The 143,668-nt window shown below is 44.9% G+C and overlaps 4 protein-coding genes, 3 long non-coding RNA genes, 4 other non-coding genes and 1 pseudogene across 14 annotated transcripts; 1 reads left to right on the top strand and 11 right to left on the bottom strand.

The window, feature by feature from the left end:
* Positions 1-34,315: 34,315 nt before the first annotated feature.
* LOC4338230 (probable LRR receptor-like serine/threonine-protein kinase At1g56130) lies at positions 34,316-46,743 on the bottom strand. Of its 3 annotated transcripts, none has more exons than XM_015783683.3 (24): positions 46,589-46,743; positions 42,707-42,890; positions 40,646-40,717; positions 39,770-39,841; positions 39,616-39,687; positions 39,259-39,330; positions 39,089-39,160; positions 38,935-39,006; positions 38,588-38,659; positions 38,420-38,491; positions 38,259-38,333; positions 38,085-38,156; positions 37,925-37,990; positions 37,761-37,826; positions 37,645-37,689; positions 37,491-37,552; positions 36,985-37,364; positions 36,704-36,902; positions 36,473-36,631; positions 36,272-36,390; positions 35,961-36,171; positions 35,576-35,807; positions 35,342-35,492; positions 34,316-34,902 (listed from the first exon to the last, which is right to left on the bottom strand). In XM_015783683.3, exons 1-24 carry the CDS (start codon positions 46,713-46,715, stop codon positions 34,555-34,557), a joined length of 3,072 nt encoding a protein of 1,023 aa, XP_015639169.1. In that variant the 5' UTR covers positions 46,716-46,743; the 3' UTR covers positions 34,316-34,554. The 3 variants fall into 3 exon arrangements, with proteins under 3 accessions (XP_015639169.1, XP_015639174.1, XP_015639170.1); XM_015783688.3 differs by having other exon boundaries at positions 35,342-35,403; XM_015783684.3 differs by having other exon boundaries at positions 39,095-39,160.
* A 6,182-nt stretch (positions 46,744-52,925) lies between these two features.
* Positions 52,926-54,154, top strand: LOC112939028 (uncharacterized). The gene is made up of 2 exons (XR_003242364.2): positions 52,926-53,684; positions 53,803-54,154. It is a non-coding gene; the product is annotated as an uncharacterized lncRNA (long non-coding RNA).
* Positions 53,959-59,614, bottom strand: LOC4338229 (eukaryotic translation initiation factor 3 subunit I). The gene is made up of 8 exons (XM_015784552.3): positions 59,092-59,614; positions 58,363-58,490; positions 57,681-57,800; positions 57,487-57,576; positions 56,758-56,844; positions 56,561-56,640; positions 55,108-55,207; positions 53,959-54,226 (listed from the first exon to the last, which is right to left on the bottom strand). Exons 1-7 carry the CDS (start codon positions 59,489-59,491, stop codon positions 55,132-55,134), a joined length of 981 nt encoding a protein of 326 aa, XP_015640038.1. The 5' UTR covers positions 59,492-59,614; the 3' UTR covers positions 53,959-54,226; positions 55,108-55,131.
* On the bottom strand, positions 55,333-55,414 carry LOC112939152 (small nucleolar RNA U54). The gene has a single exon (XR_003242694.1). It is a non-coding gene; the product is annotated as a small nucleolar RNA U54 (small nucleolar RNA).
* On the bottom strand, positions 55,816-55,896 carry LOC112939151 (small nucleolar RNA U54). Its single transcript, XR_003242693.1, has one exon. It is a non-coding gene; the product is annotated as a small nucleolar RNA U54 (small nucleolar RNA).
* On the bottom strand, positions 55,997-56,074 carry LOC112939150 (small nucleolar RNA U54). Its single transcript, XR_003242692.1, has one exon. It is a non-coding gene; the product is annotated as a small nucleolar RNA U54 (small nucleolar RNA).
* Positions 56,369-56,451, bottom strand: LOC112939153 (small nucleolar RNA U54). Its single transcript, XR_003242695.1, has one exon. It is a non-coding gene; the product is annotated as a small nucleolar RNA U54 (small nucleolar RNA).
* Positions 59,615-61,553: 1,939 nt separating the features above from the next.
* LOC136356736 (uncharacterized) lies at positions 61,554-62,746 on the bottom strand. Its single transcript, XR_010741671.1, has 2 exons — positions 62,361-62,746; positions 61,554-61,793 (listed from the first exon to the last, which is right to left on the bottom strand). It is a non-coding gene; the product is annotated as an uncharacterized lncRNA (long non-coding RNA).
* Positions 62,747-64,744: 1,998 nt separating this feature from the next.
* On the bottom strand, positions 64,745-69,574 carry LOC9270982 (protein ALTERED PHOSPHATE STARVATION RESPONSE 1). 2 transcript variants are annotated; one of them, XM_015782322.3, is made up of 6 exons: positions 69,377-69,574; positions 67,154-68,248; positions 66,967-67,047; positions 66,667-66,884; positions 66,031-66,254; positions 64,745-65,641 (listed from the first exon to the last, which is right to left on the bottom strand). In XM_015782322.3, the coding sequence occupies exons 2-6, from the start codon at positions 68,109-68,111 to the stop codon at positions 64,954-64,956; spliced, it is 2,169 nt and encodes a 722-aa protein (XP_015637808.1). In that variant the 5' UTR covers positions 68,112-68,248; positions 69,377-69,574; the 3' UTR covers positions 64,745-64,953. The 2 variants fall into 2 exon arrangements, with proteins under 2 accessions (XP_015637808.1, XP_025881416.1); XM_026025631.2 differs by lacking the exon at positions 69,377-69,574 and adding an exon at positions 68,850-68,964.
* A 2,706-nt stretch (positions 69,575-72,280) lies between these two features.
* On the bottom strand, positions 72,281-76,038 carry LOC4338227 (thioredoxin domain-containing protein PLP3A). The gene is made up of 8 exons (XM_015781939.3): positions 75,687-76,038; positions 73,764-73,838; positions 73,613-73,660; positions 73,395-73,537; positions 73,229-73,301; positions 73,084-73,145; positions 72,844-72,941; positions 72,281-72,769 (listed from the first exon to the last, which is right to left on the bottom strand). Exons 1-8 carry the CDS (start codon positions 75,768-75,770, stop codon positions 72,660-72,662), a joined length of 693 nt encoding a protein of 230 aa, XP_015637425.1. The 5' UTR covers positions 75,771-76,038; the 3' UTR covers positions 72,281-72,659.
* A 34,821-nt stretch (positions 76,039-110,859) lies between these two features.
* LOC107280927 (ABC transporter F family member 5-like) lies at positions 110,860-113,300 on the bottom strand (annotated as a pseudogene).
* Positions 113,301-122,387: 9,087 nt separating this feature from the next.
* LOC136356596 (uncharacterized) lies at positions 122,388-122,975 on the bottom strand. The gene is made up of 2 exons (XR_010741603.1): positions 122,701-122,975; positions 122,388-122,601 (listed from the first exon to the last, which is right to left on the bottom strand). It is a non-coding gene; the product is annotated as an uncharacterized lncRNA (long non-coding RNA).
* Between the last annotated feature and the right edge of the window lie 20,693 nt (positions 122,976-143,668).

Here is a 143,668-nt window from a genome sequence, read left to right as displayed (position 1 = left end):
CTGTGCTTCAACTGCTTCGAGCCCGGACACTTTGCGGATAAATGCCCAAAGCCAAGGCGTCAGCAAGGCCAAGCGCCTCCCCGCTCCAACAACGGTGGCAAGGACGTCATCCGTGGTCGTGTGAATCACGTGACGGCCGAGGACGTGCTGACAACTCCAGACGTCATCGTTGGTACGTTCCTCGTCCAATCCATCCCTGCTACTATTTTGTTCGACTCTGGAGCTTCCCACTCGTTTATATCTGTGCCATTCGTGGGGAGAAATCAGTTGGGGGTAGAAAGGCTTAGAAACCCTCTGCTCATCACCACCCCTGGAGGGGTTATGACAGCAAAGTATTATAGCCCTGCCGTTCCTATAGAAATTCAGGGGATTCCTTTTCCCTCGGATCTGATTCTGCTAGACACAAAGAACTTGGATGTGATCCTTGGGATGAATTGGTTGGCTCAATTCCAAGGAGTAGTGGATTGCGCGAGGCGCACTGTCACTCTGTACCGAGGGCCAGAACAACCGGTTGTTTTCTTTGCACCTCCAACCGCTGTCAGAAGTTCAGAACTTCATCAGATAGAACTGTCAGAAATCCCCATAGTCAGAGAGTTCGGAGATGTGTTTCCGGAAGAACTACCTGGTATGCCGCCCAAGCGAGAGATTGAGTTCCGGATAGATCTTGCTCCAGGAACCACTCCTCTGTACAAGCGACCCTACCGTATGGCAGCAAATGAACTGGCCGAAGTAAAGAAACAGTTGGAAGAGTTGAAAGAAAAGGGGTACATACGTCCGAGTACTTCCCCATGGGGTGCTCCTGTGATTTTTGTAGAGAAGAAAGACAAGACGAAGAGGATGTGCGTCGACTACAGAGCTCTCAATGAAGTCACCATCAAAATCAAGTACCCTCTTCCCCGGATCGATGATCTGTTCGATCAGCTTAAAGGTGCCACCGTATTCTCCAAGATTGATCTTCGTTCCGGATATCACCAATTACGTATTCGTGAAGAAGATATTCCGAAGACCGCATTCACTACGCGATATGGACTGTATGAATTCACGGTGATGTCGTTCGGCTTAACCAATGCTCCTGCCTTCTTCATGAACTTGATGAACAAAGTGTTCATGGAATACTTGGATAAGTTCGTTGTGGTTTTCATTGATGACATTCTGATATACTCACAATCAGAGGAAGACCATCAGCACCATCTCCGTCTGGTGTTGGGAAAGTTGCGGGAACATCAATTGTATGCCAAGCTTAGCAAGTGTGAGTTCTGGTTGTCCGAAGTCAAATTCTTGGGGCACGTGATATCTGCTAAAGGAGTTGCTGTGGACCCCGAAACAGTGACCGCCGTCACCGATTGGAAGCAACCCAAGACAGTCACTCAGATTCGCAGTTTCTTGGGTTTGGCAGGATACTATCGGAGATTCATCGAGAACTTCTCCAAAATCGCTCGACCCATGACACAGTTGTTGAAGAAAGAAGAGAAGTTTGTGTGGAGCCCGCAATGCGAGAAGGCGTTCCAAACTCTCAAGGAAAAGCTGGTTTCCTCGCCAGTGTTAATCTTGCCGGATACTCGCAAGGAGTTCATGGTGTATTGTGATGCTTCGCGCCAAGGATTGGGGTGCGTGCTCATGCAGGACGGTCATGTGGTAGCCTATGCCTCACGTCAGCTACGACCTCATGAAGGCAACTACCCTACGCATGACTTGGAGTTAGCAGCGGTGGTTCATGCTCTAAAAATCTGGCGGCACTATCTCATTGGGAACCGCTGTGAAATATATACTGATCATAAGAGTTTGAAATACATCTTCACCCAGTCGGATCTGAATCTTCGGCAAAGGAGATGGTTAGAACTCATCAAGGATTATGATGTGGGAATTCACTATCACCCTGGTAAGGCCAATGTGGTTGCCGACGCTCTAAGTCGAAAGAGCCACTGCAACACTCTCAATGTCCGAGGCATTCCACCCGAGCTTAATCAACAGATGGAAGCCCTGAACCTAAGCATAGTTGGTCGCGGATTCTTGGCTGCGTTAGAAGCCAAGCCCACCTTGCTCGATCAAATCCGCGAGGCTCAGAAGAATGATCCGGACATGCATGGACTCCTCAAGAATATGAAACAGGGTAAAGCCGCTGGTTTCACAGAGGATGAACACGGAACCTTATGGAACGGAAAGCGGGTATGCGTTCCAGATAGCAGAGAACTTAAACAGCTGATACTTCAGGAAGCTCACGAAAGTCCTTATTCCATTCACCCGGGCAGTACCAAGATGTACTTAGACTTGAAGGAGAAATACTGGTGGGTCAGCATGAAGCGGGAAATTGCAGAGTTTGTGGCCCTATGTGATGTGTGCCAGCGTGTCAAGGCAGAACACCAACGACCGGCCGGACTTCTCCAACCTCTCCAAGTGCCGGAATGGAAATGGGATGAAATTGGGATGGATTTCATCACCGGCCTTCCAAAAACCCAAGGTGGGTATGATTCTATATGGGTAATAGTGGATCGATTAACCAAGGTAGCTCGATTTATTCCTGTGAAGACCACCTATGGAGGGAACAAACTAGCGGAGCTCTACTTCGCTAGGATCGTGAGTCTCCATGGCATTCCCAAGAAAATCGTATCTGATAGGGGAAGCCAATTCACCTCTCACTTTTGGAAGAAGCTCCAAGAAGAGCTGGGTACTCGATTGAATTTTAGCACCGCCTATCACCCGCAGACAGATGGACAGACCGAGCGTCTAAATCAGATCCTAGAAGATATGCTCCGCGCATGTGTACTAGATTTCGGGAAGACTTGGGATAAGAGTCTCCCCTATGCCGAGTTCTCCTACAATAACAGCTACCAAGCCAGCATACAAATGGCACCCTATGAAGCGTTGTACGGGCGCAAATGCCGGACACCGCTATTGTGGGACCAAGTTGGAGAAAGCCAAGTGTTCGGGACTGATATCCTGAGAGAAGCTGAAGCTAAAGTCAGAATCATTCGGGATAATCTAAAGGTGGCACAGTCTCGGCAGAAAAGTTATGCAGATAACCGTCGCCGTGATCTGGAATTCGCAGTGGATGACTTTGTGTACCTTCGGGTCACGCCATTGCGAGGTGTGCACAGGTTTCAGACAAAAGGGAAGCTCGCACCTCGGTATGTGGGTCCCTTCCGTATCATCGCTCGACGCGGAGAAGTTGCTTACCAGCTGGAGTTGCCCGCCTCCTTGGGTAACGTGCATGATGTGTTCCATGTGTCGCAACTCAAGAAATGTCTTCGAGTGCCATCCGAGCAGGCCGACTCAGAGCAAATTGAAGTTCGCGAAGACCTGACGTATGTGGAGAAGCCAGTGAAAATCCTGGACACCATGGAGCGCAGGACCAGGAACCGGGTAATCCGTTTTTGCAAGGTCCAGTGGAGCAACCACGCCGAAGAAGAAGCTACTTGGGAGCGCGAAGACGAGCTGAAGGCAGCCCATCCCGATCTCTTCGCCAGTTCTTCCGAATCTCGGGGTCGAGATTCCGTTTAAGGGGGGTAGGTTTGTCGCGTCCCAAATCGACTCTAAAATCTATCCTCGAAATTGTGCAAAAGAATAATTAAAATTCAATGTGAAAGCCTTCAACAATTAAAATGTGCAAAGATAAAAGTCAAATGAGGCTTGGAGGATTTTTGTATATTTCCTAAAAGCCTAAAATGCTTAAATAAATTTTAGTGGAATTTTCAGAGCACAAATAATAATTGAAAAGAAATGAACAAAGTTAAAAAGGTTTATAAAAAGAAAATCCTAAAAGAAGTCTTTTCCCCCTCCCCCTTCCTTCTTGGGCCGGCTCGGCCCATTCCCTCCCTCTCTCTCTCTCTTTCCCCTCGGCCCATCGGCTCCCCGCGCGCGCGCGCGCCGCTGACAGGCGGGCCCGCCCGCCACTCTCGCTGACGGGTGGGGCCCACCTGTCATCGCCCTCCTCCCGCCGCGCCCGCCGCCGCGTCCGTGCCCTAGCGCCGCCGCCGCCGCGAATCCCGCCGCTCCCGTCCGCCCCGCGTGCAATCAAGAGGGGGAAATTATTCCCCGCGTTTCCCTCTCCCGATTCCCCCTCTTTTCCCTCTCTCTCTCCCTCGGATTCGTTCGAATCGTGCCCGCATTCATCGCCGGCGCAATCAATGGCGGCCGAGATCTTCGCGGCCGGTTTCCTTCCTCCCCGGCCGCGCTCTCCCCCTCCCGTTGCTATATATTCGTTGCCCGAGCTCCGCTCTTCCGTTTCCGCCGCTCGCCGCTCGCTCTCGCCGTCGGAATCGTGCTAGCGCCGTGCTCCTCTCTCTCCGCCGTCGCCGTCGACCTTCGGTTCGCCGCCGCCGTCGCTCCGGTCTTCCTCCCGGCTCGGCGCCACCTCCCTCGGCATCGCCGCATCGCCGTCGACCCCGTCCGCCGCTCCGTTTCGCTCGCCGACCGCCGGAGCACCGTCGCCCTCGTCTTCCCGAACCGCGCCGCCGTCTTCCTCCGCTCCGGCCGCCGTTCTCGTCGTCGTCGTTGTCCCGGGGTGAGCCAAGGACCGCCCTTCGTTTCCCCCTTCCCTCCTCTCTCTCGGGCGCCACTCCGCCGCGCCGTTGGTCGCCGGCGGCGACCATCGGGGCGCGGGTGCGCGTCCTCCTCCCGTCGGCCGCGCCGGCGAGGCCGCCCTCGGGCGCGCCCTCGCGGCTGCCAAGTGGGCCCGGCCGTCAGCCGCCCGCGCCCGCGGGTGCGGCTGACGCGCGGGACCCACGGCGCCGACCGCCGCCAGCCGCGTGCGCCCGGTCCACCGTGGACCGAGCGGCTGACGCGTGGGCCCCACTTCCCGTGGACCCGGTCCGCGCGCCCGCCCCTCGGCTGACGCAATAATCCGAATTTTTAATTGAAAATTAAATGAAGAAATTCGTAAATATCCATTTAAAGAGCATATAAACTTCAAATGGCCATATCTTGGCCATTTGAACTCGGAATTGGACCGTTCAAGTCTCTAATTTCTCCTTAAGATGTAAAGAACCCATTTTTGTGCTTTGTTTCTGCTGTTATGTGGAGTTATCTAGTGTTAAAGCCTTTTTCTTTTCCGTTGGTCGTGTAGCCGCTGCAGCTTCGGAAGATCCGCTCTTCGTGGAAGTCGAAGCCGTCGATTGGGAAAACGAGCAAGGCAAGACACATCATCTTGATCATATTGAATCCCATTTTATAAAATTATGTTGATTTAAATTATTGCATTATCGCTTTATTTAAATTCCCGCGTTATCACTGTTTTACTTAGCCATGCCTATTTACCTTTGTTATGACCATATTATTATTGTCATTGTTACTATTATTACCTTGTTCACCCTAGATCAAACAAAACCCCAACTAGTGGACACTCTACTCATGACACCACTAGTTTAATTTTAGGTAGATGCTTCGCAATTTAATTAGGCAACATTAGGTGGTTTTATAACTATAGACTTTGGGAAATTCTCATATCCTTTGGACACCATGGAATGGTTGGCTTATGTTGGAATTGGACACACACCTCTCTTCCTCTTTCAAAACCCCTAAAACCTGTTTTCGGTGGGGTTTGGGTGCATGCCAGTTGTGGGAAGTAGCACCCCGGCCACTATAAGGATTAAGCTCGGGCCTCTGTTGCAAAGCACTACCGTACTTCCACATGTCTAATGGGTAAGGCTTAGTTTGTGGCTCAGTCTAGTCATAAACAAAAGTACACGGATTGGAGATGGATGAAGTCGGGGGTCGATGGACATTCTCCAGGGCAAATGAAGGCTACACGAGCTACGGCCCGGTAGTCGAGATGTCAAAAAGCACAGGGTTGGTGCCCTGCTGCGAGGGGCTCAGTTCCGTCTACCTGTCCCGGGGGTTCCGGCCGTAGGCGGGATTGGGTCGGTACTCTTGTCTAAGGCTAGGATGGGTTGGAAACTATGTCACGTCTTTCGTCTGTATACCGTGGTGGTATGTGGCACGTGGTTACACGTGAGGAAGATGTGTCTTGTGGGTAAAGATGTACACCTCTGATCAGAGTAAATCTATTCGAATAGCCGAGCCCTCGGATATGGGCAAGCCGAGCAATGTACCCAAGTCAGTGTTCTAATTCTTAAAATTTGCTCAACAACTAAAATGTGGAATGGTTGGCCTGGGTTGGCTTAGGACGAGCTGGGACCCAGGGTCGGGTTGCCAGTTCGGTCTGAATCATCATAGGCCTTGGGTTAAGGCAGGTTCGTGTGGGTTCACGGCCTTGATTAATAATATTGGATAGTTCTAGGATCGTGTTTACAAAATGGCCTTGAGCAACTAAATGTCTTTAAATGCTGTTTACTGCAACCCTAACCCTTTATGTCATAATTCCCTTGTACTCCCTTGCATTTATTCTGCATTTGTGGGTGTGTCTTGTTGAGTACGGTGGTTGTACTCAGTCTTGCTTAATTTTCCCAAGCCCAGATGAGGAGTTCCTTGAAGATGAAGGCTTTGGTGTCTAGCTCGTGCCTGCCGTCAAGCGCCTGTGGTCGTCGCCCTAGTCTTCCGCTGTTTTTCGTTGTCTTTGTGTGCTGGGCCGTTGTTGCCCGTGTAATAATTATATTTACGCTTCCGCTTGTTAAACTCTGAATTGTATCAACTTTTGGTGTACCTTGCCTCCTGGGACAAGGAATAATACACGCACGTCAGGAACGCCTGTTGGGTGATTTCCGGTCGTGACAGAAAATAATTCACATATAGTAAGATCTACATCATAAGGCAAGTATCTGAAATTAGAGGTAACAAATATGGACAACTTGTTCACATATTGTAAGATCTGCAACATACAAGCAAAAAAGAGAGGAGGATGTGAGAATTGACCGGATTGTTGTGCCATGCCGTCACCTTTGGTGCTGCTGCTTCAGTGCTTCGGAGACGTTGCACTGACGGACCTCCTCGTCGGACTTGCGCCGCTGCTCAGCTGCCTTCAAAGCCGCCGCCGCTGGTTGGACGCCCGCTCGAAGCAGCAGCCGGCGCTGGTCGCCTCCACGAGCCGCCTGCGTTGGTCGATCCGCTTGAAGCCACCGCCGCCGCCGGACGCCTCTGCGCCGCTGCCGCCGGCCGCCTCCACTTTTCTTGCAGCTGGAGAGTGAGCGCTTCGAAGTTGGAATGGATAGTGTGCTGCTGGGAGCTTACGAGCTAGGGTTTGCAGCACTTTACCCACCTCTCGACTCTGGTCTAGTTGGGCCGGTTTCCTCTTGGGCCAGACCGGCCGCGTTTTACAATTTAGCTACGCTAAATTACGGCCAGTTTAGCAGCTATTGCCGGCTAAATGGCGCTATTAGCGTCCCGCTATTCTTAGCGCTAAAAACTGCATCTCTTAGCTCCGTCCGTTCCCAGCAGCTATCTCCGGCTATAGCGGCAGCTATAGCCGGAGATTTAAAACTTTGGTTAAGAGGCTGATCCTAGATATTTGACTATATGCCTGTGTGACTACGTAGGTAGGTTGGACCAACGAGGAATTGGGTCCTTTGACCGGGAGGGGGGGTGGTAAGAGTAACATCATGGTCCAACTAGGATTTAGCATGTTTGGCTCATAAGAGAGGTATATGTATATTTAATACCACATTGCTAGTTTAGTAAGGGCGGAACCAACTTATAAGGGCGTATCCCTCCAACCATACCACCCTCGGGTTAACCCTTGTAGCCATCATTCCTGGGCTAGGTAAGAGTAGTGATAGATGCTCCAGCCATTCAATACTACATGCATGTCTGAGACGATGTATCATAAAACTAAGGATAAGGGTTTAGTGGTAAAATTATCACAAAACTACATATTTAATGCCAAGCATCACAATAATACATATTTTATATTAAAGTTATCACAAAAAAATACAGATTTAACATTGAAGTTATCACAAAGATGCAGATTCTAGAGTTTAACTAGCTCGTGCAAATATTATGTTGGAGCTATAAACGTTGTAGTTTTAGGATAAATTAGCATTAACCTATAGTTTTATGATAAATTTTCTACTTACTAATCTTTTTTTATACTCTATCGAAAATTTGTAGTTTTGTGAGAAATTTCGAACTAAATCTCTAGTTTCGTGGTACAAGACGTTAGATATGTAGTTTTGTGGTAGTTTGGTCGATGTATCTGATAGTTTGTGAAATTTACTGTGAAAATAGCTAGATTGTGTGATTCCCTGAAATCACTTAGGTGTCATGCTACCAAACAAAGGGCATGTTATGCTTTTTTTTTAAAAAAAAATAAGGATGTAGCAAATGGAAAATAATCATAATACACAAGGTGGTAGTAATTGGAGGAAAAAACTAGTACAAAAGTTAATAAGTAGGAAAAAAACCCAGTAAAAATCTGGTAGTTTTAGAATAATCATAAGATCTAAAACACTCTGGCTCGCGCGTCCAATGAGTAAAAAAAATATCGGACATTGCTCTCATCCGTCCGTTCCGCATCCTTATCCACTCTTCCCTCCTCTCTCTCTCTCTCTGACTCTTCCACCGCATTGTTGTGATCAACCCCCCTCTCTCTCAATACTCCACCAAGAATGTATCAGGCCACGGCCATGGGTTGTAGTTCATCAAGGCTAGGGAGCTAGAGAAAGACAATGGACGGACGTAGTTGAGGGACAAAATCGACAATGACAAGGTGACAAAGCCTCTGGGGGAGCAACGGCTATCCGTTGCTGTGGAGTAGAAGGGTCCTGCAACGTCTTGGCATGGATCTGCAGCTGAGATTAAAGGAGCCGGTGGTCATCGAATAGGAGAAAGAAGCCATATCTAAACTGGTAAAGTTTGTGATTTTTTGATGTTTCAGCTAACGTATCTTGATGTTTTATGGTTGGGTCAAAATCCGCACTAGCTACTTTTATGTTGTTTCATGTTTTTGTCTTGAGAAAATCCCTTGTATACCCATGAAAACTTACCTAATCTCTTCTATACCCTCCAATTTTACTCGATCTCCTATGTACCCCCAAATTTTCACTTTGGTCCCCTCCATACCCCTCCCGTTAGGTTTCCGTTTGATCTGTAGCGTGACCTGTGTGTTACATTGTCAGTATTTTCAAAAAATACCAAAATGCCCCTGCCAGCCAACCCTAGGTAAACAGATCCAATCTCCTTCTCTTCTCCCCCCATCCTCTGCACGCCGCCAGTCTCCAATCGCGCGGTGGCCGCCGTCCTCCCGTCGCGCGGTGGGGCGCCGCCGGCTCCCACCCCCCCCCCCCCGGTCGTGCGCGCCGCCGGCCGCTGTCATCCCGTCGCGAGGTGGGGCGTCGCCAGCCGCCACCCTCCCGTCGCGCGGTGGGGCGCTGCCGGCCAACGCCCTCCTGCCACCCTCCCGTTGCACGGTGGGGCGCCGCCGGCCGCCGCCCTCCCATCGCGCGGTGGGGCGCCGCCGGCTCACGCCCTCCCGTCGCGCGCGCCGTCGGCCGCTGCCCTCCTGTCGCGAGGTAGGGCGTCGCTGGTCCCCGCCCTCCCGTCGCGCGGTGGCGCGCCGCCGGCCACCGCCTTCCAGTCGCGCAGCTGCCGCCCATAGCCCTCTGTCGCAGGCACCGCCGGCCACCTTCCTCCTGTCGTGCGGCCAAAGTCCGATACCCTCTCGTCGCTGCGCCGCCCTACTGGTAGGAGTAGCAGCAATTTTCATTTCTTCTTCTTGCAGTTTTCATTGTTGTTTGCTGTTGTGATGCCTTACAAAGTGTTTGACATATTTGATCTGTCATTTGCAACATTTGTGTATGGAGTGGAAAGTTGGTTTGGTTCCTGCACTATTAGGTATGGAAATGAAATTGTGGTATGTGCATCATATGAGCTGTTCTGTATGGATGATGAAAATGAAATTGATATGAAGTGCTCTGTATGGATGATGAAAATAAAATTGTATGAAATTTATATGAAGTGCTCTGTATGGATGATGAAAATAAAATTGATATGAAGTGCTCTGTATGGTTACTACTATTTTGATTGATGATCTATGATGCTCTTGATGCTCTTATTGATCCAGATTATTTTGTTTCACAGATTTTCTCCTTTGTCCACATTCCTGTTGAGTGTACCAATTTTTTTTACAGAGCAAACTGATGTCACTTTGATTTTCCAACCCTATTATTTTTTTTTCAAAACAAATTGTTCGATGGATTGCATTTTTTTTTCCAATACCACAATAAAAGTTTTAAACTCATTATTAGTCTCATAAAATACACATGCTGTGCGGTCAACATATTCCAATTCTTTTCCAATCTACCTGCAGTTGCTCCTCCATCTAAAGGGCATTATAGACATTTGCAATCACACATAACTATAAAATGAAGAAAACCTAACGGGAGGGGTATGGAAGGGATCAAAGCGAGAATTTAGGGGTACAGAGGGGTTCGAGTAAAATTAAAAGGTATAGAAGAGATTGGGCAAATTTTCATGGGTACACAAGGGATTAACTCTTTTGTCTTCGGTTCTTAAACATCCGTTAATGTTTTAGCAATTAAAGCTTGATGTTTCATCAGTCAAAATGAAATGTTTTAATCTTTGATTCGACTTAGTCCCACCATTTTAATATTTTAAAACATTTTTGTCTTAGTGCTAAAACATTTTTCTTTTAGAGGTGAACCAATGTTTGAGTTTTTAGAAAAATCAGACATTTTAGGACAAACTAGAAGAGTGGAATTCTTATACATTTTTGGAATGGAGGGTGTTAGATAATTGGACACGTATGTTTGACTCTCTAGGGGCTTTTGAAATGCCTTGCGGACTATGTTACCTGTTGTGTATATATATAATCAGTTGCAAGTAGAGAACGTACAGCTGCACTAAATTATTAAATTGGCATATCCGTACGGCGTGCATGATTGTTATATTTACCATATTTCCACCCTTCAAGATTTTATACTGGTATAGGCCCTATTTGGCATATCCAGCAGACCAGCACCTCTATTGAATTAAAAATGTTGTGCGGCTGCTAATGGCAGGATTCTCCCGTGTATACAGTAAATTATGAGTTAACCCGGTCAAATTATATAGCCGACCTAATTAATACTAGTGGTCTGTCGAAGTTGCTATTGGTAGCTGTACTTGAGATAAAATATATTTTCTTTATGCGTGTTGGAAGCAACTAATTAATGTTGTATAAATCACCTTACGGCATGTTAAGCATGCTACGCTTTGGATTCCATCAAAACTGACCACAAGTCCCTGGTTTTAGAATTTACTACTCCATGACATGAACTTGGAAAAAGAAAATTGGCTTACCATCCATGCATGCATGGAGTGGCAAAATTTATCGACAATGCGTTTTGATTGAAAGAAATGGAACACATTATATGGCACAACATAATTTGAAAAACGTACAAACATTAGAAATCTTGAAATAGTTTTGGACACCCAAAACACATATAGCACGTACGAAAAAACATGGAATTAATTACCCGGCGAAGACCAAGCCACCATCAGAGTGCATGCGCCACCTTCCAAAGTTCCATCTCAATGTATGATCGAAACACAACAATTAAGCTAATCAGAGGGGGTGAATGGTTGGTATGCTAAAAAACCAAAACTTTTAGCGGAAATAAAAGTTACCCTCAAATTCGACAGATCGCGGTCCGACCGAAGTAGATGTGCCGGTCTGACCGCCTAGTTACCGTCGGTCTGACCGAGATTGTATCTCTGGTCTGACCACCGAGATCAGCTCCTGTCACCTGTCGTCAACGCTGGTCTGACCGCCCTTACGCCGCCGGTCTGACCGCCGGTGTGCCACCAATTAGACCGCCGAAACCCAGTGAAACACAAATCAAAGAACTCTTAAAGTGGATGACGACTTTATTGATTCTCTCTGTGTTTACAAAGTGCACCAACAGCACTCCTTACAAAAATCTCGACTAAACTCAAACCCCTAACTCAACTATCAACTCAATTGCTCTCTAAAATGATACAGGGAAGCCTCACGCTCCCTCTCTATTTATACATGAGGTAGGCAGCCTAAAGCCACGAACCAAACTCATACTAGAAGTCCTAATCCTCATAGGAAACCTTCTCGTACAAGAAACAAACTTTACATAACCACTCATACCAAATTTGGACTCCTTCCAAATTCGACTCCACATCCCATACGCACACAATACCTCCATCGTATGTCATATGGAATCTTCACCAACCACGTGCAGTGAACTCTAGCCTTAGTATCCCGCATGATATCTGACCACCACGAACATCGTCTCATCCCCAAGCCGACTCCCGGTCAATCACCGCAAATACTCTCCCGGCATCTCGAGTCACCTACACATAGAACAAACAAAGAAACCATATTCCGAGACCAACGTATCCCCAACTTGACTCATTAGTAGCAAACAACAGTATTACATACACATAGTATCCATCTAGAAGCTATAAACATAAACAATCATGGATATCCAAACAAACAACCCGAAACCGAAACCGACACAGCGTCGGCCGGTCAGACTGCGGGCTGCACCGGTCTGACCGCGCGATACACGCCGGTCTGATCGGCAACACCTGCCCGGTCTGACCGGACCACACCCAGCAGTACCTGTAGATCACCTATGAAATCCAATCATCTCCAAAACCACTTCGTAAATAAATTCCAAATATCAAAACCAATAATCTTCAATGTCAATTGTTCATCACAGAATAATAATCAAAAACACCTTTAATTTTACACTCAACTGAAGCCGCCAAAGAAATACCTTCGAGAAATTGACGAAGCAAGAAGATGATTCCTATGAGCCGGTAATTATGAGATGCATGGGGAAAATACAAGATAAATTTGGCCTCAGGTATGTTCCCCCATCTGTTATGGCGGTCTTGAAGTACCCAACCTGGAAAAATTGCTACAGCCTACGGCTGAGATGGCTTTGGTATGAATGGAGGGCGCCAAAACTGAAACACCCTATGATGAACTCAATAAGGAATTGTTCGCGATATTGACTAGAGTTTTTATCGGTAATAGGCAAAAACAAACTTCTTGGAATCCAACTAGATTGGCGGCCATAGCTTCAAAAGCCTAGCACCGAACCTCTAGTGCAACTCCAAGAGGAAAAACCACATGGTACAGGATGCCCTGCAACAAGAAGATGGATCAATGACATTTGGCACAACCTCATTGTCGCCCTTTCTTACAGATTACATGAAATTCTGGGAGGTCCTAGCACTTGAATACTTGGAACTGACAAAAGGAGTGGAGGATTCGATTATTGGAGATGGACGGGAAATAGGGAATATGGCACAAAGTATGCCTATCATTTCTAATTCGAAGGAATGATAACATCGTTATCGGCAAAGTTGTCTTGGGATGCATGGGCCCCATCGAAATGCAAGATCTTCAGTTGGCTTGAGATACAAAATCGGGTAGGATAGCAGACATATTGCAAATCAAGGGGTGGCCAAACAACTATTTCTGCCAGTTATGCTTCCGAAACATTGAAACCATCTACCACTTATTGTTCGAATACCCAATCTTGAAGCAAATCTAGTTTAGCATGCTTTAATGGTTATGACAAGGGCACATCATCCCTAGGTGGAGCATCAGTAAAGATCTGTTGGACTGGTGGACACAGGGAATAAGCAATCCAGAGGCAGTAAAACACAAAAGGCTCAAATCAGTTTTCTTGCTAGTTATATACTTGGGGGAAATTTGGAAAAAAAGAAATTCGAGAATCTTCAGAGAAAATAAGCAACAACTAAAGTATTTGGTTGGCTTCTCTTAATGGACAGATTAAACCCAAAGTATATGTTGGACCGTAAACATTGTACCCCCAGACTGTGACTTGAAATGTGTATTATGTACTACTCAATCTTTGGAAAATCTGATTCACATCTTTTTTCGGTGTCCCTTCTCGATGATCTATTGGAATACCTTGGGTATTGTTTGGGACACATTCTTTGCAAAAAGGGTAATACACGAACGTTCGTGTCCGGCGAATCAGTCGGAAGGGACATGCGAAACAAGAGAACACGTCATTTTCTTCTGTTTTCATTTTTTCCCTTCATTTACGTGATTCTCTTCTGTAATCTGTTGCATCTTGTACGTTATTCTTCCGTTATAAGTACTTCTGTTTCTTTCCTTCACTTCAGTTTATTTCTCAGATTTCTTTTTTCGTTATATATAGATTTTTTATATCTTCTTAACGGAAATTTTCTATACAAACAATTTCCGGGGAAACTTTTCTATATATAGTAGGACTTTATATATGTAAACTTTATATATATGGACTTTGAATATATAAACTTTATATATATATAGATTATATATATATATATATATATATATATATATATATATATATATATATATATATATATTATATGTAGACTTTATATAGAGACTTTGTATATGAAAACTTTATATACAAATTATATCTATAATTAAAAAGTTTAGTTACTAGAAATTAAAAATAAAAATACCAAGATATTTTTCAAAAAAAAAAGTATAATCCAATATGATCAAACCTCCCAACAGAAAACGATAAAAAAGGAAAAGTTTATCTTTTACCATCGCATGAAAGGAAAACAAGAAACTGGAAAACAATTTTTTTTGCGTGGCTCCGTTTTTCTTTTTATCGTTTTCTATTCACTAGGTTCGACGCTAGCGCGCGTTCGGGCATTAGACCCACCCCTTCTTTGACCCTGGACGGCATCATGATGGAAGCCGGAGATAGATACCATGTCCATTGCTTTATGGAAAAAAATCTTGTTTGGGGCCTGGAATATTTTGAAGCAAACGAATGATTTTATATTTGATAATAAGTACCCCTCTTTGTCTTCTTGGAGACAACTTTTTAAGAGTGACATCCTTCTTTTGTTGTTTAGGTTGAATGAGAGAGATAAAGATGTAGTCATGAGCCAGATTAGATTGTTGTAATTTTCCTTTTTTAGACTTGTACTGTTTTTCTTTAACAAAGTATTATATAACAACGGGGCCTCCCCTACTGTGCTTTCTTAAAAAGAAAGCGATAACCCATCAAATAATTAATTGAATTAAGAACGAGTTGGGTTGTTGGAGCTCGACGCAAAGCACATTGCAATATTAAGCACATTGCAATATTGTTGCCATGAGGAGTAAGGTGAATTTGCGTGCAAGTATATTTACGGTAAAAAATGTACAGTTTTTTTCTTTCAACTTTTGATATGTACTCAAAACGTACTCCTTCTATTAATATAACGTTAAACAACCTGTTTGGCCGTTTTAAAAAAAAATGTTACCATCTCAAGCGCTGCGGGCGGAGCAGCAAGGAGCATTCGGGTCCCCTGAAGATGATACTACCATTAACTATGTTAACCTCGGTATCGATTTAGTGCACGTCTCGCTCTAGACTTAGCTATACCATTTATGTGACATCCATCACATCGATTTAAAATGAGATAATGACCTATGCTAGGATATAGTATATGATAGTACTATAATTAAAAATCCGGAGGAGTCGCGTATGAGTTTGTTTAACAATGTGGGTGGTTCAACGAAACCCTCCATGTTTAAGAACCCATCAACGTTGATCCCAGCCATCATAACCTTTATTACTACAATCTTTGGTACAACTTGCTGTACGCGCTGGGCAGAATTTTTTTTACTGTTAATTGTCATCACTACTGATCCCTCCGTCCCAAAATATAAGCTTTTTTAGTCAACAATTTTTGACTTTGACTATTAATAATAAAAAAAGAAAAGAAAAAAATCATGTAAAATTGATGTTACTAGACTTATCATTAATAAAACTATCATAATATATAACTCTTTTTATTTAAAACATTATATTTTTATCGATATTGTTGATCAAAGTAGCATATCGAAGACTGTATCGATATCTAAAAATACTTATATTTTGGGGCGGAGGGAGTACTTTAATTGAACTAAGTTGCCGGCAAGTTGGAACATGGCCGGACGATCTTGTGCTCACCAATAACCAATAAGATGAGAGCAATCGAGCATCTGCTATATACACATGCATGGGGGTGATTGTTGAGAATAAAGATTAATTGATAGTACTAGCTGGTACTCCCTCCCTCATAAAACAAATTTATTTTTAGTCTTCATTATCTGTCTAAAATAAGTTTATATATATATATCCTTTCACCTATCTTCGGTCTGCAAATCGATTAGTTTTAAGTGAAACAACTCAGTTTATATGAAACGACGAGGGAGTATTAGAAGGCGTAATTTGTTTTTTTCTTAATCTTATTTTACACAGCCAAACATAAAGTAAAAGTTATTTTGGAATGAAGGAAGTAGCCAGTAACATGTGATGTGCTTGTTGCGTGCATCAGCAGCAGCTGCGCAGGACGACTTGACCAAGAAGTGATGTTACAAGTCGCTCAAGGAACGTAAGGCTCATCCATTCATCCATTCATCCGTTGACAAACTTGACTATCATGTTCAAAGGATGGTATCATGTTAAAAATAATATCGTCTTGCTCAAGAATGAAAAAGACTCCTTTCAACAATAATTATGGAGGACCAGTTTGAAAGGCTCAACGGATAAATGAAGGATGGGTGATGGATTATTTATTAATTTTGTGAAATTTGTGGGTACAGACAAATGGATTAACTATTATAAACTTGCAAATTTGTTGTAAAAAATTTGTTCCAAGTAATTTAAGAAATAAATTAGTCTAGGTGCTGCACTAGTGTGATTTTAGGCTGATGCGCATGTACCGGTGACAAAATGGTTGTACTATGTTTTTTTCTAATGTAAGTTAAGTTAGAAATAAATTGTGCTCAAAAACTGATTTCTTTATTAATTTCTGTGTAAGTTTTGCTTGAGGTTCAGTGGTCGATGACTAGGATTAGAATTATACTCCGGGGACTTCGATTGGGTTTTATAGTTGAGACTAGCTTTATTTATCGATGTGGAGATCATGGATATCCCATATCTACACGGCGATGATATTTGGGCTGAATATAGGATACCAAATATACATAGAATATCTTATTTGTATCTCGGGTTTGTTTCTTAACTTGTACATCAAGGAAACACCTTGAGACTTAGTCGGTTACGACTGTATTTTATCTGTATCTGCATATTCCGTTAGGGATATAGATTATCTTTTGTAACACGGACTCCTTCCCATATATAAGGGGGGTCCGGGTGCCTCTAGGGGCAGATGTTGATTTTCCCTAAATCATACAATCAATAATACACTCGGCGGATTCATCCCCGGACAGGAGTAGGGTATTACTTCTTTTATAAGAAGGCCTGAACCTGTATAAATCCTTTGTCTCCAAACCCATACACTTTCCTAGCTTGATAGCCACCCCCTTTTATTATTGCCGAAATCTAGTTTCGACAGTTGGCGCGCCAGGTAGGGGTAGCGTCAAGCTTTTCGCCGATCAGTGCAATGGGTTTCGTCTCCGGCATCGACGACCTCGTCTTCCCGCCCGGGCAGACGTTTCGGTTCGGCAGCCTCGACTTCGTCACCAACAACTTCGGCAAGATTTCTCTCCTCGACTCGGAATCAGACCAGTCGGGAGAGAACCGGATTTCGGTCCCGTTTGGATTCCCGAACGCGGCTGAAAGCTACTTCAAGACCATCTCAACCGAGTCGGCTTCAAACCACTCGGCCGAGATCGCATCTTCTCCAACGACACCAGATCAAGATGATGGGGCTTACCCACCAGTCCTGATGAAGCTCCCCGACGATTTAGCGGCCGTCTCCACCACGACAGCGTCTTCATCCCGTAGGCCTAGGCGGAAGTCGGCTTCAACACCGATTTCGCCTAGCTTCAGGGAAGTCGGCGTCATCCTCCAACCACTCGGCACGGTTTCGACGGATCAGCTGGATGACTACAACAGCTCTCCCACCGTCGACTCACGTCCTACTGACATCGTGGAGTACGACGAATTTAGTTCTCGCTACAACGACTTCGACGACTTCGACGGAAGCCTAGATGACAACTACACCCCTCTCTACTTTGGCGTTTTCATGGCCAATAATGAGACGGAGGAGCAACGCCAAGCCCGGGAGACCGAAGAACGTCGCCGACTGGAGGAGGAGCATCAAGCACAAGAACAAGAACGGCTACGGCGTGAGCAGCAGGACCGTGAGCGGACCGCGAAGGAGGCTGAGGATCGACGTCAGCGAGCTTTGGAAGCAGGGCGCCGAGCGCGTGATCTCATCGGCCAACAAGATGTCGAAGGGACACCGGTTTTCCGCACCCCTCAACAGAATGCGGTTGCCGCGATCACCCTTCTCGACACCCTCCTCAACCAAAACGAGCTCAATCAATCCGACCACGTCGTCAACATCTTGAACCAGACGAAGACTATGATTGCGGCTTCGGTCCCAGTTAACTCCGAAAGCGTCCACACGCCGACTGGCAGCCGAGTCCCCCACTTCCGATCTCATGACTACCGTCATCCAAGCCTCAGCATCACCGGCGCAGGATCCAATCGCAGGAGCAGGGGCCACGACGAGCGGTCTGTTCACTCACCTCCCGATCACCATAGGGAGCGCCGAGTGGAACGGCCTCGCTCACCACCTCGTCGCCGCCCCGTCGATCTTCGCGACACAATCATACAGCGCCGAGCAGCTCGAGGCTATCATCACTCGCCGGACCGCCACGACGACGACCTTGACGGAGTAGCAGCCTTCACCGACGACCTGCGTCGAGTGGACTGGCCAGCCGGCTTCAAGCCGACTGGAATAGAGAAGTACGATGGTACCACTAACCCAGAATCGTGGCTTACCGTCTACGGTCTCGCAATCCGCGCAGCAGGAGGAGACAGCAAGGCCATGGCGAACTATTTACCAGTGGCTTTAGCGGATTCCGCCCGATCTTGGCTCCATGGATTGCCCCGTGGTACAATCGGATCTTGGGCCGAGTTACGCGACCACTTCATCGCCAACTTTCAAGGCACCTTCGAGCGTCCCGGCACACAATACGACCTCTACAACGTCATTCAGAAGTCCGGAGAATCCCTTCGAGATTACATCCGGCGATTTTCTGAACAGCGTAACAAGATCTCCGACATCACCGACGACGTCATCATCGCCGCATTCACCAAAGGGATTCGCCACGAAGAATTGGTTGGAAAATTCGGGCGTAAGCCTCCCAGGACAGTCAAGCTCATGTTTGAAAAAGCCAACGAGTACGCCAAAGCTGAAGACGCCGTCACCGCATAAAAGCAGTCGGGTCCCAGTTGGAAGCCAAAAAAGGATACGCCGGCTTCGGGAGGAGGTGGAAGTAACAATCATAAGGACCGCAAGCGTAAGCCTGCGGAACTTGTCGCAACCGCCAGCCACTCTTCTCGACAGCGTTCGCGCGTCAACACGTTCGACAAGATCATGAACTCCCAATGCCCGCACCATCCTAATTCCAACCATGTGGCCAAAGATTGTTTCGTCTACAAGCAATTCGCGGATCAATACACCAAGACTACGCGGAAGAACCCCGACGAAGAACAAAGCACGTCGAGGAAGAAGGACGACGGCGATACCCCGGCAGGATTTCAAGACCACCGCAAGGAGCTCAACCATATCTTCGGCGGCCCCTTGGCTTATGAGTCTAAACGGAAGCAAAAGTTGACCGAACGGGAGATCAATGCTGTCCAGCCCGACATGCCCCAATATCTTCGATGGTCAGAGATTGCAATCAAGTTTGACCGCTCGGATCATCCTGACCGAGTGGTCCACCCGGGGCGGTACCCCCTGGTACTAGACCCAGTGGTCCGTAATGTCAAGCTTCGCAGAACCCTCATTGACGGTGGCAGTGCACTCAACATCCTTTTCGCCAAGACCTTGGATGATATGCAGATTCCTCGCTCCGAGCTGAAACCAAGCAATGCGCCTTTTCACGGAGTAATTCCAGGATTATCCGCAACTCCACTCGGCCAGATCACCCTCCCGGTCACTTTTGGTACTCGGGAAAACTTTCGCACAGAGAATATCAGCTTTGAAGTCGCCGATTTCGAGACAGCATACCATGCCATACTCGGACGCCCGGCGTTAGCCAAGTTCATGGCCGTCCCGCACTACACTTACATGATGATGAAGATGCCTGGTCCCCGAGGAGTCCTATCCCTACGGAGCGACATCAAGCAAGCCGTTACATGCGACAAGGAGAGTTGCGACATGGCCCAAACCCGCGAGATGGCGTCAGCCCGAGAGGATATCCGACTGGCTGCAGCCACGGCGAGCGAAGGAGAAGTGCCTGCTACCAAGACTTCAAAAAGCGGAGAAAGCGAAGCCAAGACTAAGAAGATTCCCCTAGATCCCTCTGATCCTACTAAAACTGCTGTAATAGGCGCCGAGTTAGATTGTAAATAGGAAAGCGCGCTCATCACCTTTCTTCAGAACAATAAAGATATCTTTGCGTGGAAACTATCTGATATGCCCGGTATTCCTAGAGAGGTGATTGAGCACTCCTTACATGTCAAAGAAGATGCCAAACCTATCAAACAACGACTCCGCCGATTTGCACAAGACAGGAAAGACGCGATCAAGGAGGAATTAACCAAGCTGTTAGCAGCAGGCTTCATCAAAGAAGTCCTTCATCCCGACTGGCTGGCAAACCCGGTTCTAGTTCGGAAGAAAACAGGGCAATGGCGCATGTGTGTTGATTATACTGACCTCAACAAATCCTGCCCTAAAGATCCTTTTGGGTTGCCTCGCATTGACCAGGTAGTCGACTCGACCGCCGGCTGTGAGCTTCTCAGTTTTTTGGATTGCTACTCGGGGTATCATCAGATCCGACTGAAGGAATCCGACTGCTTGAAGACTTCATTCATCACGCCCTTTGGAGCTTATTGCTATGTCACCATGCCGTTCGGACTAAAAAATGCAGGAGCAACTTATCAACGTATGATCCAGAGGTGCTTCTCAACGCAGATCGGCCGCAACGTTGAAGCCTATGTGGATGATGTAGTCGTCAAGACCAAGCAAAAGGATGATTTGATCTCGGATCTAGAAGAAACCTTTGCGAGCATCCGCGCTTTCAGGATGAAATTAAACCCTGAAAAGTGCACCTTCGGAGTACCGTCAGGGAAGCTGCTTGGTTTTATGGTGTCTCATAGGGGCATCCAAGCCAACCCGGAGAAAGTTACTGCTATCCTCAACATGAAACCGCCAAGTACCCAGAAAGATGTTCAGAAGTTGACTGGGTGCATGGCGGCGCTCAGCCGATTTGTTTCAAGACTTGGCGAGCGGGGGATGCCCTTCTTTAAGCTACTGAAGAAAACAGATGATTTCCAGTGGGGACCCGAAGCACAGAAGGCCTTCGAAGATTTCAAGAAACTCCTCACCGAGCCACCCGTCTTAGCTTCACCACATCCGCAGGAGCCGTTGTTGCTGTATGTGTCAGCCACCTCCCAGGTTGTGAGCACAGTCTTGGTCGTCGAGCGTGAGGAAGAAGGCCATGTCCAGAAAGTCCAGCGACCGATTTATTTCGTCAGCGAGGTCCTATCCGACTCCAAAACGAGGTACCCTCAGGTTCAGAAGCTGTTATATGGTATTCTAATTACTACCAGGAAGCTGTCTCACTATTTTCAAGGTCACTCGGTAACGGTGGTCACATCATTTCCACTCGGTGATATACTGCACAACCGCGAAGCAAACGGACGGATTGCTAAGTGGGCTTTGGAGTTGATGTCTTTGGACATATCATTCAAGCCTCGAATTTCAATCAAGTCCCAAGCGTTAGCTGATTTTGTCGCCGAATGGACCGAGTGCCAGGAGGATACCCACGCGGAGAAGATGGAGCACTGGACCATGCATTTTGACGGGTCAAAACGACTTTCGGGCACTGGAGCAGGAGTGGTTTTAATTTCCCCAGCTGGAGAAAGATTAAGCTATGTGCTTTGGATACATTTTTCAGCGTCTCACAATGTTGCCGAGTATGAGGCTCTTCTTCATGGACTGCGGATTGCAATTTCCCTAGGAATAAAGCGTCTAATAGTCCGAGGCGATTCACAGCTGGTTGTCAACCAGGTTATGAAAGAGTGGTCCTGCCTCGACGACAATATGATGGCATATCGACAAGAGGTACGCAAATTGGAAGACAAGTTCGATGGACTCGAGCTCAGTCACGTTCTTCGACACAATAATGAAGCCGCCGACAGACTTGCCAACTTTGGATCCAAGCGCGAGGTGGCTCCCTCTGATGTTTTCGTCGAACACCTTTATACGCCGACAGTACCTCATAAAGATACTACTCAAGTTGCGGGCACTCATGACGTAGCTATGATTGAAGCCGACTGGCGAGAGCCCCTCATACGATTCTTGACTTCTCAAGAACTCCCCCAAGACAAAGATGAGGCCGAGCGGATTTCAAGGCGAAGCAAACTTTATGTTATGCATGAAGCTGAGTTGTACAAGAGAAGCCCTTCAGGAATTCTGCAGCGCTGCGTATCTTTAGAGGAAGGGAGACAATTGCTGAAAGACATACATTCTGGGATATGCGGAAACCATGCTGCTGCACGCACCATTGTCGGCAAAGCTTACCGGCAGGGTTTTTTCTGGCCTACTGCAGTGTCCGACGCCGACAAAATCGTGCGCACATGTGAAGGTTGCCAATTTTTCGCCAGACAAATTCATCTACCAGCTCAAGAGTTGCAGACCATCCCGCTGTCTTGGCCGTTTGCGGTTTGGGGGCTCGACATGGTTGGCCCGTTTAAAAAGGCAGCCGGCGGTTACACGCATCTCTTTGTGGCCATTGATAAATTTTCCAAGTGGATTGAAGCTAAACCGGTTGTCACAATCACAGCAGATAACGCTCGAGACTTCTTCATCAACATTGTGCATAGATTTGGAGTGCCCAATCGGATCATCACTGATAATGGCAGACAATTCACTGGCGGAGTTTTTAAAGACTTTTGTGAAGACTTTGGAATTAAGATTTGCTATGCCTCAGTGGCGCATCCCATGAGCAATGGACAGGTTGAGCGAGCCAATGGCATGATACTTCAAGGGATTAAAGCGCGTGTTTTTGACCGGCTAAAACCCTATGCCGGCAAATGGGTGCAACAGCTGCCATCGGTACTTTGGTCTTTACGTACTACACCCAGTCGGGCCACAGGCCAGTCACTTTTTTTCCTTGTCTATGGGGCAGAAGCAATGTTGCCGAGTGAAGTTGAATTCGAGTCTTTGCGTTTTCGAAATTTTCGTGAAGAACGCTACGAAGAGGACCGAGTGGATGACTTACACCGATTGGAAGAAGTCCGCGAAGCGGCTTTGATTCAGTCAGCTAGATACTTACAAGGGTTGCGGCGTTATCATAATCGCAATGTTCGATCCCGTGCCTTTTTAGTCGGCGACCTGGTTTTGCGGAAAATTCAAACTACACGAGATCGGCACAAGTTATCTCCTCTATGGGAAGGGCCATTTATCATCTCTGAAGTCACCCGGCCAGGTTCCTATCGACTCAAGCGCGAAGACAGTACTATCGTCGACAACTCTTGGAACATTGAACATCTTCGTCGTTTCTACGCTTAAGCTTATCATTGTACTTCCCTATCTTGACTGTCAACATCAAGTTTTCTTCTTGAAGTTGTCAGTCGGGGGCTATCATCATAATAATGGAGTGTGATTTTTTATCAGTTTAATTTGCTTACTTGGTCTATCATTGCCTTGTTTGGTTTTTTCTACTTAGTCTGCGAGGACTGAAAGTTTTTAATAGCTTCTTTGGGTTTTAGGCTCAACAAAGCTTGATAAAAACTTTTAAGAAATCAAAGACTTGGCTAGATTTATCAAGCACAGCATAAATACACCAGTATTGTACAAATTATGCCTCCATTTGCTACATTCATGCTCAGTCAGAATCAGTCCTTTCATCATCAGAGTTATTGTTGCTCGGCTGAAGGTCGTTGTTGCGGAATTGATCTACAACATCACTTGCAATCTTGTCAGCCGCATTTTGAGCATTACTAATAAGATCAAGAGCAGCTTCTTCGCTTGTCCCGTCTGCAAAGCCATCAATGGCGTCAATTTCAATCCTCGGGTACAAGGATTTGGTCATCGCCAATGCCATGCTAGCTCCCATACTTCCAGCTTTCTTGATATTCTTGAAGTATACATCCGGTGCAACTCTCAGCTTGTCAAAGATTTCGGTTGCGTCAAGTGCACTCGGACCATTGTTATTAAGGAACATAGCTTGGACGAGTGGTGCAGCAACATTGGCGACTTCATCTCTTGCTCCTTCAAGCCTTTTGATCTTACCAACCAGGACGTCAAACTGAGCTTGAGATTTGATTTTACGGTCTACAAAACACATTTATAATAAGAATCTGCTGCATTAAAAAGAGGAAAGTTCAGATTGTCAGCTGGCAGTACCTTCAACCTCTTTCAAGGCCGAGTCCCTTTGCGCAGCCAGTTCTACTTTGTCTCTTTTCAGAGCTTCAATTTGTTTCTCCATTTGAGCCATTCTGGTGGCTTGCGCTGTTTGAAATCCAAATGGTTGAGGACACAGTTATGATGGCCTGAATCAATGGGACAGATCTAGAGATTACCTTTTGATGAACCACTCAGCTCGTAGTTTGAATCCTGGAGTTGAGCGATTCGGTTCCTTAACTCTTTCTCTGTTTTCTTGGCATGCTCTTTGGCCTCGTGTAGCTGGCCCCTAACGGCTTCAAGAGTTCCTAAATGAGGAACCAGCTTTTCTAAGGTTGCGGTCTTGGCCTCATTGCGAAGATGGATTCTCTGCGCGGTGGTTCATGGATTAGTTTTGCTAACGGGAAAACAAAGTCATCAAAGGCAGTCACCTAGAAGACTTACATTCACAATGCGAGTAGCTTCTCCAAGTACTTTCTTCAGCTGGCACACTTCCTCATCTTCTTTTTGGCGATTTATGACGATGCCGGAAACTTGAGAGTTCTCGTCCCACCATTTGAGTAAGATAGGAGGACGAGAGTCATCAGCTGCCTTTATGCGGAGAATTTCTTCTTCGTCGCCGCCTAATGGACCTGATGTATTCCCAAGACATTAGACGAACAAGCTGGAGTTATTCAGAACGGCATCACTCGAGAAGATGAGTTACCTGAGGATGTGCCTAGCTGAGCGTGAGGTGATCCCTGCTCTTTATCCGGAGACCCAATCACCGAGTCATTACCAGCTTTTGGTCCTTGAGAAGTTGTCGCCTGCGCTTCAGCTTCAGGAATCTCTTGATTTAGACCCACATCCGACTGGTTTCCAGTCGGGGGTTCTTGGGTTGTTGCGGTTTCAGTTGCTTCCGACTGGTTTCCAGTCGGCGGCTGGTCACTCGGATCGGCCTTGTCATCCGAAGCATGGGCGCTAGTCGGCTGGCTTTCGGCAGTCGGCTGGTTTTCGGCAGTCGGCTCAACGTCTTTGGATAAATTTGGCTCTGTCACAGCCGGATCAGGATCTTTTCCAGTTGGATCTATGTCGGATGGTTTCCTGCAAAGTGTCCTTTCGACATTCAGCGTAATTTCTATGAGAGAAGCATGTCAAAGGGAGATGGTACCGAGAGGTTTATACCTGGAAGATGTTCTAATCTTTGGCATTTGACGGCCAGCCAGTTTTTTCTTGGGCATGGTACGCTTTGGGAGTTTATTAGGCGAGCCCTTGTCCCCAGATTTATCGTCGTCGCCTTCATCGTTGTCGAGCACCAGTTTTCTCTTGCGAGAACCTGTCTGTCCAGTTGGATTGGAGGTTTGAGGTTGCGGATCTGGTCTGATTTTTGGCCCTCCACCTCCCTGAACGGTGTGCTGACGAGGCGACCGGCGCTGAGTGATTGGGGGATCAGATTTCATCAACGCATATTCCTAAATGAGATGCCTCCAAGGTTAATTAATTCAACATGAAGACAAGATAATGTTTTGGTCATAGATTGAAGATTTCAGATGCATACCTGCGGAGGCGGATTGAATGCATTATATGGCACAACTGGCAGCTGATGTGAGTAGCTGACGACAATAGCATTTGAGAAAATTTTATACATCCTCTCCTTCATGATTTTAAAGTCCAGAGAGTCTGGTTCTTCACGATTGGGATCATGCTTGCCGTCGAACTCGAATGCTGTACGGGATCTTTCTTTAATTGGTGCCAATCGGCATTTGATGAAATGCCGAGTAATCTGCTCTCCTTGCAAGCCTTGTTCTTTGAGTTTTAGCATGCGGTCCATTAATTCCAAGGCTTGAGCAGCTTCATCTCCGATCGGAAGAGAGTTCCAAGTATCTTGGTACACCGGAGGAAGACAAGAGTACTCGGGAAGAGCAGGCTCAGGATTCTGAACATAAAACCAGTTCGCATGCCACCCTTTGTTTGAGGTCTTGAAGGGCATAGAGAAATACTTCTGGCTTAGAGTTCCCCTCAACTGAAATCCTGCCCCTCCGACTACACATGGCTTATTCTTGTTCGGTTGGGGCTTGAGAAAAAAGATTCGGCGGAACAGAGCGAAGTGGGGTTTAATTCCCAAGAAGGCTTCACAAACATGGATGAAATTGGCGATATGGACTATGGAATTTGGGTTTAGGTGATGCAAGCTGATTCCATAGAAGTTTAATATTCCGCGGAAAAATTTTGAGGTCGGAAGAGCGAAGCCGCCATAGAAGAAATGAGAGAAGACCACAATCTCGTGTGTATCGGGGGTCGGAAAAATCTCACCGCACGCTGGCCGCCACCCGATGATCTCCTTGGCTGGGAGAACGCCGTGCGCCACCATCTCCTTCAGGTTCTCTTCCGTTACGTCGGACGGCGCCCATTGGCCTTCAAAGCTTTCTTTCTCCTCCGCCATCGATTTTTTCCGAATGCGCTGATTTGGTTCGAGGGATGGCTAGGGAGAGGTGAGGGATTGAGGCGGTGGATCACGGGAAGGATTCTGATGCACTTTTTGAAGGTGGATTTGAGCGGAATGGTGAACCCTAGTTTGCCGGCGCAGTTCTTTACTGTAGCAGGAAGTGGGGAAAATGGCGAGAGTTCCGGCGGGGAAGACGAAGTGACGCTTGGATCTCGGAAATTTCTTGTTAAGGGTATCGGAAGTGCTAATGGGCTTAGGCCTGAACAGTACCTCAGCCCAATACTTTTAACAGCGTGGCCCATTGTGTTCCTTAGGGACTTAGGCATTTTTTGCTTTGGCAATTTATGCGCACAATAGTGTTGCCCAATGCTGATAAAATCCTTTTTATGCGGTCATATAATTCTTTAGAATTATTGCAATGCAAATTAAAAGGTGCCCGACAGAAAGGTGTTATACTGCTTTTTGTTAGCTTTATTAGGCTACAAAAGCTGTCTGGGTTAATTTGGAATGACTTGTTTTTATCATAGTCACTTCCTTGGTATGTTATATACCTATTTTCATTATGGTAAATAGTCATAGCCTAGGCTATTAGACTTATTCATTACCATAATTTTTATAATACTTGGTGGGTAATCTTTAGAATTTTATATTTGGATGTCTATCAAGTGTGTTCATTCGTGAACCTTTTAGAGTGTTAACCACTCGGATTTCTTTTATTATGGCTAAAAAGCAGTCGGCTAGAATGCCTCTTTAGGCGCCGCGTATGCTTTTGCCATCTGATGCACGATTGTGCTATTATTTTGTTCTCAACTATATGTTTAGTTTGTTAACTAATCACATAGTTGGGGGCTACACCTAATTAGGTGCATCTATTCGATGCACTATATTCTTTATCTTTTCGCCCTTTACAGTCTTCGTCTTCGCTACTCGGCAGGCCTTGGCATGATAAGTTTTGAAGCACTCGGATTATTATCTTTGAGAAGGCTATGATGGTTGACTGCAAAGGTCTCGGGGGCTACTGTGGAGATCATGGATATCCCATATCTACACGGCGATGATATTTGGGCTGAATATAGGATACCAAATATACATAGAATATCTTATTTGTATCTCGGGTTTGTTTCTTAACTTGTACATCAAGGAAACACCTTGAGACTTAGTCGGTTACGACTGTATTTTATCTGTATCTGCATATTCCGTTAGGGATATAGATTATCTTTTGTAACACGGACTCCTTCCCATATATAAGGGGGGTCCGGGTGCCTCTAGGGGCAGATGTTGATTTTCCCTAAATCATACAATCAATAATACACTCGGCGGATTCATCCCCGGACAGGAGTAGGGTATTACTTCTTTTATAAGAAGGCCTGAACCTGTATAAATCCTTTGTCTCCAAACCCATACACTTTCCTAGCTTGATAGCCACCCCCTTTTATTATTGCCGAAATCTAGTTTCGACAATCGATTCCTTGTTAAAGTGTTATTTTAGAGTTGAACCTCTCTATTGTGAGAAATCTTGGTGCGGCTTACTTAAATGATTGGACTGATAACATCGACAGTCAAGCGTTGGTTCCTTTCCTGAAGGTGTTGAGATGAAGAACAGACCTCTAGAGCAAGACTATAAGCTAACTATGTGGAGGAAAGAGAGAAACTATTAACTCTCATAATCATATAATAGCTAACTTTACATTTAAGCCAAGATAAATGCATTAACTACATAAGTGAAAGAAAGATAGAAGAAAAAAAAACAACCTGGCTTATAGCTAATTATTATACATGTTATTAGAATTCAATAGTTAGCTCTACTACTAGACTTGCTCTTAACGTGATTGGCGGCGCCTCTATGATGAATTCTGGACCTTGGGAAAGCAATTTATCACATGGTAAGTACTCCCTCCATCCAAAAGTCTTAAACATATTTTATTTTCTAGTTTTTTTTCAAATGAGATGGGCATGTTTGTAGTCTCCATGCATCCCAGACTTAAATGATAAGACTGTCTTTTCAATTTGCATTGGTAAATTAAATTATTGACCAGAACCCAAGCAGTCATCTTAATATGTATGTATGTATGTATGTATGTATGTATGTATGTATGTATGTATGTATGTATGTATGTATATAGCTTTTGGTCTTTGTTATACACATATGAGTTAATTTTTCTTTGGTCTTGGTGATAATGCCATAGACTTTTGGATGGAGGGGTTTATGAGTTTGTTATTGTCCCTAATTTCAACATGTTATCTTTGTTACCCATATTGATTTAATTTTTTTCATTATTTTCCAATTCTTGAAATGTAATGGATGTGTGCATCTCTAGTTTCTTCTGAGTGTAGAGTTACCACTTCAATTATCTAAAAATAATAATTAGGTGATGGTTCAAAATTGGAATTCAAATTTTCTACTTCTAGTTAATTAGGACTCAGATATTTCAAATACATGAAATGCACAATTAATTAAGATGAATGCAAATGAAACCATTTCTATAAAATAAAAATCCAAATTGGACTGTTACATATCTATATATCCTTTATAGTTGGGACCAAACGCTCAACCTACATTGAGACACATCACCCTGTAGACCTTAACCATTGGATCATTTTTGAAATGCATATGTAGCTCTTTACTTATTTCTATTCATGACTTTAATATGTTAGCTTTTCATGCATGTGTCAATTCATTTGAATAACCATGGTCCACAAAGGTTAATCTATTCATTTAATATATTCATTACGAATGTATCATATTGTTGTTACAGGTTGAATTTGAATTGGTTAAATACATTATTGTGATTAGGATGGCACCAACAGCATTTAACGATGTTCTCATAATATTAAAGCGTCTAGGCATCAAAAGATTTTGTCCTAACCATCCATTTAAAAATACAAAGAAGTAAAACTACCATAAGAAATTCATATTCTAAATATTATAAATAGTGTTTTCATTCTTTTTATAGCTCAGGTCATCAAAAATTAAACATTGTTTTATTTCTAGGTACTAAACATCAATTTTTTTTGTTCATTATTTTTAACGCATACATATTTTCAAAGTCATTAGAGTATGCACAGCCATCCCGCAACAATGCGTGGGGAATCATCTAGTAAGCATGTATAACAGTGCTATAGGATTTAGTGGGGAATGTAATGGCACAAGCACTATTCTCTTTTTTAGGGTACAACGACACAAAACTAGATATCGGCAAAGTACTTGGACTCGGTTTTTCTAGGACGCCGCCACTACAATAAAGTGGCGTAAGTAAGATTAAACAAATTACGGCCTCATGTTTATGCCGAGTTGAATGAGAGAGAATAGGAGAAGCCAATTCGTAGCTAGCTTAAGCATAGGCATGTAACTGTTATAAGAATAAATTATTGGCTTAGCTATATAAATGATATGACAAAAGATATATATATATATATATATATATATATATATATATATATATATATATATATATATATAGCCAGCATTTGGCTCTACTATTAACATCTATAAGTAAGCCAAGTATCTTTATTAATTTTTGTATGAGCGAGGCATGCAATTAATACTATGGATTTATGTGATAACGTGACTATATAACTCATAGAGTAAGTTTAATAGTAGAGCTAACCCCATATAAGGATATTATTAGAGCTGATTAGCTATAAAGTTATCTTCATCTTTTTTTTCCTCCTCTCTATTTCTCAATCTTACTTATATATTTGATGCATTTATCTTCGAGCACATTAAAGCTAACTTGTGCATTAGAGCTAATACTTTTTATTTTTGTTTGTTTCTCTCTCCATCACATATATATGCTTAAAGCATGTTTATAGTCAAACATTATACTTGCTTTTAGGAAGAATAGGGCATTTCTTTATTGGTCTGGATCCTAGCTTGAAGATGGTAATACGAACACACTCTGTAGAGTAAAAGTAAAAGTTACTCAGTCCGCCCCAATTCAGTATAAGCATTTTTAGGATTTTAAATTAATATGGGGCATTGATTCCAATGAAAAAAAATCTATACATTTTCAGATAATTAGGTGCTTAAGAGGGAATCTATGCATTTTAAAAATTCAAAATAACAATTGATTGGTGACTAAAAGAGAATCTTTTACCACTACTTTATAAACCATTTTTATCAACACCACTTTATTCCTAAAGATGGTCTAAAAGAAAAGTCGCTTACGAAAATTCACCGGGATCCCTGGTCACAAGCTGCTATAAAAATTGATCTTTATAGATGATCGTAGGAGGACCCTTGTAAAAATATAATTATTTCTTGCTTGACAACCTGACCACCCATGAAAAAGCCAACACATTATAAATTGCCAATTCACCCCCCTCCCCCACATCTGTTCCCTCTCTCTCTCCCCATACCTCGATCTCCTCCCCCATCTCTCTCTAGGAGAAGAGCGGCAGTGGCGATGTTCCATGCAAATGAGGGCCATGACAGTAGCGAAGGGAAGGGGATGTGACAACAACAAAGGGGAGCAACGGTGATAGTGGAGGAGACAAATCTGGTATGACAGTGCTTGGGAGTGCCAGATCCAGTGGTGGTATTGCTTTGGAACACTAGATCCTGACCCATGTCAGGTCGCCTCTCTCTCATGTAACAACAGTTATCTCCAACATTACGGCAGACCACTGGATTTGGTGGACTACCATCTCCCAGCCAACATTATCATACTCTCCAGGTCGTTGCTGGATTTCCTGCACCTTTCTACCACCGTCCCCAAGTGACGGAGAGAAGTGGGATCACCGGAATCCAGTGGTTGCAGGATCAAGAGCTGCGGTGAGGTCCATCAGCTCCTAGATCTAGCGGTGCGGTGGAGAAGGGGGAGACCTGAAGTTGGCCTCAGTTGCGCAGAATCCGGCAGCGACAGTGCATGTGAGCAGCGGTTGTGGTTCGACGAAGGTGACGAAGGCCATGACGTGGGCTGCAAACGACAACTAGCAGGGGAGCGGTGCGAACGTCCTGCTGCTTCATGTTGTGACGACAGTGACTCCTACTACTATGGATGATTGTATTGTGTTGTTCATGTTCTGCTTCCAATGTACTCTATGAACGTGGATCCAGGGGTGGATCCAATACCCACAAGATCCATGGATACCCCCGGAGCACCCCATTCAATTTTTTCACCATGAATAATAAACTAAATGTCCCTAAATGGCTGGAGATTGAAGAAACTGTGTAACTGAGCCCCCCCCCCCCCCCCAATTTTTTGTTCCTGGATCCGCCCCTGGTAGATCTGAACTGATGCTTGCATGTACTGTTCATGTTTTTTTTAATGTTTTTGCCAAAGAAACTATTGTAACATAAGCCAACGGTGGTTTTCAAGTGTTAGCAAAGAATACAATTTTGATTCTTAAAAACTATGACTTGCAATGCCTCGTTGGTGGTCTATTTATAACTCTATAGGATTAATTTTCACACATGCTTTTACATGTTTATCCCTTGATAAGGACAACTACAAAGGTACTAAAGTATTTTTAAGACTTGTTTGGTTTTTAGCGGGCCTTATCAGTACTTGCGCTGCCATATACACGGTCCATGGTCCGAAGGCCAATTGATGGGCTGGCCACCAGGTGGTTCTCACCCTTCCTGGTGACCTCTTGTTTTCTTCATGACCTTTGTCATCTTAACGAGTTTCGCCACCCAAGTGGGTCTTCATCACATCTATTAGGCTTTGCAATGTGATCATGGCTTCACCTCTCCCTCAAGCCTTCATTGTTACCAGCCTGCCTCCAATAGAAACGCTTTACCAAGTCGGTGTCTTAGATACCAGTACGAATGTTAACATGCAGTTGTGGAACCTGCCTACAATACGTAATTCAAGTGAATAATAGTTTTGTCATTGTTGAATTGATGTCCAAATAACCTTTAAGGTCTGTTTCAGTGTGGATGTTGTGATGCATCCGGTGCTTACTTTTTAAGTTGAGATGGAAATTATAACTTATGATCGTTGTACTTTGTTTTACTGATCAAATTACAGTTTAAGTAAAACAAGATCCAACTTTAATGATTCCCCAACTTTAATATATGTTTGCAACATACATTAAAACAAATCAATTTGCCAACCATGAAAATATGTACAAGTTGTTGGCCACATGTCAAATGGAGTCTACACTAGAACAGGTCCGGTCATCTGTAACGGGCCTAAAGCCTCATCTCTATCGGGTAGCACCCCCGTCACTGAGCAAAGGTTACTGATGTGAGAAAATATCTCAATCGGGCATCCGGCCGTCACGGATGACACACATCTCAATCGGGCCAACAATAAAGCCCGTCACGGATTACTCTCATCTCTAACGGGCCTAAACTATAGCCCGTCACAGATGACTCTTATCTCAATTGGGCCTAAACTATAGCCCGTCACGGATGACTCTCATCTCAATCGGGTCTAAATTATAGCCCGTTACGGATGAGTATAATCAAAAAAAATTGTTTTTTGGTTAGCCTCAGGCCTTTGCTAGGCACGCCCGTGGGCCGGTCTTTTCTACACCTGGAACGCCCGTGGGCCGGTCTTTTCTACACCTGGAAATTCTTTCCGGGTTGGTCACCCATCCCGAAATTGCTCCACCCTAAGCACGCTTAACCTCATAGTTCTTTGGAATCGACTTTCGGAGAAGTAGTTGTACATTCATTCACATACACAACCATCAATATATTTAACACAACCACATTCACATAACATCTATTTTGATCACATATTTCACATCCATTCACATATTTCACCAGCAAAACCGAGTTAATTGGATCAAATATATATTTAGCAAGTATTAACATGATGAGGAGGCAAATCAGACTTCTAGGTAAAAATAAATTTTGAATTGAATTTTATGATACTAAATTAACTCATATGAAAAAACTGTCAAAAACAAAGTTGTAGAACTCATTGAGATCTACCAATTTTATTTTGGTCATTTCTCCATCCGGGTTTGATTGAACTATATAAAATTTGGATTTTAAAATATAAGAAATTCAAATATTTTTTCGGGTACTAAATGATTTCAAATAGAAAAATTGTCAACAACAAAGTTGTATAACTCATCAAGATCTATAACTTTTATTTTGATCATTTTTCTATATGACATTTTTTGAACAGTTTGAATTTGAATTTGAAAATATGACAACTTCAAACAATATTTTCAAATACCAAATGATTTCAAATGGAAAAGTCATCAACAACACAGTTGTATAACTTATCAAGATTTACAACTTTTATTTTGGTCATTTCTCTATGTAACATTTATTGAACAGTTTGAATTTGAATTTGAAAATATGACAACTTCAAACAACAATTTCAAATACTAAATGATTTCAATTGAAAATGTCATCAACAACAAAGTTGTATAACTCATCAAGATCTATAACTTTTATTTTGGTTATTTCTTCATCCGATAAAGTGATAATAACATTGTTCACAAAATTCACATATCTCTCATCTGGTTTTATAAACTATAACGTAGATATGACCATCATCTGTGACGGGCGCCAACTTGAGGCCAGATTGAGATGTGGAATGTTATCTCAATCGGGTCTAAACTACAGCCCGTCACTGATATGTGTCATCCGTGACGGGCCTAAGTTATCTCAATAGGGCCGAAAAAAGGCCCGATTAAGATGACTTTCATGTGACGGCCGCTAATTTCAAGTATGTTAGAGGCCGTCACAGATGGAAGGTTCTGTACTGATGCTAATTGTCCACCTCATTGCCTCATGTGTCAACCATTTATTCCATGAAGTTTTGTTTCTTATGACACTATTGGGTCGCCCCTTATTACAGTTTAAACTTATTACAGCTTTGTTCCTGAAATATCTATAAATATCCAAATACCACTAACATCAGCATGCAACTATATATGTAAGTAAGAACGAGCAGTATTCAATATTGTCACATCAACCCAAAATCGACCATCTGCACAATTCAACTTTGCATTCACCTTCCCGCTTTGATTATAGGTGGTGATTGCTGCAGAGGTTCGATCTCGTTCTGCCTGCCGAACTCATGGGTGGTAGACCCTGAGTAGCTGCTGGTGACATAGCTTCTATTACCGTCCATCATTTGCCACTCAGTGATGTAGCTTGGCTTTGTGACCACCTTAGGTACCTCAACTTCTCCGGTGAGCATTGCCACGACCTTCGACATTGGTGGTCGCTGATGTGGTGAGCCCTGCGTGCAGTGCAGCGCAACACGGATGACTCTAAAAGCTTCATCCTTGTTGAATCCCTTGAGATTTGGGTCAAGGATTCTGAGAGCTTGCTCCTTTTCATACTGGTCCCAGGCCTATAGATGACCATAGGTTTAGTACACAAGAGATAATACAAAGAAATTAACTTTTTTTATCGCTTAGGGGGTTCATGGAGGGCAAACACAAAAAAGGATAGATGGGCAAGTGTTGGCTTGATCTAGGATGAAATGAGACTAGATTAGTTCATATTGATTGCTTGCTTGCTAATTGATGCATGCTATACCCTTTTGTAGGTATGTCTAGCTAGTTGATTCAATTGATCTATCCCTAATACATGGAATATATCCATAAGGGGTAACTCGACAATAAGGAAATTAACTATTCTTATCTCTAATTTTAAACTATTAACAAACAAACAGACCCCATGAAAATACTAAAGTATCCCCGATAAGTTCACATCAATAGTACTCCCTGAATATAAACAAATTAAACCAATGTTTTCTTGGATGAAAATATTATTGATCAGCTTATTACCCATTCAAGGAGATTGATCTTGCTTTCTTCGAGAGAGTTATTAGTGTTTGATCGACCAGCAACTGTCTCCAACATAACCACCCCAAATGCAAAAACATCAGCCTTTTGTGTCAAATGACCTCTCATTGCATACTCAGGAGCCAGATAGCCACTTGTCAAAGGTAAAACAAGTTAAAAGTAGCTTTCATGTCAAAAGTTACAGCTAGAAGAAGAGAAATGGTGTTATGTTCTTACAATGTGCCTGCAATTCCCGTGCTCACATGAGTTTGCTTCTCATCATAGAGCTTGGCGAGTCCAAAGTCAGAGATCTTTGGGATCAGATCAGTGTCAAGTAGTATGTTGCTGGCTTTGATGTCCCTATGCACGATGCATACACTCGACTCCTCATGAAGATAACTTAGGCCTCTTGCAATGCCTAAAATGATCTCGAAGCGCATTGCCCAGTCTAGATTTAAGCTACTATGTCCTACACAAGTCGAAATAACTCTATAAAGCCTCGACAATACAAATGATGCAAAAACACAGAAGAAAATTATCAAGTATTCATGAAACAAGGGAGTTTTATTAGAGAAATCAAGTATATTCATATGTGCTGGCAATTTGCAGAAGTGAAACTCACCAAAGATTGCTTGATCCAGGCTTCCATTTTCAAGGTACTCATAAACCAACAATGGTGTGTTGCTGTCAATGCAACATCCATGCAGTTTCACAAGATTCCGGTGTTGCACAGCAGAAATTGTTGCAACCTCCGTAACAAATTGGCTTTTGCCTTGATGAGATGATTCAGAAAGTTGTTTCACAGCTATAACTCTTCCATCGGGTAGCTTACCCTGTTGAATGAAGAACCGTCTAAAGTTACATGTATATTTTGAACGTGGAGAAGAAAGTTGCACTTAATACCAAATCAGACAATTGAGGGAAATAGACAACCTTATACACTGGCCCGTATCCGCCTTCCCCGATAATGTTTTGAGAATTAAAATTGTCTGTGGCTAGCTTGAGTTCAGAGTTACTGAAGACATCAGGTCGTCCGACCAGGTTGTACAGTTCTGTATTTTTCATTCCAGCAGATGGTAAAGAACAAATAATTTGAAAATTATGTTGTCTGAATAACTGTACTAAAAAGGATACCTTCTTTCTGCTTTGCCATTGTTCTTCGCTTCTTTATCCACATAAATATTCCAAATAAGCCTGCTAATCCTAAAACTGAAGCGCCAGTCAATATTCCAGCAATTTCACCTGCTTTGCTTCCCTTTTTTGGTACACCATTTCGCACAGTTGGAGTAAAATCTGAAAATAAATGTTTTTACTTACTAGAGCCAATGTAGCCTACATTGAAGTTAATATAACAGGTTTGCTTACTTGGAGTGACGCTTAATGCTGAGATCATCGGTCCGTAGTAACCTTGGGTAGGTATGCCAGAAGTGCCCTTGCCAGCCCAGAAGAGATGGATCTCGAGGAAGTTTTTTAACACGGTTGCCGTGTAAGTCCTGTTAATTGCGGTAAAAGATTTTCCACCAGCTGTCTTCCTTATATCGAAATTCTTTTCTTTCAGAGCACCCTATGCAAATGTTAGTAATATTTTCAGATATAGAATAAAAGACTTGGTAAACCAATTGCTATACAATGCACTCAATCTGTACCTGGACATATATGTCAAAAATTCTCCTTCCTAAGCTTAGCCAAGTTTGCGTGTCTGGAAAAGCAAACTCTGCGAATTGAAGCATAACAGTGTAATTTCCATTCTCAAGTCCAAGCCCATAATATCTCAGTGAAGATGGTGACATCCTTGCAGTCTCGAACAATTTTGAGTCGACTGCAGTCTGAAAATGCTCAGAGCTATATATTATGTCCATTCTATCCGTGGCTTGGTAAAAGTATCCAACATTGCTGACACCCCATCTTATTTGATCAGTAACATAATATGATGCATCCCCAAGGTTTGTAGCATCTGCTTCATATATGGTATTATCTGAGCCCCTAGTAGATATATCACTGCCGCAGTCAACCGCAAACGAATAATCTGGAATTAAGATGTGCAAAATTATAGCCAGTATTCAAAATCATAGCATCTGTGCAAAACTATAACCATTATCCGAAATCCTTTCATTCTGTTAACTACTACAGATAACAGGAGTGGCAAATATACATTTGGGAGATCCACGGAAACAAGGAGTGTCTTGTTGGAGGCAGTTTAGTCCGGAAGGTATACTGTGCATAATTTGAATTGAAAAGTAAAAGCCATGAAAAAGATTTTATTACAGTTAATAAATGGCGAAAGTATAAGTAAATTTTATAAGTACCTGTTTTTGGTGCTACCAAGAACAATGTTGTTTGCCACCAAATTCCTTGTTCAAATAAAACATTAGAATATCTATTTTTGAACTTGGAAACAAAAATTTGAAACTTTTACACTCACAATTGCAAATTATTCTGGGTAGCCCAAGAAGGAGAGGTTCCGGTGAGATGATTGTAGGAAAAATCTCTGGAAACAGCCCAGTATTATTACAATTGAACTGAATATATCATTCTATTATGAAAATATTTTGTGCTATAATGATATGTCGATACTTATTGACGTACATCACTTTTAAAGAAGAGCTTATAACATCAGGCAAAGTTCCTATGAGGCTATTGTTCCCAAGAAACCTGAATTGTGCAGAATACAAAATGATGAAACATGGACATAATCTTATCAGGTGTTTCTATGAATTTAATTCATTTAAATAAAGAATTTTTTTACAGGAATTGAAGCATTCCTAGATTCAGGATGGACTGAGGAACTTGGCCTGTAATATTGTTAAAACTCAAGTCCCTGTGCCACAGGAAAGAAACATTACTTGAACAAATACTTATCAATTCCAGGAAATGACCAAAAGCATTATAGCAGGCACCATGGCCAATAATGAAAACATACAGCATGGTTAACGCTGCAAACTTCGAAAAATCTACTGTTTCAAGGTTTTCCGATATCCTGCAGTTCCTTAATACTCTGTAAAAATGAAATCAAATATAGGTGACTTGTAACTTTGACAATATTGTAAGCTCTAATGCTCTATAGAAAAAGGCATCACATACAAGTTGGTCAAAGATGTCAGATTACTGATAAATCCCAGTGAAGAACTCCCATTTACAATATCACCAATCCGTCTGCTCAATTGTATTTCACAAATCAGTTATCAAGCTTGACCTTCTAACTTTCTAAGCCATCAAATGTCCAAAGATGTCAAAAAACAATGTACTTACAAGTTTGTTAGTTTGGTCAGATTGGACAAACTTGCAGGAATTGGCCCTTCAAAAGAATTTCCTTGGAAAGCCCTACAAGTTCATACTTTCAGAAAATAAAGTAGGGACTTGCAAGGTCCAAATTAGTATAAGAGAATGCAAGCTCTATGTATCAACATGCCATGTAGACAAATTTAATGGTATGCAGATATCTGCATTTCTATTCAGTGACAACTGAAAGGTGAAAAATGCTATTGCCCGAGTTCAAATGGAAAGGACATATACAGAAAATTTATGCTTGACAATTTCCCCGTCTCTAAAATAAGACACTGTATAACGCTTTACCAATTTAATATAGTAAATCTTACAGATCTTCCAATTCAGTCAAGCTCCCCAAGTAATCCGGTAATTTCCCTGTGAATTCATTATCTGACGCTTTCCTGCAAACAGACCAAAATATTTGACATTTAGCATATGAAAACACAATGAAAATAACAGTTGAGGATCTGTTATTGACTTTACAAGTACTTCAGGTTCTTAAGCTTGGAGATCGTCGAAGGAAACGGGCCGCTGAATCCAGAACTATCAATGTACCTGTTATTGAAACATGCAGTAATTATCAAGTTGAACACTAGATCTCTCCATTCCAAATTTAGTTCTTAGAAATTGGAAGTTATAAGTGAGGCATTTACAACTGCTCAAGTTTGGTCAAGTTGCCCAGTTCTTCAGGAAGTTCACCAGTAAAGTTGTCCAGGCTAATGCCCCTGAATCAAGAAGAAATATTTCAGGAGTGATATTAATTATTTGGGTTCAACTGCTAACAGAAGAGGGGCATAGTTTTCCAAATAAGCCATCTGAGCCACTGTTCACCAGTACAATATTTACTTGAAAATACTGACATGCCAAACATATGACTTATGAGTTTTTTTTATAGCTTATTGTCAATAAGTTATGCGATTAACAATTTCCCTATAATTATATTAGTTTACCTAGTCCATAATATATATATATATATAGCTCTGATTGATCTCAAATAAAAGATCTCTTACAGTGAGAGGAGATTGGTGAGGTTCCCAAGTTCCTTCGGAAGTTGTCCAGACAGTGGATTGAAACCCAAGCCCCTTCAAATGATGAAAGATAATTAAAACATAACACCCACCAATGGATGGTGTATTAATCCATAGCTTGACATGTAACTCCTACAAATATTTCATGGAAGCAAATTTTCCAATGAATGATGGGATGGCACCAGTCAAATAATTCTGATTCAGGTTCCTGAAACAACACCGGGAACATCAAGTCCATTAGCAAACACAAAATCTTGCAACTACCATTTGCTGTTTTTTGCCTTGCAATCAAAAGTTAATTATTCAAAGGATTTTTTACGGTACACCAACTCTTTCCAAACCATGTATTTTGCATCGACGGTTCATATTACTCTTACCTCATAGGTGGTAAGTGGACCTTTATGTGTTCTAATGTCGATTATTATGATAGAAGGAAATGAAATATGTTTTCAAATTTGAATGTATACAATCAGTTCTGTAAGAAAACAAATAAAATGCTACAACTGAAATTCTGAACTTCAAATATATTTGGCATCTAATTATATTTCCTGTCTGTTTCACAAGATATCAATCAATGATTCAGAGTCTAATAAGAGTATCAGTTTTCATTCTTCTGTTTTGTTTTAGTATAAAACTTTGTGTTATGATTACTTTGGATCCTAGATATATTTGGTATATTTATTTGAACTTTGAATTCAGGAGCTTCAGTTGAGTTAGTGAAAGATTCCACGTTTTTGTAGCTAGACAACATCACTGATTACATTAGAAGGATAATACTTTTGCCTGATTTATTAATGGCAGGACAGAACATTTTCTCATTAGGGCAAAGCCATCAATATCAGTATAGTGATGAGTATTTTGTTAGAGCTCTTACCTCTAAAGATGTTAGATGGAGCCCCCTAAAAAGAATTCTTATATTCATGGGGTTAAAACTATGTATTCTACAAAACATTGACATACAGCTTAACAAACTTCATTATCAATATTAACATTACAAGTCATAGATCCATACAGGTCTTGTAGAAAGGTGAGATTCTGTAGCTCTGCAGGTATTCGACCAACAACGTTTAACTTTCTTACTCTCCTGCAAAACACACAAGTAATATTGATAAGTAAAAGGAATAACTCCAATTTTTCCACTTTTGAAAATAGAAGTCCAATTTTGGACCTTGATTTTGCCCCTATATAAACAACCATTTGATTTTGCCCCAAGAACATGCAAAACAAGGTCAGTTGACCCCGGCCGGACAATGGATTACTCTTTTTTATCTCCAAAAAAATGGATTACTCCCGTTGTGATTCAGCATGCACTAACTTTGGGATGGACTGGTGTGGTTCATCTTTTCCTCGGAGACATTCATATTGAATTATAAATGAGAAAATCGTTGGCCAGTAATTGTGAAGACCAAATTCCTGATTGGATGGGGAACCAAATGCCTCTGCGTCCCTCTAATGGAATGGTGTTTGCTTTAGCTTGTATGCAAGAGTTGGTAAAAGGCCTTTACATAAGATCTATAATAAATTATATGAAAAGGTAGACACATGAATTACTGCTAAATATAAATATATTCTAGTAACCTGATTGCAAAAACAGTAATGTAAATTAACATGGTAAAGTCAAGCACGTCAAGCTATGGCTCTCAATCTAGTACTATCCTCAGGTGTAAATAGATCTGAAAACGAAAGGAAGAACTTTTATATCAATGGTATTAAGGAGGTGAGTCTCTAAATAGAGGATAAGATTAATACACTCAATAGCATATAAATAATTCTCAAATGACACAATGTAATTCTCAATAGCAAGTGGCATGTCTAAAGAGAGGGATCAAAATTTTCTGACAAGTCAACAGTACACGAAAATATTGATAACCATGGTTAAGCATGACTAAGTGGCCATCTTAGATGACAATTGCACCCAACCTAGAGGCAGGATCCGAAGCATCTAGTTCCTGGAGATACAACGTCATTCTCAGTAATTCGGGTCAACATAGGGTCTAGAAGGAGCAGTAATTCTCAGTAAATAAAGGTCTAGAAGGAGCAGCATACAGTAACACATAGGGATTTGTGTGCTGGCCACACAAAGACAAGAAAGCAAATAACGAATCAGCAGCAGGAACGCATGCATGCATGCATAAAAATTGCTTCGTGCTTCACAGTCATATTGAATGGCCAGCCGATTAATGCTATCAGCTCACTACGATCTTTTCCTCTCACAAAAACATGTGGGCTCTAGATTTTCTTATTTCCAATTAGTTTCCAGAAAATATGAAATTCACAAGTTGGAACTTTTATTAATTCTCTGTTAGATAATTCTAACAATATACACTTTCACAGACAGATTAGTCTGGAATGACTCCACCATTATAGAAACTCATAGATGGGTTAGGGACAGCCTGTGATGACCCTTTCAGACCTTTTTCCTAGTAGTGTGCCGGTTTAAGTCTCAATAGGTCATTTAATATACTAGCCAAATACCCGTGCGTTGCAACGGATTATCAAAAATAGAAAAAAAAAAAGCAGTTCTCATGGTTGAAAAAGGAATATTTATCTCTACTTGGTTCAAACAAGATTCTTCATATTAAAAAGTAAAACATAGGCCAGCTATTCTTGTAGAGGTTGGTTAGTACAATGACCTCATGCAGTGTACCTTATGACCTCATCTGTCAATGGTGATGGTGGTGTAGTGTACCCCATGGTCCCATATGTCAATGGTGGTGGTGGTGGTGACATACTCACCACCACCACCACTAGAGTCTTTTGAAGTAGTATAGATTTGTGTCTAGAGTGTGAGCTGGCTGCTGGCCAGATCAGGCTTTGGCTGGTACTAAACCAGACAAGCCAGTGTTCCCTTTTTTTTTCCAATTAACCGGTTTGCCTGGTTGAGTTATTTACGCTATCGTAAAATCTACGCAGGGGCAAGTAGCAGATGCACATTTGTTGAACTTGATGACACCTAGAAATCAAGCAACCAACAATACTTGCAGGTTCAGCACGACATGGGCTATTTCAGGCATATTGCATCGAACACCTTGTATGTGCAGCTGATCAAACCAAGACAAGAAGGCAAGCTTACAGTTTGATAATATGGCAGATGGTGTTGTCGTTGGAAGAGCAGTCACACTTGATGGCAGGGTCTTTTGGGTAGTTATCCCAGTCGGAATTGTCAGAGGCTACACCGCTGCAGGGCTCACCACTGATGTTCCATTCCGATGGTGCCGTCAGGCCCCATCTCCCCATTATTGTGTTTAGTGCTGACACTGGGCCAATAAACTGGTATTAGTATTTATATAATATGAATGCATAACTATGCAATCTAGTAAATCACTTTAAGCTGCATTTGGATCAATGATATGGGCGTGGGGTCGCAGAATTGGAACCAAAATCCTGGCAGAAAGGTATTTGGGATCTCATGGAAATTGAATTATTGATTCCAACAAAATTCCAAACAGTCAGATGAGAGCTTATGGGATTTTTTGCCAGAAAATAGGAAAATGATTATTTTCCCATACAGCGTTTACTACTACTTAAAAGCTCATAGGTGCCAGTTTTAGAGGGCTTATAGGTCCGGTACCGGCACCAATTAGAACCAGTCTAATTTAGAACCAAGTTTGTGGCACTATAGGCCTATAGGGGTGCACCTGTTTTTTTATTTTTGCAGGTGCTAAAAAAATTAAAAAAAATGATATTTTTATTAGGCACCTATACAATAACTCTCTCATCCCACAAGTCACATGATTTTTTCAACCCATAATCACATACATGTCTCATGGAAGATTCAAACTCAAGACCACTCACTTCACACAAAGTCACATTACCATCTCACCTACAACCACTTCTTGTCTTGGAAATAAATGCTATTCCTTTGAGACCACTATCATCCAAATTTATAATCCATATCTAACACCATAGATAAGCTCAAATGAAAAGTTTGTCAGTTACAAAAATGTAGATCTCATCCATATCTACAATTTTTATATAGGTTTTGTCTCCACCCGATATCGTTTAGAAATTTTAAATATCCACTCATGCAACTAGATTTGAGACCTTGTAACACATTTTCGGACATCCAAACATCCTTCAATAAAAAAGTCATAAACTACAAAGTTGTAGATCTCGTCGAGCTCTACAAATTTGATATAAAGCTTATCTTCATACGACTTTATATGAAAAAGTTAGATAAAACACACACATATATGAGTTGTGTCATCATAGGTGCAGTTTTAATTGTAAGCAGGCACCTATGGGCTCATAGGTACCGGTTTTTATTAAGAACCAGTACATATGTGATGCCCATATGTTCCGGATCATAATAAAAACCAGTACCTATGATACCGTAGTTATAGGTGCCGGTTTATGATAAGAACGGGCACCTATGTGTTGTCTAGGTAACGGTTTGTTATGAGAACCGGCACCTATGACTTTGGAGGACTATTGATGCCGGTTTTTGTTACAAACTGGTACCAATAAGTGTTTGTAGGTACCGGCTCTTAATTTTACACAAAAAAAAAAAGGAAAAAGCTTTATAGGTGTCAGTTTTAAGTAAACCAGCACCTATAAGGTTGGTCTCTATGGGGTGTTTTGTAGTAATGGTTAAACCAAACTGAAAATCCTATGGTTAAGGAATTTAATGAGGCTTTCACGAATTTATCATTGGCTTCCATATCATGATGGTGAGTTAAAGGGGCGCACTTGCGGGTGTATACATGTGTTGTGCGTCAGGAGTGGTGATGTATGTCTGCATGTGATTGCAAAAAAACCTATAGTTCATGCAACACAAACAAATTCTCACACCATTTACATGAATCATTTGCTCTTTCTCTTTACCGCACTATTAATGGGCCTACTATCTACTCTTCTTTTTTTCACTTGTACCAACACTACTTTAACTGGGCCATCCCTGTGTTTGAGGTGATGTGTTTTACAACAGGCCACGCACATATGCTTGTTTTGCTATACATCTTTAAACTTTAATATCTCTTTTTTGAATAAATAAATTCCTAAATACTTAAAAATATATATGACATAATATCGAAGTGTGGAACATCATTAATTTTAAAAATTGTTTGAGCGTAACCTTACCATTTATGGTCAAACTAGGAATTGTATTGGTCAATTTGAGATGTAAACGGAAATTATGGTACTCGCTATATCCCAATATAAGTACAACCTAGTACAGATGTGACATATCTAAGACGGAGGGAGTATTAATCTTTATCTGTAACCTCGTTTTCAATTGGACAAGTCCATATTACACCTCTCTACAATTAGGTCTGTCTAAAAAGACAGCCCTTTACTATGAAATTAGACATTTTACACCCCAAAAATACCGCCTATGGACAATACAATCTGGTTTAATAATGATTTTCATTATTTTGATGCCCGAATAAAATTTTATTTTACTCCTATGGCATCTAGGTATTGTGATATGTAAAAAAGAGTTAAATGTAAGTAAAAAAAATTATATATTATTTTGATGTCAAAATCATGAAAGTGACTATTAATATCTGGTTGTACTGCTCTTAGGGTGGTATTTTGATCCATTTTGCTAGTTGATGAGTGTAAAATGACTGATTTCGTAGTTAGGGGTGTAATATAAACTTGTTCCTAATTGTCTACCATGCACATGTGTTTTATTTTTCCTATCTTATACTTAAATAAATAAAGTATGCTCTAAAATGATTTCAAAGTTAAATATCGCTAACTAGTTGGATGCTTTTCAGTCTTTATGTGAAAGTTTCCTAATATAATCTTTTATTGCTAAAGAGTAAGTTTTTTCGAGTAGAAATTTGTAGTCTCTATTACAAAGTTTTTTGCTCTTAATGAAAAAAGTTTCATTAAGTAGTTTAAAAGTTGTTTTAGGGAGAAAAAAGTAATGTACTCTTTGTAAGAAAGTTGTCTTCCTAAGAACATTTCTCATTTATACTACAAATACTGCTGAAAGTTTCGTAGGCATATCACATACTACTCTGTCCTAAAAAAAATAGAAAAAAACCAACTTGTAGGGACGAATCCCATAGAAGTTGACCTCTTTTTGGTACCAAGGGTGTATGCTTGAGAGTGGAATCATTGTTCATAGCCCCCGCAAAAAAAAAAAAGAATCATTGTTCATAGCAATAGCAAGTAGCAGTAACAAGTGATTATAAAGTAGAACAAGGGACCTATAAAGTGTATTTCCTGCTGCCAACTTCTTTAAAAAACGGCTTCAGCACATGACGCATCCCAAGGCTCGTGCGACACAGCTCCACAAATCGACCAAAATCTCGTGCCGACCACGACGAGGCAGGTGAACATGCCCGCGAGTTACGCCGCGCGCGAATATTCGCTAATTAGGACCCACACACCGCGACTCGATCCACACCTCGCCGCCGCCGCCGCCGCTTTCCCCGTCCATATCCGCTCCTTGCCGGCTCAGTCCCCGCCATTCGCTACCTTCCACATCTCCGCTCAGCACCGAGCCGCTGCTTCTCTCCACAGGTAAAGCATTTGGGGCTCTTCTTTCTTCTTCTACCTTGGCCGCACTGCTTCTAACCCAACGACAGCCACCAAAGCTACACGCCACCGGAGATTCCTACAGCCTGGATTACTACTAGTGCTTGTTGCTATCTTCTTTGGTTGATTGGGAAAGAAAGAAAGAAAGAAAGATTCGTACGGTTTAGATTATTGGGGTAGGAAGAAATTTTGTTCCATGCTGTCTGAGAAGGGGGGAATTCGATTCATGGAGATAGCCGAACAGTAAGATTGGCATTTGAACCCGACAATTTCTACCGGCCATAATTATCTCTGTTCGTTCGTGTCAACCCCGTCGACAAGACGTCAAGACACCGTACCACTACCAAACCATTGTACTACTAGTACTGCTGCGGTTGATGAATGATGATAGAGAGAGGAAAACGAAAGAAAGACGCATGCGTGCATTGGTAGTAGTATGAAGTACTAGTAATTATTCCGTGGTTACCTTCGATTGGATCAGTTTTTGGTGCTTGCTGAGCTTGAGCGGCAGCGATCCGCCATGACCACAATACAAGCACCAGCCACAGGAGATGGCCACCGAAACCGCTGCTGCTGCTGCTGCCACGCCGCATCTCTCTCTCTCTCTCTCTCTCTCTGAGTGGGTGGAGTGTGCGGCAGCGGCGGAAAAAATATTGTGGGGCTTGTCGAACTTCTTTCTTTTTTATTTTTTGATGGTTTGGGGGGGGGGGGGGGGGGGGGGGGGGGGCGCTTCTCAAACTGCGTGCACAACGTGGTTTCTGGTTTCTGCTTTGTGCTGCCGAGATGTCCGAGACACTCGTGGTAAATAGGAGTATATATAGGCTGAGGCCCTATTTAAATGGGACTAAAACAACTTTTAAGTCCCTATCATATCGGATGTTTGAAAATTAATTATAAATATTAAACGTAGACTATTAATAAAACCCATCCATAATCTTGGACTAATTTGCGAGACGAATCTAATGAGCCTAATTAATCCATGATTAGCCTATGTGATGCTACAGTAAACATTCTCTAATTATAGATTAATTAGGCTTAAAAAATTTGTCTCGTGAATTAGCTTTTATTTATGTAATTAGTTTTGTAAGTAGTTTATATTTAATACTCTAAATTAGTGTCTAAAGACAGGGACTAAAGTTAAGTACCTGCATCACCACCTGAGTTGTACACTGCGTTTCTAGTTACTCTTTCGTTATTCGTGTTAAACACGGTTTCTAAGCTGTTATGTAAAAAGAAGAATTTTAGTTAAAGTACAATTTATGTTAAATTTGTAGTTCTTTTACTAGTGTACCGTGGCCAATCCAACTTCGCTGGGTTTCTTGCTCAGAATAAAGAGAACTGCCTATCAGAGAAAACCTGCTAAAGACACTACTAGGTAAACGATTTTCCTTTGTAGGGACCCATTTAAATTGCGAACGGACCTTACCTGGTCACGGTGGCGAAAATCATTCTCTATTTTTATGTGCGATACCTTAAGAAAACCACACGCAAAAATCAATTTTTATAGGCGAGCCTCTTAACAGGCCCACACAGAAAAATACTCAATTTTCACAGGCGGGCCTCCTAATCGACCCGCACAGAAAAAATACCCATTCCCTCCCAACGTGTTAAAAAAATTCAAGTTTCCCTTCTCTCTCCCCCTTCTCTTCTCCTCTCTCTCTCCCCCCCCTTATCTTCTCCTCACTTTCCTCTCATCCTCTCAATGTTCTCCTCACTTCAATTGAGCTACCACCGCGCGGCCGCATCGAGCTCGCGCCCCGCGGGCCAGGCAGCCGGTGCTGGCGCCGCCTCCTTCTCCTTCTCCTCCAGCTCAAGCCTCTTTGCCTCCTTCGGCTCCGGCGGCGGCGGCGGGCGGGAGCGGCGGGCGACCGGGAGTGGTGTGCGCGTGACAGCGAACGACCACCCCCCGCCCGGATCCGGCGGAGGCGGCTGCCCCCCGCCCAGATCTGGTGGCGGCGGGCGGGCGGGCTCGGACGGTGGGGAGGCGGCGGATCCGGGTACCGCTACGGCGACGACGAGGGCGACCGCGAGGAGGGCGGCGGCGGCAACTTTAGAGTTAGGGTTTTGTTTTATTTTATTTTATTTTATTTTTGGTTTTTTATTTTTGCGTGCGGGCGACATAACCACCCACACGTGAAAATCAGAATTTTCCATGAGAGTGTGCCACCCGCACGAAAAATAGTGATTTTTGTATACAATTTTTAGATAAAGTTTATCATGATCGGAGTTAATATAAAAGAATTTACCTTTTATACATTTTAGTTGTGCTCATATTTTCAAACCATCCGTAAAAATTAAATATTCAAACCCTTAAATAATCTCAATTGTAAAAACTTTGAACAACGGAGTTTTAGATCTCGTGGAGAGCTAAATAAATATAAAGTTTATCTTCATTCTACCTCATATAAAATCTCTTGGAGAGCTAAATCTCTACTATTATAAAAATTAAAGATGTTTTTGCTGATAATTTGATAGGTCATTTGTGTTTAAGTCGGTTTTTAAGTTTGTTCGCTTTTGAAAATACAGATCTGTGTTTGAGTCGGTTTTTAAGTTCGTTTGCTTTTGAAAATACAAAAATGTCTTATAAGAAATGTTTTAAAAAATTTGCATGCTAACTTGGGACGCTTTTGAAAATACAAAAGGAGTCATATAAAAAAGTATTTAAAAAATTGCATGCTAACTTAAGATAAGAGTCGGACTCCTATTATCACTCGTGATTTTCTAAAAAAGATATTCAAGCGAATTTCCACAATGATTTTTACCCTACCTAAACCGTATAACATCAATAATAAAACTAAAATAATATTCACCCATTGCAACACACGGACATTTTTACTTATCTTCGTCCTACTTCACATAAGGAGTAACGATTTTTTTTTTAATTTTAGTAGTGATTCTATTTTTAAGGGCATCCACAATGTATGCCATAAGGGGGTCTTAAGCCTATAGGGTGGTATTGTACACTATGGGAGTAGTCCTTATAGGTAACCTTATGATGAGCTACCCTAGACATAAAGACCACCCGTAAGGAATAAAAAAATCATGTGTTCTCTCTCCTACTACTGTATCCTCTCTCCTGCCTTTTACTTGTAGCCTTGTAGGACCCACCTTATTTCCTATGATATCCATATATATTGTGTGTGGTTTGCAATAACTAATACCACATGCTGTGGGACCCTTCTATATAGACCACTTCATCTTTATCATTGCTGGTGCCCTTATAGCAAGGCTAATGTTGGCTATAAGGTTTTTTTTAGCCTTTTTTTAGCTTACCCATATAATAGTTAGCTCTTTACAATTAATACAGGACCCACTTATCTTTCTCATAGAGTTTCTTGGTTCTTATGTCCAAACCAGCTGTAAGTTTAAAACCCGCTTCTCCTCTCTCTCCTCTCTTCTCTCCTTCACCTTAGCATTTAACCAGCTTATAGCCTAGTAATACTTGCTGTAAGGGTGCAAGGGTGCGTTTTCTACCGTGCGTGGAACTCAATTTTTTATATGCTGTCGTAGCCCTTCGCTGGCAAGACTACTCCGCAGCCCGCAGCTCCATACAAGATGCGGGACTTTGGTCCCACCGATTCAAGACCGAAGACTGATTTGCTGTTTCTTGTTAGAAATCGTTTTTTTTTTCTCGTCGTTTCAATCGTTTTTTTTTTCTCTTCCCCTCTGCATGACTTCTTTGGAGTTGGAGTCATCCCCTTCGTTGTTACAAAAGTTTGTATGGGTTGTTTGATTCCTTTATTTTTCGATGCAATTAGGTGGCGAGCATTTCCACCCCTAAAAATCCAAAAGAAATACTTTGAGCACTAAAGGCTAAAGACATAATGTTGTTTCCTAATAAGGAAGACATGCAATAATATCGTAGGTAATTTAGTTCTTAGCGGTGATGTCAATGGTACATCTCATAACAGAGTTCATTTTTTTTTCTTTTTTTTATGTGGTTTTTTGGATTGATATATGTGATCTTGTTCGAATATGGAGTAAGGTGGTGATCTTGTTCGAATATGGAGTAAGGTGGTATTTAGACATTAATTTAGAGTATTAAATATAGACTACTTACAAAACTAATTACATAAATGAAAGCTAATTTGCGAGACAAATTTTTTAAGCCTAATTAATCCATAATTAGAGAATATTTACTGTAGCATCGTATACACTAATCATGGATTAATTAAGCTCAATATATTCGTCTCGCGAATTAGTCAAAGATTATGGATGGGTTTTATTAATAGTCTACGTTTAATATTTATAATTAGTATCCAAACATCCGATGTGATAGTGACTTAAAAGTTTTAGCCCCATCATGATCTAAGACCAACAATTTTTAAGCTTTTGTAAGAAGCTTCTTGAAATATATATCATCACCTTCTGGTTTGTTTTACATTAATAAATAGCGTCGTAGCATTAGCACGGATATATTATTAGTGTTTCGTTAAATCGATGTCTAACAGTAGCATGCAACTAAACATTAACTTTTTTGCTTATAAGTAATAGAAGAAAAAAACATTAAGCTTTGTTATATGAAAATACACTACTATAAAACTGGCTTGACCGCATCATACTGTAACTAGAAGTGTTATACGTACGCTCTTGTCGCTGTCAGTTTTAAAGAGGACTAGCTTTCAGCTCCAAAAGCTATTTTGGTAGTGGTGATGGTATTAAGCGTTAGTACGGGTATATAAATAGTGTTTAACAATGTTCGTTAAATCGATGTCTAACAGTAGCATGCAACTAATTAAACATTAATTTTTTGCTTACAAGTAATAGAAGAAAAAACATTAAGCTTTATTATATGAAAATACAACACTACTACCTCCGTCCCAATATAAGTGCAGTTACAGGTTTCCGTATACAACTTTTGACCATTCATCTTATGAAAAAATTAAAAAAATAGTCACACATAAAGTAATATTCATGTTTTATCATCTAATAACAATAAAAATACTAATCATATTTCTTTCAAATAGGACGGATAGTCGAACGTTGGATACGGAAGCCCACAACTATACTTATATTGAGAAGGAGGTAGTACAAAACTAGCTTCACCGCATCATATTGTAACTAGAAGTGTTACGTACATGTAGCCTAGTGATTATAGTGACCTGAGTAGCACCCTAAGGTCCTGAGTTTAAATCTCCCATAGGAGTGAATTTCAAACTGAGTTATTGGAGGGCTAAGTTCCCTATTTGACAGGCTAATTTTCTAATTTAAAAAGACTACGTATATCAGGTTGGATGTAGAGGCCAGGTAAAAAAAATACCCTTCTCTTAAAAAAAAAAGAAAAACATACACTCTTGTCGCTGTCAGGTTTAAGGAGGACCGGCTTTCAGCTCTCAAATCTATTTTGGTAGTGATGATGATACTACCTCCCACGTCCTTACAAGACCCCGTTCTATAATGGGGCGGCTTATGGCTTTATAACCTGTGAATGGTTATTTAAAATCAACTATTATAAACTCAAAATAAATTTATATGAATTTTTTAAAATACTTTTATGTAGTATTTTTTCTCCAAACTCGTACTGTTGGAAAATTGTGCGCGTGAAAATATTGTAACCAAAATCTGAAAAGAAATGAGGTACAATATTGGGAGTGTTGTATTGTAGTAATAGAAGACTTGACTAATTAAGTCGGATCCTATCAATCCCTCTTAGGGATTGACTTGACTAATTAAATCGGATCTTACTAGTCTCTCCCTTAGAAAAAAAATAAACGACTCGTACGAGACGGTGCGAAATTCTATTGATAGTGTAGAAAAAGTCTCTCCCTTAGGGCTTCTATCAACGCTTCGTTGATAGTGAGCATGCGTGCGAGTGAATGACCGAGCATCCCAGGCGGCCCTAAGTTGGGCACAAGCTGGATGTAGGAAGACTTGACTAATTAAGTCGGACCCTATCAATCTCTCTTAGGAATTGATATGACTAATTAAGTTGGATCCTACTAGTCTTTCTCTTAAAGACATATACAAAAGGTAGAGTCTGATATGAGCTCTTAGTTAATACATACTCACTTATACAATATTCTCCTAGAATAGTTGAGACAACAAAATCTCTTCACCTTTAATGCACACAAATATTTTTTTATTACTCTTTTTTTCGTTTTATTCTTCCCAAGAAACAAAATATTACGACTTGACTATGACTGTTGTTATGCGTAGCAACCATATCCCCCCTCCCCCTCACGTTACTTAATTTACTTTGCATGAAAACAGAAGAAATACGTTAATGAGTAGCGTTGTATGTGCCCTTAGAGCATCTCCAACAGTCTCTTCAAATCTAACTCTCCAAATGTCTATTTGACCAACTCTCTGTCTAATTTAGCAAGTCAAACTTGTGTTTACTCCAACAGCCTCCTCATTCACCCTCTCTATTGCAAGTATATGACAGTGGGACCCACACGTCAGTCTCTATAACCCTCTTTTCCCCTAGCCCCCTCCGACCTCATCTGCAGCTGCCATCTACCGCGGTACCGCCGCCGCTCGGGCTCTGCTCCCCTCTGCCGCCGCCGCTCTGGCTCCGCCGCCAACCGCTGCCACCATCCGCTGGCGCCGGCGCCACTACCGCTCTGGCTCCGTCGCCATCCTCCGCCGCCATCGCCACTCGGGCTCCGTCCCCATCCATCGCCGCCATCCGTCGCCGCTATTCGGGCTCCATCGCCGCCGCCGCTCGACGGCGAGGGACGACGAAGATTACAGCGACGGCGAGAGGGGAGAAGCCAACGGCGGCGAATCCGTGCGCAACGAAGGCCCCTCTTCGCCTGCAACTCGAGAGGCGATAATATCCGCGCGACGGCGACTACACAGACGACAGCGGTGGTGGCTCATGACGACAACCTCAACAACGGCGACCTTGACGATGACCCGGGGCGTGAAGGCGGAGGCCGCGCGGCCCCGAATCCATGCCGCCGGCCAAATCCGCGCGAGGTCGTGCGGCTGGCCAAATCCGGCAGGGGTGGATACCGCGCAGAGGTAGAGTCCTCCAGACGACGGCGGCCGCGGCTAGCGCCGACGCAGACGACGACGGCGGTGGTTGGCGACGATGACCTTGGCAAGCACAGTTGATGGGCGACGGCGAGCGTACAGGAGGCCGGGGCGGCGTCGGACAGAGAAGACTAGAAGAGGGGAGATGGAGAAAGAGATAGAAAGTGGGACCCACAGTGGGGCCCACCGTTTGGCCAGGGGAGGAGGCTGGCTACATTTGGCCATCCAAATAGCTTAGCAGTTCAAATAGCAAGCTGTTGGAGTGAGTTTTTTCACTGTTTGAGCTAAAATTTAGCTTGGAGAGCCATCTAGCAACTCTGTTGAGTTGCTCATCTCATACGGCCACAAGCTGCACGCAGGAAGACTTGAACGAGCATCTCATACGGCCATAGGCTGCATGCAGCTTAATGCTTGACTTGACTAATGAAGTCCGATCCTTTCAGTCTCTCTCTCAAGGCTTTATACCAATCTCTCTCTTGGCTTCTTCGTTGGTGGTTTGGGTGGGATTGGGCATGGTATATTTCCGCGTCGACCTCGCGACGGTGCTCTTATCGTTCCGACCACCGCTGCAGCGCGCGTCCCAGGTTGTTCTCTCGCAAGTCCAAAACCGAATTGTTCTGATTTGTTTCTCTATAATGTTACACTGTTTTAAGCTTATTTCCTTTTTCACTGTCGAATTATAAATTCGATCTCGAGTTTCAGGATGAAGAACGAGCATGCCGGTAAACTAAATTTGCTGCCAGCACTTCACCGGGCCTGCTTGCCATGCGGTGAGACATCCTAAATTTCACCCCTAGTAAGCATGTGCACGTAATTAGAACGCGAATCAAAAGCACAATACGATACAGACGAAGGATCTGCCCAAAACTGGATATATATTTATGGTCAAAGTAAACCAACAACGATGAAAACAGAATTAAGCTAGTATTGCAGTATAAGGAGCCCTCGATTGCTGAATGTACAAAATCTCTTGAGCATCTAAAAATCTGGATCTCCAGTGCAACAAGAATGTCTGAGAAGCAGTACACTGTCAGTAGCTAAACACTGCACCTTAGTCTCTTCCACATGACAGGAGATGAAACATCTTCCCAACCAAAAGGTACCTTCGGCCTTCCTCAAATGCAGCCTGGATACAAGTTGAAGAACTGGTTAGGCCAACGGCAAAAGCATCAAGCTCACACTTCCAAGATTAAGGGCCCCTATGAATCACAGAAATGAGAAAACGGAGAAATAGGAAAAACATAGGATTCTGACAGGAATGTAAGTGTAAAACAGAGGATTGCAAAACATAGAAATGACTGTTTGATTGGGCCGTAGGAAAAACACAAGAGTTTGAGATAAAGACTCGAAGGATTCTTTCCATTCATGTTAAATTTCCTCCAAAACTTGCATGGAAAGAGACATTCCATAGGAATTTTATAGGATTTCATAGGATTCATTCCTTCTATACAAAGGGCTATATATGTTAAATTTCCTCCAAAACTTGCATGGAAAGAGACATTCCATAGGAATTTTATAGGATTTCATAGGATTCATTCCTTCCATACAAAGGGCTATATATGTTAAATTTCCTCCAAAACTTGCATGGAAAGAGACATTCCATAGGAATTTTATAGGATTTCATAGGATTCATTCCTTCCATTCAAAGGGCTATATAGGAAAAATTCCTATTAGGAATGAAGTCATCTAAAATTCTTATGAATTTCCTTTGAATCAAAGAGGACCTAACTCACTTCTATGTGTGTATAATAGTGTAAAATATATCACAAATAATTGCAAATGAACACTTGACTACTTGAGCAACTTGAATAAGAGTGCTGTAAAAAACATACTGAGCCTGTTAAGATACAATGTTAATGCTTTGCTGCTGAAGGACATCTTACTATATCACAAATAATTGCAAATGAACACTTGACTACTTGAGCAACTTGAATAAGAGTGCTGTAAAAAACATACTGAGCCTGGTAAGATACAATGTTAATGCTTTGCTGCTGAAGGACATCTTACCTCAGAGTTTCACAACTTCTTGCTTTAAATCTTGATGTTGAAGTAGTCAGAATCAAAATGGTGCAGCCTTACATATCCATCTTCACCACCACTCGAGAAGCTGTTAACACCGTATTATACATGAAGAACTGAAGCTCAAAGCAAAACACTTTCTGAACAACATAAATTAACCATGACATGTGAGAAAATATGCTTGAAGAATATAAACTAGCTATCACATAAAGCAGCTCTCATAAATTTTCTTTTTCACCAATAGAAATCAGAATAGCGTATATGACCAAATCTGATTGGCAACAATCACTGAGCCACCATGAGATAAAATAAAAATATACAGCAATCATCAGAAGGCCAGCTTAGTGCCCCCAGCAAGACATCACCAAATGAGACCAAGTATAAACCTTCATCAATCTAACTTGCAATTTAAAAAATATATATTTTGACATACTTTACAATTTTCAGATAAAGAAATAGTGGCTCCCAATGGAAAATGCATTGCAAATGGTCATGAAGCCATTACCTTATGCACATACACTCAATCAATACATGAAACCTTGCATCAACATAATAATTATATAAATATGGAGGTGATAGATACACTCAATCAATACATGAAACCTTGCATCAACATAATAATTATATAAATATGGAGGTGATAGATAACTATGTTTCTTCCTAGGATGCCTCGTGGATGTTGAGGACAGAAAAGGTAGCTCTCATAAGTCTTATTTTTCAACAGCTCCAATCAGAATAGCGTATAAAACCAATGTGATTGGTTGAAATCACAGAGCTTTGAAACCAACAGGCACATACGACGCTTCAAACAGCTATACTAAGAATGCAACTCAATTTCACACTAACAGGTTATCAAATTAAATATTGGACATGGCATAGCTCTCATATTCTTATTTGTCATCAAACAGTCAGCATAGCGTATATTGCCAATGAAAACGGCTGCAATCACTGAGCTATGTATGACAAGAAAAGTACTTCAACAAGACAAATAGAAACAAAAAAAACATAAGGATTCAATGGAGAACAAAAATGTCAAACAGATAGGAAGACCAATGAACCAATTTAAGGGACAAATCTAGAGAGGCGGTGGGTTAAAATAACAGGTGAATGATGAATAGTTGTACAACAATATAAAAGTCAAAAAAACTTTTGAGTAAAAAGAAGAGAAATACCCATGTAAACACAGCCAGTAGAACCACAAGAATGTGCTAAAAATCCATGTGGCAGGTTAAAATACAAAATAGACACCTGCTCTCATAATGTTTATGACATCTTAATATGATTCAGAATAGCGCATATTGCCATGGATTAACATGGCTTAATCATTGAGCAGAAAACACACAAAGTAATATGAAACAAAAAGCTAATCGAGAACATAAGTGCGGTGGTAGAACATAAATATAGCATTCATATAATATTACACATGTATTAAGAATATTACCTCCGTCCATCAGGATTAAATGCCAGTGCGTTAATTGGTCCAAAATGGCCTTTTACACCACCAATTTCCTCTTGCAAAATCTGAAAGTAAAATATAAGTGTCTTATTGCTAAACGAAAAAATAACATTGCAAAAGAAAACTACACTATCATTGTTCTCACTAAAACATAAGATAGAAACCATGTGCAAAGAACTGACCTTGTGAAAGAATTTCGCTTCAAATTTTCCCGCTCGACGATCTGTCATAGTCACATTCATCGCATCTTGACCACCTCCGATAACCACCTAACACAACAAAGATTTCTTGTGACTTATATAGCTGGAATAATGATAACAAGAACTGACTACTCATTACAGCAACATTACAGGTGGATAGTTCAGATGTAGCCAATAGTACATTTTTCCAATGGTAGTAAAAATACACATCCTTGATAGCCAACAGCACTCAAATAAATATGGAATTGTGCTAAATCCAGGGTCAAAAGATGTGCTGGACAGGTATATAGGTGCCTTGAACTTCCCATTGTATATTAATTGTTATTTATGCATGTAAAAGTACTAATTGCAGATAATAAACATGTGAATGAATCATTTGTTGCTCTCGTCTTGGTGAAACTAATCACACAAAGAAAATGATTTGAAACTGAGAACAAAAAATGTGGCAGCAGGAGAAGAGAAGAAACCAGAATCTTCGGAAAAAAGCACAAGTCATATCCAACTTCAACTTATAAGGAGGACCACAGCAAAGCAAAATACAGAGACAGAGAGTAAAGGTCATTTCAATCCCTACTACATATTGAGATCATATGCATGTAGCATGAGATAACACCAAGTAATTTAAAGCATGACCATGTATTTTGATTAAAAAAATCTATAGAAGAACTTACGAAAATGTAGATAAAAATTAGGTATTACATAGGCACATACATGGTCTAGAAGAGGAGAAATGTCAACAGCATTAACAGGTCGCTCGGTGACATATGTCTTGATCAGGGTCAGAGTTCTTGTATCCCATAGCTAGCCAGATAGCAATGTGCATGTCAGGAAATAATCATATTTGTAGCACAAAGTGCAAACAATTGGAAGACATGATTATGCTAGCCACATCAACAAAATATCACCTTAGCAGACTTATCCAAGGAGCCTGTTAGGAAATGTGACCAATCTGCAGATTTTGAAAGTGAAGTAATTGTTTTCTGGTGTCCTTGTTCTTTGTCTGACTCATTCAGACATGTTCCAGTCTGCACATGCCAAACCAAACAGAATTTAAAAATGCATTCAATGATAGAGTTGACGGAAAAACATGTTCCTACCCATACAATTAAATAGTTGGCATGTTTAATAAAAGGTAAAATGACAACCCAGCGTACATTATGTATGAATGTAGCATGTTTTCAATTAGTGCACAAACACAAACTACCATTTTGTCGTTGGCACCATATTGCCAGAGTCAGTTTAAATAAAACAAGAAACCTGAAAGGTATTTATCGCTGGTTCAATAGTCACTAACATATGTCATGTTAATTCATAATGTTGCCATCAATAACAAACTGACAATCACACATACGTAACAATGATTTTTCAACCATATCGATGAGCATTTTTAACTATTAAACAACTTTTCACTTGTCAGTCCAGATACATGTCAAATGATCCTACAAGAGCGCTACAGGTCCACATACCACAGTTATAAGCAAATTATCGCATTCCTGAAAAGCACCAGAAGCCTAGTACTAGCGATGAGTTTGTAGCACCAACGATGGTTAGTAGAACTATGTGCAAATGTTGTAAATGCAAGCTAACCTCAGTGTCCCAAATGCGGATGGTGGCATCCTCACCGGCGGTGATGATGGTCCTGTTCAACGGCCCCCATACAGCCCTGTTAATCCTCCCCTTGATGCCAGAAATCACGAGAAGAGACTCCTCCGACTCTTCATCCACAACCACACACTTCAGAACCCACGTTGTTGGGGGGAATTGTTAGGGAGGAATATGAGTTTGAGGGGTGGGGATTAAGTCAATTGTTTGGTTGGAGGACATGGGAGTTTTTAGGAGGGATTGGGAAGGGGAGTTTAAGAGTGAACTCCCACCTTTTCAATACCTGGATAGGGGCACGTAATTGGAAGGGAATTTCCTCCTAAGTATCACGAGATGTTTCTCATCATCTCATCTCTACTACTCCCTCCATTTCATATTATAAGTCGCTTTCACTTTTTTTTCCCTAGTCAAACTTAAGTTTATAGAATAATTTAGCAATATCTTCAACATAAAACAAACATATTATCAAAATATATTAAATGTTAGTTTGAATGAAACTAATATCATGCTATAGATGTTAAATTTTTCTATAAACTTAATCAAACTTAAAGAAGTTCGACTAGAAAAAAGTTATAGTGACTTATATTATAATGTGAAACGGAGGGAGTTACTAAAATGAAACTCCCATGACCAATCCCTCCAACTCCCAATCCAAATAGAAGCCACCAGAAGCTTTCGAAACATAAATAGAAGGTTAGAGAAGAGGCATCTTACGGTCATCGGGGTCGTCGGCGATGCGCTTGACCTGGGCGGTGGGCACGTTGCCCATGAAGTTGTCGGTGGTGATGACGGCGAGGCCGTCGCCGATGGCGAACTCGACGGAGCGGGCGGGGGCGTCGAAGCGGAAGGTGAAGAGCTCCGCCCCGGTCTGGACGTCCCAGAGCTTGGCGGTCTGGTCGGCGCTGCCGGTGATGAGGCGGGTGGAGTCGCGGGAGACGTCGCAGGACCAGACGGCGCCGTTGTGGCCGCTGTAGGTGCCGAGGCGGTCGCCGTTGTCGGCGAACCAGACGTTGGGGGTGTGGTCCTTGGCGCACGAGAAGAGGAGGTCCCCGTCGCGGTTGTACCGGAGGAACGTCAGCGGCCGCTCGTGCCCCTTCATCAGGATCGGCCTCATCTTCTCTTCGCCGCCGCCGCCGCCGCCGCCGGGGAGGATGGGTGGTTAGGGTTAGGGAGGTGGGGGTTCTGGAACTCTGGAAAACCCTAGCTCGCGGGTGGGTTGGGCTGCCTGGTAGTGCGTGTCTGTCCGAACGGGAGGGAGGGCTTATTAATAGCCGAGTTGTTGGGCCGTCCTGGCCCAATAGCTTACTCAATATTTTGGATTTTCGAGTTTGTTTACTTGAAAATCATCTTACCAACATTTAGTAAAAAAAAATTTGGACATGTTACCAAATTTTGTTAGTATTGGATATGTTTAGTTTGAACCTTTCTAAAATTTGGTAGTGCTATATATTGTGAAACGGATGAAGTATATGTTACCTACTAAAATTTGATACGGTTAAAAGTGAACATCCTCTTTAATTATTTTCTTCGGTGTCCAATACGCACGATGGTAGGCTAGCTATTTGGTGGACGTCCGTCAAATGGAAGATTAGTCTAATTAGCTCAAAACCGTATGAGAAACGCTACATGCGTGTTGTATATAAAGCATATGAGAAACGCGCAGGGATTTTTCAGCTAGCTCCACAAGATGTGGGCTAGCCGATCTGTGTTTGAAGTCTCACTTCTTTTCATTATGTGATATTAGATCATTCCCTAATATTCGCTTTTTTATATATAAAGCATATAAATGTTAACTATGATATGCTACATATGCAGATTGACTTAGCTAGTAGTAGTTCTTTATTGGTGAGAGGCCGTTTTGTTTTGCATGTTTAGTTTTTAGTTGATCGGTTGATCATTATTAGGCTCTTGAGTAGAAAAGTACTCGCGTGCTGTTGTAAGGTAAGTTCGCATGAGTATTTTATGTAGGTTAATAATACTCTTGTTTCGGACAAGGCTATGGTTAAAATTTAAAACCTTTAACTACAAATAATATCTAAAATATTTTATCTTACATATATGAAACCATATGACTAGTCTTATAAAATACTTTAACAAAAACATGTATTCATTGATATTATTATATACTCCCTTCATCCAAAAGTTCAAAGACCTATTTCTTCTGTCACCAAGACTAAGAAGTAATTAACTCATCTATCATGTGACAAAACCTATAAAAGCAAGTTTAATAGTACAGCTAACTATTGGCTCTAAATTACATAGTCAATTTAATAGTCAATTCATACAATATGTACCTATGTCTGGTCCCACCTGTCATGCACACATGCATCTTAGAGTCCGTGCTGTAGCTGGCTACAAATCTGTAACCCGCTGCTTTTCTCTCTCATCTTTTATCTCCTTAAAATATGTTTATAGCTGACTTATAGTTTGCTATTGTACCTACTCTAAACTATACACATGCACGCATGCATGCAATCAATAAGTATTAAGATGGTTTCTTGATTCTGGTTAACAATTTAATTTAGCACATAGATACTATAGATAAGGTTTAGACTTTTGGAAAAACCAAAAAAATTAAATAGGTCATAAACTTTTGGAATTTTTTAGAACTATAAACTTTTGGATAGAGGGAGTATATATTGTACTGAAAAATGGTGATCAAAGTTGCTCTTAGAGTTTTTTTTTTTTCAAAATTATATTACTATCAACCCAGAGAAAATAATTTGTAAACTTCCGCGTACACACAAGTATTCAAACTTAAATGTATGGCATAAATGACTCATGCTAATACTATAAAATTTCAACTTTTGGACACAACTGTCTCCTACTTACCCCTCCCAACATGTACTTACCAGAACTAGTGCATCCTCCATCTCTGTTGAGGCAGAGTAGATGAGGCTATTGTACTTACCATAACTTTCAGCTGGACCGGCTGGATGCATTCAGAGTAAAGTCATATAGGGTGTGTTTGGTTGCCTGCATCAGGCTTGGCCTATATCCGGAGATGCAACTTCCGCTTGTTTGGTTAGTAAGTACGAGTACCGAACATCTCGATTAGTAAGTACTGCACAGCCTTGCTGCTTGACTCCAGAAGCATAGCAAGACGCTTGGAGGATTTGGTGCGTGGAATAGATAGATATGTCTAAACCATTGCTTACACTTTGCAGAGACACATATTGAGTTTGTTATCCTTGCCAAGTTTATATATAGAAGCCGTGAAAAGGTAAAATTCTTCGGTTGCATTTACGTTTCCCCTATATTTACCCACTTGCACTACTGTTCTATACCTCACCTCAGTTACCAAGTGAGACTTGTCGCAGTCTCGCACATAAACTCGTCCACGCATTTGATCTTCCACATCTCATCATCCATGCCCCAATCGGAATGCGGTCTGAGCCATATGCTTCTCAATATACCTAGCATGTTGGCTTTTAAGTGTCAGCGATATATATACTTACGATACCGAGATACGTACAACCACTACTAACAAAACCATTTTTTGTGAAGGCAATTTTAGATTTTTGCTTGATGGAATTTAGAGCCGCCACAAAGCAAAGACCAGTGAAGATTAAGATCTATCGACCGCCAACAAAAATTCGTCTTAAACCACCCGCCAACAAAGATCCATTTTTACTGGCGGTTGCCTTACACCGACCGCCAGTGAAAATTCATTTTCGCTGGCGGCTGTGTTAAATCGACCGCCAGCGAAAATTAAACCATGCAGTTGCCCTAGCCGCCAGCAAAAAGGAAACTCGAAAAGCAAAAACATATAAAATAAAACACTGCTCCGTCCACCTCCGTCAACACTCCATCCACAAATCTACATAAATTTACATCAACAATTTACAGCCAAAAATTTCCATTCACCCAAGCATTCAAGCATCACAAATATCACCACATTAAGAGGGAGAGGGGGTGGTGGCGGCGGGGGAAGGGGAGGAGGGATGAGCGGGAGAGAGAGAGAGAGAGACAGAGAGAGAGACCTGTGGAGATGTCGCCTCGCGCCTCCCCGTCCTGAGCGCCGCCGCCCGCGCCCGAGCCCGCGCCGGTGCCCACGCCCGAGCACCGCTGCCCTCTCCTCCATCGCTCGCGCCCAAGCGCCGCCGCCCTTTCCTCCGTCGCCTGCACCCAAGCACCGCCGCCCAAGCCCGAGCTCGCCGCCCGGCGCCGACTTTGGACCGTCCTGAGCTCGCCGCCGTCGTCTCCTCCGTCGCCCGCGCCCGAGAGCCGCCGCCCACACCCGAGCTCGCGCTCCGCCGCCTGCGCCCCGTGCCCGAGGGATACCGCCCTGTGGATCTGGAGGGAGGAGGAGATGTTGGATCTGGAGGGACTAGGGAAGAGGAGAGAGTTGTTGGATAAGGATGGGTAGGTGGATAATTAAAGAGCGGTGGGGGCGCGGTGAATTTTTAATGGCGTGATTCTTTCAAGGCGGCGCTCTTCATTAGGTTAAGAAGACCGCCAGTAAAAATAGGATTATTTTTGTAAGCGGACTTCTTGACCTACAACCAGCGAAAATGGATTTTTATTGGCGGTCCAAAACCCTCTATCCCTCATTATAATTTCGCAAGCGGATTTTTCATTTAATCGCCAGCGAAAAAATAGGATACCGTCATGAAAAATCGTTTTTTTAGTAGTGAACCAAACTTATATGCTATAGAAAATAACATTAAAATCACCATAAAGTACAGGAGTGTAGTAAATAGTAGATGGGCAAATAATGTACATTATTAGATAAATAGTGGTCTCATTTGTCCACTTTATTATAGCTAATTGCTATGGGGGTGCTAATCAGCGCATGCGCGCTGGATGGGCAAGTCTCCCACATTGTCTCCATTGTATATTTTCCCGGGCGTCTCTCTGTCCACACAGAGAATGAGCAGAGCGGAGCGAGTGACGATGACGGCAGTGCCCCTCTTCGGCGCTAGCGAGACCGTTTGGTAACCAGGGTACTCTTTCTGTACCACCGCTTAACACCGTGACACCACCCCGCCTCGCCAGCACTGACATGCATCAACGGGTCTACGCAACCCCACTGAGCCAGCCTCCTCCCGACTCCCGTCCCATTTGCCTCGCTTTTCCCCCACAATCAGCACCAACGTATCACCGCTACCGACCCCATGGCTCCGGCTGCACCTCCATTGTTTGCCCTTGTCCACTATCTACCACCGGTCCACCGCCTCCCAGGCCACTCCTGTAAGCCCGATCTCCACTTCCAAGTGCCACCCTCCCCTAACCCCACCCCTGAAACCCTGACCTGACACTTGTTGTCATGCTATCGAAAAGCTGTTCACGAGATGGCTAGGTCATGCAATTAAGCTTTCCGCGGTTGGCCTGCTTGAATTGTAAAGATAAAAATTCCATTTGTTAAATATATATGCTGCATATTTTTTTAATATAATGTATTGCTAGTTTGCGCCATGAATAGATTTTTGTGATGAAGTTACAGCTGATGCCCCTTCCCCCGCTCGAGCATTTTCTTTTTCTTTTTTGCGATTTTCTTTTTTCGACTTTGGCGACTCCGTCCCTCGGCACGTTTTCCTTTTTTTTTTGTTTTTTCGTTTTTCTTAATCTTCGGCACACATAATAAATCTTGAAAGTTTTCAAATCTTGACTTAAAAGTTTTCAAATTTCGAGTTGAAAGTTTCAAGTCTAAGTTAAAAGTTTTTCGAATTTGAGATGACAAGTTTAAAGTTTTCAAAATTTGACTTAAAAATTTAAATTTTGAGTTGAAGTTTTCAAAGTTTGAGTTGAATGTTTTCAAAATTTTACTTAAAAGTTTAAATCTTGAGTTAAATTTTTTTTAGTTTTAATTTGAAAGTTCAAATTTAGAGTTTAGAGTTTTAAAATTTGGGTATGATTTTTAATTTTTTTAATAGAAAGTTTTAATTTTTATTTGAAAGTTTCAGGTTTAATTTTTTTTTAATCCGTTAGTAAAAATAACGACCTTCGAGGAAAAAAAAGAAAAAACTACCTTGATTACTACTCCCGAGAAAGAAAAGGGCTTATCGTAGATGGGCTGAAAAACGACGTGCGTGTGACCTCCCTTGCCAACGTGAATTAGGGGCTATTCAGATTATAGCCAAAATAAACCTTACCAATATTAAAATTTTGGTAAGTTAGTGATATTATTAAAATTTTGGTAGAATTTCTTATGTATTTACCAAAGTTTGGCATAAAACTAAATATATACACATTTTTGATAACTTTATTTAAAAAAGGTATGGTTTGAAAATGGAAAAATGGCATCAATCTGAACAGTTCCTTATGAATTCTGCGGGAGACAAGCCTATGCTTTCACCATGCAGAAATCTACCAGCAATCTTTGCAAAACTAAAAGGAGACAAGATGCATCCTAATGAACAATCTGTTGGGCCATTCTGACAATCCTTGAGCTTTGGCAAATATAGTACCGAAGTATATTTTTGCAACTGTAACCCTTAACCCAACATATATGTATTACAACCTCATCATTAACGTACTATATGTACCAAAATACTCTCAGATGTTCAACTAGAATACTACTAGTAGGAATAGAATCATAGGGTTGAAAATTGTAGACCTAGGATCATCATCAGACTAAACAAGATGGGCATTTGATCGACCCGTCTGGTAGTCATCACGAGCTATCTCATAATTCTGCTTGAGCTCCTCGTAGTGCTTCAGTGAAGCCTCTGAGAACTTTGTCAGGCGATCCAGAACCGTAGTTAGCTTTGACTGCAACCCTTCCACTGCTTCCACGCTTCCACTCACCTCCTGCTCGTTATTCTCCAGCATCCCACATTCCTGCGACTCGTTTCTAGACTGCGATTCGGTCGTCGTTTTGTCCTGATGATCGGCCGGGTGGTCAAACGAACCGCGCAGGAGCTGCATCACCTCTTTGATGGACTTGCAGAGCTCATCTGTGGGGAGTGACTGTGACTCCATCATGGCAAGCCAGTCTCTGCAGAGGACAAAGATCGGAGGGGAGAGCGCGTGGCGGGGAGGGAAAGAGACCTTGCGCTTGCGCCTCCGTCTGTCCTGGGCTGGCTGCAGGACACACTTCTGGAGCCACGCGTTGAGGGACTCGACGTAGGACTTGTGAGCAGTGACCCAGATCCTGAAGCTGGACGAGAAGCAGTCCAACTCGTTCCAGAGATGCGCTGCGGCCCTGCGGTGGTGCTCACCTTGCTGCACCATGGTCGAACTCTTGACATGGTATGCCAGTGATATTGTGATGAATTGTTTGTGGTGGCATTCTAACATTGCTTTCCACATTCTGATTAACCTGCACGAGGTATGTGTGGTCAGTTCAAGGTTTAATATGCAAGAAATGAGTTGAACTTTAAAATCAACATAATCCAAGTTGTTTTTTCACTACAGCTTAAGTTAGAAATGTGAGACTTCAAATTGTCCAACAAAACATGGTTCTTGAAAGATAGTGAATCGTTATATTCTAATTTTCAATGTTCTAGCACCAAACTTAAATTGTGAGTAATGTTGACAGTTCAAATGCTCCTACCAAACGCACGAAAAAGGAAATATCAAACTTCAACAAATGCACTGTATCCAACAATTGTGATAAAGTATGCAAGATCAAGTTACGGCACTGCTAAATCAGCTCGACAAGTTTGATATTTAAGTACAAGTAGGTGATGTTTAAGTACAAGTTTATACCCTTGGATCAGCTCGACAAGTTGTGGCTGCAGTTCTTCATCCCTTATCTTCTCTATTCTTTTTGATATTGCATCAACAGCCTGGATCGCAACAGACACCCTGGAATGAAGATCCTTCACAACAGCTCTGGTCTTATCAATCAGTTGAGCATTTAGACCTCGTGCAAATTGGCGCCGGAGAAGGTTACATTTCTCATCATAAGTCTTTCTAACATGTTCACTAGCCTACAGAAACAAAATAATGCAGTATCAGTGATCCATTATGCCAATGACAGTCCTACAGAGAGGGCAAAATTTCATATTAATAACTTTCAGCCTGCATACTGTCTTTGCTAATTATTGTACAAGAGTTCAATTCTGCTGACAAATTAGAAACTAAATTGTATTATCAATACAAATAACTATACAAAATATGCTTTGTATTGTCAGGTCTTCTGGCAAGAGATATCTTTTAAATAAAAATTTGAGAACTGCAACTAAAATAGACCAAATTTCACTTGAGGTATACAATAAAGCAAATATCTTTTGTAGACAAGTGACACTAATGATGAATTCCCAATCAACAGCCAGGAGTAGAGACTTGCACGCAATACTAAAGAAATCTCACTGCACAAGTGCACATGTACTGAAAATGTACCTTGATTTCATCATGTAGTTTTCTCTCCCAAGCATGTAACCTATCCAAGGTAGACGAGTGGCTTCCAGATACCATGGCGAATTGCTCAACAAAATCACTGTTACTATCACCCACATCATCAGTAATCATTGCTGCTGTAAGTGGACTCTTAGATGATGAGGACAAAGATGATACAGAACGCTTCCAAGTGACAACTTTTGAGATATTCTGTGCAGTTTCTACAGAAAACCTCAAAATTAGTACTTCAAACAAATGTTATGGTAAAAATATGAGAAGAGGTCAGTAAAGCATCCTACTTACCCTGGTTGAGAATATTCTCACGATTGCAGCAGACTCGAAGTGCGGACACAAATCGGGCAGTAGGTGGCTTGCCTGGAGAACCTGGTATTTGAGGAATAAAACAAAGATATGGAGTTCCATCAAACAATGTCGGGCATGGTGCAGGGGAAAAAACAGACAAGACAATGACTCAGCATATGATTATCACCTGGAATCTTAGCACATATATCAAGTCTGATCTTCTTTGTCTCAAGCATTCTGGAAACCTCATTCCCAGCTTCTGCGGCACGTACAAACCGAGTTTCAATGTCTTTCATGCTTGACACAAAATCTTTTGCTCTATGAGTGATGAACTCTGAAGGGTCTTCTGCTTCTGTGCACAATTCTTTTTCCATGTCATCTTCCTCCACCTTTGCTCCAACTTGCCCAGAAGTAGTAGCTTCAGTTGTAACCTCAACCGATCCACTTGGCTTACTCATCCCACCTTTCTTTGCTTGGGCTTCTTGCTTAGGTGCTGCATTATCACCAGGAAGCTCTGGGTGCATTCGATCAGACCTGTTTGTTGTTTCTTCTCTCAGCGAGACTGCTTCAGATTCCCTTGAATCTCTCAGGCCCTTCAATCTACTAAAATTTAATGTCACTCCATTCTCATTATTTGAGGTGGCACTACCAGAAGTATAATTGGAATCGAAGAAGTCCCACGAGGTACATAATTCAGGGGGCAATGGTGGTGGTGGTGGCACAAAGGTAGATACCGGGGATTCTTGCCCCACAAAGTCAGCAGCAGATGGATCAATAGTGAACGTCAAAGGTTTTGTTCCTGCTGCTTTCATGTAATGGATCTTTGTTGAGGGAGGAGTCAGCTGACTACCTCGATGTACTGGGGAGCCAGTGCTCTCTACTGCTCGAGAAGGTGATGGAGAAGCCATAGAAGAATGTGATGGTGACTTATCTGCTTCTGAAATGGACAGTGATGATTCTGGTGAGATCTCAGACTCTGCATACCGCCGCAATGCAGTACCCACACTACGGAGGGACTGAGTATATGATAGGTGTGATGCCGACAGTGCATCTCTTGAATCAATAGCTCGCCTGATATGGCGCATTCGCTCCTTGCATAGAACTAGGGCATCCTCACCAGTGGCTTTGGATGGCGAAGAACCCATTGTGTTCAACGAACCAACAAATACTATTCTACAATGTTTTTGAGACCAACAGATTCATCAAAAGACCAGCTACAACCACAAGCTACCACTGAGTAGAATTCCTCCCTGAAACTGGCAGTAGTCTTCAGTCCTTGGATCTAATCGAAACAACAAAGAAGAAAGGTCATGCTTCCAGCTAGTAGAAATAACTAACAATAGAAAGAACATTAAGTAAAGCATAATCTTAAAATAAACTAGTGAAATCCAAATTACACCAATAAAACAATTTTGAACAGAGGCACAAAATTCGTCACATATCCTTCTAACTTGAGCTATAGATGCCCAACTCAACAGAAAGTCTTTAAAAAGTTCACTCCATCAGGCAATTAGCCGGCACATCTGCAGGCCTCACAAGAATTACTCCACGGGCAACATTCATCTCTATCTTTGTTGAAAACTCAGCCTCCTCAGACCTCCAAAGTTCCAACTCTTCAAGCATCATCCATGGCGGCCGCCGGTGCAGGGAACATGCACCGGCAAGAACCAATGTCATGGGCTAAGGTAAAGAGCAAAAGAACTAAAGGAACAACCTTTGCTCCCCTACCCTTGCTAACCTAAAAATGCTCAAGAAATCATTACCCAATGGCCAAATGCACCAAGTCCATTCAAGCGAACGCCTTTGACTGAGCAATTTAGGGATTAAGGCAAACACCAGAGCAGCAAGAGTAAAATGGTGAGAAAAGCAACAAGCAAAGTCACCTTTCTCCGATTCCTAGCTCTGACCAAGTAACAACAACATCATAGATTCATAGATTCATAAATTCACCACCTCAAAAGCAACACCCACAATGCCATAATCTTTCTCGATGCAGATACCAAATCCTGATGAAATGACCCAGCAGGCTCAGGTTCTTTAGATTAAAAAAAAAACAATAAGTGTGCCCTACCACCACGACATGGGCAAAAGGGGAGAAAAGAAAAACATAAAGAGAGGGCTAAAATAAAATAGTTCCCCACATATAGTATTCTCTTCCTTCTTGCTAGTTGCTACCAAAATCCCAGTCCAATGTGGTCCTCACAAATCGCAAATCACCAACAAAATCAACAAAAATAATGCAGCACAGGAAGCCAAGCAACAATCACAAGCACACTGCACCCTAAACCCAACCGAAACCCCCCAGGACAGCACCAAAGAACCCTCCTTTGCCTCATCTCTGAGACTCTCTGACCATCACAAACCAAGAACCTACCACAATCTATTAAAACATCAAGACAAGAGACCTCACCGGAGCCTGAACAGGCGGCGGCGGCGGAGGAGGAGGAGGAGGCGGCGGCTGGACTAAACGGGAGCAGCGGCAATGCGGTGCGGGCGACCGCTGTCGATCGATCCGGGTCACATGCGCACACCAGCCGCCTCCTGTCGATTTGTTTGGTTCTCGGAGAGTGGAGTACTAGTCCTGGTAGACTACTCCTACCACTAGCACACTAGCAGTAGTAGGAGTACTAGAGAGATAAGTAACCGTTAATGGCGGTGGAGAGAGAGAGAGTGCGGTGCAGTGGTGTGGACTGTGGAGTGAGGTGGGTGGAGACTGGAGAGTTGGAGACAAGGGAATGAGAGCGAGGGGAGATAAATGGAGGTGGGGGCAGGAATCTACCCTGATGGCCCATCAGATGGAGGTGATGCCGTGATGGGCAGATCTTTTTACCCCCTCCACAGCTCCACTGCATTGGTTGGGATTACAAATCTTTTTTTCAGAAAGAAAAAAAGTGTTGTTTTTACTATAGGTAAATATCTGGGAAAATATATAGTGCAAAAACAAACCAGAAAATTACCGTATGGTTAAAAATTAATGTTTTAAATTTGTCCATTTTACTAGAAAAATTACTTCCAAATTTAATTTAATAGGAATAAAATTTTTACTCAACGTAATATGGATAAATCTCAAATATCTATTTATAAATATTTTCTAGGTTTGCACTATATATATTTTTTCCAAATATCTTGTGTGCACTTTGGTTAGGATTGAAGTGAGAGCGGCCATGTAAAACTAAAAATAGCGATGAAAACGGTCGGAGTCGGTATCATATCTTCGAAAACGATTCTTGATCTATAGAGGATTAACTATATTTATCAATTTAAGTGTTTAGTGTTGATAACAATACAATGTTTAAAGAAATTAAAAAAATGAATCACTAGTACAAAAAAAGAACATACAGGTGGTCACCATAGGTGCTAGAAATGCTAAAATCGGCACTTCTAGTGCTTTTCCCGTCCAAAACACGCATCCAAGGAACACCATCAGCTAGAACAGACACCTTTATGGAGAGATAGGAGCCAGTTCTAAATAAAAACCGATACCTATAGTATTAGTGTTAGTTTTATTAGAAGAAACGACACATATAATATATTACATGTCCTGGTTTTTTAATAAGCAACACCTATATTTATATTGTAGGTGTCGGTTAGAAAACTGGACTAAGCTGAATCTTTCCACCTCTCTCTCTCCCTTATCTTTTCCTCATTCTCTCTGCCTTTTGCCCTCTCCCACTCTATCCATCTCTCAGCTCTCTCTCTCGCCCCCTCTCTCTCTCCACCACACCACCAGGCGGAGGCAGCGGTGGCCTGGCGGTGGGAGGGTAGGCGGCAGCGCCCTCCCCTCCACCAGATCTGGCGGAAGCAGAGGTGGCAGCGGCCCCGTGGCACGCCCTCCCCTCCGCTCCATCCGATTGGAGGGGAGGCGGTGACGGCCTAGTGACTGCGGCGGTGCCCTCCTCTTTGCCAGATCTGGTGGGAGGGGAAACGGTGGTGGTGGTGACACCCTCCCCTCCGCTCCATCCGACGGGAGGGGAGTCTCGCCCTTCCTCCTGTCCCTCGGGCGACGGCGGCGGCGGCAGCGGTGGTGGTGGTGGAGAAGGCGACGGCGCCCTCCTCCTCATCTCCATCCCATGACAGCATGGTGGTGGAGAAGGCCAGAGCAGAGGGCGAGGTGACGGTTCTTGAATGATGTTCTTGATGTGTTCTTGATGAATGATGAATGATGTTCTTGATATGCTTGGGTCGGATTGATTCGAGCCGAGCCAGCATTCCTTTGGCTTGTTTATCCTTATATGTGCCGGTTGGGAAATGCAACACCTATGAGGCGCGTCATGGGTGGGGCCTTGACTGCGGTGGGCGATGAGAGAGGTGTGCGGCGGGTAGAAACTCAACGGCGGCGGGCTGTGGCTAGTGGGGAGAAGGGTGGTGGTCGGTAAGAGAGGCTCGCAGTGGCCCCTTCCTCTTGCCTTCACCGTTGCAAACTTGCAATCGCGTGCCGCCATCCAGCTGTCTCGATCTACACGTAAATCCGAAGGTGAGAAGGACAACGCCATGGTGTGCCGTCCCGATTTCACACACATCTCGGACCCCGTCGCCGCCCCTTGCCCCTTGTTCCCGTTGTCCCGTCCCGATGGGAATTGCAGTGGGCAGGTAGGATGCCATCACCGCCCACTTCTAGAGGCGATGTCTCGTTGGATCCCTGGTGGCAAAGCCCGCCAGCCAGTTATTCCTCTCACCACCCACCACTAGCCTCCATCCTCTTCACCGCCTGCCGCTCCGCCGTCCTCCTCGCCACCCGCCGCCGTCCTCCTCACTACCCACCGCTGGTCTTCTCCTCACCACTCGCCACCTCGTGAGATGGGAACAGCGGAGGAAAAGAGAGATAGGTGGAGAGGCTCTAACATGTGGGGCCCATGCTGACTCAGCGATTGACTCGGATCAAGTTGCCACGTCGGACAAAACCACCCACTATACTGTCATGGGACGTACGTTGCACCAGTTTTGGCAGTTGAGGGACCCGTTGCATCTCGTATTTCGATTCTAGGACAAAAATCGAACTCGCTGGAACCTATAAAATGAACCTATTCCCCTCACCATCAGGGCTCAGCTTCCAGCACGATTCAAGGAAGATTGGGCAGAATTGTTCGCCGACTTCGAGCTTTCTGATTGCGAGGAAGACAGCCAGGAGGAGTAAGAAGGAAAGGCACAAGTTTGAGTCAAATTCCTGCAAAACTTAGCGAGGAAGAAGGAAAAGGCACAAGTTGAGTCAAATTCCTGCCAAATTCTCACAAAATTCCTCAGTTCCAAAGGAGGCATGAGTTAACATCGCTGCTGCGGAATCCAACTCAAATTGAAACCAAAACCAAAGCCAGTGTGAGAGAACTAAATCCAATTGATCAACTGCAACTGTAATGGTTCACAGTGAATTGGTTACAGATGGTACTAGTCACCAATCAAGCATTCTAGCTGAAACACTAGTTTACTCCAGTAATTTGGCAGCATGATGACCAACGTAGGAGCTAGTAGAAACTCCTTTGTAGATACTGTTATGGGTAAAGCATACCAACTGATAACACATACGCCTACTTGCCAGTATGAATGAAATGCAGCTAACTAGGCAGTACATTTTCAAGTCACTCATTTCCTAACCAGGTTGATAATATTCGGAATACATATTACACAAACACAGAGATATTTTGAGAACTAGAGTACAAAAGAAACTTGATGTTACAGGGGAGTGGAACACTTCATACTCAATCAGAATCAGAATCTTGAGCGGTTGAAGATCTGACCCTCCTGTTCATTGACATATAGGTTTCATCATCTTCATCATCCTCATCCTTCTTCTTTTCGTCAATTATACCTATATTGTTGTATGTTATCATATTTGTTACTATTTCAATTTTTGAAGTAATTGTGAAGACGTAATAGATATACCTTTCATCTTGAGTATATTTTCCAATGCTCTTGTTGAAAAATCATCTTTGCTGCCGAGGTCTTGAAACCCAATTAACCGATCAGCAGCAATGCCCTTCCTAAATAACAAAATGTCAGTTGGACAGCAAAAACAGAAAGTGTCTGACTCTTGGGTTGGTCCTCAAAAAAGTTAAGCACCAAACAGTTGAGCACATGTGATAAAAATCCATGGGTAGAAATGATGAAAGTTTATGCACTTACTTGAACAGTATCACACAGGGCAATGTTTTGATTCCCAGTTTCGTGACAAAGAACGGAGCATTCTGGATTAGTTATTTACAAGATTAGACAGCATCTTTGTTATAAAATACAATTAACTGAATGCTAATAGAGATCGCATTCTAACTTCAGCATCAAGCTTGATGAATTTAGTTCCCAAATAGATTGGTGCAAGGGCCTTCAAATGCTTATCCATGATCCTAGGAAACATTTAGATAGGTGTCCATGAATTATCATCAGGGTCAATCATAAAACATTTTGTATTGTTTTTTAAAGAACAACTTATGTCCTACTTGCAACGGTAAAATTCACGGTGGTAGAAATGGCAGATGACTTTTTCACTGCCAGTGACCTCTCCTAGGAAGTCCCCTTCAGTTATCTCCCTATATTCACCATGACCTTGCCTTTTTAGCACTTCACGCTTCTCGACCTCTTTCTGTTATGCACAGGCAAATGAATAACTTAAAGTGAAGAGTTCACAAGCTTCATGAGGGCAATATGCAGATACTACCTTGAGAGCAGCAATTCTCTCCGCATGCAACTTCTCAAGCTCTGGGTCCTATAGTGTAGTTCCACAGCATGATAGATAAAAAGGTATTCAGTGCTTCAAACTAAAGAAAAAAAAACAAGAGAAATATAAAAGATACTATAGTTCAACTCACATCCAATAATTCGTCAAGATCAACTTCATCATGGCTTGCACTTGCTGCTTGGGCTTTCTCTTTAGCTACAATTTCCTAACATGATTACTATGTCAGTATGCAGAAACAAAATCACAAGGGGGCAGAGAGAATAGTATTACCCTGTTCTGTAAGCAAATTTGTTTAAAAAGATGCAAGAGGTTCACAGCATCGGAACATGAGGGTAAAAATACTTTCACCCCCACTATAACAAGGAAATGAGTGAAAATGACACAAAGAATAAGAGAAGATAAGAACTTGCCCAATCACATTACAAGGAGTAAAGAATCAAGTATAAATAAAAAAAAAACAAGTGATGTGCATGAAGGACAGTTACATCTTTTTGTTCTATACTTTCGATGTAAACTTCAACAGTTTGTTGCTGTCAATATACAGAAAGCTCATTTTGATATAAAAAAAGAATACCGATAAACTTTACACAACATGCATTCATGTAAGAGCAAAATGCATCAGAAGTTAACCCATTACCAAAATACATAAGAACGCGCAGATGGAGCATGATCCACTGCAGCTTTGATTATTGTAAACTTGCAAGCTATACCCCAAGCTAACCACATTTACAGGCTAAATGGGAGAAGCCCTTGTTTTTGTGTACTCTGAGGTGTCATAAAGCATTACCTCCTAACCAGCATGGAATAAACTGGTCTCTATAGAGTCTAGACCCTGCACCATCACTCTATTTCCTGTCCTAGAATACAGGACTGGAGCTAATCCATCCTCCTAATGAACTATGATCCCAATCCCAATGTTCCCAACCAAAGATTGGATCATGCTACTAGGCAAGATTTTTCGCATGAACCAACATCACTCCCATAGCCAAAGGCTCAAACCTAATGCGCCTGCCCTTTCCCAAGACGAAAAATCACACTGCTGTAGTGCTGTATTACCAGGATCATCCTCCACATTGCTATATGGTTCTACCTTCAACAATCCATGCCCGCAGCACAGCTGAGCCGAGGTGAATCAGCTGCCAGTTCCAACGATAGGTGTACCGGACTACAACTCACTTCCAATTTAAAATTGAGATTTAATCGCCTGGTTCTGAGATGCAGGGATCTAGGAGCACACCAGCTCCACCACCACCAGCCAACCTGCCAGATCAGTTTTTACACCCCCCCCCCACCCCCCAACCCCTTCTTAAAAAAAAGAAAAATTACAACAAGGACATAAAATGAAAATGATAGAAGATAATAACTTGCCAATCTCATTACAAGTTGTGAAAAATCAAGTACAGATAAAAGGATAAAAGAAACAAGTTATGTGCATGAAGGACAGTTATATCTTTTTCTCTACACTATGATGCAAACCCCACACTTTTTTGCTGTAAAACTACAGAAAGACGATTTTGATATTAAAAGGACTGCCTACAAAATTTACATGACATGCATTCAGAAGGCAACAGAAGGTAAACCATTTTCAATATATAAAAGAACGGCCAGATGGATCATGATCCCCTCCAAATTTGATTATTCTAAATTGAAATAATATCTTCAACTGAGCCACGTTTATTGGCTAAATTTGAGAAGAAGCAACCTTTGATAAATGATAAAGAATTATCATCACCAATTCAGAACGGAACACAGTAGTCTCTAGACCCTACTACATCACTCTACTAGTTGTCCTGGAATACATGACTGGAGATAATCCATCCCCCCTTATGAACTAAACCTCCTCATGATCCCAACCAAAGACCACCTTCCACAACCCATGCCCGCAGCGCAGCCGAGCCAAGTGCTCCGCGGCCGAATCAACCGCCAGAGTACTAGACTATAACTCACTCCCAATCAAGAACAGTGATCTGATCTGATCCCCGCGAGATAAAGTGGCACGCGAGACCTAGGTGAACGAGCGTCGGGAGAAGAAGGGGGGGAGTGAGTGAGTCACCTTCTGGTAGTCGCGGGCGGCGGCGGCCATGACGTTGCCGAAGGCCAGGTTGGAGAGCGTCGACTTCACCGCGTCGGGATCCATGGCTGTTCCTCCCCCTCTTTGCGATGCTGCTGCTGCTGCTACTCCCTCCTCCGCGAGCACCGCCGCCGCCGCTTCTGCTCGGCCGAGATCTCCTCCCCTCCGATCCGATTCAGGTGGCGGCGCCGCGCAGAGCAGCTCGCACCGGAGCACCAGTGGCCGAGAGAGGTGACGTCGGCGCTAGCGGCGGGCGGACGAGCGGCGCCGCACGGTTTTCTTTTTTCTTTCCTTTTTTTTTTAGGCGAGCCTCGCACGATTGTGCTGTGCCGTCGCCCGGGGAACTGTACGTGCGTATGGTGTATAGCTGGGCAAATGGGCCGTGCCAAGCAGGGCCCAGCCCAAGCACGGCACGACACCGCCTGGGTGGTGCAGGCCAAGCCTGTGTTTAAGCCCATATAAGACGCGCAACCCAAGTCTTACGCACAGGAGAAATTTGGTACCACACGGGAAATCTACGTAGTCTTAGACCATTATGCTCCCACTGAGCTCGGTGGCGTGAGCTTGTCACCCCAGCTGCAGGGGGCAGGAGTTGGCAGGGTTTGGGGGATTGACGGTATAGAAGATATCTCTCTCCTAACCCACGATAGAAGCCATGGCACTGCATGGGGCGGGTGTGGTATATATAAGGTATCTCTCTCCGAATCCACAAAGAGATAGATGCCATGGGTGTGGTATATATAAGGTATTTCTCTCCGAACCCATAAAAAGATAGAAGCCATGGCACTATATTGCCAACTCCTTTTCTTTTCTTTTCTTTTCTTTTCTAAATTCTAAATGGGACTAGCTAGCTATATTTTATAGGAAAAAGGGCACTATATTGCTAACTCCTTTTCTTTTCTAAATAGGACACGGGGCGGGTGTGGTATATATAAGGTATCTCTCTCCGAACCCACAAAGAGATAGAAGCCATGGCACTATATTGCCAACTCCTTTTCTTTTCTTTTCTTTTCTTTTCTAAATTCTAAATGGGACTAGCTAGCTATATTTTATAGGAAAAAGGGCACTATATTGCTAACTCCTTTTCTTTTCTAAATAGGACACGGGTCTTTTCTTTTCTTTTCTAAATTCTAAATGGGACTAGCTAGCTATATTTTATAGGAAAAAGGGCACTATATTGCTAACTCCTTTTCTTTTCTAAATGGGACACGGGTGTTGGCAGGGTTCGGGGGATTGAGGGTATATAAGGTATCTCTCTCCGAACCCACGAAGAGTAGCCATGACACTATATTGCCAACTCCTTTTCTTTTCTAAATTCTAAATGGGACTAGCTAGCTATATTTTATAGGAAAAAGGGCACTATATTTGGGACTAGCTAGCTATATTTTATAGGAAAAAGGGCACTATATTGCTAACTCCTTTTCTTTTCTAAATGGGACTAGCTATATTTTATAGGAAAAAGGGCACTATATTGCTAACTCCTTTTCTTTTCTAAATGGGACTAGCTATATTTTATAGGGAAAAGTATGAATTACCCCCTCCCTCGAACTATCGCGATCATCCGAATTACCCCCCTGAACCACAAAACCGGACATTCTTCACCCCCAACTATGCAAACCGGACAAATTACCCCCCTCGACCCAATCCGCGGGACATTCTTCACCCCCAACTATGTAAACCGGACGAATTACCCTCCTCGACCCAATCCACGGTGGTTTTGGTCTATGAGGCAGTCCAGTCAGCATTCTATCTATAAAAAAATGTGGGACCCAATCCATGGTGGTTTTGGTCTATGTGGTGTACACGTTGCAGTCTCTCACTCTTCCTCTCTTCTCTCTCTCACTCTGTCTCACTCTTCGTCTCTCTCTCTCTCTCACGGATTGGCGGCGGTGGGTGATGCGGAGGCGAGGGAGGAGCGTGGAGGCAGGGCGAGGTGATGCGAAGCGAGGGTGCGGCGGTGAGGTGAGGCGAGCGCGGTGGCGGAGGAGGCGAGGCGGCACGGCACGCTCTTCCTCCCGTCCTTGGGCCCGGTTCGCTGCACCGGCGGCAGCGCATCGCCGGTGGACGAGGAGAGCGTGCGACGGACGGGGAGCGAGGCTGCCAGCCTGTTCTCCTCTTCTCGCCATCCTCGATCCCCTGATGCCGCTGGCCAGCCACGCCGCACCGTTGTTCCCTCCCTGAGCTCCGATGTTTCCTGAGCTCGTTTGCCTACCACCGTCACCCAAGCCACCTGCGGCATTACCCCTCTCACCGAGCTACGATGCCGCCGCGCTGAGCTTGCCGCCGCTTGTCTCCTCCTTCCAGGCATCACCGAGCTCGTGTTTGGATCTGGGGTGGTGGAGCGGGATTGGCGAGTGGAAGGGGCTGGTGGAGCGGGATTCCCGGTCACCATCCACGCCTACGTCCTCGGGTGGAACCGCATCTGCCAGTCTCCGTCGCTGATCCTGGCACGGGGAGGTGGGACGGGGTGCGGCGCGACGGCTCAGAGGAGGAGCCGCGGTGGCGGCGGTGTCCCACCGCGTGTCCCTGCGCGCCACCGCCGTGGAAGAGCCCGCCGCCCACTGCGCATCCCCGCGCGCCCACGACGAGGAGGAGGAGCCCGCCGCCCACCGCGCGTCCCCGCGCGCCCGGTTAGCCTCCGCCTCCGTCGCCGGCCGCCGTCGTCCTCGGGCCCCCTCCGCCACCCACAACTGGCTCCTTCCCCGCGCGCTGCCATCCTCACCTCGCCATTCACATCAACAAGTCGCTGGAGTCGGAGTCCTCCACCTAGCTAGCTCCGCCGCTACGCTCCTCCTCCGCCTCCGCCTCCGTGCCGACGTCCTGAGCACCGATGACTGCGCTGTCCTCGCCGACCGCCCTTCCCCGCGCTTGTCCTCGCCGTGTGCGCTGCGCGAGAGAGAAAAGAGTGTGAGAGAAAGAGAATAGAGAGAGAGGAAGAAGAGTATGACATGCGGGTCCCACAATTTTTTAATTAAAAAACGCTGACTGGATTGCCAGGTGTACGCCACGTAGACCAAAACCACCGCGGATTGGGTCGAGGGGGTAATTCGTCCGGTTTACATAGTTGAGGGTAAAGAATGTCCGGTTTTGTGGTTCACGGGGGTAATTCGGATGACCGCGATAGTTCGGGGGGGGGGTAATTCGTACTTTTTCCTATTTTACAACTAAAAACTAGCTTATACATTTATTGTCAAATTTTATAACTAAAGAAACTGGTAACTTGCCCATGCTAATGCTACAGCGACATTTAGTAATGCAAATTAATAAATGCTCACCACAGGTATTATTGCACCATGAAGTGTGCTAAATAGAACTATCCATGTTTTATTCAGGTCACTTGCAACAAAAGTTGAGTAAATATACTACAGATACATTTCAAGCCCATCTATCATGCAATAGAAGTATTTTCAGAAAGTAGACCACATACAAGGCTACTGAGTTTAAGGGTAAACTAAGGGTGATACATACATCTAAAAATATTACTCCCTTTATCCTAAAATATAACAACTTCTAACCTCAAAGTTTATCAAAAATTATAACAACTTCTTCACCATATTCTCTTCTCAACCGATCATAACTCTCCACCATTTAATTTTCTCACCTACCTCTACTTCTCAACCGATCACAACACTCTCATTTAATTATACAAACTTTTTTAATACCCGTATTCAATCCTAAAAATCCTTATATTCCGGGACGGAGGGAGTAGCATATTTGACCATTGACTAAGCTCTTCATCGGAAAACATGTAAGTGGCCTTGTTTAACAAGTTCTCGAGCACCTGAAGCCCCAGTGAACTTCATTTGATTTGCAGTGAAATCTGATATCCAATAGTCATAAAAATAAAGGGGTATCCAGATAGTGTTTTCTTCACGACATGCTGAGTCGGTAACAAAAAAAAAATTGTTAATTAGTCCACGCATCACGTTGAGATTGGCGCAAGAAAAAAAGAAGGCAAGATTTCAATCGAATTAATGACTTATAGAATACTATGTCAGCTTATTCAATAGCTTCCAACATCTCTGACCTAAAGGAAAGTTATCCACAACCTAGTAAATATTCTGCTAATAATATATCTTTTGATAATGAAACCTATAAAGGCTTATAAACAGAGGAATTACAATCGTGCAGCAAAAGTACCTTAAGGGGATTGATAGCCACTTCAATAAATCAATTAAAGAAACATCATAAACCACAAATAACCATCAATCACTGGTGGAGAAATGATCTTTGCTGGGTTGACCCAAGACCACAATAGTCCCAGTTCCAAAAAGAACCGGGACTGAAAATGATCTTTAGTCCCGGTTGAAAACCCTACCGCCATTCTATGATCTTTAGTCCCGGTTGGTGTTACCAACACCAACCGGGACTAATATCATTTTTAGTCCCGGTTCATCCCCTGTCAGATGTATGTGAGGGGGCCGAGAATCTTTAGTCCCGGTTGGTGTTGGTAAAATCTTTAGTCCAAAAAGAACCGGAACTAAAATTGAACGCGTAGTATATAATCCCTTTCACTTATCCTCTCCTCCACAATCGCAACTCACACAGATCGAATCTCTCCCCCTCTCCTCTCCTACATATCAGATCTATCCTCTCTTCCTCATCCCCTCTCCTCCACCTCCTCCCCTTCCTCCTCTCCTCCCTCTCCTCCCCTTCCTCCTCTTCCCCCACCTCCCTTTCCCATCCGGCAGGGCTGTAGGCAGCGGCCGTGGCGAGCGGCGGCAACGGCTTTGTTTTTGTTTTTTGTTTTTTTTATAATTTATGATTCACTGAGATGTATAAATTTGTGATTCATTGTATGGATCTGTGATGCATTTGATTTGTGTGTACAAGTAACTTTAAGATTTGTGATGTGGATTTGGTGATGTGAATTTGGGATGTTACTTTGATTTGGGGATTTGGGTTTCGATTTGGGGATTTCTATGCCACTTGATTCGGGAGAAAATAAAAAGGAAAAAAAATGACCTTCTATTACTGCCACTATTATCTCTTTACTCCCGGTTGGTAACAGCAACCGGGACTAAAGATCCCTCTCTTTAGTCCCGGTTGGTGTTAACAACCGTGACTAAAGATCCATCTCTAGTCCCGGTTATTTTAACCAGTACTAAAGATGTTCATCTTTAGTCCCGAATTGCTACTCCCGGTTGGAAAACCGGGAGGTTTCCAACCGGGAGTAAAAATGGGTTCTCCACCGGTGAATGTTTAGTAGACCAATTATGTATTTGTCACATGGGTAAAGCAGAAAATGTCAGGAGTACTGCAAAAAATGCTATTATGCATATCTAAGGGTAGTAGATCAGTTTTTAACTTGACAGCAACCAAAAGCCATGCAGAAATCTACAAATCCATGTGTGTCTCAGTCATGGAGTGCGCCCCATTTCCTTGGTGACTAAACCATTATAACGGGATCAAAGTACGACGTCAGATTCCTTTATACTGCAAACTCGGTATCTACATTTGCATACATCTGAGCAATCAAAATTTTAAATTATCAAATAGAATAAAACTTGAACCTATTGTGTGCCATCATATATCTACAATTTATCCATCATATTCCATGAAACAGTCCATTTATCTTCAAATTCCTAGAATAATTCAATCTGATCCAATTTAGAAAGATAAAGGCACTGGTGGAGAAACCATCTTTCGTCAGTCGGCCGAATTCCACAATAGTCCCGGATACAATAAAAACCGGGGCTAAAGATGATCTTTAGTCCCGGTTAAAAAGGGTAACGGGCATATTTGATCTTTAGTCCCGGTTGGTAACACACCAACCGGGACTAAAGATCATCTTTAGTCCCGGTTCAAATGCTGTCAGGGTCTGTTAGGCCCCTCGGGATTTTTAGTCCCGGTTGGCACCAACCGGAACTAAAGATCGTAACTTTAGTCCCGGTTGGTATTACCAACCGGGACTATAGATCTCGTGGATCTTTAGCCCCGGTTGGTAACACCAACCAGGACTAAAGTCCCACCCCTATATATGTCTTCTTCCTCCTCCAGCTGCCCGAGCAAGCTTCAAAATTTCTTCAAAAAAGAGGGGAGGTCATGCCAAAATTTCTAGTGAATTTATTTTGGTGATTACATACAAATCGGAGGTGCCTAAAAGGTTTGCAACTTCATCCTCCAATGTTTTTTTTGTCATATTACATTTGTAGCTATGTTTTGCACACTTTTTTGTCTCCAAAATTTAGTTGTAAGTTGATGAGGGAGAAAATTTGTGTGGGGAATAAAGAATATATAGAAATTTAGTTGATTTGCTAAAGAAGGTTTTATAAAATAGTTGAGAAGGAAAACTATAGTGAAAGTTAATCTTGAATAATAGAAAACAAACTAAAATGAAAATTAAAAGAAGTAAAACACATTAAAATTAGTTTAAAACTTTAGAAATAGTAAATAAGAATTATTTGGTGTAATATTTTATGATTTTTGTATGAATAAAGATATGTCATTATTGTATGACTGTTGAAACAGTTTGTAATTATCTTATAATTATTGTATGATTGTCATTATTGTAAGAATAATTATTTTTGTACGATTTTTTTTCGACTCATGTAGATGGATCGGCAATGGATGTACACTGACCGGTGGTCCAAAGAGTTTATTGACGACGTGCACTATTTTTTGAGAGTGGCCGAAGCTAACAGGCAAAGGGGTTTTATTTGTTGTCCATGCAATAAGTGTAAGAATCAGAAGGAGTATTCTGCATCCAGGACTATTCATTTCTACTTGTTTGAGTCGGGGTTTATGCCAAGCTATAACTGTTGGACATCCCACGGAGAGCAAGGTGTTGAAATGGAAGAATATGAAGTGGAAGACGACAATATTCTGGACTTTGCTCAGTGTCACACCCCGAAGTTTTCCTCCCAAGCCAAAATTGTAATTCTTATAAATGACCCTAAGAAAATGCAGGTGAAACCAGGAGAAAACCCTAAGAAAGTAATGCAAATAATAATCGGATTTGACATGTGGAATTTTTCTTGAGTTCTACATGTCGAAATTCATTAACAGGATTTTTAGTGGAATTTTCAGAGCTCTAGAAATAATTTTAACCAATTAAAATTGAGCAAGCAATATTTTAATTCCAGGGAAAATCCTTTTTCCTTTTTCTTTTTCTTTTTCCTCCCTTTTTCCTCCTTTTTTTCGAATGGGCCGCCGGCCCATTCTCTCCTTTCCTTCCCCCTCCTCCTTGCTGGGCCGGCCGCAGGCCAAGGCCCAGCCAGGCCGCCTCGCCGCCTCCTCTCTCGGGGTCGCCGACAGGTGGGGCCCACCTGTCAGGTCCTTCCCCCACCTCCCGCCGATCTCGCTCGCGCCGCCGCGCCCGCAACCGCCGCCGCGCCCTCGTCTCCGCCTCATCCAGGCCACGTCGACCACACCCGCGCGTGCGCCGCGTCTCCCGCGCCCACTCCTCTCCCTCTCCCGCTCGCGCCCGCGCCCGAGATGGCCGGGATTCGATTTTCGAATCCCGCCTCTCTCTCCTCCCCCACTCCCCACGTCGGCCGGCGATTCCCGCCTCTCCCGGCCACGTCCGATTCCCTCTCCCCCTATTTAAGCATCGCCGTCGTCTCCTCTCACTTTTTCCCCATTTCGCCGCACTCTCTCGAGCCTCCCATCGCTCCCGCGCCGTGCAACCCCTTGCCGCCGCCTTTTCCGCTACTCCGGCCACCGCTAGCCGCCATTAGGGTCGCCGCCAGGCCGCGCCGTCGCCGCCGTCGGGTTCGCGTGGCCGAGATCCACCCCGTCCACCCCTCCTCCGTCGAGGTTCGTCGCCGGAGCCCTCGTTCCCCCGCACTCGGGTGAGCACCACCTCCACCGCCGCCTTCGGCCATGGTTTCCGGTCGCCGTGGTCCATCTACCTCTCTCTAATCCCTCTCTTCTCCTTCCTTAGGGCACCCCGAAGCTCGTCCGCCCGCCGACGTCGTCCTCCCGTGGCTTGCCGTCGCCGTTCGCCATCATCTTCCTCCGCGCCGGCCACCCTCGGTGAGGCACCCCTCCCCTCTTTTCCCCTTCCTCTCCTTCTAGTGCCGTGCCGCCGCTTCGCGCAGCCGCCTTCGCGTCGCCTTTTGCGCCGTCGCCTTCGCCGCCGGTTGCCGTCGCCGGCAACGCGTTCGCGCGCCGTTGCCGTCGCCGCGGCCGGTCGGTCTGCCTTGAGCCAAGCCGAGCCGGGTGCCGCCGCCCCTTTCCTCCCAAGCCGCTGACCAGTGGGCCCGCGTGCCGGCGCTTTTCCTCCCTCTCCTGAGTCGCTGACCGGTGGGCCCCGCATGTCGGCGCCGCGCCCCCTCCGTGCTGACGTCAGCCCTGGAATATATTGCGCAATAAATGATTTAAGGTTTTTCTTTTATAGTAATAAACACAGTGAATCTTCTAAAATTCATAACTAATTCATCCGAGCTCCGTTTAAGCCCATTCAAGTCTCAGTAAATCAAGAAAAGTGTGTAGAATCCATAAAAAATGGTTTTGTTCCCTGTTTCAGTAGTCTTATAGCCTGTTTGCAATGTTTGCTTTGTATGTCGCTAGATTCCGATCCCTCCGACGCTCCGGTGTACTTTGAGATAGTCGCCGAGGTTCCTCCAGCAGCAGAGCAAGGCAAGTCATGCTTGTCACTTGAACATGTTGATCCTATATTGCAAATGCTCTATTGTTTTCTTTCAAATATTGCATTGTTTTATAATATTACTATGAGATGGTTACCTATTGTTACAGCCATGCTTGTTGGATACCATGCTCCTTTGTTAGCTTGGGTTATAACATGATTAGAGTTTGGACTAGGAATTGCTTAGCTATGCTTAGTTCAACTAGTTCACAATGGGAAAAATCATATTAATGTTTAGACTGTTGGTTCTAATGGTAATGTTGGTTTAGTACCACCGCTCTGGTGTGGGTTAATTAAAATGAATCACATGGTGGGCTGTGGGTGCATGGTTTTGCTGGTCGCACCCATGGCAGTTAAGGACCGGTGCGCGGGATGCCCTGGAAGAACTTATCGTACTTACCACAAGCCAGCGTGGGCAACGGCTGGGCTTGTAGTGTAGCTTTCCTCTAGTCGACGCATCCAGGCAAGGGTGGGCGTGATGGAGCGGGGCGGGCCCTGCGACGGCCTCTGTCGCTTCCGGATTCACCTAGGCACGAGAGGGGACTGCCCGTTGCCCGCTGGGGACGGGGGTGAAACCTGAGGTGTGGTGTGCTTGGCTAGAGGGGGTTATGCGAAGGGTCCTGTCACGGCCTCTTTCCGGTATGTCGTGGTGGCATGTCGGCGCACGGAAACGTGTCGTGGGGCTGTGTCTTGTGGGTACAGTTGTACACCTCTGATCAGAGTAAAACTATTCGAATAGCCGTGCCCGCGGTTATGGGCGGTCAACCAGATTCACCGTGATTAGTCTCACCCTAGTGTAATCTTTTGAATTTGGATAGTTTAGGTGGATGGTTGGGCCTGTCGCAACGTGGGTTAGCGTTGGACAGCGGATGATTAAAATTAATTAATTATTACAACTGTTTAAATCTTTCAATTTCTGTTTATAAATGCTCGCTTTATGCAAATGAACTACTTCAGCTCTTCTTTGTTAATTCCCTGCATCATACCCCTATTCCGGTATGACTTGCTGAGTACAGTGGGTAGTACTCAGTCTTGCTCTACTTTTCCCAACCCCAGAGTTCGAGTTCGGGTCAGATGAAGGTTTCTCTGAGGAGTAGGCTTCGTCCGTGCCGTCGAGGATGCCTGTGGAGTGGTGTTCCCGCTGCAGTTTAGTCAAAGTTTAGTCAAGGCTTAGCCCCTGTTGTTTTTCTTTTCTTCCGCTGCATTTATGTAAGACTTTATGATGTTTGTAAGACGTGGATCTGTATGTCAACATTGTCGTTTGTGTACCCCGGCTGGTCCTGGACGGGGATTTTAATGCACATTCTGCTTGGAATTCTATTCGGGAATTTCTGGGCGTGACACTCAGTACGTTGGATTTGAAGGAAATCAAACGGGCGAGGAGGAAAGGGATGCTGATGGTAACGACGTTGCGGATGATATTGGTCAGATGTTGCAGGACGCCAAGGAGGACTGCGAAAGTGAAAAGGGGGCCCATAAATTGGACAAGATGTTAGAGGACCACAGAATTTCGTTGTACCCAGGTTGCGAGCAGGGGCACAAAAAGTTGGATACCACTCTGGAGTTCTTGCAATGGAAGGCAAAAAATGGGGTTAGTGACAAGGCATTTGGCGATTTATTGAAACTCGTCAAGAACATTCTTCCAGAGGGAAACAAATTGCCCGAGACAACGTACGAGGCTAAGAAGATAGTCTGCCCGCTAGGACTGGAAGTTCAGAAGATTCACGCATGTCCGAATGATTGTATCCTATATCGCGGTGAGGAGTATGAGAACCTAGAAGCATGCCCTGTTTACAAAGCACTACGATACAAGATTAGACGAGACGATCCAGGAGAAGTTGACGGGCAGCTAACAAAGAAGAGAATTCCTGCTAAGGTGATGTGGTATTTCCCTATAATACCACGACTAAGGCGTTTGTTCAGGAACAAGGGGAATGCTAGAATGATGCGATGGCACGTTGAAGAGCGTCAACAGGACGGGATGCTGAGACACCCCGCTGATGGTTCGCAGTGGCGAAACATCGACAGAAAATTTAAAGAATTTGGAAAGGACGCACGAAACATACGGTTTGGTTTGAGTACGGATGGCATGAATCCTTTTGGAGAGATGAGCAGCGGCCATAGGACTTGGCCCGTTACGATGTGTATCTACAACCTCCCCCCTGGCTATGTATGAAGAGGAAGTACATAATGATGCCGATTATTATTCAAGGCCCCAAGCAACCTGGTAACGACATCGATGTGTACCTAAGACCACTGGTCGAAGATCTTAAGCTGTTGTGGAAGAAGGAAGGTGTCCCCGTGTGGGACGAGGACAAACAGGAGGAGTTTAACATACGAGCGCTGCTGTTCGTAACCATCAACGATTGGCCTGCACTTAGCAACCTATCTGAACAGTCCAACAAGGGGTACAAGGCTTGCACTCACTGTATGGATGAAACAGAAAGTACGTATCTTAAGCACTATAGGAAGGTTGTATACATGGGTCATCATCGATTCCTTGCAGCAAACCACCCGGTACGGAAGAAAGGCAAGCACTTCGAACATAAGGCTGACCACCGTATGAAGCCTAAACATCGCAGCGGGAAAACAGTGTTTGCTATGGTTAAAGATCTTAAAGTAGTGTTCGGAAAGGGGCCTGGAAGCCAGCCTATAGAGAGCGAAGATGGTCACGCGGCGATGTGGAAAAAGAACTCTATATTTTGGGAGTTACCCTATTGGGAATTCTTGGACGTACGCCACGCAATTGACGTGATGCACCTCACTAAGAACCTTTGCGTAAACCTTCTTGGCTTCCTAGGTGTATACGGAAAGTCGAAAGATACACTGGAAGCACGTAATAATCTGAAGCATATGGAACAACGCAGCGACCTTCACCCGGAACCAAAGGAGAAAGGAAGCCATTACTTGAGTCCAGCCAGCTACACTCTTAGCAAGGCAGAGAAGGAAAGTATGTTTGAATGCTTGGAGAGCATAAAGGTACCGTCTGGATACTCCACGAATATCAAGCGAATAATAAGCACGAAGGAGAAGAAGTTCACAAACCTAAAGTCTCATGACTGTCACGTGTTGATGACACAACTGCTACCAGTTGTAATAAGGGGTATCCTTCCAAACAATGTCTGGGCAACAATGACAAAGCTATGTGCATTCATGAACGCAATTTTGCAGAAGGTCATCGATCCGGATAGATTAGAAGCCCTTCAGAATGATGTGGTGCAATGTCTTGTCAGTTTTGAGTTGATATTTCTACCTTCATTTTTCAATATAATGACGCATCTGCTTTGTTACCTTGTGAAAGAGATCAGTATTCTCGGGCCTGTGTACCTATACAACATATTTCCTTTCGAGAGGTACATGGGCGTTCTGAAGAAGTATGTTCATAACCGTGCTCATCCAGAGGCAAGCATCGCCAAGGGTTATGGAACAGAGGAGGTCATCGAATTTTGCGTAGAATTTATCGAAGATCTTCGCCCAATCGGGGTACCTGAATCACGCCATGAAGGGAGACTACGGGGAAAGGGAACTCTCGGAAGGAAAGCAATAATGACGGTAGACAACAATTTATTCCGTAAAGCCCATTTCACGGTTCTGCAACAATCTTCATTTGTAGCTCCTTATATCGAGGAGCACTTGGCTCTAGTTCGCGCCAGGAACATCGGTAAGTCCGATGCATGGATTACACGGCATCACATTGATACTTTCCCCGCGTGGATACGACAACATCTCATGGGTAACGAGTAGATCAACCAACAACTTGCCTTCCTGGCGAGAGGACCGTCTTAGTCGATCGCGACATTCCAGGGATATGAGATCAATGGGTACACATTCTACACGAGAGCTCAAGACATGAAGAGCACGAACCAAAACAACGCTGTTCGTGTCGATGCCATGGGACACGTTGGAACAACTGGCACGTATTACGGTGCCATCGAGGACATATGGGAACTTGACTATGGTCCTCTCAAGGTTCCTCTGTTCCGGTGCCAATGGGTTAGGTTGACTGGTGGAGGCGTAATGATTGATGACAGTGGGATGACAACGGTTGACCTTAACAAGGTTGGATACTTGGACGAACCTTTTGTCCTTGCCGATGATGTAACGCAAGTCTTTTTCGTGAAGGACATGTCTAGCAAAGGAAAGAAGGGTAGAGGGCCTGACGAGCCTAAGAATCACGTGGTTCTCCCAGGCAAAAGAAAAATCGTCGAAGTTGAGGACAAGACTGACGAGGATTACGATCAGTTGGATGGGCAACCCCCTTTCACGGTGACGATTGACCTTAGCATCCTCCTATCAAATGAAGACACCCCTTACTCACGTAGCGATCACAAGGAGGGAACAATATTAAGGAGAAAGTACGTGCGGTCAACTGTCACCGTCGATGTATTGCCGTAATTATTTTGTACACGATGTAAACTATTTTGGATGTATTGATTATCCATATAAATCAATTGATGTATGGAATATGTTAATTACGCACGATTATTAGAGGTTTTAACAAGTTTAAATCATGTATATGCTAGTTATACGCGATACTTACAATTTTTAATTGTTTTAAATCACGCAGGTGGCAATTTCATATGTTAATTAGAGTTTTTAACATTTAATTTACTATAATTCATATGCTAATTATAATTGACTAAAGAATTTTTAAAAGTTTCAAATCATGCATGTGGCATTTACATATGTTAATTAGAGTTTTTCACAATTTAATTTACTATCATTCATATGCTAGTTATATATGACTATTCGATTTTTTAAAATTTTTAAATCATGCATGTGGCATTTACATATGTTAATTAGAGTTTTTAACAATTAATTTAATATAATTCCTATGCTAAGTATATATGATGTTTACAATTTTTATTAATTTTAAATCATGCCGTATGTATATACATATGTTAATTAGAGTTTTTACCAATTTAATAATATCATTCATATGCTAAGTATATATGATTATTAGAATTTTTATTAATTTTAAATCATATATTTGCTTATTACGTTTTATCCACTTAATTTATTACAGACAACAATAATTTTTCGAAGTAATTATCATTAATCTTTGTACTTTAAATAATTTTAAATAATTGTAATGCATTATCTTCTATTTTAGAAACACATATGTAATGGAAAATAATATTCAGTGCGCTTATCAGTAGTTCCGGTTCTTAACCCTAACCGGGTTTAAAAAGAATTTGGAAATAGCGGGAAAAGATCTTTAGTCCCGGTTGATGAGAACAATCGAGAGTAAAGATATCTTTACTCTCGGTTGCCGCCAGCCGCCGAGTTTCAGACGCCGACGCCGACCTCATCACGACACGATGCCGCGCCACGAGACGCCACGACGCCGCCACGGCACGGCACCGGCGCCGCGCCGCCACGCCGCCGCCGCGCCACGCGCCACCGGCGGTGCACCACGCCGCCACCACGCAACGCCGCCGCCGCGAAACGCCGCCACCGGGCGTAGCGCCACGACGGCACCGCGCTGCACGCCGCCGCCGCGCCACGCCGATGCCGCGCGCGGCGCCACGCCGCCGCGCCACGTGTCGGCCTGATGCCGCGCGCGGCGCCACGCTGCCGCCGCGCCGCTGCCACCACACCGCCGTCCCGCTCCTGCCACACCGAGAACGTGAACGAGCGAACGAACGTGAACGTGAAATGCAATTATAGGCAGGTGAATGAACGTGAACGAACAAACGTAGGTGAATGAAACGTGACCTTAACGAGAACGCGTACGTGAACGATATCGTGAACGAAACATGAACGTCAAATGCAATATATGTTACTTCGCGTTTATGCTAATACATCTTTTTGTATCTTGCAGAAAAGACGTTGTTGGAGTCGTCCCTCAAGCCGGAGTGGTAGAGCTAGCCCTCGAAGGAATTCGCGCAGGCAAGTGACGTAATTATATATATATATATATATGATTGTTATATTTGTAATGCAATTAAGATTATTAGATTTGTAATTAGACTTAATTAGCATATAAGATTGTGTAGTGTTCTAATATACGACAGTTATACTTAGAATACATGACTATTTGAGTTTTAGTATAAGATTATTGGAGTTTTAATATAAGATTATTATATTTGTAATTAGACTTAGTATATAATTATTGACTAGCTAGGGTCCTATAATATACGTCACCTAGACTTAGCATATATCATCACTATTTGAGTTTTAGTATAAGATTATTAGATTTGTAATTAGACTTAGCATGTAAGATTGTGTAGGGTTCTAATATACGACAGTTACACTTAGCATACATGACTATTTTAGTCTTAGCATATAAGATTATTTGAGTTTTAATATAAGATTATTATATTTGTAATTAGACTTAGTATATAATTATTGACTAGCTAGGGTCCTATAATATACGTCACCTAGACTTAGCATATATCATTACTATTTGAGTTTTAGTATAAGATTATTAGATTTGTAATTAGACTTAGCTTCTAAGATTGTGTAGGGTTCTAATATACGACAATTACACTTAGCATACATGACTGTTCATTTAGTCTTAGTATATAAGATTATTTGAGTTTTAATATAAGATTTTTAAAACATAAATGTCTCATGACTTAGCAGATGTTTCCTGTATGAATAGATGGCTGATCGCGATGAGGAACAGATATTATACGATACAATCGCGGAGGGAAGCAGCCAGTACTGGAACGAAGAAGAGGGGAACGAGGATCCAAACCAGTATTTGAACGAGGAAGGGAACGTGGAGAGGGATGCGGAGGGGAACTAGGAGGGGCACGTGGAAAGGGATGTGGAGGGGAACCAGGAGGAGGAGGTGTCAGGCCCAGAAATTCTCGAACCAGAATTTCTAAGCTGAATGTGCATTAAATCCCTGTCCAGGACCAGCCAGGGTACACAAACGACAATTGTTGACATACAGATCCACGTCTTACAAAAATAGAAAAGATAACAAATGCAGCGGAAAAGATAAAAGCGAGCTAAACCGGGAAGCTTGACTTCAGTAGCGAGCGGTTCCATTCCACAGGCAATCCTTGACGGCAGCGACGAAACCAACTTTGACAAAACAGCTCCAACTAGGAAAATCTTCAGCTCTGGTGTGGGGGAAAAGAGAGCAAGACTGAGTACTACCCACTGTACTCAGCAAGTCATACCGGAAGAGGAGGTATGATGCAGGATACAACCAAAGGAGGCTAGAGGTTCTTTTGCATAAAGCTAGCATTTAAAAGCAGTAGTTGAAAGCAGTAAAACAGCTGTAGTAATTAATCAATATTAACCAATCACTGTCCAACGCTACACCACGTTGCAACAGGCCCAACCAACCACCTGAACTACACCAGTTCATTAAGCTAAACTAGGGGTGAGACTAATCACGGTGAATCTGGTTGATCGCCCATAACCGCGGGCACGGCTATTCGAATAGTTTTACTCTGGCCAGAGGTGTACAACTGTACCCACAAGACACGATTCCACACATGTCGCCATGCCCCGAAGTATCACCATGATACTGCAAAGGGGGAAATCGTGACAAGACCCTCCACATAACCCTCCCCTAATCATCCACACCACGCTAAGGTTTCACCCCCACCCCTCAAAAGGCAGTGGGCGATCCCCTCTTGCGCCGCGGTGAATCCGGCAGCTGGACAACCGGACACCCCGGCCGACCCAACTCCATCACGCCCACCCTCGCCACCGGTGCCTAGGAAAGGGTCGAGCTATACTTCAGATCAAGCAGTTACCCACTCCCGCTTGTGGTAAGCACGGTAAGTCTCCCAGGGTTTCCCGTGAACCGGTCCTTAATTGCCATGGGTGCGACCAGCAAAACCATGCACCCACATCCCACCATTCAATGTATTTTAATTAACTAACACCATTGCGGTGGCACCAATCCAAAGCTATGCTCATAGTCAAAGTCTATGTAATAATGTGATCCCCATATGTGTGCTAGTTGAACTAAGCATGGCTAAGCATTTCCTAAACCAACATCTAGTCATTTTGATACCCAAGTTGTCAATGGCATATGGTAAACAATAAATGGCTGAGTAATAGGACCCATCCCACATGATATTGTAAAAGAATGCAACATTTAATAGAAATGCGGGATATTGGTAAATTGGGTACAATATGATCAAACGTATTGCATGACTTGCCTTGCTCTCGCACTGATGAGATCACAGCAACGTCTTCGAGAAACTGCGGATCGACGAAACGGCCGAAACCTACGCGACAAACAAAGCACACAAGCAAAACATGCTATAAGACTACAGAAACAGGAAACAAAACCATTTTTAATGGATTCTTTGCATTTTTCTTGATTTACTGAGACTTGAATGGACTTAAACGGAGCTCGGATGAATTACTTATGAATTTTAGAAGATAAACTGTGTTTTTACTAATAAAGAAAAGTCCTTAATCAATTTATTGCGCAATAAAGCCCAGGGCTGACGTCAGCGGAAGGGGGGGGCGGCGCCGACAGGCGGGGCCCACGGGTCAGCGGTTCAAGAGAGGGGAGAGAGAAGCGCCGGCAAGCGGGCCCACTGGGCAGCGGCTCAAAGGGGGTCGGTCCACCGTGGACCGGGACCACGCGGGTGGTCCACCGCCGGTCCACGGGACCGATGGTCCAGATCGGCCGGGAGACCGATCGGACGGCACGGCGGCGACTAGGCACGACTCGGCTCGGCTTCAAAACCGGCCGGCCGGCCATGGCGAGGCGACGACGGCGCATGACCGCCGGCGGTGCGGGGAGACGGCGGCGGACGGCGCGAAAGGCGGCGGCGGACGGCCGGAGCGGCGGCACAGCCAAAGGCGGCGGCGCACGCGTGAAGGGGAGAAAAGGGAGGGGGAGGGAGGCATCGGCCGGGCTCAGCTCGGCCTCAAGGCCGACCGGGGCGAGGCGGCGGCGAGGCACGACCACCGACGGCGGGGACCGGCGGCGCGGGAAGCGGCGGCGACGGCCGAAAGGTGGCGGCGCATGGCCGAAGCACGGCGATGCACGTGCGGAGGGCGGCGGCATGCACGGGAGAGAGAGTAAAGAAAGAAGGAGAGAGAGGTAGTCCTCACCGGCGATGTGGGGGAATCGGGGTCCGGCGGCGGCGGACGGAAAGCGAGCGGCGGCCGAGGTAGCTCTCGCGGCGGCGAATCTAGCGGCGGTGATAGCGCGGCGAGGCGATGGCTCTAGCGACGGCAGCATGCGGCCGGAGGCGGCGGCAAGCGGTGGCGCTAGCGGCGAGCGGCGCGGGCTCGTTAGGAGACACGGGAGGGGACGGCAAATGGGGGAAACGAGAGAGGGAGCTCGGGAGAGTGATTTAATGGTGCGGGAGGAGGCGGACGTGGCCGGGAAAGCCTCCGATTTCGCCGGCGACGTGGGGTGGAGAGAGAGAGAGAGGGGTGGGATTCGAAAGCGAATCCCGCCCATTTGTGGGCGCGCGCGCGAGCGGGAAAGGCGGAGGAGGTGGGCGGCGTGGGCGCGGGGTGCGGGCGCGATGAGGGGCGCGACGTGGAGCGGAGAAGGCGGGGCGGCAGCGGCGGTTGCCGGTGTGGGCGCACGGCTGGAGGTTGGGGACGACCCGACAGGTGGGGCCCACCTGTCGGCGTCCCGAAGGGATGGGGAGGGGGCGCGGGCCGGCCCAAGAAGGAGATGGGCGCACGCGGCGGCGGGGTGGACTGGGCCGACGGCCCAAGAAGAGGAAAAAAAGGAGGAAAAAGGAAAAAGAAAAAAAAAAGAAGAAAGGATTTTTCCTGGGATTAAAATATTGCGCTTGCTCATTTTTAATTGGTTAAAATTATTTCCAAGGCTCTGAAAATTCCACTAAAAATCCTGTTAACGCATTGGAGCATGGGGAACTCAAGAAAAATTCCACCACGCTATTTCCGATTATTAATTGCATTTATTAACTAGGGATTCAGCTCTAGGTTAATTAAGATAATTTCTTCGGACAATTTATTTAACCAATTTTTTAAAGCAAGCAAAAGGGGAAACTTCCGGGCGTGACAAACCTACCCCCCTTAAACGGAATCTCGACCCCGAGATTCGGAAGAGCTGGCGAAGAGGTATGGGTGGGTGGCCTTCAACTCATCTTCTCTTTCCCAAGTGGCCTCTTCCTCTGAGTGGTGGCTCCACTGAACCTTGCAGAATCTGATTACTTTGTTTCTGGTCCTTCTCTCGCTGGTTTCAGGGATACGGGTCGGCTTCTCCACATACGTCAGATCTTCCTGAATTTCGATGTGATCCGGACTTGCCTGTTCCTCGGGAACTCTCAAACATTTCTTCAACTGAGAGACGTGGAACACGTTATGGATGCCAAGCATGTTGGAGGGAAGCTCAAGCTGGTAAGCAACTTCACCTCTACGTTCCAAGATCCTGTATGGTCCCACAAAGCGTGGTGCCAACTTTCCTTTGGTTTGGAAGCGATGTACTCCCCTGAGCGGAGTGACACGGAGATACACATAATCCCCTGTTTCGAAAGCGAGCTCCCTTCGGCGGTTGTCTGCATAGCTTTTCTGCCGAGATTGCGCGATTCTCAATCTTTCCCTAACAGCTCTGACTTTCTCTTCTGCCTCATTTAAAACTTCTGTCCCAAACAACTGGCGTTCCCCTGTCTGATCCCAGAAGAGCGGAGTACGACACCTCCGTCCATACAGTGCTTCAAACGGTGCCATCTGCAGACTAGCCTGGTAACTGTTGTTGTAAGAGAACTCGGCATACGGCAAGCTTTTGTCCCATGCTCCACCAAAGTCAAGCGCACATGCTCTCAACATATCCTCTAGTATTTGATTGACTCGCTCAGTCTGGCCATCTGTTTGTGGATGGTAAGCAGTGCTGAAATTCAACCGGGTTCCCAATTCTTCTTGTAATTTCTGCCAGAACTTTGAAGTGAATTGGCTTCCTCGATCAGACACGATCTTCTTAGGTACACCATGTAAACACATAATTCTTGCCAGATAGAGTTCTGCTAATTTCTTCCCTGAGTAGGTAGTGTGAACCGGAATGAAGTGAGCCACTTTGGTGAGTCGGTCAACGACTACCCAAATAGAATCATGCCCCGATGACGTCCTGGGCAAACCGGTGATGAAATCCATTCCGATTTCTTCCCACTTCCATTCTGGAATCTGAAGTGGCTGTAGCAAACCTGCTGGCCTTTGGTGTTCTGCCTTTACTCGTTGACAGACGTCACAGAGTGCTACGAATTCAGCTATTTCCCTTCTCATGCTGACCCACCAAAACTTCTCTTTGAGGTCTTGGTACATCTTAGTACTACCGGGATGAATGGAATACTGAGTTTGATGAGCCTCGGTTAGTATCAGGTCTTTTAATTCCTTGTTTTCGGGTACACACAATCTTTCTCCCGTCCAGATTGTTCCTTGTTCATCCTCAACAAAACCTCGGGCTTTTCCAACTCTCATGTTCCTTTTGAGCTCCGCTATTTCAGGATCACTTGCTTGAGCTATGCGAACCTGCTCCACCAGTGTGGGCTGTGCCTCTAGGGCAGCCACGAATCCGTGCTCAACTATACCAAGGTTCAAATGTTCCAAATCACGTTGAACCTCACAGCATAGTTCCTCTACCCATGCGACGTTGCAGTGACTCTTCCTGCTCAAGGCGTCTGCAACCACATTAGCCTTGCCGGGATGATAGTGTATTCCCATATCATAATCTTTGATTAGCTCCAACCATCTTCGTTGTCGGAGATTCAGATCAGGTTGGGTGAAGATGTACTTTAGACTTTTGTGATCTGTATATACCTCACAACGGATACTGATGAGATAGTGCCGCCAAATCTTTAAAGCATGAACGACTGCGGCCAATTCCAGATCGTGCGTCGGGTAGTTGCCTTCATGAGGACGCAACTGCCGTGAAGCATAAGAAACCACTTTGCCATCCTGCATCAACACACATCCTAGCCCCTGGCGAGATGCATCACAATAGACCTAGAAATCTTTCGTCTGATCAGGCAGGATTAAGACTGGTGCAGACACCAACCGTCGTTTGAGTTCTTCAAAACTCCTATTGCATTCAGCGGACCAGATAAACTTTTCTTCCTTCTTCAATAGCTGTGCCATTGGCTTAGCAATTTTAGAGAAGTTCTCAATGAACCGGCGGTAATAGCCCGCAAGTCCTAAGAAACTCCGAACTTGAGTGACTGTCCTTGGTGGGGTCCATTTGGTAACTGACTCCACATTTGCTGGATCCACAGCTACTCCTTGAGCATTCACGATGTGACCGAGAAACTGAACTTCCTTAAGCCAGAAGTCGCACTTGCTGAACTTGGCATATAGCTGGTGCTCTTTTAACTTTTCAAGTACCAGCCGAAGATGCTGCTCATGTTCTTCCTCGGACTTGGAGTAGATAAGTATGTCATCGATGAAAACCACGACAAACTTGTCTAGAAATTCCATAAACACCTTGTTCATCAAATTCATGAAGAAGGCAGGTGCATTAGTGAGTCCGAAAGACATAACTGTGCATTCGAACAACCCGTACCGAGTGATGAATGCTGTCTTTGAAATATCCTCTTCGCGGATCCTCAACTGGTGATAGCCTGATCGCAGGTCTATCTTAGAGAACACAGTAGCTCCTTTCAACTGATCAAACAGATCATCAATCCTTGGCAAAGGATACTTGTTCTTGATGGTGACCTCATTGAGTGCGCGGTAGTCAACGCACATCCTCTTGGTTTTGTCTTTCTTCTCCACAAAGATAACCGGAGCACCCCAAGGCGATGTGCTCGGGCGGATGTATCCCTTCTGTAACTGTTCATCAACTTGCTTCTTGACTTCCGCCAACTCGTTGGCTCCCATTCTGTAAGGTCTCTTGTGGATCGGTGCAGTTCCAGGTACCAAGTCAATCCGGAACTCGATATCCCTTTTTGGTGGCATTGTTGTCAGATCATCCGGAAAAACCTCTGGATACTCTCTGACTATGGGAATATCCTCCAACTTCTTAGTGGTTTTCTCCACTGCTACCTCTTGTTCTTCACCAGCAGCCTGGTTTAAACTAATCCCTGGCTTCCGCGGCACTGGAGACTGGAAGGTTACCTCCTCTCCTTTTGCATTGGTCAACTTGATGGTGCGGCTGGCGCAATCAATCACTCCTCTGTGCCTTGTCAACCAATCCATTCCAAGTATGACATCTAGGTCCTTGGATTCGAGAAGAATGAGGTTGGCTGGAAAAATCAACCCTTGAATTTCAACTGTCACAGATGGGCAGTAGTGAGTTGTGGTCATGCCACCTCCAGGAGTATGAACTCGCATTGGTATCTTAAGCTTCACTAAAGATAACCCATGTGCACCAGCAAAACGCTTGGAAATGAAGGAATGGGTTGCACCAGAATCAAACAATATTACTGCCAGTGTCGAGTTGACGGGGAATGTGCCCAATATAACCTCTGGTGCTGACTGCGCCTCCTCTGCAGATGCATGATTAACACGGGCCTGAACGAACTTGGGTCCAGCACGTCTTGGCTTCGGGCACTTTCCAACCGTGTGTCCGGGTTTGTTACAATTGAAGCAGAGTTTGGGTTTTTCTCCCAACCTCTTGGGCTGTTCTGGCAGAGCTGGCTGAACTGATTGGGCTGGAATCTTTAATGAACTTGGAGTAGGGTTGAGGCTGTGCTGCTCACTGTTGTTGTGACTGCCACTATGGTGGTTCTTGTTGAAGCTACCCGGGTGGTAGGGACGGTACTGCCGGATAATCATGGTGGAAGGTCCACCGTGATGTCCCATCGTGAAACGAGGCTTCTGACTCTTCCCCTGGGAAGTCCTGAACTGAGCTGCCTTCCTCTTACGGTTTATTTTGTTACAGTGCTCCTCCTGACGGATAGCCTTATCCACCAGCTTCTCAAAGTCCTCATAATCTCTAGAGATCAACTGGTTAATCAATTCATCATCAAGACCAGACAGAAACTTCTCCTGCCTCTCGGCATCGGTACGCACGTCCTCAGGAGCGTAGCGCGCGAGGTGGTTGAACTCATGCAAATACTCTATAACTGTTCTGGTTCCTTGTTGCAGGGAACGGAACTCTCTCTTCTTTTGTGCCACAATTCCCTCGGGAACCTGTGCTTTATTGAAACTATGACAAAACTCTGTCCAAGTAACTTCTGCCCAAGCTGGACGGGTCACCATGTAGTTGTCCCACCAAACAGAAGCGGGACCTTGCAGCTGGTGTGTAGCAAAAGCAACCTTCTCTTGCTCGTTGCATTGCAAAAGATTCAGCTTCTTCTCAATGGCATGAAGCCAGTCGTGGGCCTCGATTGGGTTGGTGGTGCTTGAGAAGGTGGGCGGCTTGACACGAAGAGATTCTAACAGTTTGGACTGAGGAGGTGGAGGACCAAACTGCAGGTTCTGCTGCTGCTGCTGTGCTTGCTGCTGCACCTGCTGCAGCACCTGATGGTACTGTTGCTGCATCTGTTGCATCATCATTGCCATCATCTGAGTCTGATTGTCCAACACCTGAGCGATCGTTGGGTTCTCGGGCGGTGGGGACGGACTGCTATTAGGTGCATTGCTGGCACGTGGTCCATCGATCGGCTCTTCGCTGCCACTGGCGTTGTTGGAGTCACGGGAACCATTCCTTGTCTTCACCATCTGAGGGGGATAGGTAGAAATATGAGAAAAGGAAGAAAAACAGGAGGCTCAGAAACTAATCTTGTTTATGAATTTAAGTGCAATTATCTTAATCTTGATTAAAACACTGAAAAAGAGGCACGCAACTCCTAATTGAGGCAGTCATACCACTGACACATGATATCGACCGCCGACTAACCCTCAAGCAACAAACCTAAACACGAAAACTAGCAAGCAAACAGACTAAGAAGACGATAAAGCTAAGGGCGGCGACTCTGAAGCTCGGGGCGGCGCTTGCAAACGAGGGATAGGACTGACATCTAAAGTAGACAAGGGATAGGAACCAATTCATGCTCAAATCCAAATTAAACCAAGCAACAGAAGACTCAAATAAATAACCGAGCATGATGATTTTTATGCATAGAACATTTTTCATGAACTCAAATGAGGATACTGATGCAACTGGCTAATCAATAAATTAATGCATAAAATAAATGCATAGTCATACCGATACGCATAAACTTACCCCACCGAACATAGACACAACCTAATGCATATCACCCGACAATTCCCGACCGACTGCCGAATAAATTCCGAATAAATTTTTACTAACTCCCTAGACTGTCCCTAGTCGAGAAATCCAATTAAATAAGCGACCAAGATTTTTCCCACAAATCAAAAGAACAAACCCCAAAATTTTCCCGAAACAAAATCCAAGTGCAAAAGGGCATATGCATATGAAAAGGGGTTCAGAGGGCTCTTAGGTTTTCCAGTTGGCTTGTCCTACGGTCAAGGTCGGCTCTGATACCAACTTGTCAGGCCCAGAAATTCTCGAACCAGAATTTCTAAGCTGAATGTGCATTAAATCCCTGTCCAGGACCAGCCAGGGTACACAAACGACAATTGTTGACATACAGATCCACGTCTTACAAAAATAGAAAAGATAACAAATGCAGCGGAAAAGATAAAAGCGAGCTAAACCGGGAAGCTTGACTTCAGTAGCGAGCGGTTCCATTCCACAGGCAATCCTTGACGGCAGCGACGAAACCAACTTTGACAAAACAGCTCCAACTAGGAAAATCTTCAGCTCTGGTGTGGGGGAAAAGAGAGCAAGACTGAGTACTACCCACTGTACTCAGCAAGTCATACCGGAAGAGGAGGTATGATGCAGGATACAACCAAAGGAGGCTAGAGGTTCTTTTGCATAAAGCTAGCATTTAAAAGCAGTAGTTGAAAGCAGTAAAACAGCTGTAGTAATTAATCAATATTAACCAATCACTGTCCAACGCTACACCACGTTGCAACAGGCCCAACCGACCACCTGAACTACACCAGTTCATTAAGCTAAACTAGGGGTGAGACTAATCACGGTGAATCTGGTTAATCGCCCATAACCGCGGGCACGGCTATTCGAATAGTTTTACTCTGGCCAGAGGTGTACAACTGTACCCACAAGACACGATTCCACACATGTCGCCATGCCCCGAAGTATCACCATGATACTGCAAAGGGGGAAATCGTGACAAGACCCTCCACATAACCCTCCCCTAACCATCCACACCACGCTAAGGTTTCACCCCCACCCCTCAAAAGGCAGTGGGCGGTCCCCTCTTGCGCCGCGGTGAATCCGGCAGCTGGACAACCGGACACCCCGGCCGACCCAACTCCATCACGCCCACCCTCGCCACCGGTGCCTAGGAAAGGGTCGAGGTATACTTCAGATCAAGCAGTTACCCACTCCCGCTTGTGGTAAGCACGGTAAGTCTCCCAGGGTTTCCCGTGAACCGGTCCTTAATTGCCATGGGTGCGACCAGCAAAACCATGCACCCACAGCCCACCATTCAATGTATTTTAATTAACTAACACCGTTGCGGTGGCACCAATCCAAAGCTATGCTCATAGTCAAAGTCTATGTAATAATGTGATCCCCATATGTGTGCTAGTTGAACTAAGCATGGCTAAGCATTTCCTAAACCAACATCTAGTCATTTTGATACCCAAGTTGTCAATGGCATATGGTAAACAATAAATGGCTGAGTAATAGGACCCATCCCACATGATATTGTAAAAGAATGCAACATTTAATAGAAATGCGGGATATTGGTAAATTGGGTACAATATGATCAAACGTATTGCATGACTTGCCTTGCTCTCGCACTGATGAGATCACAGCAACGTCTTCGAGAAACTGCGGATCGACGAAACGGCCGAAACCTACGCGACAAACAAAGCACACAAGCAAAACATGCTATAAGACTACAGAAACAGGAAACAAAACCATTTTTAATGGATTCTTTGCATTTTTCTTGATTTACTGAGACTTGAATGGACTTAAACGGAGCTCGGATGAATTACTTATGAATTTTAGAAGATAAACTGTGTTTTTACTAATAAAGAAAAGTCCTTAATCAATTTATTGCGCAATAAAGCCCAGGGCTGACGTCAGCGGAAGGGGGGGCGGCGCCGACAGGCGGGGCCCACGGGTCAGCGGTTCAAGAGAGGGGAGAGAGAGGCGCCGGCAAGCGGGCCCACTGGGCAGCGGCTCAAAGGGGGTCGGTCCACCGTGGACCGGGACCACGCGGGTGGTCCACCGCCGGTCCACGGGACCGACGGTCCAGATCGGCCGGGAGACCGATCGGACGGCACGGCGGCGACTAGGCACGACTCGGCTCGGCTTCAAAACCGGCCGGCCGGCCATGGCGAGGCGACGACGGCGCACGACCGCCGGCGGTGCGGGGAGACGGCGGCGGACGGCGCGAAAGGCGGCGGCGGACGGCCGGAGCGGCGGCACAGCCAAAGGCGGCGGCGCACGCGTGAAGGGGAGAAAAGGGAGGGGGAGGGAGGCATCGGCCGGGCTCAGCTCGGCCTCAAGGCCGACCGGGGCGAGGCGGCGGCGAGGCACGACCACCGACGGCGGGGACCGGCGGCGCGGGAAGCGGCGGCGACGGCCGAAAGGTGGCGGCGCATGGCTGAAGCGCGGCGATGCACGTGCGGAGGGCGGCGGCATGCACGGGAGAGAGAGTAAAGAAAGAAGGAGAGAGAGGTAGTCCTCACCGGCGATGTGGGGGAATCGGGGTCCGGCGGCGGCGGACGGAAAGCGAGCGGCGGCCGAGGTAGCTCTCGCGGCGGCGAATCTAGCGGCGGTGATTGCGCGGCGAGGCGATGGCTCTAGCGACGGCAGCGTGCGGCCGGAGGCGGCGGCAAGCGGTGGCGCTAGCGGCGAGCGGCGCGGGCTCGTTAGGAGACACGGGAGGGGACGGCAAATGGGGGAAACGAGAGAGGGAGCTCGGGAGAGTGATTTAATGGTGCGGGAGGAGGCGGACGTGGCCGGGAAAGCCTCCGATTTCGCCGGCGACGTGGGGTGGAGAGAGAGAGAGAGGGGTGGGATTCGAAAGCGAATCCCGCCCATTTGTGGGCGCGCGCGCGAGCGGGAAAGGCGGAGGAGGTGGGCGGCGTGGGCGCGGGGTGCGGGCGCGATGAGGGGCGCGACGTGGAGCGGAGAAGGCGGGGCGGCAGCGGCGGTTGCCGGCGTGGGCGCACGGCTGGAGGTTGGGGACGACCCGACAGGTGGGGCCCACCTGTCGGCGTCCCGAAGGGATGGGGAGGGGGCGCGGGCCGGCCCAAGAAGGAGATGGGCGCGCGTGGCGGCGGGGAGGACTGGGCCGACGGCCCAAGAAGAGGAAAAAAAGGAGGAAAAAGGAAAAAGAAAAAAAAAAGAAGAAAGGATTTTTCCTGGGATTAAAATATTGCGCTTGCTCATTTTTAATTGGTTAAAATTATTTCCAAGGCTCTGAAAATTCCACTAAAAATCCTGTTAATGCATTGGAGCATGGGGAACTCAAGAAAAATTCCACCACGCTATTTCCGATTATTAATTGCTTTTATTAACTAGGGATTCAGCTCTAGGTTAATTAAGATAATTTCTTCGGACAATTTATTTAACCAATTTTTTAAAGCAAGCAAAAGGGGAAACTTCCGGGCGTGACAGGAGGCTAGTGGAAGTCAACCCTCCGTTGGACAGAAGAGGGCACGCGGCAACGAGGTGCCGCGAAGAAGCTTGAGGGTCAGCACATCATAACGGAAGTGGAAGAAGATGGGCGACCTAGTGCCCCGGCAGAAGCCGCCAAGAACTATGTACGTCACAGCGGTTGGGTTGTGCGGAATAACGTGCCTGTCAGTACGGTGTACTGGCGAAGAACAAGGGCACGCGGAGATCATGAGAGCTTTGTCACAGATTCAGAGAAAGAGATGCTGTGGACCACAATGCTCGAGACATTCACCCTTCCCGCTGGTACAGAGGACAAAGTGAAAAGGTGGACTCTGAAGAAAATGGCAGAACAATTTTAGAGCTTCAAGGGAGATCTGTACCAGAAATATATCCTGAAGGGCCAGACACCGAACTTCGACACATTCCGAAAGCTAAGGGATCACTGGGACGAGTTCGTTGCATATAAGACAGGTGAACAAGGGCAGGCGATGATGGAAAGAAACAAAGAAAATGCCGCCAAGAAGAAGTACCATCACCACTTGGGGTCAGGCGGCTATAGCGTCGCGATGCCGAAGTGGGAGGAGATGGAGGCTAGCTTGCTTGAGAGGGGTATCGAACCGGCCACCGCTAATTGGCTGGAACGATCGAAGTTTTGGTACTATGCTCACGGTGGAACGCTTAACCCAGCTGATGGCTCACTGGTCTTCGGCGATCAGATACGAGAGGTTGCGTGTCGACTAACAGACGCAGTGGAAGCCTCTTCTCAGGGCACGTTCCGACCGGACAGAGAGAGGGACGAGCTGTCACTCGCCCTGCAGACTCCAGAGCATCCAGGACGAACACGAGGGAAATGGGTGATTCCTTGGAAGATTGGGTTCAAGGAGGACATCCACACGTACAGGAGTCGGATGAGGCGCAAGAGAGATACCGAGGCGAAGATTGCAGATCTAGAGTTCAGGGTATCGAGCTACGAGCGCAGCATGCAAGAGGAGGTGGCAAGGAAGGTTGATGAACGCATGGCCGCACATCGGTCCCATGATCCCAGCCGACCATTCCTCCTGCAATGGTGAGCCCGTCAGGAAACCGTAGCAGCTGCGCCTCAACGGGGCAAGTAGGATCACAGAGCATGGACGCCATGCAAACCCAGGACGAATCCACCTGCCCCGTTGATGACATCACTCAGCGGACACCATGTGAGCTGCATATTCCTTTCAAGAACTTATCAATAAAGGTAAGCTCATAGTTTATATATTTTAGATTTGGCCATTCCGCTAGTTGCTGCTTATATATGTTGATTACTAATAAATAACCTCTCACCACATGAAGGTGGCGTCGGGCATGGCCATCCCAACGGACCCTTCAGGTACTTACCACTGCAGGCCGATTCCAGCAGGATACTCCAAGGTCGAAGTTGAGTTGGTCGAAGGCGCGTACGAGGACCTCGAGCTGGATTACCCTGGAGGAGACGGTGAGACGCATCTACGAGACACAAGCCATGCCATTATTCTATGGCGCAGGCGGTACATCATCCTCCCTGGGCGACAAGCGGCGTCTCGTGCACCGTCTCCTCCGGCTCCACCATCTCCTCCTCAGGATCCTGCACCGTCTCCTCCTCATGCTCCAGCACCGTCTCCACCTCAGGCTCCTGCACCGACTCCTCCTCAGGCTCCTGCACCGACTCCTCCTCGGGCTCCTACACTGACTCCTCCGCAAACTCCTCTTCCGACACCTTCAAAGTCAAGGGCCCCCCAAGCTCCACCGCCTACCCACACAAGGGCAACGAAGAAGGTGAAAGTTGACGCCGCCAAGAACAAGGACCCGGGGTACGATTGCACGCAAGAGGAGCTTGACGCTTACGTGGCATCAGAAGTCAAGAGACAATTCAAGCCTCGAAGGCCAGAAAAGAAGATTCCTATAGACTCGAGTGTCATGAACTTCTTCAGGGGTATGTCTGCACCTGCCAAGGAGGCCATTAAGCTATCGGACTATGAGCGAACGCTGAAGAAAGCATCTTCTGGAAAGTCCAAACCAGTCCCTCAGCTTGGAGAGCAACCAAACCAGGAGATCGAGCCGTTGGTGACCGATAAAGAAATGACGATAGAAGAATTTATTACTGATACCAGTCTAACTACGGATCAATTGCTAGGAGTCGCACTAATCGAAAAGGCGGAAGTGAAATACATGTACGAACTCGGTAAACCGCTTGTCAAGCCTGAGCTGCTGCAGTCCCTACCCACACAAATGTACAAGTTCCATCAGCTGTACCTGGAGATGAGCGCCACCGGTAGAGAGATGATCGGAGCGAGGATCAGGGACACGGACTTCTTGCATGGAGATGACATTCTCTGGATCAATTTCAAGGGAATCTACGAACTATACCAGCTGGACGCCCTCGACGTCTCTATGATGAGTTGCTGGATTTTGTAAGTATATCGTTCAGTTAGATTTCTTACTACGTCACCTTTAATTAATTAGGTCCTTGTATATAAGTAGACTATAGAAAATAATATACTCCCTTTTATCGTTGTAGAATGGAGATTCAAAGGGCCCGACGGCGGGGGGTTTTTGATACTGGATTCATCGACCCTCGGAAAGTAAACGTCGCAATGCTCGACCAATATCCGCAAGCCACAGAGGACAATCTCGTCTATTTCCTGAAGGCGCAGCATTACAAGACGTTCATACTATTGCCGTACAACACAGAGTTAGTTTAATTTTACTGTCTTCCTATACCAAATTTCATTCCCGTACGAACTTGCTAAGTGTTTCATATGTAATGCATCCCACGCACATTGCAGATTCCACTAGGTGCTTTTACTCTTCGACCTGTCGGCCTGCACCGTCAACGTATATGACTCAATGGATAAAAAAGAGTCTACGTTTGACAAGGTTTTCGAACTTATAGATAGGTACTGTCATAAGTTCCTCTGTTAATTAAGAAAATCTTGTTATGTTAATTGCTACTACGAATCATAGCTTTAAACTCCATATAGGGCTTGGTATCGGTTCCGTCATTTGGTCCGCGGCAAATGGAGAGAAAGACTTAGGCGGAAGTTCAAATTTCCTGTGAGTATACATGCTCTACATTTATATTTCTCCGATTCAAATACATACAAGTGTATATTAATTAGATCTCTCGTCGTTTGTCATTTATTTGTAGTGCGCAAAGCAAAAGCAGGGAACTAACTTGTGCAGCTATTACGTGTGCCAGTATTGCCACTGCCTTGCAGACCAAATCATCACCACAAGAGAGCTCGATGTACGTATAAATAAATTCAAAATTTCATTACATATTGATTTCTTGTTTAATTACTAATCAATTTCATACATTCATATAGTTTATTCGCATGAGGGATAACCTGACCATACACAAGGAATTTATCGTGGCGGTTCAAGAACAACTCATGGGATTCATCAACGAACAAATCCTTGATCCCAAGGGTGAATTCTACTACGACGGAAACACAATTCATAGGTCCTTAGCTTCTGAGCTAGCTACTACGTCGAAATCGTAGCTAGCTAGGACATATAATGGATTGTAATTAATACATGACTATATATGTTTCTATATGCATGTGTACACATTTTCTATAATGTAAATATATTTTGGTCATATATATATATATATATATATATATATGCATTTGTATAACATATATATATATATATATACATATATATTATGCATGTACATATGTATTGAAACATATATAAATATAATATAATATATATATGCATATATATGTTTAAATACATATATATGCATGGTTTATATATATATATATATATATATATATATATATATATATATATATATATATATATATATATATATATATATATATATATATATATATATATATATATATATATATATATATATATATATATATATATATATATATATATATATATATATATATATATATATATATATATATATATATATATATATATATATATATATATATATATATATATATATATATAAACCATGCAGCAACAGGGCCATGCAAGAAAAAAGGTCAGCTCGATCTTTAGTCCCGGTTATTTCACCCGGAACTAAAGATAGCGATCTTTAGTCCCGGATTGGTAGTTCCGGATTAGAAACCGGGACTAAAGGGGGTTACGAAATGGGACTACAAAGGGTTTCTCCACCAGTGAGGCTTGAGCATCCACAAGAATACAAGATCATACTAAATAGGAATAAGTTCACCGGAGGTCCCTCAACTTAACGAAAGATTTTTGAGGTCCCTTAACCACAAAATCAGAAATGCGTACCCCTAAACTCACTCAAACCGTTCACATAAGGTCCCATGGCAGTATTTTTCTCGGTTTTGCTGACGTGGCATCCTAATCAGTAAAAAAATATAAAAAATTACATGGGGCCTACATGTCAGCTGCACATTTTTTTCTCCTCTTTTCTTCTCCTTCTCTTCTCTTTTCTCTCTTCTCTCTTCGCCGGCGGAGGGTGGTGATGGCCGAGCGCGGGATGCGGGCGAAGGTGTAGAGCCAGTGGGCCTTAGAGGCTGGCAGCAAGTGAGCCCGGCAGCGGTCGGTGAGTGGCGGGCGGAGCGGCGGCGGGCTGCGAGCAGAGCGGCCGACTCCCGCTGCCACCACCGTCGCTCTCACCCGCTGTCAGCTGCCGACCCCCACGCGTGCGGCTTCACGGCGACGGCTGTATTCCTCATCACCGTTGCGCTGCAAGTTGCCCCTGTCCACGCCACCCGCGGGTGACCACCCTTCTCCCCGCGCCCGGCCGGAGAGGGGGAGAGGAGGCCGGGCGGAGTCGGGGAAAATGAGGCCGGTTGAGAGGGGGAAAGAGGCGGCGCCTCACCGCCGCTTGCTGCTCCGCCCTCGCCCATGGGTACGTGCTATGATCCGGGGCTTTCTTTCTTTCTCTCTTTCTTTCTTTCTTTCTTTCTTTCTTTTTTTCATTTTTTGGATCTGGTTTTCTCTATATTTTGGCTGCTTCGCGCTTCGATACGTCATGGGCTTCGGAAATTGCCTAATTTTGTTGTTGCTTGCCATGCCATGGATGCAGGTCCCGCGGCGGCGGAGCAGATGAGGCGTGTCATCGCGTCGTCGGACCGCGACACTGGCCGCGCGCTAACGCCAACCCTGCACCTGCTCCGGCCACGCGCCGCCGCCCGCCCTCTGTGGCCGCGCTCGCCCGCCGTTTTCCACCGCCTCCTGCCACCGACGCTCTGCAGACACGCGCCACTGCCACTCCCCCTCTAAAACAGAAAGAGAAGAGGGGAAAAAAAGGAAAAGAGAAGAAGATTGCTGACTATATGGTTGATCCCACATTTTTTTCACTTACATGTGGGTCTCACGTATTTTTTTTTCTGATTAGGATGCCATGTCAGCAAAACTAGGCAATAATACTGCCATGGGACCTTTTGTGAACGGTTTAAGTGAGTTTAGGGGTACACATTTCTGGTTTTGTGGTTAAGGGAGCTCAAAAAATTTCGCTATTAAGTTGAGGGACCTCCGGTGAACTTAGGCTTTGTTGGGAGGTGGGTGTTGGGAATCCATCTCCCCTGCACGAAAAACGGAATGGTTCATTAGCGCGTGATTAATTAAGTATTAGCTCTTTTTTTTTCAAAAATAGATCAATATGCTTTTTTAAACAACTTTCGTATATAAACTTTTTTTTAAAAAATACCGTTTAGCAGTTTAAAAAACATGCGTGCGGAAAACGAGAGGGGAGAGTTGGAAAAGCATACTACCAAACACAGCCTTATTCCTACTAAATAAACAGGGCTGTGAGCATATAATACTTGCAGGATTGTAGGAACCTTGACTGCACAAGACAATTAGCAAAACAGTTCAGAATTGAAATCACATCAGGGTTCACCTGAAATCAGCTTAAACTCTTGGATTTGGACAAACTTACTCATCAGGTCTCCGGCCAATCATCGCCGTCACCCGAGGCTGCTGCCAGCCATTAGTCGTGGCAGTGGTCTGCAGGCTTACTGCCGCTTGCCGAGGTTCTAATTTCTAAACATTTAACCTATTGCTGAGCATTTTACCTACACACTGATGGAAGTCTTTAAAAAATACCATAGCCTGTTATTACTCTGTTCATGACGATGGATACATGAAGAAGGGGAGAACATGTGTACCTATGCATGGACCTTTGCCACTACTTTTGTGCACTGCTCTGCTGTCAAAACATAGGATGTGATTACCATAAACTGAAGGCCATCCAACAAGCCGAAAAATACCAACATGTGTCAAAGCAAGTAAACAAACAGTCTCCCTACAAATACAAATTCACACTGCCATTTAGCAAAAGGAAAAACAAATTATCCGAGCAATCAAAGGAATGCCAGTTATATTTATCCTCTGATGTTATATTCATTGCAACTGAGGCTCCATTGGCCATCCAAGAAAGGATCAATCAAGATGCAGTATCCAGTCCCCGCAAAAAAAAAGAAAAAAGAAAAAGTAAAGAAATATGCAGTATCTAGTTATTTGGACGATCATATCCAAACTTTAATTTCAGAAGCATGTACTTATCAAATATATATAACTAAATAGTACAATTTTTGTTTTAATAACATAAACTCTAAAAAAATATATAGCAAATACCTCAATTATTTATGAAAGTAGTAAAACATAGTTGTCAGGGTTATGGATACCACATACCTAATAGTAGTTGACTAAATCTCAGCAGGACCCACCACATACCATGTCCTATACGGAAACAACCTGCAGATATAGGAGGAGTTGCGGATAAGGAAAGACAACCAGAGTTCTACATGGAAACGACGAGGACTACTCGGATTGTATCCATATTGGTTTCCCTAGTTCTACTTGGATAAGAGGACACCTATGGGTATAAATACAAGGCCTCCTAGGAGGAGAGGGGACACGATCAACACACACCCACCATAGAAAACACGGAACAATAGATCAAGACATAAGATCAACATACAAGCCTACATACGCCAAGACAAGCCGACAGATATCGACATCAGAGATATGCCTGGATCGGCCCTATCCGGTACCTACAGAGGCCGGCCGTAGGGATCTCGCGCTGTCTCTGATTTTGCCGGGTACGAACTCGAGGAGGAAGACTACCCTGTTGTCGACTACGAGTCAGACCTTCAGACCGCCATGTCGACAACAGTTAGATAGGCTACCCCAAATATTGTACTGGTGTGATTATGATGAATAAGAGCAACGACCGGCTTCGGCCAACAAGATGTAGGGTTATTACCTGACAATTCAGGAGCCCGAACCTGTATAAAAATCCTCGTCTTTGTCTCTTTTACTTCAGTCTCGCATATATCCTAGTACCAACGATCCCCATACTATACAAATACCGGAATCGTGACATCAAACGTCGACAATAGTAGTGGGCTATGGGCTTTTGATCACAACAGAGCATCATGATTCTTCATTATCTGGCAGAGGGAATAAAGCAAGTATTAGAAGAACACCACCTGAAGGCAATAGAAATTAATAATAACTATATAACGTACAACTGAATAAGCAGTATTGGCAGCAAAAATCATTAACCTTTTCCATTTAGCAATTAGTAAGTAATGACAGATGGCTGAAATACAGAGATCAACTGCATTGATCTGAAGCATGCAGCAATCATGCAATTGTAGTGTTACCTTCTGCTCGCTCCACACACGCCCTGCGTTAACTCCAGCCCCAAGTCTGTTTATCAGTTCCTTTGTCTGCTCAATCTCCTCCTGCTGCTTCTCCCATGTGGCATACTGAGTCTCCACCCAAATTGCCTTCGCCAAAACGTATTCTGAATAGTTTGCCTTGTGTGTTTTGGACATGCCGAATACAGTTTCCACTATCTTGGTACACAAACTGATCCAGGAAAGCCGTCATGAGAAAGACCATTGGCACTTCCTGCGTCTTGAGGTGGCTCTCCAGCCACACAATCGTATCCAAATCGACATGATTGATCAGCTCATCGAGCAGCACCAAATCAGGATCCTGCGTACAATCAGTTACAGCATTGTAAATGCACACAGAAACTAAAAACCACAATTCATCACCAATTGGCAATAATAATATATCATTCCTTACTCCCTCTCCATCACAATTACACATAACTAAATTATACCTCTATCCTGTTGCATCAATTGATTGATACATGTAAAGCTCAATTTTCTTTTTTATCTGTACCAGTGTACCTAAAGAAGAATCTTGCCGAGCGACATCCTCATCTGCCACCGCTGGAGGCGACGAGGCGGTCGGTGTCCTGGGGGGCGAACCCGAGCCTGGGCATGAGCTTCTGGATCTTGACCTCGACATCCTGCGACCGCCGCTGTAGCAGGTCGAGCTCGTCGAGGAGCCTCCCCAGGTCCATGTCCTCGGTGGCACCCTCCAGCGCGGCCTGCACCTTCTCCAGGCGAGACCTCACCTCCATCTCCTCCTCGAATGCGGCGAGGAACTCCTCTCTGATGGTGAGCAACGCGCAGACCTCGAACTCCTGGCTGAGAGAGGCGATCCTCACGTTTTTCTTGGCCTTGACGACATTGCCGGTGTCGGGGTCCTCCAGCCCCGCGGCGATGCGGAGATGGGTCGTCTTGCCGGCGCTGTTGACGCTGACGAGCCTGACTTTCTCCCCACGCTGCACCTCCCAAGAAACGTCCTTGAGTACGGTCACCCCCTTTAGGACTTCGAGATGCTCTCCAGTCGAAAATTATAATCATTTACATCTATCTAAAGGTGGATATATTTTGTATATTATTTGATCCACATCTGAGTTCACCAAAATAAAGTTCAAACTCATGTGAAGCTAACAAGTTTTAGTTTGATTCATTTTAGTTCTGTAGTTAGATTATGCTGTATGTTAATTATTCTTTATACAAAATTTTAGAGATTTTTTCTTGTACTGTAAGTGTATCTTTTGAATCTACAAAATAAAAGAGAATAAATTTTATGAGTTTACTGGAACTTTGTTCATCTAAAATGGAGCTAGGATGAACATTTTATGCATTTCTAAAGTTTGTATAATTTTCAGTTCAGCAAATAATGCTTTAGATATTTTCTTGGTATTTATCCAGAATTTAAACAAATGGGTCCACTGGTCAGTGACCTGCTAATATGCAGAAAGGCTCTTGAGATTTCTAGGAATCAACCCGCAGTCCTGTGACTGTTCTCTATGTGAGCAAACTTTTATAAATTAGTGCCTAGAGTTTTGATTCTTCTCAGAAGAGGTCCCTGCGACCTGGACAAGGGTGGCATCGATGGCCGGCGGCCATATTTGGGTTCGCCAGTGGCGAACGGTGGCCGATCTCGCCGTGTTTCCAAAATATAAAATGTAACTAAGGTTCTTACGCACCCGTTGTTAGTTGAATCACGGCTGATAATGTATCACGATGTCTGCGAGACAAGATCGACCAAACGATGATCACGAACAGCGCGCACGTACACCATGCAAAATCACCGCGCGCGTGTGCATTAGCGGATAGCTGAACGTAGTCAGCATGTACAGGCAGTGCTCACGTGCGAAACCAAGATTTTAGTACCATATGGGAAAATTATGTTGGTTGAGGCCCGCATAAAAGAGGAGGCGCGAGCGCTCCTCCCGCCGAGCTCGGTGGTGCGGGCTTTGTAACCCCAGCTGCGGGGGGCGGGAGTTTGGTAGGTTTCGGCCGTTTGGGGATCGAGGTAGGCATTATCTCTCCAACCGGGGTGCCTGTACTTGGGTGCCTAGCATACTTATATGCTGCTTGCTAGGGCGGGTCAAACGGCGTCCCAAACCGGAGATGGATTCTAATAGCTCGAGTGAACGTCCACCTGCTTATTGCATGTTAACTAAATGGCTATGAAAAATTTTCAAAAAAATTGGTAAGATAGATCAATATGTAATATATCACTCCACAAACAAACATGCAAGTTAAAATTCAACTTCTACAGATTGTAACAAAAATAACAAGCTATGAAAAATTTTCAAAAAAATTGGCAAGATAGATCAATATGTAACATATCACTCCACAAACATGCAAGTTAAAATTCAACTTCTACAGATTGTAATAAAAATAACAAACAAAACTCAAATTACTATATGTATATTTATAGTTAAATTTGATCTAACTTATTCATATTTTTTCAATTTTTTTCATAACCATTTAGATGACATGCAATAAACGGGTGGATATCCACTCGAGCTGTTAAAATAGTTTCCCGTCCCACACCTGCCAACTCTCTTTTTTTTTTGTTATTTTCTGATAAGGCGAATCCGACCGTGCGCGGTGGCGTGGCGCCGGAGTGGATCAGGAACACGAGGGAGCGGCGTTGATGGCAGCGGCGGTGGTGGGCGGACACCGAGAGGCGCTGTACTCGCCGCGCGCGTGGAGCTCGTCCACGGGCTGCGGATGGAGGCCACGAGCCCGTTCAGCGCGTGCAGCGGCGCCGGCGAGGCGGACGCGGAGGCGACCAGCGCGCCGACGGCGCGGCCCATCAGCACCGGATCAGTTGAAACAACCCACATCTGCCAACACACTCTCTTTTTTTTTTTTGTTATTTTCGCTTCTGATAAGGCCTTCTGATAAGGTGACGGTGGCGTGGCGCCGGAGGGGATAAGGCGGCTGCTGCTGCAACAACGCTGGCGCCTGGTGCCATGGGAGAAGAGACGCACGCATCGCCCGAGACCCCAAACACCTTCGACCAGCGCTCAAAGCGTGCGTATCTGCATGCGCTGCGTATGCGATGACGTAGCTGGATGGTCTCTCAACTTTTCGCCGTTGGTGGTGGTGACGGCGCTGGTGCGGGGAGGGCGGCTGCGGCGAAATCGAACACCCAGGTCGAGAACGCCATGCCGACGAAGAGCGCGCTTGTCCTTGTCTGAGCCACCGGAATCTTGCACGTAGGTTTTTCCCGGCCGTGCGCCTGTGCCGATTGTTGACGTTAGTCCTGGCTTGCTTCAGAAGTTTGGCTCGGTCGTGTGGAGCGGAGCGAGATGCCAGGAGGACGTCATCTTCTTCGGATCAAATAAACAGAAATAACAGATGCAATGCAGTTTGCGAGAGTTGCGTGGAGTGCGCGGTGTGCGTGTGTGTTCCAGAGTCCTGAAGAACCGGATCGTGGGATGGCACGATTTTTGGGCATAGAATTCGTTTTTCTGTTGAGTATATTTAGGAGAGTAGCTCCAATTTCCGTTTTGCAAGTTTACAGTTCAGTTCAATGAAAGAAACCAGAAAATTGCCCCACAATTCCTCTCTCATTTTCGCTACTCTGAAACTCTGCTTTTCTCTGTTTTGTATCCCGCTCTGAATTTATTCGTTTCCCTGTCTGTTGCCGTGCCAGACGCGCATAGTTTGCACGCGAGGTGTTCGATCCAGTGCATTGTCGCTAACAAGTGGTATCAGAGCTTCTTAGGTTGGGGGGGAGGGGGTGGATCTGACACTATGGCGTTGGTTCCGGTGACGGCGGATCCAGCGAGGGGGAGCTCGGGAAGCGTGTTCCTTTACCCTCAACTCACATCAACCAACTACACTAGTTGGGTGATACGGGTGCAGGCAATGATGGAAGATCAAGGCATATGGGAGGTGATCGAGCCAGCGGCCGGAGCGGCTGTCGACCCGAGGAAGGACAAGAAGGCAAAATCCCATCTTCTCCAGTCACTGCCGGAAGATCTCTTGATGCAGGTGGCAAAGAAGCGGACGGCGAAGGAGGTTTGGGACTGTCTCAAGACGAGGTTCGTCAGGGCAGACAGGGTGCGCGACGCGCGCCTGCAGACTATGAAAGGAGAATTCGCTAGCATGGTGATGGAGGCCGGGGAGTCGCTGGACCAGTACGCCGGCCGGATCACCACGATGGGGGTCCGGCACTCTGCCCTCGGCGCGACGTTGAACGACGCCGCCATGGTGAAGAAGCTGTTCGACACCGTCCCGGAGAAGTTCGTCAGCCTAGTCGCAGGGATCGAGAATTCTACAACGTCGACGACATGCCGTTCGAGGAGGCAGTGGGCCGCCTCAAGGCGTACGACGAGCGGGTGCGCAAGAAGAAAGCGGCGGCTGGCGGAGTGACCGCCGACGGCCAGGTGCTCCTTACTCAGGCCGAGTGGGAAGTGCGCTTCAAGAAAGGCGGGGGAGAAACCTCGTCGCCACAAAAGAACAAGCCCTCTAGTGATGGGGCGAATTGCGGCCAGGCCGGGCGCGGTCGTGGTAGGGGTCGCGGACACGGCGGAACGCAGAGCAGCGGTGGCGGCTCCGGCGGTGGTGGCTGCGACAAGAGCCACATCAAATGTTTCAACTGCGAAGAGTTCTGCCACTACTCAACGCAGTGCCCATATCCGAAGAAGAAGAAAGCTGAAGCCCATCTTGCGCAGACGGACGACACCGGTCCAGCTCTGCTCCTTGCGGTGACGGAGGCGGTGCAGAACGCGCCGGGGCAGGGCATGGACTGTGGGCTTGTCATGCACGAGGAGCGTGTATGGCCTCGCCTGATGCTGGCAGAGAAGAGAGCAACTGCTGGTGATCTGTGGTACTTGGATAATGGTGCTAGCAACCATATGACTGGGGATCGACGGAAGTTCTGGGAGCTGGACGAGACTGTTACAGGGGTGGTCAGATTCGGCGACGCCTCATCAGTGCAGATTATGGGGAAGGGTTCAATCCTTTTCGCATGCAAGAATGGTGACCAGTGGCTGCTTGATGACGTCTACTACATCCCCAGCCTCTGCTGGAACATGGTGAGCTTAGGGCAACTCACTGAAACTGGCCACCGAGTTGTGATGGATAATGATGACCTTGAGGTGTTCGACAAAAATCCCTGGCGTCTGGTGATGAAGGTGAGGAGAACCTCGAATTGTTTGTACCGGATTGAGTTGCAACTAGCGTCCCGGCTAGTCGATCCATCAAAACACTCCGGACAGACCGCGGTGGCGAGTTCCTGTCCGGCGAGTTCGCGCGGGTGTGCGATGAGGCTGGCATCGAGCGACATCTGACGGCGCCGTACTCACCGCAGCAGAACGGCGTTGTTGAATGCCGCAACAGATCGATGATGGCGATGGCGCGCTCCCTCCTGAAGGGAATGTCTGTTCCCGGCAGGATGTGGGGGGAGGCGGTGCGGCACGCCGTGTTCCTGCTCAACCTGCTGCCAACCAAGTCGATGGGTGAACGCACTCCGTTCGAGGCATGGACGGGGAAGAAGCCACACTTAGGACACTTGCGAGTGTTCGGGTGTACTGCGCATGCCAAGGTGACAACTCCAAATCTGAAGAAATTGGATGATCGGAGTGAGCAGTTCGTGTACCTTGGCATCGAGGAAGGGAGCAAGGCTCACCGGCTATTTGATCCACGACGCCGCCGAATCCATGTAAGTCGCGACGTTGTATTTGATGAAAACACACCTTGGCAGTGGAGTGCTGCTGTAGGAGAGGAGAATTCCATCGAGTTTGTGGTAGAGGAACCTGTTGGCGAGCAGCAGCCGGTGCCGGCAGAACAGTCTGCCACGGTACCGTTGTACCGGGCGCCGCCGGCAGGGAGGCGAGCCGACAAGGAGCCAGAAGTGGCGGAATAGCGAGGAACTTCTCCGGCAAGCCCAGTGACGTTCTCACCCACGTTGCCCAGCACGCCCACACCCGGCTTGACATCAACACACTCTGCCGAGGTGGAGGCGTCACCGAGCACGGCCGGCAGCGACGACGACCCGCTGCGGTACAGGAGTCTGGCGGGCATCGTGCTGGAGGCGCCACGCGTAGACTTGGTGGATGAAGAGGATGGTGAAGCACTGCTCGCAGAGACGGAGGAGCCGTCATCGTACCGCGAGGCCGCAGGGAGCCGGCGTGGGTCGACGCAATGCAGAAGGAGCTGGAGGCCATCGAGAAGAACTCAACGTGGTCGCTGTGCACATTGCCGGCGGGCCACAAAGCAATCGGACTCAAGTGGGTGTTCAAGTTAAAGAAAAACACTGCCGGGGAAGTAATCAAGCACAAGGCATGGCTGGTCGCAAAGGGCTATGTGCAGAGGCACGGTATAGACTTTGAAGAAGTGTTCGTGCCGGTGGCGAGGTTGGACACGGTGCATACCATACTTGCTATCGCAGCGGACCGAGGTTGGCAGGTGCATCACCTTGATGTCAAGTCAGCTTTTCTCAACGGGGAGCTAGAAGAAGAGGTGTATGTTGCCCAATCGGAGGGGTTCATTAAGAAGGGACAAGAGCACCTTGTGCTGAAATTGAGCAAGGCACTGTATTGGCTTGAGGCAGGCGCCACGGGCCTAGAACATTTGCTTGGACAAGAGTCTGAAGGAACTTGGGTTTGTGCGGTGCAAGCAAGAACAAGCCGTATACACCCGAGGTAGAGGAGCAGTAGCTGTGATTGTTGGCGTTTACGTCGATGATTTAATTGTGACAGGGGAGAATCCTACCAGGGTAGAAGCATTCAAGAAGCAAATGATGGGGGAGTTCGAGATGAGTGATCTAGGGCTTTTGAGTTATTATCTGGGAATTGAGGTTGGACAAGGTGTGAATGGAATCACACTTAAACAAACTGCCTATGCAAATAAGGTTCTGTCACAGTTCGGGATGTTGGACTGCAATTCGACCTCAGTTCCTGTTGATCCAAAGACACAGCTTCAGAAGGATGCAGATGGACACCCTGTTGAAGCGTGTGATCGGTGTGATCGGTTGTCTTTGGTATTTGCTGCATACAAGACCGGACCTATCATATGCTGTTGGAGTGGCGAGCAGATTCATGGAGCATCCCACCATGATGCACTTGAAGGCAGTGAAGCAAATTCTCAGGTATTTGAAGGGGACAATCGACTGTGGCCTTGTGTATACCGCAGGAAGTGGTGAGATCACAATCACGGGGTACACTGACAGCGATCTAGCCGGAGATGTTGATGATCGTCGGAGTACAGGAGGTATGGCGTTCTATATCAACAACAGTTTGGTGGCATGGAGCTCGCAGAAGCAGAAGACATTAGCTCTTTCTTCTTGTGAAGCAAAATTCATGGCAGCCACTGCGGCTGCCTGCCATGCACTTTGGCTAAGGGCATTGCTGGGAGAGCTACTCGGTGAGGAGCCATCTTCTTCGGATCAAATAAACAGAAATAACAGACGCAATGCAGTTTGCGAGAGTTGCGTGGAGTGCGCAGTGTGCGTGTGTGTTCCAGAGTCCTGAAGAACCGGATCGTGGGATGGCGCGATTTTTGGGCATAGGATTCGTTTTTCTGTTGAGTATATTTAGGAGAGTAGCTCCAATTTCCGTTTTGCAAGTTTACAGAAAATTGCCCCACAATTCCTCTCTCATTTTCGCTACTCTGAAACTCTGCTTTTCTCTGTTCTGAATCCCGCTCTGAATTTATTCGTTTCCCTGTCTGTTGCCGTGCCGGACGCGCACAGTTTGCATGTGTGGTGTTCGATCCAGTGCATTGTCGCTAACATCGATGTTCTCAAGAGTGAGCTTCCCTGAGAGAGGGATCTCGTTGGTCATGTTGTTTCTTGTGTCAACTAACATACTGATGTTCTACGCAACCAACCATGCCATGTTCGAGAGAAATGATTATGCGTAAGCTTATGTACTCTACATGTTTTTAAACATATATATATATATATATATATATATATATATATATATATATATATATATATATATATATATATATATATATATATATATATATATATATATATATATATATATATATATATATATATATATATATATATATATATATATATATCAGAATCAATCGAGCAGAAAAGTTTGATTGAGAGAGAGGGAAAGAGAGAACCAGAACTTGAACAGAACTGATTACCGATACCCCCATCGTTGGCTTGTTCATCCTGCTGAGCCATTTGTTCGAGTGCATGCATTTGGTGCGTTTTATTTGACGGAATAGCGTGGTTCGGTATTGCGCCATAATTTTATTATTTCCGCTAGCTCCTCTCAGATATTTGTAGTGAAGGATTTTCTCAACCGCAAAACCAGATATGCGGGGTCCCCTAACTGTACAAAACCGGTCATCCGAGGTCTTTCGGCGGTATTGACCCCGGTTTTGGTCTACGTGGCGGCTGAGACAGCGTGGGACCCATGTGGGCCCCACATGTCCGGATGCCAACTCATCACCTCTCTCTTATTTCCCCCTCTTCTCCCTTTCTCTCTCTTTCACTTTTCTCATGCCGGCGATGGGCGGCGCTGTGGGGAGGAGGCCGCCGGAGGGAGGGGAGAGGAGGTCCGGTGGCCGGCGTCGCGCCGACGGAGGAAATGCCGCCGTCCGCATCCTTGTTCTTCCTCCCATTATCATCATCCTTGTGGTCATCGGAGGGAGGCGGGACAACACACGGCAGGGCGAGGCGGCGTCGGCAGGCGAGCACGGTGGCGGAGAGGAGGCGGCGGCGGTGGCTGCGATGCGGGAGGGGAGGCCGGCGCCGACCCAGAAGCAAAAACCGAAGGCGACAGCGTGGGCGAGCGTGGAGGCAGAGGGGAACGGAACAAGACGGGGCGACGCGGCGCTGGCGACGTCGGGGCTCTTGGCATTTGCATCGACGGAGGGGAAGTCGGCTGCGGCGGAGACAAGCAGCGCCGCCGCCTACACGTCCTTGGGCGCCACGGTGGGCGGGCCCGGGAGCAGGTGCGCGAGGTCCGGTAAGTTGAGGGAAATGGGCTTTTATGGTGTGGAACAATGGAGACAGTTTGTTGCCTCGCCGTACATCTGCATCGGCGTCACCACCGTCGCAAAGTACAGGGCAGTCATCGGGAACGAGCTGCGCGTGGGCGGGTCGGGAGCGGCGCTGATGGCGGTGCGGGAGCTAGTTGCTCGGTGTCACCGAGAGCGGCTTCAGGGGAACCTACCAGAACGAACAACCCTCCTCCTCGCCCGCCGCCGCCGATGGCGGAGCACGAGGGAGCAGCGCTGATGGCGGCGGCGGCGGTGGGCGGACACCGGGAGGCGCTGTACTCGCCGCGCGCGTGGAGCTCGTCCATGGGCTACGGATGGCGGCCACGAGCCCGTTCAGCGCGTGCAGCGGCGTCGGCGAGGCGGACGCGGAGGCGACCAGCGCGCCGACGGCGCGCGCCCATCAGCACCGGATCAGGTGAGAGACAATGTATACATCTATCTTTTCTCTGAATCCTTCATCTCTGTTCAGTTCAACTCCATCTCTGAAAAGACTGAAACATTTTGTTGATTGGTAGGTATATTACTCATGTCAAAAGTGTCGATGCGTGTGATCGATAATCACAGTGTTTGTTGTGTGTTTGCATGATGATTGCCAATTTGCCATGCGTGAATGCGTGCAAGCTTGAGCCCGGGCCTGGTAATCACATGCCATGGTTGTCCTGTTCTTGTCTCAGCTCGTTGCTGCGTTTGGATTATGTTGGAAATATGATCACAATTTGGCATATTTTAATCCAAAATATTAAGACAATAAGTATGACTTTTGCAGGGAGTAAACTAGTGATCAAAGAGAGTAAACTACAGATCATGCTTAATATAGAATAAGCATAAGAATTTGTCACAACAGAATGCAATGAAACCATTGCACCTAACAAAAATATAGAAGAAAAGAACATGAACACAGTGAAAAACGAGTTATACCCTGAGAATGGCCCTCCGCTGGTGTTTGAGGCAGTATTGCCTCTGTTGGTGTTATCTCTAGGTGCACCGCCGTTGGTGTCATCTGTTGACATGATCACCGATCACCTGGAACAGGAGCTGAAGAAGTTGATTCCCAATGAATAGGAGAAGAACCGTGAGTAGTCGTGCGGAAGCACTCCCCAAAAACCTGATCGCCCATCTACCGATGCAGGTACTCAGGCAAAGGCGTGGTTCCGGAGGCCCTGCTCGTCACGATCACTAGTGCACGCAAGCGATCAGAACCGGGGAGAACAGAAGCAACGCAGGAACAGATGGAAGATGAACCACCGAAGAGTAAACCAACCCGAACGTGGAGTAAACCAGATCAGATCGAGAGTAGAGATCTTTTCTCCTCTCATCTGTCTCTATGACCCTTGTAGGGTGTAGGAGGGGGATGGGAAGAGAATCAATCCCGATTGCTTCCGCTTCCGTTACCGCAGTAACAAGTAATCGTTGCGGAATTATTTGGATTCAATTCTCAACTGTTGCAAAACTTAGAGAGAGAGAGAGAGAGAGAGTAGCAGCCGCCGCTCGCCTGCCTCGCCACGCCACGCTCACGGCTCGGCGCGCGTGCGCGTGTGGCTGTCCGAGCCCCACCTCAACCGGTCAACAGGGAATCTCCAATAAACTCACACCACTTTTAATCTCCAATGTGCTATTATTGTCACCTAACATTTATTGTGGCCCCGGACTCTTTCGCTTCGCCCACGCCGACGCCAACCTCCACCGTCCGCCACGCCCTCAACTCCGTCCAAGAGAAGAGGATAAGAGAAAAGATACAGGAGGAGGGAGGGAGTGAGATGAGGTTGCATCTTGACATGTGGGGCCCACGTGGGTCCCACGCTGACTCAGCCACCATGTAGACCAAAACCGGGGTCCAAACCACTGAAGGACCTCGGGTGACCGGTTTTGTATAGTTAAGGGACCCCGTATATCTGGTTTTACGGTTCGAGGATATTTTTTATCCCGATGACAAGTTGAGGGACCTTCGGTGTACTTTTTCCAAAAGAGGATGCGCTCGTTTGGCTTATGCCGAGCCTGGTTGTGTGGGCTTGTCACCTCAGCTGCTGGCGGTAGGAGTTCTCCTCCTCTTTCCCCCAGGAGGGAGGATGGGATTTAAAATTTCCCTTACCCATAGTATTTTTGAATTTTGATATAGAAGTATGTATAATTTGTGGGTTATTTTTAAATTTTGATATAGACTAGAAAAAATGTATGTATAATTTGTGGGTTATTTTTAAATTTTGATATAGACTAGAAAAAATACCCATGCGTTGTAACGGGTGAAGATATTTTAATTTTATTATTGTTATATAGTTTAGTTAAGGTGAAATTCATTGTGTTAAATTTGCTTGGTTGTATATTCTGTTAGCAAATCATAAGCCGCAATTAGGAGTCCGATCATCCCAAGTTAGCATGCGAGTTTTTTTAAAGAGATTTCTTGTACGATTCCTTTTGTATTTCCAAAAGCGAACGATCTTAAAAACCGAGTCAATATAGATTTGTATTTCCAAAAGCGATCAAACTTAAAAACAAACACATAAACGGATGACGTACTAAAGTACCGGTAAAAAACATCTTCAAATTTTATAATAGTACAGAAGTATGTAAAATTTGTGGGTTATTTGACATGGGTTATTTGAAGGAAAAAACCCTATAATTTTGTGCAACTTAAACCAAAACATATGCGGTTTCACGTGGGATACTCCAGACCGCTCTAACAAATAACCATGCATATATCTCCCACCATGGGGACAGGTTTACTATTCCGGTATGCATAAATCTAGGGGACCAAAATTTCCGAAATTTTGGATATTTTGGAACCGAGAGAAACAAAATTGAATTTATTTTTTTCTAAATTCAGAAAAATATGTAAAAAATTGGGCCAAATAGTTGCTCAACGGTGGGGTCTGATATTTTGGAAATTTTGAACCAAAATTGCGAACCATCCATGGGGCATGCATTATTTTTTTTAAACAACCCACGAAAGATTAGTACGACGTTTCTTCTAACAGAGCAGAAAAACATTACAATACTATAGCCCTGGAAGGCTATAGCTAGGAAAAAAAAAACAACCACACCATTCGTCTACAGCCAGATCCTGCCACTGAAAGGCAATAAAAGCACGACACCCATAAGGAAAGGGCCTTCTCGACGATGCCTCCGAGAAGGAAACGACACCTGAAATTGCCGCCACTGGCCATCCTGGAAAACCAGGACATTGTTTTCATTCGAAGAAAATCCATAAAGAAGAGCAGAGGAGATCACACAGTAACACTCTGAGAGAAAGCTGCGCCCACATACATCGTCATTGCTGGCTGGAAGGCTGGGTTTTTGCCCATGATCTTTCTGCCCTCCCCGAGTCGAGGTCATTTGCCGGAAACTGCAGCCCACCACCCATCCAGCACATCGTTGCTAGTCGGCTATCAAGGAGCTCGGTCACCGACGCGCTCCGAATCCATCCACGCAATTGGTTTCGAGAGGGAGAGGGTAAGAGAGAAGAATGGATCCCCTCTCCCCTATACTAGCCCACCAATGCGGCCATTTTGTGGCGGGCAAGGCACCGCCGCAAGATGGCTAGTGTTTGGATCGTGGCCTGCCACAGGCCTGCACCACCCACCTCACGATGTCACCGTAGATGCCGCCTCGGTCGGACAACCCGTGGTACCTCCGGCCGCCTAAGGCCACCCACCCTCATCATCGTCGCCTCGCCTTGTCTCCCCTTGCCGTCACTGCGGGCGTTAATTAATTGTCAATACTAGAAATCCAAATTTGCCAGTGACACAGACATGTAATTGAGAAATTTCAGCCAGCCGGCATGCATGTAACTAAAAAACCATGTTCTGAGAACCAAAGATTGGAGGCAGTAGATCTATTGGGCGGGTGGTCCCGGTTCCCGGACCTCTGAATATTTATGTCTACTACTTAAAAAATTTTTAAAGTTGTTTCCGCCGTCCGTCCGTGAAAAAAGGGCGAAAAAATTAGGGCAAAAAATTCGAATCCGATTATATGTGACGCGGTAAAAAAATGCGACATGGTAAAAAAACAAATAAATTGAAAACGTTTCCATCGTCCATAATAACAGAAAAAGGCGAAAAAATTAAAACAAAAAGGAAAATCCGATTCAATTTGACGCGGGAAAAAATCTGTAAAAAAAGCTCTTAAGAAAGGGCGATAACAAAACAAAAAAAACCCGTAGAGAAGGGTGAAAAAAAGAAGGATGCATACAAAATCCAATCGGAGATAGAACGCAGAGGAAGAGAAATACTTACAAAATTAAAGGTTTTTCTGTCGTCCGTCTGTGCAAAAAGGGCGAAAAAAATCGAATTCGATTATATGTGACGCTGTAAAAAAATGCGACGCTAAAAAAACAAATAAATTGAAAACATTTCCATCGTCCGTAATAACGGAAAAAGGCGAAAAAACATTAAAACAAAAAAAGGAATGTCCGATTCAATTTGAAGCGGAAAAAAATCTGTAAAAAAAAGCCCGAAGAAAGGGCGATAAAAAAACAAAATAAACCCGTAAAGAAGGGCAAAAAAAAAAAGAAGGATCGATACAAAATCCAATCAGACATAGAACGGAGAGGAAGAAAAAACGAACTAGAGGAATAATAAAAACCTCACAAATCAGGATTTTCGTCCGTCTTAGTTGCGGACCTCCTCCCTCCGATTATCTATCAATGCACCAATAAACCAATCTCAAATAATCACAAATCTAACCAAAAAACTAAAGCCCAATCCCAATCCAATCGAAATCATCCAATCTCAAATTATCATAAATCTAACCCAAAAACTAAATCCCAATCCCAATCCAATCGAAATCATCCAGGATAGGAGACAATCAAATAAGAGAGAAGAGGCTGAAATCACAAAATAAATCACATCACAGAGGTGATGAGTGTAGAGGGAGGGGTGAGCGGACGCTTCTGCTGCTCCTCGCCACCTCGCCGCCGTGGAGGTCTCGAGCCACCACTGCGCTGAGGAGCCACCGAGTAGCTGCTGCGCCGGGAGCTGCCGACCCGCGCCCCTGCACCGCTGCTGCGACAGGAGCTGCCAACCCGCACCCTTGCGCCACCACTGAACTGGGGAGATGTCGAGAAGGAGGGAAGAGGAAGAAGGCGATGACGAGGCCGAGGAGGCGCGGCCGCGCGGCGAGGTCCGGTGGTGGGAGGCAGATGCGACAGGCCATAGGGGTGGTGGTGAGGAGGAGGTGGGCGGTGCTGGGGTCGGGCGGGAGTCGGGCGGCGGTGTGGGGTGGAGGTACTGAGGGAGGAAGAGGAGCGGGTGGTTGATTGGTAGGTCGGCTCCAACTGGTTTATTTTAATAGGGGTCGGTATCCGGTTTTTAAAATAGGTGTTGGTTTTTTTTAGAACAGTCACCTATAAGACTAATATAGATCATTAATATATTTGTTGGTTGTGAAAAACCGGGACCTATATATATTATAGGTGTTGGTTCTTTTTTTTAAAAAAAACTAGCATTTCTCTAGTACTTAAAAAATTGAAAACGTTTCCGTCATCACATCCATCTTAAAATAAAGAAAGAGCGGATTTTTTTTTTCGCACTATCCGATTCCGCCACCACACGAAAATTGGATACATACTCGATTTGGACTCAAAATCGGATGAAATTAACCCCATAAATACGAAGGATTCCACGACAATCCAATCGGGCTGGACTACTACTTAAAAAATTGAAAATGTTTCTGTCCTCCGTCTTAAAATAAAAAAACAGTAAACAATAATCTCCGCCCAGTCCGATTGCGCCACCACACGAAAATTGGATACAAACTCGATTTGGACTCAAAATCGGATGAATTTAACCCCATATATACAAAGGATTCCACATGACATTATAATCGGACAATCCAGCTATTGAGAAACAGAATGGGAAGAAACATAGAAACATCAGCGTGAAGCTGCCAACGCCGTCATCACCACCTGATCTGTCCACGGGAAGCTGCCGGCACCATCGGTGCAGCCGGATCGGCGACGTCTACGTCGCCGTTGGATCCGCTGGACCTTTGTGCCCAAAAATGGTGGTGCTAGCAGCATCAACCACCTCTCCCGGTCTGTGCTTCTCTGGTTCAATCCTCCCCCTATCACTTTCATGTCCTTGACTTTGTTTGGGAGGAAATCCGTTGGGCTTCCATTCAGTATATGCAGGGGTTGGTCTATGCCCCTCACATCATGAGGATGATTGAGACAGTCACGCAGCTACGGTTTCATCATGAGGTGCCTCACCTGTAGCTTCACTTGCACCTCATCAAGGCCGATCATTCCTCCCGTGCGAGCACTCCTGCAGCTGGGGACATCTCTTCCACCTCCACTCAGCCTCCTCCTACTCGTGAGTGCCCCTCTCCTTTGGCTCGTCGTGAGCCGTGTCCCTTATTCCACTTTTTGTGGAGTCTCTTTGGCCTTTGCTCTGCGGAGGCCAAAAAGAACCGCAAAGCACGGAATGAGGTGAAGAAGATGGTTAGGCGCGTCAAACACATGCATGCGCAGCTCAACGAGCATCTTCACGTGAATGTTCCTTCCTCCCCACCGGGCTTTGAGGCTGAGCCCGATGAGCCCGAGGAGGAGATAGAGGATCCTTTTGCTGGGTTGCCTCCGGATTTTGACTTCTTTGGGTTTAGCCATGGCGATGGCTATCCCCCTCCTCCTCCTCCAGAGGATCCTCCTCAGGCCCCGTTCGCTTGAGCTCGTTGGATCGTCCTCTCTTTTTGGTGCTTTGATGCCAAAAGGGAGAATTTTTCTATTCATTACATTCCATCTTTGGTCGAACCATGTGGTTTTTATGTGTATGAGACTATGTGTTAATGGTTTGAGTTTTTGTAATCCCTTTATGCATTAGTGTAAGACTATCATTTGTGATATTGGGATGTAATGACTATTATGCCTTATGTTAATGTGCTGCAATGTTCTCATTTCTTTATATATTGTGCATGTGATGAGTGAAATGGCTTATGATTGTTGTCTTGTGAGCTTCAATATCGATGCAAAGATTTATGGAGCTCTCCACTTGCCTTAATGCACACTTCTAGTGGGAGTTTTCACTAAACCTTTACACCAAAACCTTCTATTATATTCATTCCCAATTGTAATCTAATCATATTGTCATCAATCACCTAAAAGGGGGAGATTGAAAGTGCATCTAAGCCCCTAATGATTTTGGTGATTAATTACAATGCGATTAGAAAGGATAACATTTTTTATTCAAGCAAATGTGAAGGTTGTTATGTCCTCGATGAGTTGTAGTGTAATGCATATCCCGCAAAAATCGTCGTTATGATGAGATGCGGCAAATGAACAAATGGTATATTGTACTTTTTCATCTCTTTGGGCCTATAGGAAAACCGCACTATTAAGAGGGATGATGCATTGACATATGACGAGTGATGAATGTGCTCAAAATCAATTTTTAAAAGTGTTTCTCCTCTGATTTGTGTGTTCTGGAAATTTTAAGAGTTATTCAAAACTGATTTTCGGAATTTCCGAAAATACACAGAACCAAAATTCGCTTATGGAAATTTTCGGATATGTCTAAAAGAGATTTTCGGAACTTCCGAAAATGACTAAGTTTCCAAACATGGTTCTGTATATTTTCGGACTTGTCCGAAACTGATTTTCGGAACTTCCGAAAATGACAGTGGAGTCAAAAAATCGTTTCTGTAAATTTTCGGAGTTGTCCGAAACCATTTTTTGGAATTTCCAAAAATTTTTGGACTTGTGCGAAACCTGTGAACCCAAAAACACTTCTGGAAATTTTCGGACTTATCCAAAAGGAAGTTTTATAAGGTTGTTTTGGTTTTGGAAATTTCGGATATATCCGAAAAATTTTCGGAATTTCCGAAAATCCTTCAGTTGATTTCGTTGTTTCACTGTTCTAGAAATTTTCAGTTATATCTTAAATTATTTTTCGGAATTTCCGAATATTGCAATTATTGTGCCTAATGGGCAGATCTGGAGCTGTGGCTATAAATAGGCCATTCCCCTCACTTGTGAGGGCTACTGGTGACATTGGATATTTTGTGTCCTTGGCTTGTTCATCTTGAGATTCACTTTTGAGCCTTGCTTTCTTGTTTCTCCTCTCACCCGTGTTCGATTCGGATTTGGTGTGTGTGTGAGAGTTGTGGATTCGAGTTTGTGTGAGTGCTTGTTGTTAACTTCATGAAGATTCGAGAGCACTTGTATCATCTCTGGGAGTTCCTTGCATCATTTGTTACTCTTGGAGGTTGATGACTCCTATGCGGATAGATGTCACTCTCAAGCCACCGATCTACGTGTGGTTGGCCGGGAGAAATTTGTGAAGGTCGGATCTCATCTCCGAAAGGGAAGAGATACCACTAGTGGAAGGGGGAGTGATTTGTGCAACCTCTTGAGGAAAGGATTAGCAAAGACCCGGCTCTTTATCAGCTACTCAACATGGAGTAGAATCCCCTCAAGGATTCGAACTTCGGGAATAACTTCATATGCTTCATTCTTGGTAATATAACTTCCTACCTCTCCTCTAGCTTTGTTTGATTATGCCGCTAGTTGCTGTTTGTGCTAGCATATTCTTGTTGTAGGCAGCTAGATCTATAATTTACTTTGATTTGCCCTTACTCTGCTATTTTCGGAAATTCCGAAAAATCATTTTTGGAAATTTCAAAAGTTACTGCTTTGCATTTACTTGAGTTTTTGAATTAGCCTATTCAACCCCCCTCTAGGCCTAATTGACCATTTCAATGGAAATCAAGTTTAAGAAATTATGCATCTAACAAAATTATAATCATCTCATTGAGAGTTGGAACCAATTTCTTATGTATTATAATCGTTTACATCTCTCTAACGGTGGATATATTTTGTATATTATTTGATCCAGATCCGAGTTCACCAAAATAAAGTTCAAACTCACGTGAAGCTAAAAAGTTTTAGATTGATTCATTTTAGTTCTGTACAAATTTTATAAGTTAGATTATGCTGTATGTTAATTATTCTTTATACAAAATTTTAGAGATATTTTCTTGTACTGTAAGTGTATCTTTTGAATCTACAAAACAAAAGAGTATAGATTTTATGAGTTTACTGGAACTTTGTTCATGTAAAATGGAGCTAGGATGAACATTTTATGCATTTCTAAAGTTTGTATAATTTTCAGTTCAGCAAATAATGCTTTAGATATTTTCTTGGTATTTATCGAGAATTTAAACAAAGGGGTCCACTGGTCAGTGACTTGCGAATATGCAGAAAGGCTCTTGAGATTTCTAGGAATCAACCCGCAGTCCTGTGACTGTTCTGCATTTGAGCGAACTTTTATAAACTAGTGCCTAGAGTTTTGTTTCTTCTCAGAAGAGGTCCCTGCGACCTGGACAGGGGTGGCATCGACGGCCGGCGGCCATATTTGGGTTCGCCGGTGGCGAACTGTGGCCGATCTCGCCGTGGGTCCAAAATATAAAATGTATCTAAGGTTCTTACGCATCCGTTGGTAGTTTAATCACGGCTGATAATGTATCACGAAGTCAGCGAGACAAGATCGACCAAACGATGGTCTTTTTTTTTGTTATTTTCTGATAAGGCGAATCCGACCGTGCGCGGTGGCGTGGCGCGAGGGAGCGGCGCTGATGGCGGCGGCGGCGGCGGTGGTGGGCGGACACCGAGAGGCGCTGTACTTGCCGCGCGCGTGGACGAGCTGCGGATGGAGGCCACGAGCCCGTTCAGCGCGTGCTGCGGCGCCGGCGAGACGGACGCGGAGGCGACCAGCGTGCCGACGGCGCGGCCCATCAGCACCGGATCAGTTGAAACAACACACACGTCACACGATCAGTTCAGAGACAATGCATACATCGATCTTTTCGTTGAATCCTTATCTCTGTTCAGTTCAACTCCGTCTCTGGAAAGACTGAAACATTTTGTCGATTGGTAGGTATATAACTCATGTCAAAAGTGTCGATGCGTGTGATCGATAATCACAGTGTTTGTTGTGTGTTTGCATGATGATTGCCAAATTGCCATGCGTGAATGCGTGCAAGCTTGGAGCCCGGACCGGGTAATCACATGCCATGGCTGTCTTGTTCTTGTCTCAGCTCGTTGCTGCGTTTGGACAATGTTAGAAATATGGTCACAATTCAGCATATTTTAATCCAAAATATTAAGACAATAAGTATGACTTTTGCAGGGAAGGAAAGAGAGTAAACTACAGATCATGCTTAATATAGAATAAACATAAGCATTTGTCACAACACAATGTAATGAAACCATTTCACCTAACAGAAATATAGAAGAAAAGAACATGAACACAATGAAAAACGAGTTATACCCTAAGAATGGCCCTCCGCTGGTGTTTGAGGCAGTATTGCCTCCGTTGGTGTTGTCTCTAGGCGCACTGCCGTTGGTGTCATCTGTTGACATGATCGTCGATCAATAGGAACATGAGCTGAAGAAGTTGATTCCGATGAACAGGAGAAGAACCGCGAGCAGTCGTGCGGAAACACTCCCCAAAAAGCTGATCGCCCACCTACCGGTGCAGGTACTCAAGCGAAGGCGTGGTTCCAGAGGCCCTGCTTGTCCCGATCACTTGTGCACGCCAGCGATCAGAACCAGGGAGAACAAAAGCAACGTAGGAACAAATGGTAGATGAACCACCGAGGAGTAAATGTGTGGAGTAAACCAAACCGAACGTGGAGTAAACCAGATTAGATCGAGAGCAGAGATTTTTTCTCCTCTCATCTGTCTCTGTGACCCTTATAGCGCGCAGGAGGGGGAGGGGAAGAGAATCAATCCCGATTGCTTCCGCTTCCGTTACCGCAGTAAAAACGTAATCAATCAAGGAATTGATTCTCTCGCCGTTACTAAAGTAATCGCTGCAGAATTATTTGGATTCAATTCTCCTGTCATATGTCTCTGTGACCCTTATAGCGCGCAGGAGGGGGAGGGGAAGATAATCAATCCCGATTGCTTCCGCTTCCGTTACCGCAGTAAAAACGTAATCAATCGAGGAATTGATTCTCTTGCCGTTACTGAAGGAATTATTTGGATTCAATTCTCAACCATTGCAAAACTTAGACACAGAGAGAGAGCAGCGGCTACTCGCCTCGCCACGCCCACGGCCTCGGCTCGGTGCGCGCGTGTGGTTGTCTGACCCCCACCTCAACCGGTCAACAGGGAATTTCCAATAACTCCGTATTTAAGTTGAGATACTACACTTTTAATCTTCAAGGTGGTATTATTGTCCCCTAACATTTATTGTGGGCCTTTGAGATTTTAATTGAATTAAATTGGGCCTAGCCTATTTATTCCAACAGATTACAGCCATCACCGGAGGACAGCGACGGCGTGCTCGCCATGCCAAGGAGGTCGCCGACCATGGACGTGGTCTCGGATCTGGTCACCGCCGTGGCGGGCGACGACTGGTGGGTCCATGACATCTTCTTAGCTGGTTGGTGCATCCACACGCCGCCGCCGTCGCCGCCGCCGCCGTCGGCGGCGCCCCCCGCGGTGGCCCCGGACTCTGTCGCTTCGCCCACGCCGACGCCAACCTCCGCCGTCCGCAGCGTCCTCAACTCTGTCCAAGAGAAGAGGAGAAGAGAATACAGAGAGGAGGGAGGGAATGAGATGAGGTGGCATCGTAACATGTGGGGCCCACGTGGGTCCCACGCTGACTCAGCCGCCACGTAGACCAAAACCGGGGTCCAAACCACCGAAGGACCTTGGGTGACCGGTTTCGTATAGTTAAGGGACCCCGCATATCTGGTTTTGCGGTTCGAGGAAGTCTTTTATCCCAATGATAAGTTGAGGGACCTTCAGCGTACTTTGTCCAAAAGAGGATGCGCTCGTTTGGCATCTGCCGAGCTTGGTTGTGTAGGCTTGTCACCTCAACTGCTGGCGGTAGGAGTTCTCCTACTCTCTCCCCCAAAAGGGAGGATTGGACTTAAAATTTCACTTACCGATAGTATTTTTGAATTTTGATATAGAAGTATGTATAATTTGTGGGTTATTTTTAAATTTTGATATAGACCAGGAAAAATGCCTGTGCATTTGCAAGGGGTGAAGATATTTTAATTTTATTACTATTATATGGTTTAGTTATGGTGAAATTCATTATGTTAAATTTGTTTGGTTGTATATTCTGTTATCAAATCATAAGCTGCAATTAGGAGTCCGATCATCCCAAGTTAGCATGCGAGTTTTTTAAAGAGATTTCTTATACGATCCTTTTGTATTTAAGAAAGCGAACGATCTTAAAAACCGAGTCAAATATAGATTTGTATTTCCAAAAGTGAACAAACTTAGAAAACAAACTCATAAACGGATGACGTACTAAAGTACCGGCAAAAAACATCTTCAATTTTTATAATAGTAGAGAAGTATGTAAAATTTGTGGGTTATTTGGCATGGGTTATTTGAAGGAAAATACCCTGTAATTTTGTTCAACTTAAACCAAAACATATGCGGTTTCACGTGGGATGCTCCGGACCGCTCTAACAAATAACCATGCGTATATCTCCCACCATGGGGACATGTTTACTATTCCGGTATGCATAAATATATATGGGACCAAAATTTCCGGAATTTTGGATATTTTGGAACCGAGAGAAAGAAAATTGAATTTATGATTTTTTCTAAATTCAAAAAATATATAAAAAATTGGGCGAAATAGTTTCTCAACGGTGGGGTCTGATATTTTGGAAATTTTGAACCAAAATTGCGAACCATCCATGGGGAGTTCATTATTTTTTTTAAACAACAACCCACGCAAGATAGTAAGACGTTTCTTTTGATAGAGCAGAAAAACATTAGAAATCTATAGCCCTGAAGGCTATAGCTAGGAAAAAAAACAACCGCACCATTCGTCTACAGCCATATCCCGCCACTGAAAGGGTAACACTATCTCGACGATGCCTCCAAGAAGGAAACGACACCTGCAATTGCCGCCACTGCCCATCCTTGAAAACCAGTACATTGTTTTCATTTCAAGAAAATCCATCAAGAAGAGCTGAGGAGATCACACGGTAACACTCTGTCAGAAAGCGGCGCCCACAGACGTCGTCATTGCTGGCTGGAAGGCTGGGTTTTTGCCCATGATCTTTCTGCCCTCCCCGAGTCGAGGTCGTTTGCCGGAAACAGCAGCTCACCACCCGTCCAGCACATCGTCGCTAGTCGGCTATCAAGGAGCTCGGTCACTGACGCGCTTCGAATCCATCCACGCAATTGGGTTCGAGAGGGAGAGGGTAAGAGAGAAGAATGGATCCCCTATCCCCCATACTAGCCCACCAATGTGGCCATTTTGTGGCGGGCAAGGCACCGCCACAAGATGGCAAGAGTGTTTGGATCGTGGCCTGCCACAGGCCTGCACCACCCACCTCACGATGTCACCGTAGATGTCGCCTCGGTCGGGCAACCCGTGGTACCCCCGGCCGCCTTAGGCCACCCGCCCTCATCGTTGTCGCCTCGCCTTGTCTCCCCTTGCCGTCACTTGGGGCGTTAATTAATTGTCAATACTAGAAATCCAAATTTGCTAGTGACAATGACATGTAATGGATAAATTTCACCCAGCGCGCATGCATGTAACTAAAAAACCATGTTCTGAGAACCAAAGATTGGAGGCAGCAGATCTATAGGGTGGGTGGTCCAGGACCGGGACCGGGACCAGGACCTCTGAATCTTTATCTCTACTACTTAAAAGTTAAAAGTTAAAGGTGTTTCCGTCATCCGTCCATGAAAAAAGGGCGAAAAAATCGGGAAAAAAATCGAATCCGATTATATGTGACGCGATAAAAAAATGCGACGTGGTAAAAAAACAAATAAATTGAAAACGTTTCCATCGTCCATAATTATGGAAAAAGGCAAAAAAAATTAAAACAAAAAAGGAAAGCCCATTAGAAAGAGCGATAACAAAACAAAAAACCCGTTGAGAAGGGCGAAAAAAAAGAAAGATCCATACAAAATCCAATCCGACATAGAACGCAAAGGAAGAGAAATTCTTAAAAAATTAAAGGTGTTTCCGTTGTCCGTCCGTGGAAAAAAGACGAAAACAAATTGAATCTGATTATATGTGACGCGGTAAAAAAAAGTAAACTGAAAACGTTTCCATCGTCCGTAACAATGGAAAAAGGCGAAAGAAACATTAAAACAAAAAATAGGAATGTCCGATTCAATTTGACGCGGAAAAAAATTCTGTAAAAAAAAGCCTGTAAGAAAGGGCGATAAGAAAACTAAATAAACCCGTAAAGAAGGGCGGCAAAAAGAAGGATTGATACAAAATCCAATTGGACATAGAACAAAGAGGAAGAGAAAACGAACTAGAGGAATAATAAAAACCTCACAAATCAGGATTTTCGTCCGTCTTGTTGCGGACCTCCTCCCTCCGATTATCTATCAATGCACCAATAAACCAATCTCAAATAATCACAAATCTAACCAAAAAACTAAAGCCCAATCCCAATCCAATCGAAATCATCCAATCTCAAATTATCATAAATCTAACCCAAAAACTAAATCCTAATCCCAATCCAATCGAAATCATCCAGGATAGGAGACAATCAAATAAGAGAGAAGAGGCTGAAATCACAAAATAAATCACATCACAGAGGTGATGAGTGTAGAGGGAGGGGTGAGCGGACGCTTCTGCTGCTCCTCGCCCAACCTCCTCCTCGCCACCTCGCCGCCGTGGAGGTCTCGAGCCACCGCTGCGGTGAGGAGCCACCGAGCAGCTGCTGCGCCGGGAGCTGCCGACCCGCGCCCCTGCACCGCTGCTGCGACGGGAGCTGCCAACCCGCACCCTTGCGCCACCACTGAACTGGGGAGATGTCGAGAGGGAGGGAAGAGGAAGATGGCGATGACGAGGCCGAGGAGGCGTGGCCGCGCGGTGAGGTCCGGTGGTGGGAGGCAGATGCGACAGGCCATAGGGGTGGTGGTGAGGAGGAGGTGGGCGGTGCTGGGGTCGGGCGGGAGTCGGGCGGCGGTGTGGGGTGGAGGTACCGAGGGAGGAAGAGGAGCGGGTGGTTGATTGGTAGGTCGGCTCCAACTGGTTTATTTTAATAGGGGTCGGTATCCGGTTTTTAAAATAGGTGTCGGTTTTTTTAGAGCAGTCACCTATAAGACTAATATAGATGATTAATATATGTGTTGGTTGTGAAAAACTGGGATCTATATATAATATAGGTGTTGATTCTTTTTTTTTAAAAAAAAACTAGCATTTCTCTACTACTTAAAAAATTGAAAACGTTCCCGTCATCTCATCCATCTTAAAATAAAGAAAGAGCGAAAAAAAATCTTCGCACTATCCGATTCCGCCACCACACGAAAATTGGATACATACTCGATTTGGACTCAAAATCGGATGAAATTAACCCCATAAATGTTTCCGTCCTCCATCTTAAAATAAAAAAAGAGCAAAAAAATAATCTTCGCCCGGTCTGATTGCGCCACCACATGAAAATTCGGTACAAACTCGATTTGGACTCAAAATCGGATGAATTTAACCCCCAAAATACAAAGGATTCCACATGACAATCTAATCGGACAATCCAGCGATTGAGAAAAAGAACGGGAAGAAAAATAGGAACAACAGCGTGAAGCTGCCAGCGCCGTCGTCGCCACCGGATCTGTCCACGGGAAGCTGCCGGCGCCATCGGTGAAGCCGGATCGGCGACGTCTACGTCACCGTTGGATACGCCGGACCTTTGTGCCCAAAGATGGTGATGCTAGCGGCATCAACCACCTCTCCCAGTCTGTGCTTCTTAGGTTCAATCCACCCCCCCATCGCTTCAATGTCTTTGACTTTGTTTGGGAGGAATTCCGTTGGGCTTCGATTCAGTATAAGAAGGGGTTGGTCTATGCCCCTCACATCCCGGGCGAGCACTTCTTCAGCTAGGGACATCTCTTCCACCTCCACTCAGCCTCCTCCTACTCGTGAGCCCATCTCCTGTGGCTCGTCGTGAGTCGTCTCCCTTATTCCACATTTTGCGGAGTCTCTTTGGCCTTTGCTCTACGGAGGCCAAAAAGAACCACAAAGCGTGGAATGAGGTGAAGAAGATGGCTAGGCGCGTCAAGCACATGCAGGCGCAGCTCAACGAGCGTCGTCACGTGGATGTTCCTCCCTCCCAACCGGGCTTTGAGGCTGAGCCCGAGGAGATAGAGGATCCTTTTATTGGGTTGCCTCTAGATTTTGACTTCTTTGGGTTTGGCCATGACTATGGCTATCCCCCTCCTCCTGCTCCAGAGGATCCTCATCAGGTCCCGTTCGCTTGAGCTTGTTGCCTCGTCCTCTCTTTTTGGTGCTTTGATGCCAAAGGGGGAGAATTTCTCTATTCATTACGTTCCATCTTTGGTCGAACCATGTTGTTTTTATGTGTATGAGACTATGTGTTAATGGTTTGAGTTTTTGTAATCCTTTTATGCATTTGTGTAAGACAATCATTTGTGATATTGGGATGTAATGACTATTATGTATGCCTTATGTTAATGTCATGTAATGTTCTCACTTCCTTTATATATTGTGCATGTGATGAGTGAAATGGCTTATTATTGTTGTCTTGTGAGCTTCAATGTGGATGCAAAGATTTAGGGGAGCTCTCCACTTGCCTTAACTCACACTTCTAGGGGGAGTTTTCACTAAACCTTTACACCAAACCCTTCTATTATATTTATTCCCAATTGTAATCTAATTGTATTGTCATCAATCATCAAAAAAGGGGAGATTAAAAGTGCATCTAGGCCCCTAATAATTTTGGTGATTAATTACAATGCGATTAGAGAGGACTAATATTTTTTATTTAAGTAAATGTGAAGGTTGTTATGTCCTCGATGAGTTGTAGTCTAATGCATATGCCGCATAAAGCGTCGTTGTGATGAGATGCAGCAAATGAAAAAATGGTATATTGTACTTTTTCATCTCTTTGGGCCTATAGGTAAACTGCACTATTAAGAGGGATGATGCATTGACATATAAGGAGCGATGAATGTGCTCAAAATCAATTTTTAAAAGTGTTTCTCCTCTGATTTGCGTGTTCTGGAAATTTTCGGACTTATCCGAAACTGATTTTTGGAACTTTCGAAAATACTCAGAATCGGAATTCTCTTATGGAAATTTTCGCATATGTCTGAAACTGATTTTCAGAACATCCGAAAATGATAGTGGAGTCAAAAAATCATTTCTGTAAATTTTTGGAGTTGTCCGAAACCATATTTCGGAATTTCTGAAAATGTCTGTGAACCCAAAAGCGCTTCTGGAAATTTTTGGACTTATCCGAAAGGAATTTTTTAATTTTCAAAATTATCCAGAAGGATATATCCGAAATTATTTTTCGTAATTTCCGAAAATCGCAATTATTGTGCATAACGGGCAGATCTGGAGCTGCAGCTATAAATAGCCCACTCCCCTCACTTGTGAGGGCTGCTAGTGACATTGGATATTTTGTGCCCTTGGCTTGTTCATCTTGAGATTCACTTTTGAGCCTTGCTTTCTTGTTTCCCCTCTCACCAGTGTTCAATTCGGATTTTGTGTGTGTGAGAGTTGTGGATTCAAGTTTGTGTGAGTACTTGTTGTTAACTCTATGAAGATTTGTGAGCACTTGCATCATCTCCGGGAGTTCATTGCATCATTTGTTACTCTTGGAGGTTGAGGACGCCTAGGCGGCTAGGTGTCACTCTCGAGCCACCTATCTACGTGGGGTTGGCCGGGAAAAGTTTGTGAAGGTCAGATCTCACCTCCGAAAAGGAAGAGATACCACTAGTGGAAAGAGGAGTGCTTTGTGCAACCTCTTGAGGAAAGGGTTAGCAAAGACTCGGGTCTTTGTGAGCTCCACAACGGAGAGTAGAATCCACAACTCTCACACACAAACCAAATGAACCACAATTCTCTTAGCGTGTGTTTGGTTTCGGGACTAGGTGGGATGGGATGAAACCATTCCTGATTTTGGGGTTGGGATGATTCCATTTACGTGTTTGGTTTGTAGGATGGGATAATCCCAATTTTTTGTTTGGTTGAAAGGATGAGCTAGAGATGGGATGAGCGCCGTTTGCTATCACCGTCAGCGAGAAAGAGGAGAGCGAGCGGAGGTGTGACGACAGCCTAGTGGGAGCTCGGCGGGTGGGTGGATGAGCGCGACGATGGCTGGCGGCGAGGAGGAGCGGCGCAATATTGCGAGCAGGTGGACGAACAGAGGAGGAGAACGGACGGGCAAGCAGGGGTGCAGTTGGAGGAGCAAGCCGGCGGCGAGCAGGCAGAGGACGCGGATCCGCCTCCACCGCCCTCCCCACCACTAGATCCACCGTCGCCGTCGCTAAGCCCCCCGCAGTCACCGTCGCTGAGCCCCCGCCGGTCGCCGTCGTCCAGGCCCCCGCGGTCGCCGTCGCTGAGCCCCCCGCGGTCGCCGTCGTCCAGTCCCCCGCAGTCGCCGTCGCTGAGTCAAGCCCCCCGCGGTCGCCGTCATCGAGCCTCCACGGTCGCCGTTGTCGAGCCTCCACGGTCGCCGTCGCCGAGCCCCCCACCGTCGCCGAGCCAAGCCCCCGCGACCGCGGTCGTCGTCGCTGTCGCCGAGCCGAGCCCCCGCGGTCGCCTTCATCGAGCCTCCACGGTCGCTGTCGCCGAGCCTCCCGCAGTCGCTGAGCCGAGCCCCCGCGGCCGCGGTCGTCGTCGCCGTCGCCGAGCCAAGCCCCCAGCGGTCGCCGTCGCCGAGTCAAGCCCCCCGCCGTCGCCAAGTCGAGCCCCCGCGGCCGCGGTCGTTGTCGCCGTCGCGGAGCCCACTGCGGCCGCCATCGCCGAGCCCGCTGCGGTCGCCGTCGACGTCGCTGAGCCCGCCGCGGCCACGGTCACCGTCGTCGAGCCCGCCGGTGTCTGCCGCTGCTCCTGAGGGCGAGTAGGGCGTGCGCGCAGGCTGGCCTCGAGCTCGAGCATGTCACACCGTTCGCTCGTCCCAACCGGGACGAGTTCGTCCGCCAGAATTTGCCGGATCGGTTGGTCCCGGATCTGAGAGGAATATTTCTCTCCAGGGACCAACCCATCCCACTCACCCCTCAACGAAACAACCTCAAAAGTGGGTTCGTCCCATCCCATCCGATTCCATCCTTGCAACCAAACGCACCCTTAGATCATCAACACCTAAATGCCTAGGCTTACTACCTACAATTCTCTTTCCATCTCCATCGTAAACCGATTCTCTCATTTTCTTTTTTTTTTATCTCCTTCTCGTCCCCCCATTTCTAGTTTAACTGTACGACACTGTATTTCAAGAATATTCGTATCTCTATAGAAATAGTTTGTCCTGGTCAGTCTTTTTATAATTAGGGTCCTCCGCCCGCTTCATGAACCACTCGCGGTCTGCCCCCACATGGCCAGCCCCTTCGTATTTTAATGCTAACGGATTTTCTTCACTATCAGGTGGACCCCATCTCCAACATATATTCCTTCAGATGGATGAAACTGAACACTGAACTTGCAGGATGGAGTTGCGGGTGCAGGAATTGTCGCACGGGATAATACAGGAAACTTTGTCACTGCTGAGTGTCGAAGATATGACCATATCAGTGATCCGAGCACAGTGGAGATGAGGGAGTGATGTCCTTTTATAGGGCAGTTATGACGGTTGTGAGAAGGGGAAATGTCCGAACTGCCCCACAACAGTCATTGGGAGAGTGTTTGGAGCGTCCACGCCAAACCCTAGGATCAATGGTGATCAGGGGGGTTCGGCCGAACTAGGGGATTCGGCCGAACCTGGGCTGGGCCCTCCTGGCCTGGCTTTCGGTCGGTGGACTCCCTGGACCTTCCTCTGTCCATTTCTCAAAGTTTTGGGTTGATTCATTGATGTTTCGATGAAGTTCACAACCCCTCCTTGTATGGATATATGATTCTCCTCTCTTTTAGTCTAGATTTCCTCCCAACATCGGGGTTTATCACCTGCATACAAATATATACCAACACTTGTGGAATAGGTGAGATTAAGCACCTATCACTATGTTGGATGTTTTATTATCTGAACTTTAGGAATATGTTGGAGGTATGGAATCAGCATTTAACAGCCGCCAACAGCGTCATCGAACTCTAAGGGAGCATCCTTAGCTAACAGTTTGGTCAGAGGTCAGGCGATTGTAGAGAAGTCCTTGATGAATCTTCTATAAAAGCCGGCATGTCCCAAGAAACTGTGGATCCCCTTGATGTTCATAGGAGGAGGAAGCTGATCTATTACATTGATTTTAGTATGATCAACTTCGATTCCTCGTTCGAATACTCGATGGCCAACAACTATCCCTTCACGGACCATGAAATGACACTTTTTCCAATTGAGTAGCAGGTCCTTCTCTTGGCATCGTTGTAAGACTTTGTCTAAATTTTGTAGATAATGACCGAAGGTCTTTCCATAATGTCCTCGATCATGTCCGAGAAAATAGACATCATACACGTTTGAAAAGATGCAGGAGCTTACACAGTCCGAAGGACATCCTACGATAAGCATAGGTACCGTACGGACATGTGAACGTAGTCTTACTTTGGTCCTCCGGATGGATGGGAATTTGATGATACCCGGAATACCCATCAAGGAAATAGAAAAAAGAATGATTTGCCAGCCGTTCCAACATTTCATCAATGAAGGGTAGCAGGAAATGATCTTTTTTCGTAGCCTTGTTAAGTTTTCTGTAATCTATGCACATCCTCCATCCGGTTATGGTTCGTTGCGGAATGAGTTCATTTTGAGCATTTGCAACGACCGTCATTCCTCCCTTTTTCGGCACAACCTGGACCGGGCTAACCCACTCACTGTATGGTACGGGATAAATAATCCCGGCATGCAGGAGTTTCAAGACCTCTTTCTTTACAACTTCTCACATCGCGTTATTGAGCCGTCGTTGAGGTTCCCTGGAGGGGGTACTCTCGGGGTTAATAGGGATACGATGAGCACAAAGCGCGGGATTAATCCCTCTGAGATCTTGAAGGGAATAGCCAAGAGCAGCGTGATGCTTTTCTAACACAGACAGAAGACGTTGAGTCTCGTCTTCAGAGAGCTTGGTCGTTGCAAATGCTCAAAATGAACTCAAATGCTCAAATTCTCACAGGATTGGAAGATCGAGAGTCTCTCCGGGTTCCGCTTCTTCCTTGATGAAGTCGGGGATTTCATTTTCCAGAAGGGTCTCGTGAGACTTGTGAGGGGGAACTACCGTAACCTCCTCCGCTGATTCAATCTCTAGGAGAGAGCCGGTTAAGGCGAACCTTGCCCGCGAGAATGGGACTGAGAATTCATTCCCTCCCAAAGTTATCTTGAGGCTATCCAACTTGGGCATGTTTATGAGAAGTTGCTCAATGGGAAGGCCGATTAGAATGTCAAAATCTTGGATTTTTGAAGACGTGGAAATTCAAGACTGCCTCCCTGTCTTCAAAACGGACAGGCACATATTGTACAATTCCAAATCCTTCAATGATATTTCCGTTCGGGTGCTTGAAGAATTTGTTTGTCGGGGTTACTGCCTTATCGCTCAGATAAGCAAATGCAAAAGACTCAGAGATGAGATTAACCCCGACAGTTGGACTGTAAAGAATACCAACGTCGTTCCCCTCCAGATGGCAGGGAATGATTCGGGGAGCAGTATTTATCTGAATTACTTCGGATGAAAGCTCTGCCTACCTTAGCTATTCGTCGCTCATTATGGAAGTTAACTCCCGAGCAGTTTCCCTTAGGAACCCAAGTTCCATAGGATCAGGAGGCGGCAAGGGGATGAGTGGTTTCTTTTTACTGAAGTAGTTCAGGGTGTTGCCATAATCTTCATCAAAACCGTCCCTGAACAGAACTACCGCACGATCCGGCACGTTCCGAAAAAAATACCGCTTCCGTATTTACTTGAGTTTTTGAATTAGCCTATTCATCCCCCCTCTAGGCCTAATTGACCATTTCAATGGAAATCAAGTTTAAGAAATTATGCATCTAACAAAATTATAATCATCTCATTCATAGTTGGAACCAATTTCTTATGAATTTTAGAAGTTCTTCTTTTATTTTTAATTATAATCATTTGCATCTATCTAAAGGTGGATATATTATGTATATTATTTGATCCAGATCCGAGTTCACCAAAATAAAGTTCAAACTCATGTGAAGCTAACAAGTTTTAGTTTGATTCATTTTAGTTCTGTACAAATTTTATAAGTTAGATTATGCTGTATGTTAATTATTCTTTATACAAAATTTTAGAGATATTTTCTTGTACAGTAAGTGTATCTTTTGAATCTACAAAACAAAAGAGTATAGATTTTATGAGTTTACTGGAACTTTGTTCATGTAAAATGGAGCTAGGATGAACATTTTATGCATTTCTAAAGTTTGTATAATTTTCAGTTCAGCAAATAATGTTTTAGATATTTTCTTGGTATTTATCGAGAATTTAAACAAATGGGTCCACTGGTCAGTGACTTGCGAATATGCAGAAAGGCTCTTGAGATTTCTAGGAATCAACCCGCAGTCCTGTGACTGTTCTGCATTTGAGCGAACTTTTATAAACTAGTGCCTAGAGTTTTGTTTCTTCTCAGAAGAGGTCCCTGCGACCTGGACAGGGGTGGCATCGACGGCCGGCGGCCATATTTGGGTTCGCCGGTGGCGAACGGTGGCCGATCTCGCCGTGTGTCCAAAATATAAAATGTATCTAAGGTTCTTACGCATCCGTTGGTAGTTTAATCACGGCTGATAATGTATCACGAAGTCAGCGAGACAAGATCGACCAAACGATGGTCACGAACAGGGCGCACGTACACCATGCAAAATCACCGCGCGCGTGTGCAGTGGCGGATAGCTGAACGTAGTCAGCATGTACAGGCAGTGCTCACGTGCGAAACCAAGATTTTAGTACCATATGGGAAAATTATGTTGGTTGAGGCCCGCATAAAAGAGGAGGCGCTTGTGCTCCTCCTGCCGAGCTCGGTGGTGCGGGCTTTGTAACCCCAGCTGCGGGGGGCGGGAGTTTGGCAGGTTTCGGCCGTTTGGGGATTGAGGTAGGCAATATCTCTCCAACCGGGGTGCCTGTACTTGGGTGCCTGGCATACATACATACGCTGCTTGCTAGGGCCGGTCAAACGGTGTCCCACACCTGCCAACTCTCTTTTTTTTGCTATTTTCTGATAAGGCGAATCCGACTGTGCGCGGTGGCGTGGCCTTCGACCAGCGCTCAAAGCGTGCGTACCTGCGCTGCGTATGTGATGACGTAGCTGCATGGTCTCAAACTTTCGCCGTTGGTGGTGTTGACGGCGAGGGTGGCCGTGGCGAAATCGAACACCCAGGCCGAGAACGCCATGCCGACGAAGAGCGCGCTAGCCACCGGAATCTTTGCACGTAGGTTTTTCCCGGCCATGCGCATGTGCCAATGTTCTCAAGATTGGATTTTTTTTATTTTTAATTTTTTTTATTAAAAGTTTTACAAAAATAATTTTCTATTTCAAAATTTGACAAAAGTAGTCGCCGCCACCCTCTAGGAGGGCGACTTTTAAATATCGCCCTCCCAGAGGGCGGCAAATGTGACGTGGCCGACGGCCGTTCACTCTCGGGCGACGGCCGTCATGGAAATTTGCAGGCGACCCCCTTGCCGCCCTCCACAAGGGCGATTTTACACTGTGCGGGGGGTCGCCTGCAAATGGGTGGCGAGGGGGCCTGGAATTTTGCAGGCGGCCCCCTTGCCGCCCTGGAGGAGGGCGATTTTGAACTGGGCATATGTTTCTGAAATAAATATTTTTATAATTATCAATAGATCAGTTATCCAATCTTTTATATTGAAAACTCAATACAAGATTTTAGTTTCCAAGATTGGTAAAATCTAATTTTATCAATTTTTTATTCTTACGCATACAAAAATACACCATCATAATTAAACATTGTAATGATAAGATAGTTAAGAAGTGCAAACCTCTGTTCAACCTCACTTGGACAGCGGTGATATCGGCACTGATATCCTGTGCGGCATCGGCCTATGCAAGATGAAAATAAAAAATTCAGTAACAGTCCTATATTATGCAAGATAAATGAAATAATTGTAATAAGTAATACAAATTCGACGTACCCCCATGAAGTAGTCTCGGTCACGGTGCGTGGGATACGCGTCCGTGACAGCGGCAACGTGCAGCTCTGGGGCGTCTGGAGTGAAGGTCACACGCGCACGAGTGCGAGGAAGGTACCAGCGGAGGTAGTCATGGTAGTTCTCCTCCGTATGTGGGAAGAGCTCGTTGATCACCTCCTCTGTAGCTAACACCCAATCGTCAATGTACTGCTGTACACGTGGAGCCCAAAGTGCGCCTGCTTGCTGTCCCCATCGAGTCAA

The sequence above is a fragment of the Oryza sativa genome, chromosome 5 (assembly GCF_034140825.1).
Source record: "Oryza sativa Japonica Group chromosome 5, ASM3414082v1".
Lineage (NCBI taxonomy): Eukaryota > Viridiplantae > Streptophyta > Magnoliopsida > Poales > Poaceae > Oryza > Oryza sativa.
Note: the sequence above shows the minus strand (reverse complement) of the source record. Positions and strands in the feature narration are given on the sequence as shown.

Bases quoted from the DNA above. Each gene is read 5' to 3' on its own strand.
- LOC4338230 (XM_015783683.3), bottom strand. From the start codon at position 46,715: ATGCGGCGTGGCAGCAGCAGCAGCAGCGGTTTCGGTGGCCATCTCCTG. The intron at 38,492-38,587 runs GTAAGTACATTG...ACAATTGAGCAG, and splicing joins CTGACCAAACTAACAAACTT to ACGGATTGGTGATATTGTAA. The intron at 37,991-38,084 runs GTAAAAAAATTC...TGCACAATTCAG, and splicing joins CTAGGAATGCTTCAATTCCT to GTTTCTTGGGAACAATAGCC.
- LOC4338229 (XM_015784552.3), bottom strand. From the start codon at position 59,491: ATGAGGCCGATCCTGATGAAGGGGCACGAGCGGCCGCTGACGTTCCTC. The intron at 57,577-57,680 runs GTGATATTTTGT...CTATCTGGCTAG, and splicing joins CCTTGGATAAGTCTGCTAAG to CTATGGGATACAAGAACTCT. The intron at 56,845-57,486 runs GTATGTGCCTAT...TTGTTGTGTTAG, and splicing joins TTTCTCCTCTTCTAGACCAT to GTGGTTATCGGAGGTGGTCA.
- LOC9270982 (XM_015782322.3), bottom strand. From the start codon at position 68,111: ATGGGTTCTTCGCCATCCAAAGCCACTGGTGAGGATGCCCTAGTTCTA. The intron at 66,885-66,966 runs GTAAGTAGGATG...GGTTTTCTGTAG, and splicing joins TGAGAATATTCTCAACCAGG to AAACTGCACAGAATATCTCA. The intron at 65,642-66,030 runs GTATAAACTTGT...TACCTCGTGCAG, and splicing joins CTTGTCGAGCTGATCCAAGG to GTTAATCAGAATGTGGAAAG.
- LOC4338227 (XM_015781939.3), bottom strand. From the start codon at position 75,770: ATGGATCCCGACGCGGTGAAGTCGACGCTCTCCAACCTGGCCTTCGGC. The intron at 73,661-73,763 runs GTGAGTTGAACT...ACTACACTATAG, and splicing joins ATCTTGACGAATTATTGGAT to GACCCAGAGCTTGAGAAGTT. The intron at 73,146-73,228 runs GTTAGAATGCGA...TAACTAATCCAG, and splicing joins TCATCAAGCTTGATGCTGAA to AATGCTCCGTTCTTTGTCAC.